This window comes from Coturnix japonica, chromosome 9 (genome assembly GCF_054131305.1).
Source record: "Coturnix japonica strain WE chromosome 9, WE-NBRP24, whole genome shotgun sequence".
NCBI classification, from domain to species: domain Eukaryota; kingdom Metazoa; phylum Chordata; class Aves; order Galliformes; family Phasianidae; genus Coturnix; species Coturnix japonica.
Genome location: NC_140671.1, coordinates 7,127,816 through 7,235,221, shown reverse-complemented (window position 1 = coordinate 7,235,221; position 107,406 = coordinate 7,127,816). Strand labels below are relative to the sequence as shown.

Below are 107,406 nucleotides of genomic sequence, written 5' to 3'. Positions count from 1 at the left end.
TTCTTCAATATGAAAGAAGTAACAAAAAATCCCAGTTATGGAATGATCTGCACACCAACAGCTTTTTCTAGTCAGCTGTTCCTGAGGGGCGTCCTACCATTTATAAAGAAAGACCTGTGGAGGCCAGAAGTATTATTAAAAGTTCATCTGCCATTTTTATTACGTTTAACATTTACAATAAAAGGTAAGCAGCAGTTAAGATGGATAACAGAATTCATGTTTTGAATAACCTCATTGAAGTTGAAGTAAATACACCAGTCAAAGCAGTATCAGAGATAAAAAGGAACATTTATTTCACTATGTACATCTAGTGTTTAGAGTTTACTTTGTATGTTGCACTCCACTGCATATTGTTATGTGTTTCACTGCCCACAAGGCAGTTTTATCCTGGAGGGGCAGCTACAGGCTTAAGGTGATGATGCTGATTGGGTGATAGCACTGAGTATCTGAAAGGATTCCCAGTGCTTCTGGTTTCTGGTGATAGGATCTGTGACTGTGTGAGCTGCATTGCCACTGAAACAAGTAAAGCTGCATAGGAATTTTTTACTAATTCTTTATTCATTTCATGAGTAAATCTGATCTTCAAATCAAATTATTGATTTTCTTTCTTTGTTTTATTTTAAATAGAATAATTCAATGCAGTCCAAAGAAAGGAGAGCATCTGATATCAAATGTTTTAAATCCAAAAGTGCTGAATTTTGACAAACAAAACTAGAATGAAAATCTGATAATGAAGAAAGCTGTGGCATTAAGTACAGGAATCTGGAAAGATGTGGTTGTTCAGTCTAAAGAAACAAAGACTTTCTGTCCTATTCTGTCATTTCTTTTTCTTTAATGTGTTGTGAATTGAGAACTAGCCAGAAATAGCAAGCCAAGAACTTTACTGTTGCTATTTCAGGGTTGTAAATACAAACTCATAGAATCATAGAGAGAGGAGCGATCATAAGTCTTCCTTTTCTGTGCGGTCAGCAGAATGTTTAGAAATTCTACATGTAGTTTCAGTGTGTATTAATTGCTCTATTATAGAAGAGATTTACACATCAGCAAGTTGAGCCAAGTTGTGCATGTGTTAGACAAGTCTATTCCGCTAATATCAGCCATCATCCCTTTTCTAAGCTGCCCAGAGCGGAGTGCTTTAGAACTGTGCTGCTTTGGCAAAAGAAAAGCCTCAAAGGTGATGGATAATGAAAGCTGATTGTCCATTTGACCAACTTGCTAGCCAGGAAACAATAAAGATATTTTCTTTCTTTCTTTTAAGAATGCTTGCCACCTCTCTACCGGCCAGTCACAGCCTGGTGCAGAAAGTGTAACCCTGCTCCATGACATGGTTTGGAGTTGCTGGAACATTCTTCTTCTTGAAGTTTAGTTTATCAAACTCTTCTGTTATTTCCACAATTGATTTCCCTTTTGTTTCTGGAAGGAACAGGTGGAAAAATATTGCTGAAGTGAAAAGTACCCCCATAAAGATGAGGAAACAGAAGTGCTTGAGTCCTTCCTGCAGGGAAGAGCAGAGTGAGAAAGAGAGCAAGATGAGCGTATTTTTTTGTTTGTCACTTTCTGGAGGTGTCTCCTTCTGATCTTCTTCCAACTCCCATGGCCAGCTCAGGAGCATGGCACACCTGGGGAGTGCCCTGGAATAAGTCACTCACCACAATGAATGGGAAGGATGTTCCGATCACAAAGACACCCACCCAGTTGAAAACTGAACTGATCACAAAGGCTGGTGGTCTGCATGACAGCTTGAAAATTTCAACCCTCGTGGAAACTGTAGCACCACCTAAAAGGAAGAAGAGGAGTAACTACTTCTCAGTGTGTTTGATCTGAAGATCTGAATCTTCAAAAAGGTGCTGCTGTTGTTGGCTGGCATTCAAGAGACTTCAGTATGTCATTGTCTACTTGTGACTACAGGGTTAGGTTAAACAAACTCACCTTTGTGAAATGCTATGTACTAAATAAAGCAATATTTCCCCAGCCATATTTGCAAGGTGACATGACTTGATCCTTTTACTTCTTTTGAATGAAGTACTCACCTGGCCCAAGCCCAAAGACAACTACAAATAAAATAATCAGACAGAGGCTGCAGTACGGCATCCAGAAATACCAGTCCTGGGAAAACACAACAAAAGAAAGAAAGAAACAATTTCTGGGTGAAAACTGTGAATTGTAGGTGAGAAAATTTTTCTGATGCTGTCAATTCAGTAAAAAATATATGGTGTGGGAGAACTGGAAGAGAAATGTGAGTTCTTTTTCCTATGGATAGAGCCCTGAGATTTTTGCTAGGTGTGCAGAGCATCAAGTTTGCTAGTGCAGAGCAGCTGTCAAGCTTAGATGCCTTCAATTAAAGGATGTCCAAATAGTACTTTTCCACCATGTCCTCCTTTCTCCTTGATCCCACATTGCTTCCCCTAGCCCTTAGAGATATGGGAAGGCCAAGTCATATCTTTCTTTGGTTTTGACAGTGTAGTAGCTATAATAATTCCTACTGAAAGGAGCTTTCCTAGATCTTAGTCAAGAAGTTATAGGACATGAGGCTTTAGGAAAAGATCTGCCTCCTATATCGGAGACACTTCATGATTGAAACAGAAATGGAAGTCTGCTGCCACCTTGCTTCAATGTTAATTTTGCAGTAGTTCCTACTGAACAGCTCTTAGATGAATACTGGTAACCCAAGAGAATTGCTTCTGAAGTTACATCCCTGACACAGTGATAAAGAACTGAACTGCTCTGCAGTCTGTGAACAAATATGCGCATTCCCAGGGAAATCTGCAGCAAAGCTGAACTTCAAATAATCTGTTTCTTAATTGTTACTTGCTTGTTAAGAGATGCATAATTAGAAAGGACAATTTTCCTATGACTGCATTTTGATCTGTGCTGACCAGTGTTCAGTGTTTGCAGCCTGATGGTATCAGGAATCAAGGCTTCCTTCTCTGCACTTTGTGCATCCCTTGCTATGGCTTTGCTTAAAGGGAGGCAGGAATGCAGAGAGTACTTGCTGAGAAAAGGATTAATCCTATGTGCAGAGGGTTGTTTGAGCACTTCTGAGCTTCACATTTCTTTCTCAGAAACATGTTCCTGCCTATGAGCAGAGGTAAGAATAGAACAGAACAGATAATGGAAAGGGAACTATCAGGAGAATAGTTTCCTAACCTGTAGGGAGACGGTCACTGTGATAGCGGCTAGCAGTGAACCCATGATGCAGTAGCCTCCTCTTAAGAGTGTCTTCCTTCCCAGTCTCTCAATGATGGAGCTCTGAGGGACAGAAATCACAGCTGGTGTCAGTGCCAGAAAAGCAAATGGTGACACATTCCCATAGGAACATGACTTGACTTACACAGACTACAGTGGCTAAGAGTTCTGCAAGTCCAATGGAGAGGGTCATATAGTAGACCATTCTTTCTTCAAAGCCAGCTGCCTGGAGGACTTCAAAAGTATAAAAATAAATCTAGAGGAGAAAAAAAATGACAAACACAAGACAGTAAGAGAAGAAAGAATATCATTTCTTACCCATGTTTGTGTGACGCTGACCTGGAAAGGAGCTGGCAACCAAGGAGCATGCAGCTCAGCTTTTGAGTAAGAGTTGTGCACTCTTTCTGGTAGCATTCACTTTATGGGCAGACAAAAACATTATAAAACATTATCAAATTAATTTATTTGATGAAAGATAAAGTTCTGTGATAAACAGATCTCCAGCTGCTGAAATTAGGTTTGCGTAGATCTCATTTAGGTGCTTTCATAAACAGCCAGTTATATCGTCACTTTTGGAGCCCATCCAAGAACAATGTTGTAGGATATACTCTTCCTTCTCAAGAAAGAAGAGTGTGGGTTATGGAATCATTAGGAAGTAAAACAGGCATCTTTTCTTTTACAGTATTTCTGCTCTGTTCAGAGATTTGATAAAGATTTCAGTTTGAACTGTGTTAGGCTCAGCTCTGTATTTCCTTCACAGGTGTTGCTGCAGTGTGAAGTAATAGGTGGAAGAATCATGCAGGAAACTGCAAAATTATCTCGTCGTCTGAAGAAGACGAGGGGGACTGCAGAAGCCGCCAGAACCGTGAGTATGCTTTAATGGCTAAAGGTAGAGTGAGCATATTGTCATCCCACCACGAGTGTCCTCGTTAGAATGCTGACACATGGGAGCAGTAACATAAAATTGTGCTGTAGATTTTGCCAAGAGAGAGTGGGCTTGTTTGTAGGAACAGATTCTAAGGCATCATAGCAGCCTCATATCTGATAAATAAGCCTAAATACAGAGGATGGTAACTCCAACAATGACCAAGACCTGGGCAAGAAGATGTCGTAAGGAGAGCCTGGCCAAATTCTGCAGGCAGCTACTGCTGTGTAAAAGGGTTGGCAGACAGCAAACAGTTGCCTGGGAAACCTGTGAAAAATGAGGGGAGCTCCTGAGAGCCATAATGTCTTCTTTAAGGTTGCTGTAAATGCTTTGAGACTTTAAGGGGGAAATGCACTCAACTGCATTGATGCCACACAGCTGAACTGAGATGGTCAGAGTAAGTATCATGTACAGCTGCCAGCGGGTAGCTGGGTCTTTCATTAGCTCCAGGACACTCAAGATCTTGATGTTTTTCATTGTTGCCTTCTCATTCATGATGTCATCAATCTCTGCTTGGTGATGGCCTTCACCCCAAAGCTGCCTTATGGCTGTAGAGGAGAAGGAGAGTGAGACCTGCCATGTTAATTTGTCTCTTTTGTTTGGTGACTGAGGAGTTTAAGTGGGTCATACATATGTCTGTCAGACCAGCATGGGCTGTGTCTGCAGTGTGAGGCAAAGATATCCTATGGTGTACTGCAGAGCCCTGTCCCCTCTTTCACAGAGGGGCTTAGTGAGGTGCACAATGACTTCCTCCCTGCCCATAGGTCCACATTAATCCCTTCCTTGTTATCTCGGGGTACAAGCTTGGTACACACAGCCAACAACATAGAATTGAGTGGTGGCTCCTTGTGGAGCCCTGCAGTGCAAACAGCCATGTGTCATTTGTTATTTATCATTTATACTGCTCAGGGCGTAACAGCTTAGTATGAAAGATTTTGTAATACAGAAGTAGTTTTGAGTTCTATGTGAAGACAACAGAAGTTTACTTAGTGGGAATTCAGAGTCATCTCAGAAATGAGCAGGGAGAAACTTTTCTCATCACTGGGAGAGAAAACTCACAAACCAACTGAAAACCAAGTAAGGAACAGGAACACAGAGCACTCAGTTACCTTTCTTGCAGCCCTCCTGGTCTCCTTTATGCATGAGGAGATATGGTGGGGATTCAGGGAAGAAGGGCAGAGTGAACAGCTGGACCATTGCAGGAATTCCACAGGAGGCCATCAGCATGGGCCAGCGGGACTGGCTGCCCAGCAGCTCCCTGGCAGGAATAAAACAAGTGTGTAGGATAAAAGTTCATTTCATTGGTTTTCAAGAAGAGAAAGAAATGAATGGAAAAGCAGCAGAAGAAGCAAAAAATAGAGCGATCCAGATATGAACTGGGTCACAAATCAGTTGTACTATACCTTTGTCCTGCAATTTGCCCTACGGCTTTTCCCAGTGACCAAAAGAAAGAGGCAGTAGAGTTTGCAAATCCACGTAGCTTCCTAGGGGAAATTTCCCCAACATACTGATGATGCAGAGGAGTAGAAAAGCCTTGAGGCGAAGAGGAAATTATGGGAGAGAAGAAGAAGACATTCAGAAACAAAGGAGATAAAACTGAATGTAAATAACTAAGCAGCACAGAATATAGCTGCCTCATGCACCGAATTGTTTCTCATACCTCAACCTAGGCATGAGATTTTTCTGTACTAGGCTTTCTAACCTTTTCTACAGAAGTGGTTCCTGTCCTCTTTGCACAGTGCAGATTCCTGATCTTAAGAACAGTACACCTAGGGGTGCTGCCTCATCATAGTGTCTCTTTTGAGTCCTAGTATGTTTTAAAGGAGAATATGCAAAAGCTGAGTAACTAAACAACGTAACTGAACAGTGAAGTAGTGTTTGATTTGCTTGTGGTTAATGTATATAATCTCAGCCCTATCCATTGTAGGTTAAAGTATACGGTGCTTCAGTGTTGGTTTGTACGTGACTTGAGAGAAGATACAAGTATTTCTTTTCAATGTACAGCAATAATTCTGGTGATTTGAAGCAGAGTTGATGTTTCCAGCTATCAGTGAAGTACTTAATAACTCAGAAATTCTGAAATCTAGAATGAGAACAAGAGTATTTTCTTTCTGTGACAGTCACAGCCCCTCTAATCTGACTTCAAAACATTTACTTCTCCGGGCTTTATATGTTGGCAAAATGGTGGAGATATGCAGTCTCCATAGCAAAAATTAAGATCTTATGATCTTATGTAAAGATCATATGTAATTTTTACTATGGGGGCTGCATATCACTGCAGATCAAAAGATCTTATGTAAATCGTGACCATGGGTGAGCGGTCCTTGAAATAATGTTCTTCAATACATCTGTATGTCAGCGATTTATAGAACTTGAATATTTGAAAAATAGACAGTAATTTCTAACTAAGTAAATTATATTAAAAAAAAAAAAAGAAGGCATTTTTGTGAATATCCAAAACTAAACAGAAAAGCAACATTTTGTGGAGGAAACAAATACAAGACATACTGACAATAGCACAAGTTGTTTTCTCTGCACATGGACTAACTGCAGGGAGTGATTTCACTGGATTGTGTCCGGCTCCTTTCACTAACTCCAAGGACTTACTGCTCTGAAGCAGTTTGAACACCATTGTAGAACATTCCCTAAATATGCTCAGAATCAAAATGAAATGGCCATGGCTTTGAACGGTCTGTTTCTCTGAAGCCATGTGAGAAAACTAGATTTAAACTATATTCCATATAATTTTGAGTACTGTCCATCAAAATTAAAGTAATACCGTATCTATTTCTCTGCTAGAAAAGTTTTCATTTGTATCAGAACATTTATGGTGGCTCTGAATATTTATGGACTCAGCAAAGCTGAAATTCATTTGGTATCTGCAAGATTACTTATAACTATCCTGCTTATTGTTGGTTGGTGTAGAATATCTTCTGACAGAGCATTGTGGAATTAAGATTTCTTTCTCTCTTAGCAGAGGGTTATCAATTTTGAATAAGGATGTAATATTTAACCTGTGGGAGGAATCACTTACCTACACTTACACCACATAGGAAGCGTCCAATGAGAATCATCTCGAAGGACTGGGACATTTTGCTGCAGCCCATGATAGATGCTGCAGTTATCATTAATACATTGTTGCACAGGAGACATTTTTTTCTGTAAATGCAAGCAAAGAAAACATTTTTGTAGATCAGGAGACAAATGGCATTTAAGCTCTGGAATACGGGAGCATAGGGTGAAATCATATTGATAGCTTTGTCAGGTTACACATGTATGGTCCAGTACAAAGTGAAGTCCTTCTACTATTGGCTCTGGACACTTTGTGTCCCTCTTACATAGAATTCTATTGTCATCCAGCTAGCTCAGGATCTGAACAGAGAGAATTCACTAGAGCCAAGGATGTCTGTTATGTGGTCAGCAGAGAAAGGCACTGCAAAAAAGGTTACTTCCAGATTCCCTGGAAGGCGTGTGTGGGCACCATGACATGACCTCCCAGCCTGTACTGTGTCCGTTCTGGGTCACACATCAAAGTTCATTTCCCAGTAAGTCAGGGAGAGTGAATCAAGGAAAAGAAGCAATGTGACACTGATGTAGCACATAGGAGCACCTCAATGCTGCTATATTTTGAGTAGCATCTCCAAGAAACACCTCTGCCTTCAGCTGGGAGCAACCTTCCCAATTGAACAAGCCTCAGTAACTGCATCTTGTGTGACAGGCTGGAAGCATAATTGGATAGCTAGTGCCACAGGACACAGGCAAGAAGCAGCAACTTGGCATCACTGCCAAGCTGCCTGTGTACAGCTGTTACTGTGCCTTTAAGTCAGTCTCACGTTTAAAAACTTTAAAAACCTCAACAGCAATTTCCTTAAATTAAGATTCAGTTTACAATTCTCATTAAACATACATACTTGCCATACTTGACAGTCAGGTATCTACTTCCTGAAGCACCCACGAGACCTCCTATACCAAGGATGGACACGATGAGAGACCACAGGAACAAGAGGTTATCCTGATGGATGGGGTAGCCATATCGCTCCAGCCAAGTTTCATTAATGAAAGCCTTAACATGCTGAGTCAGAGAAAAAAGGATAATTAACAATATCTGTGACTCCGCAGCATGTATTTTATTACATAACTTTGTTGCTTTAGCTGAAGTCTTTATTTTATATAGACTCTAGAAGTTTATACTAGCTAGTAGGCATAGAATAATAAAGTATGCTATGTTGATTCTTTGTTACTGGGAGATCATTCTTTTCTTGGTTGTTCTTGAAATCTGAGGCTCTAAGACACAGACTTGTGAAGAGGAACTGCAATTTATAAACCCTTTCTCACTTAGAACTCTTTGCTCCAAAGCCTGAAAGTAACACTTCTGCCATAAGGTGATTTCTACTAACTGATAATGTCTTCCCTTAAGTTCCAGTGTCTCAAATGGAAGTTTTACCTGTGGTCAGTGGAGAGAAGCAGTTAGAGCACTTGTTCTGTTTGACTTCCCTATGTGAAGATGGGTAAGCTCTGAGAGTGTCATATGGTATCACTGGAGTAGCCACATGGGACATCCGTCTCCCTGTAAACTTGCAGCACACCTGTCAGTGCTTTTTTTGAGGAACAGTTCTATTAACAACAAGTTGCAGATCTCTCTATTTTCTTCTGTTTTCAACAGTTTGACATGTTCTGCTTTACACAATAGCACAGTAATGGGAGTTAATCATAAGAAGAGAATATAGCAATTAAATCCTTGCTAACTATCAGGGAGGAGCATGCCAAGAAAGGGATGTGGACTTGGTGATGCCATTTACTAGTCTGCTATGTGAGCTTTCACCTACCTGATTCATGTAGGTGATTGTAGCAATTTGAAAGCCAATTTGGAATGTTCCACCAATCCCCAGGACAATGACCATTCGGAAGAGTCCCTGGTATTGTACCTGCAGAAGTAGAAGAAAATCTTAAGCATGTAGTTGCATCAGGCTGCTCCTTAATTGTGCCTCTCATTCTCCAGAAACGTCTCACTTGTATAAGGATTTTGCAGTAGGCTCTGACAGAGATGGAAGACAGACCATAAGAAGTGCAAACATCTGCAATTCTTTGAAAAAGTGTGTAGAATCACTTCCAAAGTACCTTTTGCAAATAGGAGCCTTGTTGTTTTGATAGAGACAGTGATTTTGTTTTCTTTGATGCACCGATAGCATACAAAAATATCCCAAATGTCAGTGCCCCACCACGTACTCACCAGGTCTGATAGGAAGCCAGTCATCTCTAGCTCAGGGGCTGGCTGTCCAGTGTGCTGAGCGTCTGTGTCATCACTGGCTTCTGTGTCTGTCTTATTCCTGCTGCTATGGCAGTGGGCATTTGGCTCCAGGGAGCAGGGTTAAATTTTTGCTATTCTGTCTTTGCTCACTTATATTTACTTCAGCTGGACAAAGTTAACACTGCTGGATTAAATATTTCAGGAAATAATTGCATCTGGTCCAGTCTGCAGGGGGAAAGTTTCAAAACAGGAAGTTTGTAGCTGGCCTTTGGAAAGAGAAAGGAGAGCTCAGGAGAGAAAAACCACTAAACCCAAGTAGTTTTCCAAGACCAGAACACTTTATTTCTCTGATATGAGCTGAGTAACATCCCCTATAATCTGATCAATAGGAAAAGTAACTAGCAAAATGTTTAGGTATTGGTATTTATTAAGCAGTAAAGACTTGGTATTCAGTTTCAGATTCACTGGTATAGTAAATAGCTTTTATTAGATGAAAAAAATAGGCAAATTCTCAAACACACAGCTCTTAATTGGGCTTAAGACAGATGTAGCAAATTTCAAAGCTTAATTCAGCTATTCTGACTAATGTACCATTTAGATTGTTCCAAGGAAAATAGTTCTTATGGTTATGAGGGCTCTGGCCAGGGATGGTGAGAAGGCACCAGGAGATGCTGCACCCTGGCAGAGGCTTTTGAAATAGAGCTCCTGGTCCTGAAGGCTCCATGCTGAACCAGCCAGTAGCTAAAATCCACTTCCTCATGAGAGTAATCAAAGTGAGTAAACATTCCTTATTGAAGTAGGGTGGCACAGCTGGATTCTTTCTCCCTCAGGCTTCAGCTCTGAGAATACAGACACAGAACAGCTCCAAATCCAGTGTTGCATCCACTGATCCATTGGAAAGTCACCTTTGGTTCTGAGCAGCTCCACACTGGTGAGATGAAGCCTGAACTGTGGCTCTACTTGGCTTCTTCTAGAGACCACATTTGGAAGAAAGAGGTTTGCTTGGGGCTCTTGTATGTCTGATGTCCTGTGCTATTCCTGCTTTCAGTGTCTTTTGCTTTCTCTGAGTCATGCCAGGGGACCTTCCTCTATTGCCAAGGTTTGGGCTGAGTGTGGGTGTGACAATGGGATCATGTTGGAGCCATCAGTAAATTCCTAAGCTCACCCTCAGGACTTGTACTTCTAGTTCATAAAACACAGAATGCAATTATTGACAGAGGATTTTACTGCAAATGCAGCGAGTCTAAAGAAAAGAGAATAGATGTTAATAATAAAACCTTAGTTACTTGTGTAATTGCAAGTGTTCCTATACAATGCATAGCAAAGCTGTTTTTCCTGGCTTGCAATAGCGTTTAGAATGATTTAGCATTTTTGTGTTTTCTCTTGAGCACCAATAACAGTAGCATTTTGACTGTACAAAAACAGAAGCAGCATAGCTATTAATTCATTTTTGAAATTGTTTTAAAATTGTAATGTTTCCTGCTTATTGCATACATACATGTTCTCAATTTGTATCAAAGTGTAGGGTTTTCTATGTGATTCCTACTCTCCTTGCAAAATAATTGCTGAGGATCCCAAATAGCAGCAATTCCACTAATTCACGGTAATGTTTTTCTGACATTCTTGGGTCTTCCTGGCCTTTCTGGGTTACACTTGATTTTGTAGCATAGTACCGTTTCATTTTATCAGCAATTTCAGGAGATTTTTACTGTTCCTTTCTAAAGAATAATCCAGTGAGGATGGGCTCTTGCCTTCTCCTTGTGTCCTGTGAGTGTATCACCTTTACTGCACTCTGCTGTCATCTTTTGTATTTGTGCTTCTTGATAGTTGTCCAGTACTACAGTTCTCCTAAGGGAATTAATAGCAGTTGGAAACGAGCAAACTTACAAATGACCACAACGTTCTGCCAACACTCTCCTCCTGCTCACTCCATGCTGGCTCAGGTGGTTACACTCCCACAGAACTGCTCACAGTGGTAGAAAGCAGGTTACAAGTCAGAATACCAAATGAGTAACTGTGGCTGTGATAATTGTATACCTTGTGACTCAACAAAACCACTCTGTTGTACCAGGAATGCGAAGCTGACTGACTCATTTCTACTTTCACCTAAATAACCAGGCCTGACTTCTTCTTCATCTTCTTTTTTTTCTTTTTTTCTTTTTTAATTCCACGATGAAGAAATCCTATTTACAATACATTGCCCTCCTACTCTGCTCTGAGAGGAGCCCAGTGGTTTATCCCAGGTTAGATTTGGTATTTTCAGTTTGCTATAATTCAGAACTCAAAATGAATTCTGAAAAACAAAATATCTGGAACTAAAGGAGACTTTTAGGAACAAAATATTTCATAAGTATAGTTAGTATTTCATCTATAAATTCAGCATAGCTCGTATTTTGTGTCATGACCACCTATTCGTTACTAACTTCTGTCAAGTTTTTGTGGTGATGAGAGTGGCTTCCATTCATGTAGATTCCACTTGTGTCTATGAAGGAGTATTCAAATCTTTTCCAATAACAGCAAATAAATATTTTGCCTTTGTTTCATCTTGTACTCTACAAACATCCAAGTCCTTAATGATGATACAAAAACATAGGTCTTCTACTGACCAGCTAGAAGCTGATGTCAAAGGTACGTTCCTCACAAGTACTTCCTGTAATGGAATGAAGTCTCATCCTAAAATGTAAAACAGCAAATTCTTCTGTTATTTTCATAATTGTATCCTTTCTCTCTGAAAGGAGAAGGTAGATGAAGAAGATCCCAGCAAAAACAAGGAAGCAGGAAGAATGAAGGTTTTCCTGGAAATAAATCAGAGAAAGATAAAATATTTTCTTTTGATTCTCCTTGATTCTCCTTGAATCACTGATCATGATTTCATTGACTAGAAATCTAACCACTACAATACTGATGGAAGAGTGTAAACAATTGAGTATATCACATTCAAAACATTAGTGACCAGTCATTAATATTAGAGGTTAGTTGCTTACCATGATAAACATGAAAAGCATTTCAAAACCAAGGAATCCTGTCCAGCTGAAACATCCTTCAGTCATAGCACCTGATGATCGAGGTGTCTGATTGAAGACTCCCCCCAAAGATGGACTTGGTGGCCCATATGAAGAGGACACAAGCATGAAGATGCACAGAGTATGCTGGATGATTCTATTATCAGTTTCCTAGTTTTTCTTGATTTCGTGTTTTATAATGATTCTATCATATTTGTGGGACTAAATACTCAATGTTAGTGTTAAATTTCCTGGTTTCATCATACTTGTGTAAATGAATTGAAGTCTTCAGACTTATTGAATGGAATTACACTCACTAGTCCACTTCAAAACTTGTGTAGAGCCCCATCAGTCTCCCTGTGAGAGTCAAGTACTGTGTGCCACCACTGCTTTTGAGTAAAAGATAGGCAGAATTAGTTAAAAATAATTTGTTTCTTGCAGAAGTGAGAGAAAGAGAGAGGCCTTGGCATGGGTTAAAGCAACATACAAACATTAATATTGGTGGGTTAATCATACACTATCTGGTTTATCAGTAACTGTGAGCTGTACAGCAGTAGCAAGCATTTGGGAGAATGGATCTTCTTGGGTTTTGCACATTGGTTTTGTAGAACCTGGGAGAATGAACGCTTGGAATTGAAAGATTCTTTCAGGTAAGAAGCAGTGATGGTAGCCAGCAAGACTACACTGAAAAGACTGGCTGCTTGCAGGAGGCAGTGGAGCTAAATCACAGTGAGCCTACCTGGAGCACATAAGAGAGGGAAAGATGGACTCAGGGCTCCCACCTGAACGTGGCACTGAGCTGTGCAACACAGACAAGCAGTCAGTCCTTCTGCAGTGTTCCAGCTGTGCTTCTGCTGACGCCTGTTACTGAAAAAGGACCAGCAAAGCCACAGTGACATTGATCAGTATCCCAGCAGAGGAATCTTTCTTCTCTGTGTGCTGAAGGCACATTTTCTGCATGAAGGTTTGGGAATCCCGAAAATAAGATAGGAAAAGGAGGAGAGCAAAATTAGAGAGAAGGAACTGAAAATAAATGTGGACGTTTTCATGGCAGAATACACTAATTATCTGGTGCATTGCCAATGGTGAACACTGATCCTAACTTGTATTTTTCCATTTGCCTATCTAGATAGCTTCTCAATGGCATGTCTGTGCAGCACATATCACAAGTATTACCATTTGCAATTGCATCTCATTGTGAAATCTGTGTAAACTGTGAATAGAACAGCATGGAAGGACATAATATATATGCATTCCATTTGGTCTCAAGCCATGCTTATTTTCAAATACACAATTTAGGCATTAGAAATTCCCCTTTACAACATCATTAGGAAAGCTGCAAGTTGTATGGAAGCACCGCTACAGAGGGATAAAAAGGTCATCATGGCACAAAGATAAAGAAAATATTTCATCTTGGATGCAGGCAGCACTTTGCTGGTGTTTTGGAGGTGTGGAGGCATAGGGGCAGTGCAATGAGCACTGTTTGTCTGGATGAGGAGCTACAAGATGGGGTTTAGTGGCTTGTGGTAGCGATAGTAATGGGAGGATGGTTGGACCCGATGATCTTGTAGTTCCTTTCCAACCTTGTGATTCTATGATTTACTTACCTCTTTATATTGCACTTGCAAATACATTTCCTGCACCTCTTTACTCCAAGTAAAGTAAAACTTCACACACTATTGTGGCATCCAGTCCAGCAACTTCTTCTGTATGGCAGCATGTTTGAAATGGATGCCAACCAGAAGGTAGTGTTCTGTTCAAGAATGCAGAAGGCTTAGCTGTAGGGAACAGGTCAGTTACACATGGACCAGAGACCAGAAGCTGTAGTATTAAGAGAACTGCAGTGGTATATTCATTAAAAACATGAGGTATCTAATTTATATTTTATTCCCTTAACATCACTTAGGGCTACACACAAGGGAAAGTTAACTGTGGTGGAGCAGAAGCAGATTTAGGCTTTTAAATACTGTGATATGGGAAGATCATATCAAGGACAAGCAAAACTACTACTACTGACAGGAGAGGTTCCACTGTGTAAGAAGGTTTTGTAGCATGAACACTCTTTATTTTGATACAGGGAGTGAAAACAGGTGGAATCTAAAATCTAAATGAGGTTTTAGTTGCTGGAACATGCTTTACTATCAGTTTCTTCTCTGGCAATTCCTTCAGAAGTAGGAAGTAATTTGTAATTTTTAAATAGAAAACACCCTAAGTTCAACACTGATTCAAAGTTCCAGCACAATGATAACCACTGTGAATGGTAAAGCTGTAGAAAGGCAGGACTTATGGTCCTCCTAAGCAGGAGGTGTGGTGTACTGTTTGTACCAGTGATGGAAAATGGAAAAAATTGTGGTTATATATAAAGGTAGAAGAGTTTAGGGAGGGAAGTGGTTAAATGCAGCAGCAGTCAGCGAGATTAACAGTTCCTGGAGAGCAGCAGTGGCAAAGAGTAGAACTGCACGCTGATGTGCTGATGTGATGTTGAGTGTAATGTGTCCTAATCCGATACAGAGCAAGCAGATATTTACTACCACAGCTTCTGCTTCTTGTCTTGAGCAGTTACTTATTTATAAAGTGGGCTGAATTTTCCAAGTGTCCACTCTCTCAGTACTCCTGAAAGTGTCTCACTCACTGCCTTGCTCCCAGTCCGCTGTCTCTAGCTCTCAGCACTGCCTGCATCCTTCTGACTGCATGGAGCTGACCATGTGTCAGCACTGGGGAGTGTCTGTGGGTATCAATGCCCTCCTGACACAGAACTGTTGTAGGAAGGAGGCACTGAGAAGCAAAGATAAATAAAAATAAGACTACTTGGATTAATGACAAGCTGTAGGTGTGTTGCTTTTTTGATTATGGTTTATTGAGATAAGTCCATGATAAGGTTTAGCTCTCAGTTTGATTTTTGTCAGTGGAAGTTGCTCATGGTGGCTGGTCAGAGCTTGGTGCAATATATCTTTTCTTCAGTCATGTTGTTCTCTACAGTCTGGTGCCTTTTCTTCTTGTATCTGCGTGTTTTGAATTCTTCTGTAATTTCAAAGATTGACTTCCCTTTTGTTTCTGGGACGAACAGGTAGATGAGAACTGATGAAACTACCAGGACAGCAATAAAGATGAGGAAGCAAAAAGGACCAAGAGTCATCTGGAGATAAAAATAGAGTAAGATGAGTGACTTCCCTGGCAACACTTGCCCCTGTAGATTCTTGCAAATTGTTGATTTGTCTCCAAGAAATGAGAAATACATTTATTTTATCTTTTCAGTCTATTCTTAAGGCAGCAGAGGCTGTCAGAACTCCAGATACGTGTTTTATATGAATGGTCTACAAGCGTTAGTGGTAACTAAAATTCACAGCTTTGGTCATCTACAAGAATTTCATCTTAATTCCTGTTCAGACAAGCCTAGAAAAACAGTTTAACTTCAGTGAGTCAAAGAGAAAATTTAAATCAAATTACATACAACAGCAAAGGGGAAAATCATTCCGGTGAAAGTGAGGCCAAGCCAAATGAGGATTCCACCTATTACAAATGCAGAAGACCGTGCTGAGAGGGTGAAGATTTCATTCATGACAGATGAAACGGCTCCAGCTGGGGAAAAAACCAACAACATAAGAAGCAATCAGAAACACTGCTGTGTGTTCTGTGGAGTTTGGGTTAAATGCCCTTCTCAAAGGGAATAAATTGTTGTCACTCAACAAACACTGCGCCAGTAAAGTCAGACTACCACGAGATCACATAAATCTGGGTAGCACAACCACCTCTATCAGCATTCACCTACCAGCTTCTATAGTCTATGGAGAGAGATGGACATCCCTGAAATGTAGTTTCTCTTCACCTAGGATGTATGAAATATGAAAGTGAATGGTTCTAATGGCCTGTTTCTCCCCTTTGCCTGTGGGTGCCAACTGGGTTCTGCTACCACAGCAGTTCTGTTAGGTTTTAAAGGCATCTGTAGCCTTTAGTAGCCTCTAGTCTTTCCATGGCCTGTCTGTACCCCTGTGGTCTAAGTTTTGCTGTTGCTGCTTATACCGTTATACTCACCTGGTCCTACTCCATAGGCAATGATGAATAAAAAGATAAGAATAACATTGCAGTAACGCATCCAAAGGAACCGATCCTAGACAAAGGCAGAAGGAGGGGTGAGAATGACAATTTCAGAGCTGTAGCACAGCTGATCCAAACATAATGGAGAAGAGATGCTGATGAAAAAGCCCACAATGCTGCGGAACAGATTCTCACTAGAACTACTTATGTTTCTATACTGAAAGCAGAAGAAGGCCAAAAGTAGCCTGCAATATCACACCTACAGAAGTGAGATGTACCTTGCTCTGAAAAATAAGAAATGAATTCCAAGCTAGCTATAGCATGGGGAAAAGTGTAACTGATTCAACCTAATTGTCTTTTCCAATTAGACAGTTTCAGAGAAATGTTTAAAACCTGTGAATCAGAAGATGTGTGTGAACAGAAAGGAGGCAATAGTTTGTGGGCTGAGATGAAGATTGAAATGCAGTGTAAACACTGGCAAGTCTCAAGCTGTGCCACTGGGTTCCTCTCTCCTTTCCACCACCCATCTTGGGTTAGCCAGAGAGCTGCACTGTGTGTGTGCAGCTGGATCATGTACATAAAGGCTGGAAACTGGTAGTGGTAGGAAGTACACACTGCTTCTGTCACAGGGCACAAGGGATAGCAACTGGGAAAGGTGACAACAAAGATGTTATCTAGGGTTTTTTGGGGGCAGCAAAATGACACAGGAAAGACTCAGAGAGATCAGGCAGACAGAGCTGGAGGGAAGCTATGCCTGACCGATAGTTTTACAATATATTTTTTGCTGGCTGTTTGAAAGATTAGTTAAAGAAGATGAAATACAAGACATGGCAGAGATATAGGCCTTGCAAGAGGGGCTGTAAGTTTGTGTTCAGAAGATATTCTGACCTGCTCTTTTGGACGTCAGAACTAAGGCTGACTATGTGCTGTCCTGCACAAAGATTTCTGATGCAGGTCCACCCCTAGAGAGACATTTGCTTACACTCAGTAGAAGGCTTGTTTCAAGCAACACCAGTACCAGTGCCATCAACAAATAACCACCCCACAGGAGTATCCGGCGTCCAAAACGATCAATAATGGAGCTCTGAGAAGCAAAGAAAAAACAAATATCACTGGGGGCACAGCCAAGTCTAGCTGTGAGCCTTCTAACAGTTTAGATATTCTTCTTCAATTCTCTTTACTTAAGAAAACACAAATCATGTTAGTAGCAAGTTAGTTATTTTATGGAATTCCTTCTGGTCTCTCCAATGCCATGAATTACACTTGCTGCCCAAACTCTGCAGCAGCTTTTTCATCAACACTGTAATCAATGGAAGCATGTTAAGATTCCATTCAAATAAATAATTAGATACATCAATGAATGGAAGTAAGCGTGCATCTTTAACTTTGAATGATATTTCATTTATATTTGTATGAATAAGATAAGGATTTTTATAAGAAATTATTAAGAATGGATATGGGAAGGAACATGTAAAAGATGGAAAGAAACTTGGCAGAGACATTAACAACCACTTCACATGTTTATGTGATGCCACAGGAAATATCTTAAACTCACTAAGTGGATATAAGAAAGTAAAGAAATATAGACTTAAATCACATGAGGAAGAATAGATCCAAATCAGTCTTAAAGTCCCAGCACGATCTGACTTACACAGAAGATGACGGAGATGAGCTCAGAGACTGCAACTCCTAGAGCTACATATGGGATGATGCTTTCATGGAGGTTGGCTGTCTGAAAAATTTCCGATGTGTAGAAAGTGATCTGGGAAATAAGAAGCATTGTAAAAATGAAGCATAGTCAATGGATGCGGTATGTTCTTATCCTGAATCACTTAGACCTAGATTTGTCATCACTGTGATAGCAATAGTATAATACTGGGGCTTATTGGAGGTGATGTAATAGTTTATTATGTGGCCTTATTGCAATTATTCAGAAGAAGATGCACCTTTCCCCTGTCAACAATGGACAGAAATAACTCTGCCCACATTGCCAGGCAGTGCCATAACAGAGAGCCCAGAAATGTCACAGTCCAGCAATATCACAGTAAATACAGCTTACATTGAAAGACTCACAAGGAAAGTGATAGAAATGACACCTTGGGGAATGCCTTTTACTGTACTGGGCTCAGCCACCTTATATGCACAAACAACTGAGAGGAAATATCTTAATGGATAAATCTGCATTACGAAATGGGATGAAAACTGAATGGCAATAGCTCATCTGCTACTGTAAAGGTCAAAGAAAATGAATCTGTGGACTGCAGAAATCTCCAGTGTATTTATAACCATACAGAATATTTGGAGATATAAACAGGAGAATGAAAGCAAGAATTTCTGCTGAACTGGATCTTTTGTATTCCCAGCCTGGAAGTTCCCATGAAGGTATGAAGAATACTGGTGGTGATACAACAGGGCTTGCAGAGGAAAGTGGCAAGTTGGAATTACAGTGATTTGGTTGGATATGGGCTGTACTCAACTGCACTCAGGCCACAGAGCTGTAGACTCAGTAGAAGAAGGAGCATGGTACACAGCTGTGGATGCACAGATGGTTCTTTCAGAACCTCTCGGACATTCATTATTTTGGTGCCTTTTGTTACAGCCTTTTCCTTCACCATGTCATCAAATTCTGTGCGATAATTCTCCTCTCCCCAGAGTTGCTTCATGGCTATAGAAGGGACAGAACGAAGCATATTCTTCCATCATCCAATGTACTGATCACTTACAGTTGAGTTCATGCCTCGATTCATCAGTCATTGAGAACAGAACTAGAACTGGAACCTGCTGAGACTCTCCTGGAAAATGGCTTTCAACTTTTGTACTGTATAAGGATAGATCTTAAATCATTCTGACAAATCCTCTTTTTCTTGAGCAGTATAATTCTATGCTATGATCTTTGCAATATCTTTCATTATATCTTATGAGGAAATCTGAAGCTGTCCGGTAAAAACCCAATTACCTCTATTCAGTTTGATTTCCCAGGAGTTACAGTCTAATAAATTAGGGATCAAAATTTTTTCCTTACCTTTCAGGCAACCATCCTTGTCTCCTTTTTGCAGAAAGAGATACGGAGGAGACTCAGGAAAGAAGGGCAAAAAGAGCAGTTGGATCAATGCCACAAAGCCAGAAAAGGACAATAGCACATTCCACATGTCTTCAGTTCCTAAAAGATCTCTGTGAAGGCACACAAGAGTAGGTTTATAGTCCAGTAGAATTACTTTTTATAACTAGTTTGGTATTTTCTGGATCCTAGACTGGCAAACTATATATACATATAACTGTAAAGAATAAATTGAAATAAAATATATTTAGACTAGGGAAAGGAAAAAAGCCTGGTATCTTAGTTCCACTGCAAGACTGAGATTTTTCTCATAATTTGAGGAACATCAGTGGAGCTTCAATATTCTCACAGCAGATCTCTGAACAAATACAGTAATTCTGCTTGAGGATATCAAGAACTCAGCAGAGCTCTCAGGTCTCATGGGCCTATTAAGCTTAAATATACATCTATAATTTGTTCTTATTAACTTCAGCAGAGAGACTGCACCTTCACAGATGGATTTAATCCTTCCTCGAGAAATGTCTTCTTCTCCTCAGTGACTGACAAGGGAACCTCAGTGACTGGCATGGGGCAGACATTTCCATTTTGACAGCAATAGTTAAGTGAAGAACAACCCCACCTTCTGTGTGTGTCTGTTTCTAGGACTGGATTTTCCTGCCACACAGAAGACAAATAGAAAATAGGACCAGAAGGAGCAGCACAAGTACCGTAATCCAAGAACTCTTGCTACAGCTTTTCCTAGTGCAAGAAACACAGAGGAGGTCACATTTACAAAGCCACGCAACTTCTTAGGTGAGATCTCTCCTGCATACTGAATATGGGCATTCATATATACTCCTAAAAAGAAGACAAAGGAGAACTGAAGTGATAGAAAACAAGAGTCCGTTTTTATTTCACCTGCTCCACAATAAGTACTGTGAAAATGTACTTCCTACTTAGCTAATCCATCTGATATCTTTCTCAGTAAGAGCTCTTGAAGGCAAAGGACAGCTCATCATTATAATGTCCCTGCCCAGTGAACACACTGCACTTTGCAATAGGCTTGAGCAGTCTGCTGCCTCAACATGAGGTGTGATCTTACCTTTTCCCAATCTGTTCCTTGTTCCACTGGGGTTACCGTGCATGCCTGGGTACTCCTAGCAGGAAGATTTCTGTATCCACCCCTAAGAATTCACATTAACATGGAGTAATGGGGAGTCCTACCAGCACAGATGCCCTCGAGGAAGCGCCCAATCAGGATCATCTCAAAGGACTTGGCTCTCCTACTGAAGCCAGTGTTCAGTGTGGCTATTATTAGGACCACATCATTGATGAGAAGACATTTCTTCCTACGACAGCAAACAACATGTTGGTGTGATCCACTTTTTCTTCTTCATCGTTAACTAATTTCTGCCTGTGCTTGTCATGGATCTAAGCCACAATCATTTTAAAATCCATTTCTTATTGGGCAATGATATTTGATTATGAAATGGCATGATGTTTTCCCAGGAGGGTGGGAAGGGAGAAGTTAGGCTTCTCTTTTCTATGCTAGTATTGTGTGAACACACTTTGAGACTGAAATTCCTGCAAGGCAGAGACTGATAAGGAACGGTCTTCTTTCCTTTGGGTCAGACTCCCATCCTGAACACTGCAGTTGTCACCTGAACAAGGCAAATCTGGCTTTATGGAGACCTAGATTCACTGTCCATCTTCACCTAGAGAATTTTGGCTTTGTCCTTTATGGTCACACCCAAAAAGATGGTTCTGAATGTGGTTTGACAGACTTTGCTTGTGTTTGAGGAAACTGTGACCATTAATGCTCATTTAGTCTCTGAAAGACATTTCAGAGACTGATTCTTCACTAACATCCAGCAAAAATATAGGAATTGTATGGCGAAAAACTGGTGAAAATGGAATCAGAAACAGTCGCATGTTCTCATCTGTCTAGTGCACCCTGGTATAGTTACACACGCTGAGCAGAGCTAACACTGCACCAAGAGGGGGCAGTGAAAATTCTGACAATCGTGTTAGGTGAGTGAGGTTTAATTGCTTCCTTTGTGGCAGCACTAGCAAATTGTTGGGAAATATACTTACTTTCCATATTTTGTGGTCAGGTACCCACTGCACAGACACCCTATCATTCCTCCTATGCAGTATGTAGACACAATGAGGGACCAGAATAATGTGAGAGTCTCCTGATGCAGTGCTGAACCATATCGCTCCAGCCAGGTTTCATTGATAAACTTCTGAATGTACTGGGACAGAATAAAATAATTCTTTGAGACAGTAATCACAGTGGTTCTTCTTTATGTTTGCAACTTTAAAAAAGAATAGATTAATAGTTATTATTAAAATCAAAGATATGAGGCTTTTGTTTGCAAATTAGTATCAATATTAGCCACAAATCTACTAAAATACAGATTATTGCTTGTTCACATGATGGCTGTGAGCAGCTGCTTGGTCATTAGCACTGTGAGCAATGAAGACTGATAAGGAGTAGAAGGTGTTATTGTACTGATGTTGAAAATAGCTGCTACTTCATTTTCCATAGTCCCTCCATTCAACTACAGATCACAGCAGGTATACTGCATGTTTTCCAGTTTTCTCAGCCTTTCTAACACTCAATGGAAAGCTGTCTTTGCAGTACAGCTCCTGACACTTATACTTTGTGTTTTGATACTGAACAGTAAAGGTTGGGAAGGGGCTGGGGATAGGCTCATATCGTAACATGTAAAAGGATATTTGGAGTATCTTCAAAATATAAATACAAAAAAACAAGCAAAAAACAGTTACAGAAACCAAAACCAAACCAAGCAAGCAAGCAAGCAAGCAAACAAGCAAACAAAAAACACCATTTACAGATATGATTTTATGAAAGGTTTGCTTACCGGAGAAGTATAATTGATCACAGACATCTGAAATCCACCTAAGTGTGTTCCACCAATTCCTAGCACCAAAATCATTAGAAATAGCTTCCGGTATTGAACCTGCCAAAGATGATGAAAGACATCCAAAGTTCCTGATCCCAGCATGGCCTTCAGAACCATGACTTAATTCATGGGATCTTACACCTTTCCATTTCTATGACTAAAAAGCCTTAATCACCACCACCACCATCATCATCATCATCACAAAATAAAAACAAAACAAAGAAAAACAAAAGCAGAAAAAAAAAATCCTTTCCTGAACGTGAACAGCCTGGAAAGATGCAGTCTATAATTCCTTCAGTTTTGCCAGCCACAGACTTTTAATCATAAAAATAATAGAAGTGATAGATCATAAAAATCCATGAAAGCCTTTATCATCACCTTGTGTTTGCTTTTGTACTGGCGCAACTACAACTTTCATGATTTTCTTTTTCCCTTTAATTCTCAGGCACTTTATTCACCTGTTTCTTGGGACTGATCAAGTTTGTTCTCTTAAAACTCTCATATAAAATAAGTAAATAAATAAATAAATAAATTTATATATATACGCACACACATATACACAAATATATATAAATAAATATTAATGTAAATATATATAAATATATATGTGTATATGTATATATTATCCCCATTGAAATCTGCATTTTCAGGTCTCCTACTTGAATGACTCCTATGCTGCCCTTGATGTACTCTGAATTTTAGAGCACCCGTCACAAGCATATGTGTTTTCAGACATTTGTCTGAGCAGATGAATATCCTCAGATGTCTTTGAGAGTGCATGCCAATAGAGTAGAAGGTTTTTTCTTTTTCTTCTTTTCTGTATTACTGTTTTCACTGTTTTCCTCTTTCCTGGTTTCCCAAGTCCTCCCTTAAACCTCTTTTGTATTTGCCATACACTTTCTGCACACGCTGTAGTGTCGGTATTATTGCTGAGTCAGTGTTGTCCCCAGCATGTGCTCTGTTCTTTTCTGTTATAGCAAAGGCTGCTTGATTCCCTATGCTGTAACCTTCAAACATTCTGCGTCCGTCAGTGACGGGGCTAGAAGACAAGATGTTGGATACTCACCAGCTCTGAAAGGAAACCAGCCATTTCCCCTTGAATACCTGCCTGCTCTGGGAGCCCTTGTCAGGTCTGTTGGATGAGTGATGCTTCCTATGCTTAGATTATAACAAGTTGGGATCATAGCACAGAAGTTAAATTCTAACTACATGGCTTCTAGTGAATTATGTCCTCCTCCATCACTGGCCAGGGTCTCTTCTTGCTGGTTTAATAATTCCAAGACTCAGATATGGCACGCTGATTACAACATTAGTAAATGTTTATCTTTGTATTGGGAGTGCTCCCCTTTACTTGCATTGCTAAAATGAATGTGCCTTTCTGCTTGGTAGGGATCAGGTGCTGACATCTTTCCTTTGGGGCAGCAGGTTCTCTAAGCAGGGAATTTCCTCCTCTCCACTCTACCACAAAGTTAAGCCACTTAGTAAGGCAGCTGGTACATGCTGCCTGGTTTCCTGCATGCTGTAAGACTCAATCAGTGGAAGTGATTTCAACAGCCTCCCAATGTAGGACATGAAGTATTTGAATCTGGTATGGAGGAGGAGTGTTGGTCCTTGCTAACACCGAGGTGGTTTTGCTGTTTCCAGAACTACACAGAAACCTCTCTATTTCCGATTTGCATCAGTGGACATGGCCTGGTCTGTGCCAAAACAGAGAATTCATTCTGTTCTGGTCTGGGAGTTGATTTTAAGAAGTACTCTTCATCTTGGAAAGATTATTTTGAATAAAAGACTTTCTTACTTAAGGCTTCTACATATGTTTTGTAGTACGATAAACACAGCTCCACATTTAGCAATGCACTGGTAGTACCTTGAGGGGAGGTGGGAAGGGGAAGCTGTGGCTGCCCCCTGGCCTCTCCAATCTCCTGCTGGAGGGGATGCAGATCTACCTCCATCACACCAGGACTGTACCCAGCAGAGTATCTCAGGCTGCCAGTTGCAAACAGCATTCATAGGCAGAAGCAATAGATCTGGATACATGAGCAGTAAGTCTTTACTCATGCATCTCCCAGGCTGCAGCAATGAGCAATAGGACTTTGTGGTCAGGATGGTGACTTTATGTTTATTCCTTCCATGTAGTCATAGAGTTCCTTTCTGAGCTCCTGAAAACTTTTGCTGTCCTGAAGTTTGGTGGCAGGAAGATTCAATTAGATGCCCAAACAGTGTTGCTTCCTGCCAGAGTGCACTAAAAGCTGGTTTTGAAATCATGACTGCTTTCATTTGCTGTTTTACACATTTTACTTTCCTTGTAACTTCTTTTGTATCCTTTGTCAAATTTGGATGTTGTATCTCTGTTTCCAGACATTTTTGTGCTGTACTGTCCTTTGCAGGTCCCTTTCCCTCTCAAGAGGATTCTACCAGGCTAACAGCAAATGTGACAGTCAGATGCCAGAGTACAGGCTCTGAAGAGTGAACCTGAATGAATCTGAGGGAAATGAGGACTTGTTCTTTGAGCTGAGGGTGGGAGGTTTGACTGCTGGAAGGAGAGGTCACATGGCTGGAACTTTCTGGGGGTTTAAAACACCCCGTTTGTGGCCAGATTGTGGCACCTGGTTGAACTAACTGTTCCCAGCAGAGCCTTGCTCTTCTTCCTCTCACAGTCTGTATTTCTCCCAGAATACTCATGCAGTTGTCATTTCTATCTGTCCTTTCACTTTCATTCAGTGCTTTAATATGGAAAAAGCAAGACTTTAATGTCTAGTATAGTTCCTATTCATTTCCCTACGGAAGAGGAAGGAATGAGCCTTTTCACCTAAGATTAGTGCTTATTCCAGACCTGACACACTTCTGTGATCCTAGAAATCAAATGCATACACTGCTGATTCACAAGTACTCATTTAACCTTTATTCGCCATCCATGCTAGTTTAAGGCAGCATTAATGATTAACCATGTTTCCCCTCTTACAGACAGTACGTACTAGTAGGGGGGAAGAAGGGAAAAAGTCAGGCATGGTGAACAAGATCACACTGTAGAAAGATGCATATGAGGAAATGAGTTCTTAGTCTCCTTTAGGACACAAAAACATTCCTCACTGCAAACCAGTAAGGCTGAGAAACACCAGACCAAGTTAAGATATTACTTAACACTTTCTCTTCAAAGACACAGGCAGCAGCTCCCCTAGACCTCCTGCTCCACCACGGGCCTCTCCTGGGCTGTAGAGAACTACTGTTCAGCATCTGGAGCACCTCCTGCCCTCCTTCTGCACTGACCTTGATGGCTGCAGGTCTGTTTCTGTCACATTTTCTCATTCTCCTCTCCTAACTGCTGTTGTGCAGCATTTCTACCCTTCTTAAATCTGCTGTCACAAAGGCATCATCAGTATTGCTCAGTGGCACAGCTCTGGCCAGCAGCAGGTCCCTTTTGGAGCCAGCCGACCGGCTCTCTTCTAACTTGGGGCAGCTTCTGGGCTCACAGAGGCCACCCTTGCAGCCTCCCCGCTACCAAAAGCTTGCCATGTAAAGCTAATACAGCTGTGAAGGCCACTGCTTTTGGTATTAGCTCCTGGCACTGCTATGAATATTGCTAGAGGGTGATGTGATGATCAAAAGAAACTGCCCCTCAACATTTAGATCCTTTTGCAAATTTTATTGCATTGTACAGCATCTGCAACAGCCAGCGGTGGAGGTCTCATTTCCAGAATAAAAGCTCACCCTGATCAAACAGTCCCAGAGATGGGCATTCCTCTGGCCCTGACTATTTAATCTGTTAAAGCCAAACACTGGTGTGATCGGTGGGATGTGTTTGCCAAGTTGCTGCATTTTTATTTTCATGTCAGTAAACTGCAAAGCACAACAAGCAAATGTGTTTCACACTGTATAGTAATGAATAGAAAAAGTGAGGCCCTTTCCCCATACTTTGTAGTGAGAATGTGGAGTATTTAGAGACCTAGAAAGATGAGCAAACACTCAAAAACAGGTTCAGTTCTCTAGCAGAGGCACCACTCTTTGTTTAATCAATACCAGAGATGTGGGAACTAAATCACATTGAAACTCATTGTCCCTTCTCTCTGACATGAAACAACTCCAGGCTGAAGGCATGCTCCAATATTATTGCTGATGGTGTGGGAGAACCTGCCTACTGTGGATTAGCCTACTTAAGCTTTCCTGCAGTTCTGCTTTCTTTGCTCATGCTTTCTTTCAGTAATGGTCTATCCTTGTATGTCCAAGTAGAAGAATCTCAAAAATCTCAATAATATACCTGATGATGGCTACAGATGGCAGGTTATGCTTGGATGCTTCTCTAACATAGTGTTTCCTTTACTCCTTTACACTTTGCTCCTTCAGATGTACCAATGATTTCCCTCCAAAAAGTTAAAAAAGATTCAAACCATCCTGCAGCTCACAGAAACCTGGTTGCAAGCAGCTCAAGAATGTCCTAGTTGACCCAGTGCTGCATGCTTGCTCTCATGTCTGATTGTATGAAGGGGAAACACTGTGTAGCACTTACATCTGTCCTTCCTTCCTTCCTTCCTTCCTTCCTTCCTTCCTTCCTTCCTTCCTTCCTTCCTTCCTTCCTTCCTTCCTTCCTTCCTTCCTTCCTTCCTTCCTTCCTTCCTTCCTTCCCTCCCTCTCTTTCTCTCTCTCTCTCTTTCTCTTTCTTCTCTTCCTTTCCTTTTGTGCTGAGCATTTCATCTTTTTTTATTGCAGTTGGAGAGAACCACCAAGGTCATCCTGCACACTGCACAGCAGGCCGCTACTTTTTAATATGCATTTGTACTGTCCGGGAGCGATAGAATCTCTTTTGTTTAGTGAGGTTTCTGGGTACAATAGTAATAATAAAACAGAATTTGGAGTGGAGAGTTTGTTACTAAAGTCTAGTAACAGTTGTCAGTGAGCAGTTATTCTGCTGCAGGGCGGCCTGTCCCTTCTTTACACGGTAGTTCAGGCGGTTGAACTCCTGCATGATCTGCAGCATGGTCTTTCCTTTGGTCTCTGGCACTACCAGGTAGACAAAGATAGCCATGGACAGACAGTATGCTAGGAAAATGATGAAAGAAAAACTACCAAGGCCTTCCTGTGGGAAAAGAAAGAGGGAAAATTAGTTCATAGAAATTGATCTAGATATCTTTCTCTTATGATACGGTGTTCCTGTTTTTGTATTCACTGAAACACTTGACCAAGCTGATGCTTGTTGCCACTTTTGGGCCAGCACTGAGGGGTAAGGTGAGCTAATTCTCTGCTAGTGTTGTAAGGAGGGAAGCTGTATAATAAGCAGATGTTGAATCTCACTACTGACAATTCAGAGAGCTGCTGAGCCGCATTTCAGTCACTTTTCCTTTCTTCTCCATCCTTCCCAACACAATACGTGTTAGCTCTTTCCCTCCTTGCACAGTTCTCAGGCTACATAGACTTCAGTTTCCCTGCTGATTCTCAGTGCTGGGTGAGATCTCTGGGAGAAGTACGGGTGGATCCACTTTCACATTAACCCCAAAGGAGATGTATTTATAGGGCAAGAAGGGAAAGGAAGGGAGCTCCTTGTGACATTCAGATGATTTCTGACTGTGTCAATGTTCCTGCTTCCCATTCCATGTTTTCCAGAGTTACTCTGCGTACAGTTAGCAGCATTTTATGATTTTACCACCCTTTCATTACACCCCTGGGTAAAAAGCAAGAGGCCATCCAAGCTATGGTTAATCCTGGTTGTCTATTGCACAAAGAGCTGGAAAAGGGAAGTAACCTCTGGGTTCAAGAAAAATGTAACCTGAAAATTCTAAAACACCTTGCTTTGCTTACCACAATGAAAGGGAATAACAGTCCAAGAAAGAAGAGCTGAATCCAGTTTGAAGCACCATTAAAAGCATAAGCAGCTGGTCTGTATGACTGAATAAATATTTCTGTGGGCAGGGGACATAATACTCCAGCTGAAAAAATGTTGGAGAAAAAAAGAAAAAAATAAGAAATGTTAATAGATGTTTCTGTAATTCACGCTTCATGTGGCTGTAGAAGCTGGTAGTTTTATCTGACCTCGGCATGCTTGAAATTCTGCTTGGTTCTTCAGGAAAAAGACAAGTAGAAATGCAATATGAAAGGAAGCTCTAACTCCTACCACAGTATCAAGCGATCTGGGACTGGGGACATCTACCGCTCACTGAAGAGCAAGGATTCATGCTGTATAGCAGCTATGCCTCTCCTAAAAGCTGCTGTGAGGAAGCCAAGGTATAGAAAACATTCCAGTATAAAACACCAACCTGGCCCAAGTCCAAAGCTCATGATGAAGATAAAAATGAGTGCAGCAGAACAATATGGTATCCAGGAGAAAGAATCCTATGATGGGAAACAAAAATCAAATCAGAAATAAAAATGTCATTGATCCAGCTCCATTAGAAACAGGGTCAATCTTCATTACTACATAATATCACATACATCTGTGTTCTCAACTTCCAGACACTTCACAAGGAGACAGCGTTGGCAGTGATTATACTTGTAGAAAGATATTGACTTCAATTTGCATGTATGTAGCTGGAAACAGACCACTGTTAGTATGATGACTGCTGCAACAATACTTCATCTAAAAAGTTATTTGGAGGAAGAGAAGTAGTACTGATGTCTGCCATGTAACAGATCACAAAGATGCGATGCTTGGCTCAGATGCATAAGTTAGGTCTTACCTGTAGAGCAAGTGTGACAGTGAGAAGTCCTAAGGCCAAGGCCATAGCAGTGTAGGTTTTCCATAGTAGTGCCTTCCTCCCAGCACGGTCCACGAGGAAGCCCTACAAACAGGAGCACCTGCTGTCAGTGCTCAGGATGGATCTCACAGGAGTGGGCAAGCTGCTCAGCAATGCCTTCAGCAGCCAGGCAGGGGATCTGCAGGGAGCTGGCCCTAGGAAGTACCCCCTACTTGTCCTACTGGCAAGTGAGATGGTGGTGTGTGATCAGTACAAAGTACTCCTGTTGGTTTGCTGAAGGGGGCTGATTCCTGGATCTCCATTTGCAGTAGTTTCTAAAGGTTGAAATGAAGCAGACACTGCAGCAGAATGAAATTCAGCTGAAGATCCACTTACACACAGAGCTGTGGTGAGGATCTCAGTGATCCCAACTCCCAGGGAGACATAGCGGGTTTGGGCAGGGGAGAGCCCAGCTTTTAAGAAGACATTGTATGCATAAAAGTAAACCTGGAAAAAACAGAAATGTGTGAAGTTTGCACTCATGTGATCACATGTACATTGGCTTCTGCCTTTTTTGTCAGATAATAACTAATTAGGGCTTAAATAAAGAGAAAATGTTCTTGATTTTGGCAACTACTCCTCGGTGTTTTTACGAGGTTTATTTGTGCAGATGAGCTTTTACCAGCAGCTCTGCTTCTACCTCAGTAATGAAGATATTCTTACTTTCAGCACTAGCTTTTGTCTCATGTTACAGGTTGTAATTCCATCCAGTATCCTTTCCGAAGCCTTTTAAGCCTTTGCAGTGATTCTGGTAGTCACCATTTTTCTGAATGTAAGTACTCCTAACACATAAGAAATCCCATTTTAGCACTGTGACCCTTGCTAAACCACAGTTCTCAACTTAGCTCACAAACTTCCATGGGAATGACTTATAACAAATGCTAACAACTTCCCACCTTACAGCCACTGCTCCAATTAGCATTTTACTCTTTGCAGAACGCTTCTTGCCAAGAAACTGTAAACATTGTGCAAAGCAGAGAAAAGCAGCAGACGTACCACATTGACTCCAATGAGCTGCATGCATGAGCAGACAAGAAAGAGAGTGATGAACTGCCAACGGACAGATTTGTCACGAATAAGATCGCAGACACTCTTAGATTTCTCCCCACGGATGGCTTCTTGCTCTGCAGTCATGTCATCCACTTCAGCCATGTAGTCACCATCGCCCCAGAGCTGCTTCACAGCTGCAGGGAGAGGAGGAGAAGATGACTCTGTGCCCAAGCTCACCAGCACACATGAATGCAGAGGATTGCTTCCTGCCTTAGAGTGTCCTATTAAAGCATCAGGGTCTCTGCTTGTCTGAACTTCCTAGAGATCTGGGTTCAGCTTATACCCAAATCCAATTCATTCCTATCTATTCTTACCTATAAATCTCAATCACAGCCTCACCGTTGACCAGCAGTTGTTTACAGTATTCCCATATAGGAGAGGTTTAAATTTTTATCAATCCTTCCCCAGATTCCCTCCTGCTAAAGGTACAGTTCTACAGCACACACCAAACCAGAGACAGGGAAAAACAACCCCTATGATTAAAAATAACTCTACAGCCCAAGAGTTCTCTCTCTTCACACCCAAAAGAGCCATAATGGCTGTTTCTCTCTATATGTTAGCAGCTGCCATTAGGGTCACTGAAGACCTGGAATGCTGCATCCAATCATTACACAGAGCCAGAAGGCACAGTTTCCAGGCTCTGGCTGCTAAAAGCACAAATGCTCTGTGACCTGTTTCCTTACCTTTGATGCAGCCCTCCTTGTCCTTTTTGTCAATGAGCAGGTAGCGGGGAGAGTCTGGGAAGAAGGGGAGAGTGAGCAGCTGAATGAGGGCAGGAACTGCATTTGATGCCATGAGAACGGGCCACAGAGCTTCTACACCCAGAACTTCTCTGAAACAAAAGGGTTAAGCTGTCTGTATTTTGATCTGTGTTTGCTAGGGAGCAGCATCATTCATCAGTCTCAACCATTTATATGATTTCTGTTTTCCATTTAGTTGAGAATTTGTGATGAGGCAATTTGGTCTGGCTGCACACCTCAGCACACCTGCGAACAGTTGTTGATTTACTTATCTGTAGCCATTTATTGACATGTACATAAATTTTAATAACAGAAGAAATGAAGCAGCTCTTACCTGAGACCCAGAGCAAATCCTGCAAACTTTCCCACAGCAATGGAAGTGGAAGCAGTTATGGCAATCACCCCACGCAGCTTCTGGGGGGCACATTCCCCCGCATACATGATATGGATATTCAGACCTAAACCTTCAGTGACAAATGACCATCAGACAGGGCATTACTTTTCACATGGATTGGATGTGAAGGTGAAAGTATGAGAACTTGACCTGTCATACACAATTAATTCAATTATGTTTGTGTTTTCTTACTTAGTAAAAAAATTGCACTCAGTAATCAGGCACAAGGTAAAACCTTGTGACGCTCAGCTACTGCTCTCCCAGGCTTTTAATACCACATGTAGGAATACAAATTTACCTGCACCCACTCCAGCAAATAATCTCCCAATGATGATCATTTCAAAGGACCCAGACAGCCGACTGAGTGCCATGAGAGTTGCACTCAGCAGAGCAGGGATGTTGGCAAGCAGCATGGACTTCTTCCTGGAATTAGTTTAAATCAGTATAAGCAGAAGTACTGTCCATAAGTCATTCCTGGCCAGACAGAAGTGATACAGCTTGTACAATGGTTAAAGCTGCAGTGAAGTAAATGGGAAACTGGAAAATGGTGTCTTGAACTGAAATGTTTTGGAGCTTTTGATGCCTACAGCACTTCTTGCATGTTATCTGTTGGAGCTAATATCTACCTTGAAGAATATGCTTTGTGAGGTGCTTTTTGTGAAATTCAGATGATTTCTCTGGTCTGGATTGGCTTTGGAATTTACAAGGAACAGGGTATTTTCCTTGTGATCATTGGCAGTTTTTTGCTATTCTGTTTCTTCAATGATCTTTCATACGAAGTGCCCTGGGCTGCTCACAGGATCTCTTCACAAGCAGTGAAGACACAGACATATGCCTTCACCAAGACATAATCACTTGTGCTTGCATGTATGGGTGCAAAAAAAAAACTAATGCAATCATTATTCCTACCTTCCAAATGTAACAGACAGGTATCTGACAGATATGGAGCCCAGGAGACCACCAATGGTGTAAACGGACACAATGAAGGACCACATCAAAGTAATTATCTCTTCACTGGGAGAAGATCCATATCTCTTCAGCCAGGTCTCACGTATGAAATTTTGGATGTACTTTAAATGAAAAACAGAAACCAATGGACTCAATCAACATGTTTTCTGATAACTGCACTTTTTTTTTTTCAATTTCTCTTTCCCATCTATCTGCCTTTCTGATACATTTCTGTCAGTCCCCTGGCTGAAATCCACTAAACGAGAAGGAATTTTGCCACTAACATAAGCAGAGTCCATGTTTTAGAAACACGGTGTAATAAATCATAGTAAATATCAATACTAAATATCAACAGTGAATGCCACTAAGAGAAGTGCAAGATGATCTTCTGTTCACATGCTAGAGCATGATTTGTTATGCAGTTTTCCCCTTCAGTCCCACTCGTTCCACGTTTACTTTCTGCATCCTGCCTGCTGCTTTGGATGAAGTCTAGATTTGACTTAAATTGCCTTCAGTAAGGTCAGGATTTATCTCCCATTGTGTATCATTCTGGGATCTTTCCAATCTGCTGGTGATAACTTCACAGTTTTCTCTTTCAGGATCAGGGTTCCCAGTATGGTGACACTATGACCTCAGTTTCCTTAGCACTATTTGAGCTGACAAACGCCTCTCCTTTTTCAGCTGCAGGTATCGGTGCTGACCTGAGCTCCAGAGCTCCACTCCTTCCCTGTCCTGTTTTGCCTTACAGGCGTTCACACAGAGCTGGTGTGCATAGCCAAGGACCTGGAACAAAGAACTCCAGGAACATTGTGGACAGGAGAGTTTCTTGTGAACTATCCAAGTCAATAATGGAAAAACACCTGGCTATAGATAACCCTCATCCTCCCCTTTCCCAATTCAGTGGCATCAGACAGAAGTTAGAAACAATGAAACACAAGAGCAACTGCAGCTGCACTGAGAATCAGGCAACCACAAAAAGTCAAGCTTTGTGTGCAAAAGGAAGAGATGAGTGATTAAGGATAGAGGGAGAAATGCATGAGGACACTGAAATCCATGCTGGGAGCTCAATCACTGAGCTGTCTGTGCTTACCTCGGCAGGAGAGTTGATAATGGAGATCTGCAACCCATATTGGAAAGCTCCACCAATGCCCAGGACAAAAGCCAGAAGGAAGAGATTATAGCTCATTTTCTGGCAGGAAGAAAAATCAGCAGAGAAGGCTGTTCAGACATGCCCCCAGATGTCCCGTTCTGCCCATGGGGACACTTGAAAGTAGTGTAGTAGAAGACCACAGCAGCTAAAGCACAGGACAGTAACACATTAGTAGAAAGGAGAAGCAAATCTTGTAGCTCTCTCCCAGAACAGGTTTTACACCTCAGTGCTTCTGTCGTCAGCTTTGTCAACTTAATCTGCTCAGAATCGCTAGTTGTGGGAGCATGGTACAATGTGCAAGCATCACGCACATGCTTTCCTTTTATTTATTCCTCCTCCTCCTCTTTTCCCATTTGTTATCTCTCCTAAGTGAATATTTTGCTCAGTAGCTTGGCTGAGACTACATAAATATTTGGAGTTTGGAGGGCATTCCTGGTTTCATAGTTATTCACTCTGTTTTAGAAATATCTGATAGGCTTAAGCATAACCACAGTGTAGTACTGTGCTATGTGAGTACCCCAGCCCTCCCACTCCCCTGTTACTGGGTGTCCCAGTGCTTTCTGCGCAGCAATGACGAGATGGTGCTGCACTTTTATCTCTGGAACAAATCGTATTCAAAGGCAATGCTGAGCCATAACTGGCAAACATTTACAGGCTGATTTCTAATCAGATAAATGCCATTGTTTCAATAAGCATCAAATTTATCCATGTCGCATCATTGTTGGCTTCAGAGGAATTAGTTCTGAATGCGTTTGGTATTTGGCACATTCATATATTAAATGATGACAGTCTTATCTACTTATCTTGTGCTTATCAAAGCACCAGGAGGAAGTGAGAACTGTGGTCCCTACCACTGCACACATGCTCCATGCTTACAAAAGACGCCATGTATCAGCATGAGTCTCCCCACAAGCAAAAAGAAAAAGCAGTAAATCCTGTTCTAAGTACAAAGTTTGCATCTGCAGCAAATTTCTGACTGTTATCCTGATTCTGTATCATAACATCATTACTTGTTTTTTTCTTTTCTAGTCTTCCTAATGCACCTTGGTATTTCTAACCCTTTATTGAGGAGGACGTTTTTCCATCTCCTGATCCTCCTCCATCTGTCAAATCATGTTTTGTTGCTCTGCTCTGAACTCCTTTGGTTTGTAACACATCAGGCGTTAAATATAAAAGTGCTCTTGAATCCAGTTTTCTTTGCTTTTAAAAATATTTCCTTGCAACATATCGCTATCTCTCAATTATGATTTCATGCCATTATTTTAAATGTGTTTCCTTCTGATTGATTTAACTTTCGGTACTCAATTTATGCAATGGGTCCTTTAGAATATCAGAAAGAAAAAAAAAATCTGTATTGCAAAAATTCTATTTGAGGTGAAAAAAAGGATACGTAGACCAACTTGCATGCAAAGGGAGTAATCTCAGCTTCCAGGGTAGACCTTTCCTCATGCTTTCTTTGGATGCTTTGGGAAAAGGCAGGCTATATATAGAGAAAACATGTCGTCTCATTCTCTTTCAGTGTTTACACTCCCTTTGGTTTGTCATGAAGTTCTTGCTATTTGCTTTGAAATGCTGCGTTGGTTACTGATGAATCTGTGAGTAATTTTGATGAGTTATGCATTCATGCCAGGTCAGCTGGGAAGAGAAACTCCAGCAACTGGGCTGCAGGAGACGAGTAAAGGACAGTAAAGGGGCATTAATGGAAGCCAAAGTCCAGAGACTGACAAACTAGAGCGGACTGGCTTGGACTCCCCAAAACACAGTTTGGGTAATTAGTCATCTCATTAACGGAAAAGTTCCTGACTGTTACCTTGAGCCTCAACACAGTAAAGCTGTATGAAGCCTTACTCAGAAACCTGACTAAGAGTGACTAAGCTTGTGCATTCATGCTTGAATTACGGGATCAGTCGATGCTTTAAGGCTACCGGTTCATTGCCTGAAATTCAGGTCTGTGTTCCTGTAATATGTTAAGTGCTAGGAGAGCTGAATGTCACTTTTAAATCCTGATCGTAACATAAATCAATTCAATCTTCACTTTTAGCTCTAGTTCTCAATTGACCTCTTTCTCTGGCAGTCTCCAGTGCACTTCTGTGGAAAGGCTTTTACGGGTGATTCGAACAGCTTAGGGGAAAGCATTTCAGCTGCTGAGTGGCTGCACTGGGCAGTGTCCATGATGGGATTCTGCACGTCTTCAGTTTCTGGAAGAATCCAGGCTGGGCAGCTTGGGACCGAGCTGTGCGAGACCTGAGAGGCAGGTTATGCAGAGGAGCACTCTGAGGACAGCAGCAGGAACAGTGCTTCTCTGGTATGATGGTAATCAGTCAGTCCTACAGTGCTTGGGGATTTGATTTTTAAACCACCATAAGCTTCTGAGAATCAGTTCAAGATCCATTTGTGTTCAGCGCTTCACTTCTTTAGAAAACTGACCTAAGCAATTGGTATATATTCTTTCTGTTAATGAAGGTATGTTAATTCAGTAATAAATAACTATCTTGTTAGATGCTTAAATTAAAATGAAACCAACTAGATCAATTAAAATGTAACCACTGTTTACCTTTGCTTAATCAGTCTAAAGACACCTGATTTCAGGCCATGGTTATAAAAAGAACTAATTGGAGTCAAGCTTTTCTGTTGCTCAGTCTCAGTGCTGGATTTGAATGCCTGTCACTTGGGGGCAGACTCGTGGTGTACAGCCAGCCTCCTCTGACCTGGAGGAAGCCAAGGAGTGCTGACTCAATGTAGCAGCCATACAAGCGGCCCAGATGAGGACCTCAGAACATTGCATGGTTTCTCCAAACAAGTCTCCTCGAACCTGTGCTTCTCAGTGATTTGTGCCAGGCCTCTCCCTCCACTCAGACATCTTCTCTCACCTTCTCTTCACTACCTTGTTTTCATGTCCCATCTTTTCTCTGATCCCCACCAAAGGACAAAATGTTTTGGTATCATCATGATGGTACCAGCACTTTTTGCTTTGACTGTGTACATTCATCAGGCCTCTTTCCATATGAATGAAGAGTTCCTCTGATTTTCCTGGCTTCCAGCTGTTTTCCTCCTGGTTGTCTTGTCTCAAAATCCAGTTTGTCTCAAAATCTCAGTGTTGTCCAAGAGCAGAAATAGCTGCTATTGCCAACGTGTTCATGTGAAAGACTTTTAAATAGCACCAACCACAGATGAACAAACATTTAGATTTATTTTTCCTACACTGAAAACTGTAGGTAGCGAAAGAGACAGTTCTTGCACAGACTCTGGAGAAATACATCTGCCCATGCCCAACATGACAGTAATACACTTGGGAAACATTATGTTTACATTCATGACATTCAAAAACATTGGACTTTTTAAAATTAAAATTGGTTACAAATATACAGAAAGAAACTTTACTTATTTTGTCAACATTCCTCTTCAGTGCAACCGTAGCTTCAGCAGAGCACAGGTGTAAAATGGAGGCTTAATCCCTGCATGATGCATTGGCAGTATCCAGGTGGGACCAGAGACAGAACACGGGATTGGATGGCAAGAAAACAAGCCATGAAGAAAATCAGTCCAGAGTAAATAGTCTGTAAAGTGGTGCCTGAACATCAGCTGTATAAGCCATGCAGCAAGTGCTAGAAGCTTTCTTCTTAATCTATACGTCATATGTGTTAATAGCTGAAAATAATCAACTGCTTGCTCAACAAGTAGTGGTCTATTTGAAATCATTTAATAACAGAAACAGGAGCCCTGTGACACGGTACTGAGAATTTCATCTGCTGTCTGAAAGCAGAACTTAATCGTATTAATTTTTTTTATCTGAGAGCCCAGATTTAGAAGGAGGAAAAAAAAAAAAGGCTTCTGGGGTGCAAGTTGCAGTTTGGTTTGAAAAGGAAGGCAGATTAAACTTAGAAGAAATTCAGAAGAAAGTTGCTGAAGCACTGCATGGTGGTGTTTGGTGATAATAAGGCATCAGCCTGTCACTCTTTAATATGTGTGTTACTTAGTATTAAAAACCTACGTCAGATTTTTAAACATTTGTCGCTATTTAGTAGTTGATATGTATTATAGATCTGCAGCAACACAATTGTGACAGCACAAAGTTCTGCGTAAACCAAGATCTGCGACACTGATAGGCTCTGGCAAATAACTATGGACCCTTCAGAGGGGGAGTGCATTTATCCAGAACTGCCTTTGAATTTGGGAGAGGAGGGAATCCATTCTTCATTCCCCTTTTTTCCCCTTTTGAATCGAGGCCCATCCTAAGCTCGAAGCCTCTGGGGCCAAATTTCAGATTTGAATACCTAAACACAATATCCTAAATGAACATTTAGGCATCTGGCAGCATGGCCAGAGTTTCACTGTTGGCTGGAAGCAGGCACTTCGCATTTCAACTCACAGAACCTTGCTTTTAAGCAGCAGGAAAATAACGTGTGTAGCAAGACAATAAATGGTTTATCCGGTGTTAAAAAATGCAGCTGATGAAGAGGTGGCTTACAACCTTTGTAACATCTACTGATGTCCCTGAGCAAAGCAGTCAGGTTCCTTGTCTTGCTATATTGTATTGTTGTCAGGCATTTCTCTCATATACCTGCTTGAATGTGTTTCAGTGGAACCACCATGTCACACATGATCTGCTTTTTAAGAGAAACTCTCAAGCATTTTAGCAGGAAAGCAGTCCCTGAGAACATCCCCAGGAGCTGACAGAGGACAAATCATGATAGGATTTCAGTAAAATGGTGGCTTAGGAGGAGTTGAACACATGCAGTAAATAAGTAATGTGATCCTAATGGCTGAATTTTGTATCTTGCCCTAAAGTCTTTTGAAGGTGCATTTAAGAGCAGTATATTCTCCCCAGCCCTGCTCCTCTCTCTGTGTCCCTGCAAAGAGAATATAACCGCTGCTGGATTTCCACCAGACACCATTGTCCTTCCTTCTGCTACAACGTGGTGGACCTGATCTCTTCAGGGCCTTTATAGAAACCTTCACGGCTCTGAGCTCTGAAGTTCAGTTTCCTGAACTCCTCCGAGATTTCCAGGAAGGATTTTCCTTTGGTCTCAGGAAGGAAGAACCCAATGTAGACAGCAGTGCAGATGCAAACCACAAGGAACGGGACGTAGCAGAAATGTGCTAGATATTTCTGAGGAGGAGATAAAGAACAAGATGATGTTAAAGACATTCTGTACAACAGCAAACAGGTTATTGAACCCCTTCCCTGCATGGACTAACTTCATCCAGAGAGTATTTGTGTGCTCCCCAGCAAGGAGCACAGCAGCTCTCCAGCACAGTTTGGGAGCTTTGATGTAGCAAGTAAAGTATCTCAAAATGTGTTTTTCTGGCTTTCTGTCTATACACAACTGGACAGAACGGAGATCCACAATAGGAAATAAGACAGGATTGCGTACGGTGGAGTTCTGCTCCCTTTCACTTCAGGAATCAACATAGGGAATGGTGCCAGGGTCTGGCCAAGGGGAATAAAGTTGCATCTCCAGTCCCAGCCATTCTCAGTAGAGGATGGAGCAGAACTATGGGCCATTCATGCCCACAAAGCTTTACATCAGCTTTACATTAGAAATCACCATTGCATTGCCTTGGGAACGCACCACAATGAATGGAAACGCTGTTCCAACCAGAAAGAGATTAAACCAGAGCAGAGACCCACAGATCATGTAAGCAGCTGGTCGGGACATCTGATCAAAAATCTCCGTGGGCAGAACTCCTGTTACACCAGCTGGAAAAAGAAACAGCAGGAAAGTTAATAACACTGTTGGTAACACGGCTGATGAAAACCAAGACAGCACAAGCAAAACAAATGTGAAATTTGTGAGAACAGTAAATTGTGATTCAGTAAATTATTCTCACTGGTCAACAATGCCAGAACAAGTGGTAAAAGAGATGAACTGCAGTGGGAAGTCTTAGGTTAAATATTAAGGGCTGGCCAATTATTTAGTCTCTTTCATGGTGAAATGAACTACTGGAAGAGGTTTTGTAACCCACATTATTCTCACTGTGATCTGGCTGTGAAAATTGCTCATAATTAGTTCAATCTTATGACACTGTAAAGACTGTGACAAGAAATGACTTTCAAAGCTTGCACACAACTCCAGACTCTCATGGCATCCAAAAGTTTCAGTGAAACATGTGGGGAACTGACCTGGTCCAATTCCAAAGCTCAGGATATAGGTGAAAATGCAGGCCATGCTGAGATAAGGCATCCAGCTAATCTGAGTCTGCAGCCACAGGGAAAAGCAAATGAGGGCACTTACTGCCACCACTTGACACCTCAATCACATAAAAAAGCAAAGGCCAATTGTTTAAATAATCCAGTGAAGTTTATTACCTGCTGGCTCAGAGCGACCGTGAAGACAGTGGCCCATCCTGCCATGAGGATGTATCCTCCCAGCAGCAGCGGCCTCCGGCCAGCGTAGTCTATAATCATGTTCTGCACAAAGTAACACAGCGAAAAAAAGCAAAATGTTCAACATCTCTTTAGATTCCTGCCTGCTCCCTCTTGTCCCACTGCAGCTCCTAGCTGAAAGAGAAAGGCCGCTCAGGGGAAGGGATCTGGCAGGAGCCAGCAAGATGGGTGTTCAAGGAGACAGGAACATCCCAAGTGCACCTAAACCCTGCCTGTAGCTGTGATGACATGAGGTAGAAGTTTCATTTTCTAGACTGTGCACAGTTCAGATGCACAGTGCCCATTCAGACCCTTCCAGAGAGCATTTCTCAGATAATGATAATGATGCACTGTCTTACAAAGCACAGCATTAACCCCTCTGGACACAAATGCTGAGTTTGCCTGACCGCTGTATTATAAAGTGCTTCCTTGGGATAACAGGCAATGTAAAATTTGTCATCAATGTCCTCCTCACTGTCAGCACAGCTGTGTACCAGCAGTGTTTTAAGAGCCTCACACAAGTTACAGACGTGATCAGTTCACAGCTCCCTGTGCCGATGACAACATACGGGATTTTGTCCTGAGGAATTCCAGCCTCCTGGAACACGTAAGCTGCATAAAAGTACATCTGTGGAGAGAAGAGAGAAGAGCAGTAAGGGAAGGTGTCTGAAAATACATCCACTTGCTTTTTCCTGAAGGACCGTGAAAATCAGGGCTAGATACCAAAGGGCTTTTCCTGCACATTAAGCAGGCACTGTAGCACAGACCTATCATTTGTACCCAGTTTCCTTTTTATAACATCATATTATATACTCCAATTCAACTTGTCCCACGATTCCTCCTTCACTACTTTGTTCATGCCTTCTGCAGCCAGATCAGCAGAGGCAGAACAGAACTCTGCTCCTGCTCCTGCAGGAGTGTTTAACCCAAGTGCTTGCACCCACAGCCCGTGCAGTGCTGCTGCTGATTGCTGCAGCCTCCAGCTCACCAGCTCACCGAATCGTTCCCGCAGAGCTGCATGGCACTGCTCAGCACGATGATGCTTATCAGCTGCCACCTCACTGCTTGGTTTCGGAACAGCTCCCAGGGCTTCTTCGCTCTCTGACCTTTGGCAGCAGCCTGTTCAGCCAGCATCTCCTCCAGCTCCTCTCCCAGGTCACTGCTGCCTCTGAGCTTCTTCAGTGCTACAACGACAAGGGAACCCAGGCTTTACCTTTGTTTGCCCATCTCTGCAGGCCAAACAGCTGAGCAGTAGATGATGATTGTGGGAAGCTGTAGAACAGCCTCCACAAGTGGCAAGCAGTAGCCCCTTAAAGGATTAGGGCGTAGGGACTGCAAATCCTTCCCCACTGTTTAACAAGAGAATATTTCCAGTCCATGTCATTCCAGCAGCCATGCTTCTGACTCATACCTCAAGTGGATTGATTCCCTGGGAAATGCAGGCAATTAAGATGTTCTTGGTACATGTTTCCTGGAAACTAATTCCTACTTCTTCGTGTATGGGGATTGTATGCTACAAATCTAAGCAAATCCCTTAATATGAACTGGCTGCACATTTGGTCATGAGCTCCTTAGCCAGCATTTATTTCACTTCACAGTTATAAAACATGTACGCCATTAGGAACACAGCCTGCACCTTTTGACCTTCTATTTATTAAAAAAAAAAAAAAGTACTTTTTTTAGGAAGATGACTTTAAATTATCTTAAGAGATTGTAAATATTTAAGATTTTAGTGTTGTTTAACTTGGGAGGAAGTAATCACAAATGGAATGAACGATACAGTGCTTCTCAGATGTAAAACCATGGCACCATTCTCAAGAGACTGCAGCCTAAGTCTTAGTACAAAAGCAGGTTGCAATGAAGTGTACATTAATCTGCGCTCAGAATTACTTCAGTTCACACAAATATGCAACCAACTACCACCTGACTAAGGGTACAACTACTAATGCATCTACAGACATCGGTGGCTGTCACCCTAAGCTCACCAGAGATGCAGGACTCTCTGTCTCCACGGTCAATCAAGAGGTATCTGGGGCTTTCAGGAAACCACGGCAGAACCATGAGCTGGATCAGGGCAGGCACAGCATTGCTGGCTAAAAGGAGTGGCCAGCTCTCCTCCCCTCCTAGAAGCTCCCTGGAGAGAAAGAAATAAGAAGTACCTTGCTCAGTAAGTTTTACAAGAGACCAGAATCATCTCCTGTGTGTGGGCACTGGAAAAGAAAGGGAGGAGTAAAATAAAAAAAGAAAAAAAAAAAATGAAAGGAAAAAAGAGAAGAAAAATAGATGAAGTATAAAGTGGGCTTCTAGCTTTACATTACCTGAGTCCAACAACCTGGCCCAGCACCAGTCCCAGGGCTGTAAAAGATGCAGAGGTCAAGGCCACAGCCCCTCGGAGCTTCCTTGGGGCACTCTCCGCCAGATACATGGGCTGAACATTCATGCTTACACCTGGCAAGGCAGACAAATGCTGGCCTCAGCTTGCAGGCAGAGGAGATGAGGGCAAATGCAGTCAGCTCTTCTCTTGCAGGAAATGTGATGTCTGCCCTACCTAAACTTATTTAACCCAAACCTATATTGTCACATCTGATCAGACTAGAAGATAAATTATTTTGATGTCCAAGATCATTTCTATTAAAGTATCTTCTATTTCTAATTGATACTTTTGATAACTTTCAGCCTGTTAGGTTTCTCATTCCTGCATACCTCATACCTGCATTCACACCAGTAAGGAACCTGCTGAGCATGATCATTTCAAAAGATTTTGCCATCTGGCTGAATCCTGACAAGGCCGCAGCTACGATCACAAAGACGTTGTTAACCAGCAGCGACATCTTCCTTCAGAGAGAAAAGACATGGTTGTGAGCTCAGATGTGTGCCAGGTTTGCATATTTCCCCTTGGCCTAAAAGAAGCTGCAAAGCTTCAAGTATAATCCAGCATCTCTTACCTTCCCAACACAATGGCCATAGGGCCGGCAGCAACAGCCCCTGCAAGGCCTCCCAGGGGGTACACGGACACGGTGAAGGACCACAGCAGCAATACCATGCCACTCTCCAGGGGAGCACCTGTGCGCTCCAACCATGTTTTGTTCATGAACGTCTGGATGTACTGCGAGAGAAGGACAGTGCTGCGTGACCACGGAGAGAGAGACATGTAAACGCCTCCTTCTGCATCCATTTGTCCTGTGTTCGTGCTGTTAGATCTTGGACTGCAAATGACCCCCCAGCTCATAGACGTGTTTTTAACAGAGGAATAAGGGTCTAGAACTGTAGCTGCTGAAAAGTTGTACTTGGCTTGTGTATCTGTGTAGCTGTTTTGGATAATTTAACAACATGCATCATGGGTCCAGCTTTGAATTTAAGGGCAAAAATCAATTTCATTGGATGCAGGTTAAAAAAAAATGGAATTAGATGTTCTAAAACAACTAAAAACAAGGCTTCTAAAAGAATTAATGTGACATTGGATCCTGAATAAGGGTGGTTCACGTCAGCGAAGTTCTGGACCTTGTCTATGACTTATACAGAGGCAACAACACATTCCCATCCTCAGTAATGCAGACTGTGTATTTTTGGTGTCAGGCCACCATCTGCAGCCTGAATGAGGACACTGAGGCAGCGAGTGCCTCAGGAGGAGCCTCTCAGAGCTGCAGTACTTACTAAAGTTGGAGCATTGATGATGGAGATGTTGTAACCGTACTGGAAAGTGCCTCCAATCCCAGCAGCACACACTGTCAGGATCAGGTTCTTGTTCTGAAGCTGAAGAAGATGGATGGAAAAAAGAGCTTTAGAATAAAACAGCTCAGCAGACGTTTGGCCCGTTGTGTGATGAACATTAGCACAGGCTACAAATGATGTTGTATAATGGGAAGTACAAAAGACAGAAAACAAAATGCAGAGTTTTAAAATCTATGGCTTCCAAAAGTGCAAAACTATATTAATATTCCATATTAACAATTCATTGCTTCCCACAATTTGGAACTGCTTGGAGGCAAAAGCTCGCAAGTGTCTTTTGTTCAATATTTACTGCATATGCTTACAGAAAGTCAGTGTAACAACAGCAAATACTGCCAGGGTCTGGTGTTATTGCTTCAGTTAATTCAGTTCAGTACAAAACCTGTACCCACGTGATGAATTATTCAAGAAGCATTTGGCAAAGTTTAATAACTCCTGAACGATTTCCAGCTCCCCTCTAGTACAACATTTTCTCAGGGCTATTTATGTCCAGAGCACTCTTATTCACTGGTATGCTATTTCTTCTACTCTTTTACTGCAATTCTACTTTATTTTTTTGCCCTTTCATTTTAGCTTAAAATAGACTGCCTTTCTTACGCTGCTTCACTTGCAGTACAGAGCAGACAACGTCATTCTGACTAACTTTCCCATCACACAATTGTTCCTATTCAGTCAGAATATTTTCTGCTTTTTTGGTACAATGATGTGGGTGAAATACAAGGCAGGTCATGGGTTCTGTGTCATGTTTTGTGCCTCCTTGAGGTCATTTCTTCACTGCCCATTTCTCATATAGCCATTTAATGGGGCTGCTTCATGCAGCATGATGGGAGCGGGGTGCTGGCATCAGAGAAGCCTCTTGCTTTTGGAAGGGTGTAGAACAAGCTCTCCCAGCTGCTCACTGTCAGGCTTATGAGCAAAGAACAGTCGTGTGTATTCCCCTTTCTACACACTTCTGTTTATCTTTCCTCTGTTGTGTCTGTAAATCCCAGTTTTTCTACCTGTACATGAGACGCTGTGCCTGGCAAGCAGTGCCCTGGTGGTGTCCCTGGGCTGGAAGCACTGTTTCATGTCTCAATGCCGCTCTGAGCTTGTTGGGGCACCTGGCCCTTAGCCTGACACTGCCTGCACATTGTTCCAGGTGGCCCAGGGCCAGACTCCCCACGGGGCAGCTCTGCAGGGTGACATGAAGAGCCCATGCTCGGGCTTGGCTGTCACCACCACTGCAGGTCAACTCAGGCCAGATTTTGTTTTGCTTCATGAATATGACACTGACCCAGGGAGGACTTAGATATCATAAAGCTGGGGAGCCTTGTCTGCTTCACTGTCTCAATTTCCTCTTACAGAGCCATCTACCCCCCCAAAAAAAAAAGAAAAGAAAAAAAAAAAAGAACAGTTTGCCTCATCTCCCTGTAGCTTTTAAATCCCAAATTCAATTACCCTTAGCTTTCTTCTTTCCTCAAAGCCTTTTAATGCCATTAACTTCCACAGCCTCAGACAAGACGTTCTCCAACGCAGGCACAGCAGAGTGTCCCTGCCCCGCAGCAAGAAGAGCCTGAGCTCTGTCCTGCTCCTGTTACAGGGCACGCTGCACTCACTTGCACTTTCCTTGGCTACAGCGCTTTGCTGTCTCATTGCTAAGACATGAGCCAAGGACCGTGCCCCTGCTATCCCGACCCCTGCTATTATCCCTGCTCCTCCCAGCTCCGTACAACAACACGCTTCTCTTTATTTTCAACCACAACGCCTAAAGATGAAACGTTCCTCCTGCTGATTTCCCTCTATTCATTCTAGTCTATCACCTCCAACAGCCGTGAGCAAAGGGAAAATGTTTGTTCCTCCCTTCCGGATCCACGGCACGTTTCTGAGCTCACAGCCCGGCTGCCCCGCAGGTTCCTCCCCAGCACCGAGCGACGTGCCCTCAGTCTGCCAGCTCTAACACAAGGACTGGCACGAGCTGATGAGTAATTCCACAGTAACGTGTAAGGACTTACATAGCCGTATATAGGGGGGAAAAAAGAATGATCTGTCGATAATAATAGAAAAGTTTCTCATCGTTCTTACCAATCTCTGCAGCTTGTTCATCCTCTTTGCTGGTCCTTCCTGTCTGCCAAAGCCTCTGGTGCTGTCAGCAGCGCTCCAAAGGGTTATTTAAAGAGGCACTGCCACTCGTTGGTCGATAGCAGCCGCCCGGCAGCCGGGACAGAACCGGAGCAGCGCAGCTCCGGGCACGGGGGGTCCCGGCGTCCTGAGCCAGGGAAACGCCGGCACCGCTCTGCAGCCCTACGGCAGCGGGCAGCTATTGAGACAGGGACGGATGTGACGCGAGAGCTGCCAGGGAGACGGCGGCAGATTGAAACGCCTGATAGATGGAACTAGTCTGCACTGAACACACAGCCCTGTGTCGGTTAGAGGACAACACAGCAGTGCACCAGAAATCAAAGAGGTTCCTGAATATGTTGATGAAAACTTCCAAGGTGAACAGGAACCCATGAGAAATGTGGCTATGCTGAACCTTGCCCTCACCAACAAGGAGGGGCTGGTGAGTAACGTGAAGCTCAAGGACGGTCTTGGTTGTGGTGACCATGAAATGGTGGAGTTCAAAATCTACTGGGTGTTAAAGAGGGTGCACAGCAAGCTTGGGACTTCAGGAGAGCAGACTTTGAACTCTTAGTTAGTTAGATTAGCAGGGTGATGTGGGGGAATCCCTGGAGGGAAGAGGTGCCCAAGAAAGCTGGTTGGTATTCAAGGACCATCTTCTCCAAGCCCAGAAGCAGTGCATCCCAAGAGAAAGGAAGGCAGGCAAGAATGCCTGTTATCCCAAGGAAGCACTTTATAATACAGCGGTCAGGCAAACTCAGCATTTGTGTCCAGAGGGGTTAATGCTGTGCTTTGTAAGACAGTGCATCATTATCACTATCTGAGAAATGCTCTCTGGAAGGGTCTGAATGGGCACTGTGCATCTGAACTGTGCACAGTCTAGAAAATGAAACTTCTACCTCATGTCATCACAGCTACAGGCAGGGTTTAGGTGCACTTGGGATGTTCCTGTCGCCTTGAACACCCATCTTGCTGGCTCCTGCCAGATCCCTTCCCCTGAGTGGCCTTTCTCTTTCAGCTAGGAGCTGCAATGGGACAAGAGGGAGCAGGCAGGAATCTAAACAGATGTTGAACATTTTGCTTTTTTTTGCTGTGTTACTTTGTGCAGAACATGATTATAGACTACGCTGGCCGGAGGCCGCTGCTGCTGGGAGGATACATCCTCATGGCAGGATGGGCCACCGTCTTCACGGTCGCTCTGAGCCAGCAGGTAATAAACTTCACTGGATTATTTAAACAATCAGCCTTTGCTTTTTTATGTGATTGAGGTGTCAAGTGGTGGCAAATAACAGTAAGTGCCCTCATTTGCTTTTCCCTGTGGCTGCAGACTCAGATTAGCTGGATGCCTTATCTCAGCATGGCCTGCATTTTCACCTATATCCTGAGCTTTGGAATTGGACCAGGTCAGTTCCCCACATGTTTCACTGAAACTTTTGGATGCCATTAGAGTCTGGAGTTGTGTGCAAGCTTTGAAAGTCATTTCTTGTCACAGTCTTTACAGTGTCATAAGATTGAACTAATTATGAGCAATTTTCACAGCCAGATTGCAGTGAGAAGAATGTGGGTTACAAAACCTCTTCCTGTAGTTCATTCCAACATGAAAGAGATGAAATAATTAGCCAGCCCTTAATATTTAACCTAAGACTTCTCACTGCAGTTTATCAGAAGCAGTGCATCCCAAGAGAAAGGAAGGCAGGCAAGAATGCCAGGAAGCCTCTGTGGATCAACAAGAAGCTCCTGAACTTACTGAAGTTCAAAATGAAAACCTATAGGGAGCAGAAGCAGGAACAGGTTACTTAGATACCAGGAAGAAATTCTTTACTGTGAGGGTGGTGAGACACTGGAACAAGTTGCCCAAAGCAGCTGTGGATGCCCCCTCCCTGGAAGCACTGAAGGCTGACCTGGATAGAGCTGTGAGCTACCTGGACTAGAGGGAGGTGTCCCTGCCTCTAGCAGGGGGGTGGAATCAGATGATCTTAAGGGTCCCTTCCAACCCAAATCATTCCATGATTCTGTGTACTGAGTCACCTATTACATTAGGATAACACACTTGACTTGGCAAGTGTCTTGCCAGCTGATTTACATTCTCTAACTGGGGCTGCGTGTTCATTGGCAATACAGTTCCATTAACTTTCTTTCAAATACATGACAGTTTGGGGTAATTATTCAGCTGGATCCAAAGCTGCCCACATTCCTAAGCTCTGAGGCCAGCTGGTACCAAGGAGTGTACGTGGTTTTGTACTGTGGGAGGTATCAATCAGGGAACCAACAGAGCTCCCCAGTTGTTCACAGAGGCACAGAGCTCCTCATACAATGCATTTGTGGAGTACGAAATTGAAATTCAGTTCTGTTTCAAAACCTTGGTTAACAATTAAATACCTTTATGCAGGTAGAGGCCCTCCTGTTATCTCTGAGAGGCTCCAGCCAAATTCTAATGAGTAGAACATGTTGCATTGCACAGCAATGGCGGCTTCTTCCATGACCTTTCATCTTTGTCTTCTGGCTTATCTTTCACGAGGATGGCAGCCTTGTACCCTTCCTGCACTAATCACACATCACTTCTGCAGGACAGATCTGATGGGCCCTGGGTAATGAGGCCAGCCAATGTGGGGCTGCTCATTGTTCCAGAAATGGTTCCTTGTCCCATGTGAGCTGCTGAAGATGGTGTGGCAGCAGTGACAGCAATGGCTTGCTTTTTTCTATACATTCTATACATTCTCTACATTTCAAACTATTCAGCATAGGTTCAACTGTTTTTAAACCCCTCTTTGTCCCTGGTCAGTTGTTGCTGCCGGTCCGTTCTGCACAAGATTCTCTTTCAGGACATGATAGCGCCGAGTGCTGCTTCACCTTCAGCCACTGAGCGGCAGGAGCAGCACGGGATGCTCGCTGCTGTGGCTCACTGTGCTCAGCCCTGCTGGGAGCTCCTGCAGCTCTCCGCCTTTTCCAGCAGCAGCCTCGGGGAGTGAATGGATCTTTTTCTTTGCCCTCCGTCTCACCTGTGTGCACTGCACTGTATCCCCGCTGTGCTGAATTCCTGCTGTGCCTTTAAAGATCACAACATTGCCAATGCTCAGCCTTCAGGATGAGTTCTTGTGCCATAGCTGATGTGTGTAGAGAATCTCCAGCCTGTGGCTGTCACTGGCATGAAGTGCTGTGCTGCAGCTACACAACTCCTGGAAGGAAAAGCAGCTCTCCAGCACTGCCATGAGGACTTGCTTCCTTCTTCCCTCACTGAGCTCAGCTTGTCATAGTTAGGTGAACCATGATGCCACAAGTATGGGATGACAGTTCTATCGAGAATGTGATGCCATCTCTGTGTGTGTAATGATCTGACTGCAGGAGCAGGCAGAATCCTGCTGTTAGAAGCCTCTCAGCACACCCTTTGGTCCGCCCTGCACTGGAAGGTTTCTGAATGCCAGGGGTCTCATGCCAGGTCCTTTGGGCCAGCTGCAAGCACACTGTGAGAGGAGGAGGGGTCCTGTTTCTATTAATGCAGCTTGGCTCTATAGGATGCGTTCTCCCCACATACCCTGCTCTGTAACCACAGGGCAGATCTGGAGCTGTTCCCTGGCTGAAACTGGGTTGATCTGAAGGCCAGAGAGAGCAAACTGTGGAACAAAACCTCCATCCCTAAGTGCAGGAGAGAATCCTTTGTGGTGCCATGTGGCAACAAATGGTGCTGGATGGTCCTGTCTGATGTCAGTGTCAGATTCATCCTGTTATCTTATTTAGTGCTCACTTCAGGTTGGGGTCTTTGTTAGAGATGTTCCCAGCTAACTGAGAGCCACCTGGACTAGGACACAGGCATAGTCCTGGCTCCAGTGAAAACCAGAGTGCAAATGGCCCTTCTGACAGCACACCCAGGTGTATATGCTGCATTTGTGCAGCCGAAAGTAGATCTTCTTTTATAGGAAACAAGTGTTGCCTGACAGTCTCTTAGCCAACTGGCCACAGTGGTTGTGAAATGAATCTTACAAAATGAGTGCCCTTGAATGACATTCCCCAGCGACAGCTGTGGGAGGTGACCGTGGTTCAGAGAACAGATCACAAGGCAGAACTTAACAGGAGTGATGAAGCACTGGGAAAAAATAACTGTGCTAAGAGACAGTGGTTTCCTCTCTTGATGCCTTCAATTAATGATCAGAATCTGGATTAAAAGAGAACCTTTATTTGGATATGGGACCAGACTCTGCTTGAAGAGGTTGAGGTGAGATTATCTTTCTCATGGTATGCCAGAAGAAGTTGTATCTCTGAACAAAAAGGCATAAGAATTAAAAACATAAACTTTGATTTACCACAAATCCTGTGCAACCCACTTGTCCTTGGAGGGCTGAGCAGTAAGTGCTATTTTTAGTTTCTTTCTAATAAACAAGCAAATAAAATACCAACAGCAACCAAACATCCAGTTCTTCGTGGTTCATCTAACCCTGACTTTAGCCCTCAGACTGTAGACTTTGCTGATGTGTGATAGACACAAGACTCAAGTGCCCCAGGTAGTTATGGTTACATGGCTTATCTATGGGCTGTGAGTCCGTGGAGTGGAGTTTCCAGAACTGGAGCAGAGTTGCTTCGTGTCTGCTTTGTGGGGGGCCTGGGGTCCTTGGTACCCATCATCCATACAGCAAGGATGGGGTCTGAGAGCAGAAGTTGCCTTTCCAGTGCCCTGCACCTTTCTGAACATGTTCCACATGTGATTACACTCCCACTCACACAGATGTGTGCCTTGCACAGGGCTGGCACAGCACATGCTGGGGGGCACTGGGGTGAGTGAGACCTCACAGGCAGCTCACTCAGCCTTAAGTGGTTGGTGGGCAGTGTGAGTTTGTCCTGGTATCCAAACAAAGCAGAGAACTGCCTTTCAGTACCTGAAGGGAACTTACTCCCAGGAGGGGAGTAAACTCTTCGAAAGGGCTGATAATAGCAGGACACGGGGAAATGGTTTTAAGTTAAAAGAGGGAAGATTTAGGTTGGATGTTAGGGGGAAGTTCTTCACTAGGAGAGTGGTTAGGCCCTGGAACAGGCTGCCCAGGGAGGTTGTGGATGCCCCGTCCTTGGAGGTGTTCAAGGCCAGGTTGGACGGGGCCCTGGGCAACCTGATCTAGTAAAGGTGTATGTTTGGTGGCCCTGCCAGGCAGGGGGTTGGAACTACATGATCCTTGAGGTCCCTTCCAACCCGGGTCATTCTGTGATTCTGTGATAACTGGGGCTCTGCTGCAGGATGGAGTGCTGGTCTGGGAAAGGGCTTGGGGTGAACACAGTCCTGCTGCATGCCATGCAGCTCAGCTGGAGGGATGTGCCATCTACCACCCTGCTAAATGTCATTAGATAGAGCTACAAACAGCGTGCTAGTGGCAGGAGAGAGCAGAGGGCACACCTCCAGCTGGACACTCACTGCATATAGGGCCAGGGGCTGTTTTCCTGCCCCAGCACTGCTGGTGGGGTGAGTGGTCCCATTAGAAGACCACTGCTTGTTGGGGTCTGTGCTGACCTGGTGTACCACTCCTTTCATCCCGTGACCACAGCAATTGCTGGGCTGGGCAACAGGGGAGCTGACGCCTTTAAACAGAGCATCTGTTTATTCTTGAATCAATTAGGGAGGGCAGTTAGATCTTGAACTTGTTACTGAGCCTAAAACAATTATGATAAAAACAAGTTCCAGATGGACTTGAGAGGAATTGTTTTTGTTTTCAGTAAATTAGAACAGATTCCATGTCTTCAAGTTCCTCTGGCATTTATGGACAGGAAACACGAATTACACACAATAATTTACTACAAACAAAGGAGGTGAACTCTGCAACAGCCCATTTATCTTTGCTCATGTGCCTCCTTGTGCTTAACTTGGAGCTTTCTTCTTTGTTTTTGTACTCCTTGCTATTTCGATTTGCAGAATCAAGACAGGAAGCTGCTGTGTTTCTGTTGTGGGGTTAAACTCACCTGTGAGCCCAGGCAATTATTTGCACATGCCATAAAATCCCCCATGAAGGCAGAGAACAAAATCAGAGGTAACAGTGATAGTCTGACACTGTGCCTTCACAGTGTGGATTCACAGTGATGGGTGTACGACACATATGAATTATTCCCATCCAGGGCCATTTCTTTGTGAGCTGATTTGTAGATCACAAAAGTTTATGGTACCACAGGTTTCTGTTGCTATATCTGCACGTGCAGAACTGATAACAGTGCATGGGAAAGCGTTACCTCTGGTATCAGTACACTTCAGTGACCTGAGCAAAAGCCACAGGTGGGGCTCAGGAGCACCCAGATAGACCTTTATCAGAGCCCATATAAAAGTCTGGGCATCAGACCACTGCTGGCAGCAGCTGAGCCCACATCAGCTTTGGTCTCTGGGCAGGGGAAGGACAGCAGGACCAGGCAGGAGGAAATCACCAAAGCAGCTTCTGAGCAGCGTTCCTGTTCTGGCCGTCCCTCCTACTGTCTTGCAGCTGACACAAAGAGATTGGGTTGGTTTTTTTTTTGGGTTTGAACTGGATTCTGTGGTTTTCTGGAAGGAGCCCTGTCAGCATCCCTACAGAGGTATATAATAAGTGCTGTGTGGCTGGGCTGACATGAAGTGGCGGAAGGGCATCATTCCCAAAGACTATAAATGTGACAAGGATTGTAATGCGGACTGAAGCTGCCCTGGGCGCACTGTGATGCATGAAGTCAGCTTGGCTGCTCTCAAAAGGAAGTGAGATCATGGGCAGAAAGCTGCCTGGGAACTGGTGGGGTCACAGGTTTGTCTGGTCTCTTCCCATGCTGAGAGGGGAGATTCTGGATGCATTTCATTGCTTTCCCACTTGATTCCTATATAAAGAAAGCCTCAAGCATAAGCCTGGAGTTTAGAGAAGCAGAGTTCTCAACATTTGGCTGGCAAACAAGAGAAAAGGAGGAAAATGACAAAGTGATGACATTTTTTGGCCTTTCATGTAATGTCTGATTTGCACATGGAGTAATTAGGATTGATCGTTTCAATTCTCATCTCCTTGTTGCTGGTGAGTGTGGGCTCCAGGCTGCTGACCTGCCAGCAAATGGGCTCCAAGTGTTTATCTCCAGTCTTGGTTCAAGCAAGGTAGGGGCATGAGTCACAGTGCTTGAACTCAGCTCCTGACTGTGAGAGCAGATAGGAAACCTCTAATCCTCCATCCAAATGAGCAGATATTTACCCATGTACTTCTTTCATCCTCTATTTATTTACTCTCAGTTCTTTTACTCAGTTGCAGCCACCCTTCTGCTGGGTGGAAAGCTGTGCCAGTGGGACTTTGGGGCTGAAACAGCCCCACGGATCCAAGCAACACTTGGCAGAATCCCTGCCCCCAGTCAGGAGCTCTCTGTCCCTTCTTGGCCTTTCCAGATGAGGCTTTTCTTTGACTCAGCTGCAGTTTTACCATCCCCTGGGCTCCACTCCCAGTGTCTGCAGTGCAGCTCAGGCCACCATTGCTGAGCACTGAGCACTCAGAACCCACCCCCCAGTGCCCACCTGTCTGATCTTCCCTCTCTCCCACTCTGTTACTTTAACATCACTGTCCCCTCACCTTCCAGCTGCATTTTGCCTCTTGTCAGACAGCAGTCACAGCGGATGTGGTGGAGAACGCAAGGACTGTGCTCATGATTTCAATTCCAATTCGCTGAGGGCTTAAAGAGGAGTCTCAGGAAAGCACCACAAGCTCAGGGCGGGTTTATCTGGACCTTTATCACCAGCTCATGCCATCACAGAGCGAATCACAGAACGACCCGGGTTGGAAGGGACCTCAAGGATCATGTAGTTCCAACCCCCTGCCTGCAGGGCCACCAAACATACACCTTTACTAGATCAGGTTGCCCAGGGCCCTGTTCACCTGGCACAGCCTGCTGGGATACCGGCACCTTGTGCTGCCTGCTTTGACCTCTCACAGTTCCGGGAAGCACTTCAGCGCTACAAACAGGAGATGGGATCATTACACGACCTCCTGTATCCCCACAGCCCCGTTGGTTCACGTGTCGTTCGCTGGTTGCAGTGCATTGCAGGGCGGTGCTGTGCACACACCGCGTCACTCCCACGTGGCACAAAGCCGCGTGTACACGCCGCTCTATGGGGCGGGGATTCGTTGTAGCGCTGGGGGGGCTGTTAAAGGCCCCGCGTTGAGGCCGGGCGCTGTCGCCGTGCGCCATGGCCTACCACGGCCTGGCACAGGAGTACATGGGCATGCCGGCCGTGACACGGGCGTACACCACGGCATGTGTGCTCACCACCGCCGCCGTGGTGAGCGCTGGGGGCAGCGGGGCGCTGTGCTGGGGGGGTGCGGGGGTGGCAGCTGACCTGCTTGTGTCTCTCAGCAGCTGGAGTTCATCACCCCGTTCCAGCTGTACTTCAACCCCGAGCTCATCTTCAGGAAGCTCCAGGTGAGGAGCGGCACTTATTGGCTGTGATGGCTTTGATGTGACGTGGGGTGAGCGGTCGCACTTGCTGTGGGTGCTGAACTGTGTTAACTCCATCGTGAAACAGAGTCATCTCCCATCTGGGTCGGTAATACGTGTGTGGTGTGGGGGTCCACGTGTAGGTACGGCAGCATCTGGCATCAGGCTGCTGTCTGTGTGATTGGGGGAGAGCCACCTGCCCACCCTGTTCTCTCTTCTCTTTCAGATATGGAGGCTGATCACCAACTTCCTCTTTTTTGGGCCCCTGGGATTCAGTTTCTTTTTCAACATGATATTTCTGTATCCTTTGGTCTCAGTAAGGCTGTCTGCTCACTCTTTGGCTTAGCCGTGATGCCCCGTCCCTCCATTCTTCCACACTGCCCTGTCGTACAGAACACTGGGGCTGTTCCCAGGGTGCTGGTGTTGGCCCTGCTAGTGGCCTCTGCTGTTCCCCCTGTTGGAGGATGAAGCTGCTCGTATGGTTGCTGCAGCAGATGAGTAGCAACACCACAGAGACTTTCTATTCTTCTCTGGTGCTTGTAAACCTGCTGACCACCTCCTGTACTTGCAGCTGGCTGTTCCTTTATGAGGCCTTGCTGGAGATGCAGGCAGACAGCTGTTAATTTCCTATACCCCTCCTTTCTCTCCTGCTCTCAGGTACAGGTACTGCCGCATGCTAGAAGAAGGCTCCTTCCGTGGAAGGACAGCTGACTTTGTCTTCATGTTCCTCTTTGGAGGGTTTCTCATGACAGTATCCTTTTGAGCAGGGTGAGGCCCTCTGGGCTCTTCTGAGATGCTGCAAATACCATGGGGCTCATCTGCCAGTTGTGTCCCATGCTGCTGTGTGTGGTATGTAGCTGGTTGGGGAACCCCAACACCATGGGCTGCAGGCAGAGCCTCACTGTACGTGTGGCCCTGCACTCCTTCTGCCCCATGGGCCTGGAGGGTTGGCTGGAGCCTGGCCTGAGCCCAGCCAGTGTGTGTAGAGGAGTGTAAGTAAGCCACAGGAAGAGCTTCTGGTATTAATTATATCTGTGAAGTGCTGATGCGCCTGGAGTGGGAAGTGCTGCCTAATCCCAGGGGCAGCATGGCAGGGTCTGGAAGTTCTGCCTGAAGGGAAGCCTCTTGTTCAGCTCTGTGAGGAGCCCACCAGCTGAGCCAGTGCAATGGCAGGGCTGAGGTGAAGGGCTGCTCAATAGGTGTGAATAAGTGTAAGGAAATGAAGTGGGCAATGCAGAGCTGTGAGCACAGGGAGCGGGGTGCCTGCAGGCCAGCAGTGTGCTGGGCACTGTGAGCCCATCTGTCTTTGCACCTGGCCATGTGTCCTTGCCTTAAGTTTGTCTTGCAGTAACTAAAGTAGTCTGGGTAGGAGACTTCCCAAGCACAAAAGCTCTTTGAAATGCCTTGCAGCTGCCTTAGGGCACAAGCTCTGGCAGCATGAAGGCCCTTCTCTGAAAGTCCCTTCTGATAATCACTTGATAGAGAAGGCCTAGGGCACCCTGGTCTATTTTGGTTGTAGCAGGCACCTTAAGGATCAATCGCTGTAGGTGCCATGTCTTGTTCTGGGGTGCATGGAGAGAAATAGAATGTGGAAGAGCATTGGTGCATCTCAACCAGCTCAGGAAAGATTTGGTGGCGTGGGCAGCATCTTTCATGCCAGTTAGCTGAAACTTCCCTATCTGCATACATGCTGTGCTGCCTGGAGGTGGTGTGCAAGGTAGGCTGTTTCCTTGACTCGGTAGTTCCTAGCTATTTGGTCTCTTTGCCAGCCTGTTTTTCCTAGGCCAGGCTTTCACCATCATGCTGGTGTACGTGTGGAGTCGCAGGAACCCTTACATCCGCATGAACTTCTTTGGGCTCCTCAACTTCCAGGCCCCTTTCTTGCCCTGGGTCCTGATGGGCTTCTCCCTGCTCCTGGGCAATTCCATCATTATTGATTTGCTGGGTAAGTCAGAGCTGGTGGGTAGAGGGGCACTGTGCAGTCACACACAGCTCACGTGGATCTGATGGGTGCTGTGGTGGCGTTGGGTTCATCCTGCTTAAGCCCCAGCAGGCAGAGGAGGCACAGCTGGCCCTGACCTTGGTGGCATCTCTCCCCAGGGATTGCAGTGGGTCATATCTATTATTTCTTGGAAGATGTCTTCCCCAACCAGCCTGGAGGAAAGAAGTTGCTTTTGACCCCCAGTTTCCTGTAAGTAGAGCAGATTTTCATTCTTGGGTTTACAGTGTTGCTTCCCAGCTTGGATTGCTTCCATAGCAAACAGGTGTGTGGCTCTGTGGGGTAACCTTTGGCTGTGGCTGTTAGTCTGGCTGTTAACATTGTGTTAAGCCATAGGACCCGCCTGTGAAGGGTTGGGGCCTTCTTGGAAGGCTGGGGGTTTTCTTTGTCTTCAGCTCGCTCTGTTAACCTGCCTTCTTGATGGGATACGTGTATCCCTTGCCAGGAAGATGGTATTTGACACACCTGAAGAGGATCCCAACTATAACCCCCTTCCTGAGGATCTTCCTGAAAACCAACCTGGAGACCAAGACCAGCAGCAGCGACCGCTGTAACAGGACTTTTGTGCGGCTGGATTCCTCTCTTCTGGCTGCAATTACGCTGTGCCCCAGAGATCTCACTGGAATACCACCAGTTGCCATTCTGATGTGTCATGCTTCACTGTTTGTATGGGTAACCCATCTTCCTCTTGTACTAAGTGGATCTGCAAAGCTTTGCATGTAAGAACTGATGAATCCTTATGAAGGTGTTGTAGGGAGAAGGGCTGGAGGTTGTGGTGGCTCCTCAGCTACCTGCTGGGGTTAAGTATCAAATGGGATATGAAACCAGTTGCTCATTCTCTTGCTGTTAATGGCTTGCTCTATTGCAAGTCACTTCTGGCCTCTGTACAAAGACTAATGCTCTCACAGTTGTGAGACATCTTTTGGGCTTTCAGTCAAGTAGTGCACCTTGTCATGGTGTAAGCACAGCCAAGTCTCCCAGGCAAAACCCTACCATAGTGGAATGCAGCTCAACTACTCCCTTTCCTCTGAGTCCTCCGCCCTTTTTCATTGTTGTTTCCAAAGAGTCTTTACATTAAAGTCTTTATTTTTCAGTTGTGTGTCCGTTTCTGCCAGGATCAGAAGCCCCAGCGCTCTTCAGGACTTTGCTCAAAGCTCCCAGGCTACTTGCTCAGGATTCTTTAGTTTTTATTCTCATGGCAAGGCAAAACTTAGTCCAGTTGGAAGCTTTCCTTCACTGCTTCACCCTGCAGGATGTGAAAAGGGGGTGAGGTATGGATGGAGAAAGGGAGGCCCACAAAAGGGGACATTAATTGGAAGCTTGTTTTAGTTGGTGACTGAAAGTAGCACTTGATACTAGCAATCAAGGCAGTGTGTGCATGCTGTGATTCCACTCTTGTGGAATCCACCTCAGAATCTTAGAAGTTGAACACAGGCAGCTGTACTAACTGAATCTGATCATTCCCGCTGTCTTTAGTGCTTGTGTGCTTCTACCAGACCTCCAAAATGCTTACAGTGAATCTGCAGTGTATGATAGCTCAGTTAATGGCTGTCTGTTCAGCTACGTGCTTGCAAACCACCACTAAAACTACTAGAGGTGTGAATAACCAGCAGCCAGAGAATGATACAGAAGCCCTACGGCAATAGAAGGCTGAACCACAGCCATCCCACTCAACTTCTTTGCAGGCTTCCCATGAAAACAGCCTGGTAATGGAAAGCTTTAACTGTTTTGCTGCACTTTTGTTTCTGCGTAGGGAAAGAACCATACATGCAGTGATCTTATGGATTGGTACTGGGGCTACACAGGCCCCAGCTGTGTGCTTTGTTCATGAGCAGAGCTGCTGTTGTCTTTAGGGCACGCAGAACTGCAGCTCTGGAATGCAGAAGCTGAGCTGCACTCAGTGTGGGCTGGTTATTAGATGAAACAGAAGAGCTGTGCATATGGGGTGGGAAAGCTGCTGCTCACTGTTTCCTCTCAGTCCTAATGCTCAAAGCAGCCTGTTCTCATCTTTCTGAGCTGAACTCCTGTGCTTAGCAGCCTTGCCTCTAGTTTCTTGGAGGGAGTTTCTGCATTCTCTATGGGTCTTGAGAAGCCGAACAAAGTACTTCTAAGCTTGCTACAGAAGCTCAGAACCTCCTTTTTGCAGAGCTGAATCATGAGCTGCACAGCAGTTTTGTCTGTTTTGATTGCCTTCCCAGAAGGGCTGCTTGCAGGAGATACCTGATTGTAACAAGAGGCGGCTGAAGTGTTCTTAGAAAGAACTGGAGTCCTTGAATCCACCAGGCAAAACACATTCTGCACTGTCTTACATGCAGAACTAACCTTTCAACCTCTGTCATAAGAAAAAATGGGGGGAGGAATATCACTCTGGCACAGGAGTCTGGGCTAAGACTGCAATAATATTATTGTTAAATTGCAAATTTGGGGTTTCTGTGTACTGACATCTGGAAGAAGTTCTCTCCCACCCTGGAGTCAGAACTAGTTCTGCTATTACTCAAGTCTAAACATGATAAATTAAGGCCAGCAAGTAGTTTTGACTCTGCAGGCAGTGTGGGTGGACAAGCAAGGATCGTAAAACCTACTGGCTTTATCATAAAGGTCTAAATGCAACTATCAGGCTGCCAGCAAAATCCATCCTGTCTGCAATAACTGGCAGTTCCTGGCAGTGAAAGCTCTATCAAAGAGCTGGTGGACTCAATTCTAATTAGATTTATTTTAAGGAAGCTTGACTTTTTTAATCTCACTTCAATGAATTTTCTGTTTGTTTCTTTTTAAACAGCCCAGGAAGAGACAGATTGTTTCTAGGTTTGCAAAAACCAGACACTGCAGTGCTGAGGGAATTTAGCATCTAAAGCCAAGTGCGTAGTCTTTTGTGTACTGTAACTTGGCTGCTTACGTGAGTAGATAATGACAGCAAAGCCCGCTGCTGAAGGGATGCTGCAGTCTCAGTCACTGAGTGCAGGCTTTAACTTCTGCATCACGTCAGAGACGTTATCATCTTCCAGCTGCAGTTTTCACAGAGAGGGAGAAAAAGAAAATGAACATCACCCATCAACTCTTATACCCAGAAGTGACTCAGTTGCTATAACAGGATGCAGTGTGAGATTCAATCCTTATTGAAACATACTGAACTCTGCCTTAGTAGTATGCATTCCTTTTATTTAAAAAGTTGTTCTAGTAGTGCATGTCGCACCTATACAAAAGTATTTTTACACTGTCCACACACAGGTATTATAAGGGCTCCAACGGTTGCCACAAGTCTCAGCTAGATCATGTGCTAATGCAGCATTCTTGGTACGTGGCCTCTAGGCTGAGGGAATGGGGCAGAAGTCAGCAGTACTGGGAACTGTTGGCAAGAGGCACGTGTGTCCCCTGAGGGACGGTAAGACCCCCTGCCAATCCTAGATCCATTTGGGGAGAGGAATAGGGACAACGTCTGTAGGAAGAGCACCAGTGTCACAAGAGGAAGTTTACCAGGCTGGAGCAGTGTTGGCCAAGCGTCTCATGCGCCTACGAAGAGAAAAAGGGTTATGGTGAGTGCTGTGTTACAGATATGTGAAGCCTTACTAAAAGTGATGCTTTGGGTGAGGTTACTGAGCATCTTTGGTCACTCGAGTGCTCCTGCTCACAGTGCTGTGACCCCACTTTCAGCAACCGCTTTTAGGGCAGTTTTGCTCATTCACTGAGACTGAACCAGTTGCTACTGAGAACTATTGAGATGGTGCTGGCTGGGAAGAAAAACAATTATAAATCTGTTAATCAGCAATAAAATACACCTAAGAAAGATCCAAGCCAGCGTACTTATGTTCCCACAGCACATCATCTGGAGGGATACTAGCAGTTCATTTATACTGCCAGAAGCAGCTGCAGTTTAACCAAGTAGGAGCAAGTGCTTTTGAGTGCTTGCTGAACACTGCTCAGTGGGGCTCTATGGCAAGCAGAGCTCCTCCTGCAATGACAGAAATGCTCATGTGCCGGCAAACAGGTCAACATTCATCAGGCTGGAGTGGAGACCCTGTCTGTCCCTACATCAAACAGCACTTTATCCTACACAAAGGAATCCTTCTGGCAGGAATTCACATGACAGTGCACGAAACTTCAATGCTTTTGATGAATGCCTTCCTCCAGAAACACTTCCCCCTGCACATGCAGAGAGACCAGGGGGGAAAAAATGAAACTTTGTTTCAAGCAGGATATGGCTAAAGTAGACAGTTAAATATTTGTGGAGTGAGGTGATAACAGTTTAATATCCTGAAGCAAAAAGGGCTGTGAGGTTGTTGTGGTATGCAAGTTTGAAATCCTGCCAGTTGGCACTCAGCAGAGAATAAAGAAACATCAAGGCTTTTAACTTCTGTCTTAGGGACAGGCCAGAATGAGAACTGAACCAGGGGCAGCACCTCGTATTTCTGTCCTGATCTCTGATCTTCTTCTCCATCTCAGCGTCTGTGAGGGTTTCCAGAAGAGGGCACCACTGGTCAGCATCCCCCGTGTTGCGAATGGCGATTTCCACAGTCGGCAAAGGGTTCTCACTGCAGCAGCAAGGCAGAAATCAAAGCAACGTTCGTCAGTGCTAACAGTGCACTCCTCTGGGTTACCAGCCCCGGTGCAAGAAACAAGCACAGCAGATCATTTTAAGTGTTTCAGGCTTAAGCTCTCAGTCAGCCCCAGTGGACACAGTCTGGTTCCCTGTAGTACCCTGGGCAGTTACCATCTCAAGACCAATTATTACCAACTCTACAACCACAAGAGAAAATAGACATCAAAACAACTGTGGCAGAAGTAGCTCTCTCCTATTAAGGCCATTATGTACTTGGCTGTCAGGGTTCAAATGCAGTACACACAGGCAATATTTGTATCAGTTTATGAACCTGACAGTGGAACAAGGACTTTCTCCCCACTGCCATGGCACAGGCTGTCCTTTTTGAGGACCTGCTGTTGTAACCACAGACCGTGATTAATCCCAGCACAAGCAGTGAAACACAGAGCTCTGTTACAGATCACAAGGTTGCTCCTCAGAGATCTGTCTGCCCTGAACAGCTGCATTATCACACGCATAAAAATGTTTACTCCTTCACCAGTGACTTTCCAGCAAAAGTCAACAGGAACTTACCAGGAGTAGCTTCCCAAACATCGAGGGTGGAGCTGGAAGCTCAGCATAAATACAGAGGAGCCTCAGAATGTAAATGTTTGCTTTGAATTCTCGAAAGCAGTTCAGCACAAGTGTGTCTGTGAATGTGTACGTGTGTGTGAGCGTGTGTGAGCCCTCACACAGGTGTGCATGTGGATCCCAGGGATTGGTCCCCACCAGGATCCCAGCACTGATGCTCGGCCATCTCATTCACAGCAAGGAACACTTCAGTGCCATCCACCATGGGAGCAGGCAAAGTCTGCATCAAAGCTGTTAGAAGAAAAATGAATCCAACACCTTTGGTATCTGATCCTGGGAGGAAACTTTGGTCCAATCCACCTCCAATATTGCTGATATCCACTAAAGCAACACTTGAACTCAGCCACAAAATACTGAAAATTCCAGGTGAACTGCTAGATCCTGACTTAAGCACGGTAAATGAGGTTGAGACCATGCTATCAGCAACGAGCATCCATTAGGATTAAACAGGGGCTAGAAGGCCAGCTCATGAGCATTGCTTACATGCAGTCCAACCTAGATACCACATTTCTGTAGGGCAGAAATAGAGAAAATGAAAAATCCTCCCTCATCTCCTAAACTTCATCATAGGACAATGCCCCCTCCTTTATCTGTTAAACAAGAGGTGCTGGCAGAATGACTGAAAGGCACTGTCAGCTGTGGCATTCAGTGGAGCACTGCACTGCCTCTACTGGGGCACAGCACTGCAGCCAAGAGGGAGAGGTGTTCCTCTGAAAAGAACAACCCCATAGGCATGCAGGTTTGATGTTCAATACAACGTCATTCTGGTTTTGAAGGCAGAAGTCTGGGTATAAAACTGCGTGCTGCCCTTAGAAACATCTCAGCACTGAGGCAGGAAATGTTTAGTACACCATCCCCTGAAAATCACAACTGAATCAGCTACCAGCCACTTCCAATCCTGTCCCTTCCATTGGGCTCTCAGGCTCCCCTTGTTTTGCAGAGAGAAACCAGCTGAAATAATTGCCCTGGAGTTCATCAACTGAAGGACAGTTTCAGCTCTCCCTCTGATGACTAAGAGACACATGACTTCCCAAATCTCCAACTCCTGGAGATTTTAAGGTTCTTTTGATACATCTACAGCAGAATCTTTCCTTACATCGGCGGAATAACTTTGGAGCAACCATCACTGCTGTGGTTTGGGAATTCAGGAACTACCCAACCACAAAACCCAAACATCATTAATCACAGGAAGGTTTCAAAAGTACTCCTTTGCAAAAAGAAGAGAGGGAAGAGGAGGGCATATTTGTACTGTGACAAAAAAAGCAAGTCTTAAATTAGGTGCTTTCTGCCTCTGAATGGTTCACAGCTATTGTACTTTATTTCTGTGCTTTCCTTCCTCGTTTTTAAATCACCCCCTTAAAAAATGGCAACAGCCTAAAGAAGGCCTGAAATCTACCTATTTGAGCCACCCCAAAAACAAAGCACTCTTCAGCAACCAGGGACACATATAAAGTAGATGTGTAAAGCAGCAGGGAAGAAGAAGCAGTACTAGAGGCATCATATTGCCACTGACTGCCCTCCAAGCTCCCACCCATCCTCAGCAACACATACCCACTGCTCTAGCTGTTCCACAGCACAGATCTGCAAATATCAATCTGCTGTCATGGATAGCAAGGGAGAAGTCAACTCCCTGCTCCTAGAGAAGAGTTTAACTTCCATGTGAACCACACTAGGGATTAGCTGCAAGCTTCCTTGAGCTGACCTCCACAAAACCAGCGCCAGTAGCACCTTTCTCCCACCTCTGCAATACATCACTTGCTGAACTCTCAAACTTCCTCAAGTGTCACCATGGCCTGAGGTCAAAAAACCCACCAGCACACATTAAGGAATACTTAACAGACTGCAGACTAAGCAACATATGGAGGATAACATCTGTGCAGTACATTGCCACAGAACTCTGCACAGCACAACTGGAAATAATTAATATTAGGAGGCAAGTTACAAAGCTGACTAATCAAACCTGACACTGTTGCGTTCCAGCTAAGAGAACTGCCTGTGATCAAACCAACCTCAACTTCATCCAGGGCAGAGAGCTACAGTGTCAGTCAGGCTTAGCTCAGAAGACCAAAGCTTGGCCCAGGTCAGACAGAGCTGATGAGACAGAAACGTATCCAAGGCTCATCATGTGCAGACATTAGAAGAAGGCACAAGGTTTTCTGACAGTGTTAATTAGAAAAGCCTTTCACTCTGTGGCAAAAACTGATTTCATTGATATTTGGCCCTGGGATGCACTACACCCACCACAAAAAGATCTCTGAGCAAAAGCACAAGCTGGTTGAGAGGCACCAGGATCTACAGAACAAAACACACCAGGCTCCAGATCAAAACTCTTCATTTCTTCACCAGTCAGGCAGCCAGCAACAAGGGGCTGTGCCTGAGGAAGACATGACTGCAAATGTGTCACGTACATTTAGAGTGCTATGGTTAGATCCACTACTAACATTTCTGTTATCCAGAGGACTCCATCCATTTCATACAAGCAGCACAGTGTCTCTTACAGCTCACCAGTAACACCTCACCGTCCCATGACGTGTGACTCACTTGCCACTTCAAGACAGACAACTGTCCAGAACAGTGAGAAGAAATGAAACCATGTGAGCTGCTAACCTTGCACAAGCAGTGGTCCTTAGATAATACCAGCTTAGGGGATCACCAATTGATGAAACAAAAGGATGTCCAAGAAATAAAACAGTCTTTTAAGAACTATATAGTATACAATCTATAAGAACCAATTTCAAATTAAGCTTTCTACACTGTGTCAGCAGTTCAAGATTCGTTGACGTTAACAGCCATGAAGTAAGAAAACACATCTACACCCATCCAGAAAGATGGCAGTTCTGTACCTGAAGGCGTATGTCTTCTGATGCCAGCTCAGCTGTCCCCGGATGCTGTAGGCAATAGTAGTGACAAACTCCCCACCCAGGCCAAGCTCTGAGCACAGCTTCAAGGCAAACTTCTCTGGTGAATTCTCCTTCTCTGACATGTCCCATTCAAACTGGTCTACAAGGGAGATGTTCCCTACGTGGATGTTAAGCTGGAGACAAGGGAAGAAACGAGTCATTCATTTCTCAAGGACAAAATCTAACCTGGATAAAGGATTGGAATTAGGAACTCCTTGGTTTTGAGGGAAGTCTTTGTGCTATCTCTCCCCCATAAATAAATAAACAAAAAATCCAAAAAACCAAGAACACAAAACTAGAGAAATGCAAGTATAGTTCAGCTCTCATTCTACTGCCTCCCTGTAATTTACCTTAATAATAACACGCTGGTCTGACTGATCCTCTAGGATGCTGTCAGTTGGGTATGATTCAATCTGTTGTCGGATGGCAGAGGCAATAGCAGGGACAAAGGTCAGAGGATTCAAATCCAGGTCATCACAAAGAATCTCTGAGAACATTTCTGGGGTCATCAGCTTTTCTGATACAGAACAAGAAGACATTTTTCTCAGCCACCAATGTCTGCCACTTACGGAATACACAAAATTAAGATCCCATCTAACTTTTCAGATTACAGGTATTCAGGAATTACTGCAATCCATGGAAGTGTTAGGGATCTGCTAAGAGCCATGAGAGCCGAATAGGACACATCACTGTAGAAGAGCTTAAAAGATTTTCCTATATGGGGCAAGGACTTGCTTGTTCTCTCTTCATATTTGGTAATGAATGCAACTGTATTTTTCTAGTCTCAGGAAACTCTCCCTCCTACATACCATTCATGTTCCATGTAAATGCATCTCTGAGTTTCTGTCCATCAATTTCCATATCAAGCCTGATTGGAACCAGAACCTCCGGCTGGGATGCGTTCTCATGGATGACTGCTGGGTCATGGTCATCAAAGCTAGAACAAAGAACATCAATAGGGCATGTGGAATAGAAAATGATACATCTGGCATGCATAGAAGGAAGGTGCTTTTTATTGTTACCATCCCTATACTTCAACTTTTCAATTATTAGACATAATCCTCAACACAAAGTTACAGGGCTCTGGCAGCCACCTGCCTATCAGAGCAGCCCCCTGCAGTGTGTCATGTTAGTAACTGTTTCCACTTTTCTGAAGAAGGAAGCTGTCTTACCACAGAGGGAAAGTCCTCTTCTTGTCCCTGCCCATGCGATTTCTGTTAATGGTTGTTGAGCATGGTACTGCATCCAGGTGATGAGAGCTGTTGGGCAGTGTCGGCACCCATTGGTTGTTCCTCTTTGCCTTCTGTTCTCTGCAGAATGACACTCTGTGTTAACCTGCAGGCCCCGAACACCACTGCCACTATTTTTAAACTTAGTATCATAAATTACGAGTTCCTTCCTAATGACAGTTGGACTGAGAACTCATTCCACATTATTGCCTTCAAACTCCATTTTCCGGCCCACAACTATCCACTGCATACGAATCCAGGTGTACCACCAATACATGCTTCATATTTGGATTTCCTGTCTATGTTTACAGAGGAACTGCTGAGAAATGCGACATCTCCAGCAAAAAGTATGCGCAGAGAGTGTTCTGCAGAACATCTGCTACAGTTGGAATGAAGTAACTGCAAAATGAGCTGTATCATCAAACACTAATGTTTTTCTTCCTGTAATATGTGGGCAGCAACCCAATCCTTACAATTTGAAGATCTTCACTTGACCAACATTGCAAATATCTGCTAGCACAGACTTGCAAGCACCCCCCACATGCTGCCTTGGGTTTATGTGATTTCTGCTGGGACAGGACAGTGCTTCCAGTCCACACTGACACGTTCCAGCAACTTCATTGTGCCCCTGGTCCTCACCAACACTGAGGTAGTTGAGGTACTGAGGTCACCAACACTGAGGTTACCTGAGGTAGGTGGGAGGTTCTGTGCTGATAGACACTGCCTTGTATTTCTCATCATTTCCATCCAAGATCTCTTCCACTTCAGAGGCCTTTAACAGTGTCACACTGGTGGCTAATGTTGTATATCCATGATCTGTTACCAGGAAAGATGCTAATAGTTAACATGAAAAAGCATTACATAGCATATGGCATAAACAAGCTGAACAGTGAAAAGTGGAGTCAGTGCAGGTGGGACTAGCAAAAAACACATCATTAAAATAGTAAATAGTAGATAAGCTTATAAGTAATAAGGGGGAAAAAAAAAATCCTACATTAAATAGCCCCACACTATCACATCATTTTGCTCTGCACAACTACAGTCTGCCACAATGATGTAAAATCTTTTCCACAGTCCAGAAAACTATAAATCCTCAGTGGACTTAATAGTGGAAATGGAGATATAACACTCAATGGAAAAGCGAGTGGCTGAGCAGACACATCAGATACTAATGAAAGCTAAGCCAGGGAGTACAAACTCTTAAGACCTGGAAAAAGGGAAGAACCACTGGACAGATCTTACTGAATTGCACAGACCATTAATGTTCTGAGAAAGAAAAGTTCAGCATGTGATGAGGATGCACAATGGGATGACCACAGGGAGAGATCAGAGGATGAGATGTTATTATATGCTGTAATAACGCCAAAGGTCATGGCAGAGATTATTCCTGTAGCACAGCTAAGCATAACACACAAATCAGACTTACATCTTCTTGGACTGTGAGACCGCTGATTTTCTGTTGGGAAAGAAAGAAATCAGCAACAGGTCAGCAGGATATTAGAGGAAGGAGGCTTAAGTATAGAATGAACCACGTATCTTTATTATGCCTTAGCCTGAGGAACACATGACAAGTTGCACTGCTAATGAATATAAGTTCTTAATATTAGTCTCCCATCAAAAATAATACCAAGGTGGCTGCATTCTCACTGTGGTGGTAACATCAGTAGAAACACACTGCAAATTCTGGGAGTCATAAACATATAAAGAACATGAGCATCCTTTCAATGTGTTAAGGGACAGAACCACCCCTCTTTGCTACTAGAAATCTCTTCTGGAATATGGTATTTAACTTGAGGTGTGTCTTTTGCATTGTGATAAATGCAGCCAACTCCAGGACAGCCACATTTTGCAGAACGCTGTCACAAAGCCCTAAAGGTACACAAGCTTCTGAGCCTACAGAGACAGTTCTTCAAGGCAGACATTTAGACTGGGAGCATTTCCTCATCTTCTTACCATGTGAAGATGCCACTATCTTCTTCCTTTCTTCTACTGTGGCTAATCGTCTCCAGAGCGAGGGATACCTCTTGTACAGAGAGCCCCGGAACATACGCAGGTAATTCCCCACCTATAAGAAGAAAAGCAAAGATGTGACCTGGAAACGTATTCCATTTAAAGAAACGAATTATCAAAAACTGAAACAAATTTTCAATAATGAAACAATAACAGTGACCTCATAAATAACCTCCTAAGAGGATTTTTTTTGTTGCTTTTCACAATTCACTGTATCAGGTTTGGCATCATAAAGCACAATTTTTGGCACAATACATAGCTCTTATCAGCACTTATTTCACTAGTTTGCTAAGAAACTCCAGCTCATTGACAGAAATCAGTTTTTGTTTATTTTTGGGACTTTGCTACATCAGCACAGTGTCCAGGAAGGATTTAATGGAGCTGCACACCCAGCTCTCCAGCAGCATCCCTTTCACCAGACACCGCTGGGATCACAGAATCACAGAATGACCCGGGGTTGGAAGGGACCTCAAGGATCATGTAGTTCCAACCCCCTGCCTGGCAGGGCCACCAAACATACACCTTTACTAGATCAGGTTGCCCAGGGCCCCGTCCAGCCTGGCCTTGAACACCTCCAAGGACGGGGCATCCACAACCTCCCTGGGCAGCCTGTTCCAGGGCCTAACCACTCTCCTAGTGAAGAACTTCCCCCTAACATCCAACCTAAATCTTCCCTCTTTCAACTTAAAACCATTTCCCCATGTCCTGCTATTGTCAGGACTGCTTTCCAAGAGTGGATGGCTCAGACACACACAGCGCTGCCTTGTGCTCTACTTTAAGCCCTTGGAACACGCAGGATGCGATCTGTGCCTCTCCAAACCCGCTGACCAGCAGCACAGCAGCTCTGCTCTTCTCAGCACAATGCAACACAGCAGTGCAGGCTCCAGCAGGGTTCGCTGGACAACACAATGAATTCTAGGCTCTGCGACCAGGTTTTTTAACTGCTGCTGTACTTGTAGAGTGTGTATAGTTCACAAAGGGGCTCACATTCCCTGTCACACAGGCCTTATTTTGACCTTAACATCTTTCAGACCATTTTTAATTGTAACTTTATAGCGGGGGGCTGGAAGGCGATCCCTCCTCCTCCACGTACCCTGTGTGGCACATATAGCCAGATAACCTGCAGTTATGGCTCCTTTTAACAGCACAATCCCCACAGTATCACAGCACCAAAGCCCTTCTGCTCCCACACAGCGCTGCCCACCCCACAGCCTCGCCTCGCCGCCTCCCCCCCTCCCCGGGCCGCCGCCATTGTCCGTACCTCGGAGCCGATCATATAGAATTCTCCGTCCTCCTCCAGCTGGAACTTAACGGGCTTCTGCCCGAAGGTTTTGCTCAGCGCCATCATCATCATCGCTGCGGCCCGGCGGGATCCGGCGGCGCTGAGGGAACCGGGGCGCAGCGACAACGGCAGCGCCTCGGCCTACTCCGCTGCTGCTCTGCGCATGCGCAGGGCACCGCCCCGCCCGCTCGTTCCCGCCCACCCGGCGCTGAAGTGAGTCGGGCGGCGGGTAGAAAAGAGGCGCTTTATTGGTACATCGATACGTATATACACAGTATATATAGATATAGATATAAAAAGAGTTGATACGCGTCGTACAAAAGTTGACGCCCACGGGTTTGGTTCTGTACCCGGGAGCACCGTGCGGATGGGCAGTGTCCAGCACTGGGATGGGGCAGGCTGAGGGGCTGCGGCCTCACAGCGCGGGGGGTGATGGCGGCGGGTCGGTGTTATGGGGGGGGTCCCGTTCCAAGGCCTGATGGCTTTGGGATGATAGAGCTACAACAGCCCGGCCACATTAAGGCTGCTCGTGTCTGTAAGGAATGTGGCAGATGCTTCTGTACAGGGACCAAAGCTGGGGCTGCTGCTGGAACGGGAGAGGAGCAAACTTTGTCACTTGTTGTGACACGTCTGTTGTGTCAGTCTGCGCCTGGAAGGAGCCAGGGATGGCAGCAGAGCCCTCAGTGTCTGCTGGAGGTCAGGGCTGGAAGGGAAAAGTAGGGGATGCTCCTTCATCGGAAGGAGTTGGAGGACGGTGTGCAGCTGAAGAAGTCCTGGCTGATCTGACGGGGGTAACCTTCCAGAACCTTCACCTGCACCGGGTCAAACTTCCAGTAGTCTCGGCCTCTCAGGAAATAGGCAAAACCTGTGGAGGAGAGAGGGAGGAGTAAGTGAGCCAGCCTTCACTCAGCTGTCTGCACTAGGTACTACTGAAAGCAGTTCAGCACTGCTGCCTGGGCTGAACTGCAGGCAGAGCTGCTGGGCTTGTCACTATTGGGAGTGGTAACAGCTGGGTCTGGTGGGAAGTAGCATCACCCTGAGCACGTGCCCCAGAGCAGGGCCTGTCCCTGCTGCACTGACCCAGCTCATCCTGAAAAGCAGCATCAATCTCCTGTGGGACGCCTCGCCAGTCAGCCATGGTCCGGGGGTAGATGTTGTCCACCTGGCGTGTGCGAGGGTTGAAGCGCCAGTAGTTGCCTCCACTGAAGATGTAAATCTTGTTCTTCTCTGTCCCCCATACCAGAGCTGCCTGCACGGGAGAAGCAGGGAGGCCCAGCTCTACAGTTGGTGTGGGACCAGAGACTCGTCTCTCGCCGTCATAAATCCAGTACTGAGAATCTGGTAAGGAGATGGAAAAGGGGAAACACATGTTCAGAAGTTCTTAGATGTCAGATAACTTGGCATGGAATTGCAGACTGGAGCTGGTGCCTGGGCAGAGCTCCCAGGGAAAGCTGTTCATGAATGCCCACCAAGGGAGTAAGGAATTCAGTTCTCCCCTCAGTACAACCCAGTGGTGGGACTGGGAGGATTCTTGGCAGCTGTCTCTTCTGTATCTGTGGAAGTTATAATACAAGATTTAGCTTTACATACTATGTACCAGGCTACCTTTCCTGGCCTCTCACAGGCTCACGGTTGTGGTGTTAGAGAGGCCTGTGTGCATTTGAAAGGATGTTTCTCTCTAGCTGCTCCAGTCTGATGGGGTTGCCTGTAGTTTCTGAGGATGCATTTGGGCAGTTGAATCAGACCTGAGCTTTGAGTTTGCTCTGGTTATGCTGGAAAAGGAGTAGAACCCATTGTTGGTAAAGAAATCCACAAAGCTGTAGAGTTTGACAAGACAAAGGCTGATTATTGTGGCATGTCTGTGGTGAGGTGTGGGGCTGCCAGGTGGGTTCAGAGAAGCAAAATGGGTTATGGGCTGACTCAAAGGGGGCACATGTGATGTGTGCCACATCTGTGCATTAGGTAGGGTCCAGGGATCAGCCCCTACCCTGCCAGCTTATCTGGAGTTCATACATAGTCATGCACAGGCATAAGGGGGATGTGGCTGTAGAGAGGCAAGCTACAGAACCCAATTTCTTGTTGCCAAGCTGAAATAGAGGCTGAGAACATATTTCCAGTTTAGATTAAATTGGGAAAAATTTGTAATTGCCCGATGGTATGTAATGCTTTCCCCTTATCTCATTTGAATTCACAGTGGGAGCCCGCCAGTTTTCACACTGAAGGTGTGAGGTGAGGCACTAAGCAATATGTTTATGTGGTAAAAGTGCCTGCAGAGCTGCTTGGTGTAGTTTCTGGTGCTTGGTCTCAAAGTGCGTGTCCCTGCTATTAAATACACACTTGGAAAGAGAAAATAATGGAGCTTAAACAGGAGTCCTCGCTGGTCTTAAGCTCCAGAGTTATCCAGGAGGTCTCACCCCACTGTGGTGACTGATGTTGAATCCCTGTGGTGGCTGGAGGTAGCTTGGCTCTGCACTAAGTCTCCCTTCTTTGTGGGCTCATGGTTTTGGGGTGCTAGCAAAACTCATTAACTGTGGGCAGCAATGAACCTGCCCTTTTTCTCCCATTTTCATCCCCAAGGGAGATGTTGCAGGTGTTTCTTTCCTCCTCTGCCAGCAGCATGGCCAGGGCAGAGGCTCAAAACAGTTGTGTTCCAGAGGAGGAGAATGGTGTATCTTGGCTGTGTCTAAAGTAGAAGTGACCCTTTCTACTCTCTTCCCCTCTCAATAAAAAGCTTAAACAGAGAAAGAAATAAACAGCAAGGATCTTGATTTGCTGATTGTACCCTAAGGGTTTCTCCTTGCAGGGACTTGTTGTGTCCTGAATACCCCTCTGTAAAAAAAGATTTACTTCTGAGCCGTCTGATCCCAGTCCAGCTCTTACCTTGGAAAAACCAGATATTGCCCAGAGGGTCCTCGAAGGTGGCATCGACAGAGCTTGGGATCCCCTGCCAGTGACGTGAGGCCAGAGCTGGGTAGCCGGCTTGCAGCTTTCCAGCTCGGAGCCGCCACACGTAGCGAGATGTGAAGAAGAACAGCTCTCCTCGGATGGTGGCTGCAGCATCAAAAGCTGTCTCGCAAGCATCGGGCTGCACAGCCTGCCAAAGCATGGCCTGGTCAGGGGCTGGGACCCATGAGAGCCAACCTCACCCAGGCTGGGTTCAGCTGATAAGACATCCCCATGTCCAGGATGTCGCTCTACAACTGGGCTCACTAGTGTGGGAGGAAAACAGGCAACAAACCATGTGCAAGCCTGTTGCTGGCCCCATGGTGTGGGCAGTCCCAGCAGCTGAGAACAAGCCATGGTGTTAAAGGAGACACAGACAAGCTGTTCACTTACCTTCACATTGGTGATCTCATTTGTTTCAAGGTCTGGCTGGGGCAGCTCTGCTGGCTGTGTTGGGGTTGGGTTGGGATCCAGTTTGGGTTTCCCATAGAGGTACTGGATACCTTGCTTGTCATCCTCGCTCAGGCTTAGTGGGTAGCGGAAGATGTAGAAAGGAGACATCAGTGACTTGGAGACAGTTGTGTGCTGCAGGCCCAGCACGTGGCCAAACTCATGAGCAGCCACCTGGAGGAGGTCAGTGCCTGCAGAGGGATGAGACAGGAAACACTTGTGCCTGTTTGTGTGAGATGGGCAGGCTGTACTCACAGAGCGGATACTGTATTAGGTTCGTTGCTGCTGATTGTCAGCTCCTGACAATGCACTGAGGTATGCTCTAGGAGTCTGACATGCAGCAATAGAAATCTAGCTTGCAGATTGTTCCTGGATAGCTCTATACCTTGTTTAAGTGTGTATTTTTAAGGAACCAGAGGGTATAATTAAGGGATTCACTGATTCCAGAGCACTGAGAGTGAATTCGTATGCTCAAGTATCAACCTGGGCACATTGGTAATCTGTAATTCTGTCTCCAGTGGCTTCTGTGCTCATCAGCTATCAGCAAGATGAGGGTTTTCTACATACTTATGAACTCTGCAGAAAGAAGGAAACCTGGCCTATATTGTGAGGTATGTGATGGGTGGAAAGGTTGTTTTTGTTCACCCAATCTTGCAACAGTTGTTAGCTACAGCTGTAATGTAGCAGTAGCACTTGTATCATGCCTGCTGTGACAGCTCCTGGTGTCAGTGGGGACTCCTCCGGGGATGCAGCTGGTGAGTGGTGCAGACAGCAGAGGGAGCTCACTTATTGCTTGCGTATGGACTGTGGCAAGAGGAGGGCATTTAAAGATAAGCACACAAAAATTCTTTCAATATCATGACCTGCCCTTCTTCACCAAGCTCGAGCAGTTGTATGGGAGACTGTATTTTGGGGATATGTGATCTGACAGCATCTATAGGAGTGAATGGAGAAAAGTGTATTTCAGTAAACAAAAATGTTGCTTGGCTGGCAACTGTTATTTAGCTTCCAATAGATCATAGATCCTTCTTGAAGTTGATACATTTTAGGGAAGTCTGTAAGGAAAACATTAAGCAGTAAAGCTTGTGAGCAGAGGCTGTTTGTTGACAAGTCTCAGCGTATTCCTTCACTTGCCTTCAGCCAGGAATCCTCCAGGCTGCAGCACAGGTGATGAGAAAGGCAGGGACGTGAGTCAGCTGCTCTCACTGCTCCCACTGGGATTCCCCTGCTGGCCCAGGGGAGCAGGTCACTGCTTAGCACCGAGATGGGGATCCAGCTGGAAGGGTGGAGGGGAAGGTGAGCCCTGGTCTTCCTCTGCAGGTCAGCTGCACGTAGAAGCAATGAATTTTGCAGCACTGACACAATTAATTTAACACACCTATGTCAGCTAGCAAAGCGGGATGTCTGTGTCAGTGATTTATTAGAAACCTTCAGATAGTTGTGTTTAGCTTGGCAGTCTCCTCACTCAATGCTTTCCAGTGCTGGCAGATCTGCAGCACTACTGTCAGATTCTCTGGGGAGGAGGACAGCACGTCTGCAGGAGCTGTGCTGGGTGATTCACTGTCCCTCATAGAAGGTTCTCTGCACACAGTCCTGCTCACTGCACGGCTCTGGGCTGACCCCGAGGCATCTTACCCCCTTTGCTCTGCTGTCTATATAATGAGGCTAAGGATTTTCCTGTCTTTGAGAGCTGAGGCAAAGATTAAACCGCGTTTATATCATAAAGCTCTTTTTGACATATTAAATAGCAATTAGCTGCAAGGACCTTTTATAACATTTATTTATGGAAGGCAGAGAGGGTAAAGGCCATGGAACAGGGCTGGATTCTGATGGGAACTGGCATCTGTTTTGACAGTTCTGGTTTGCCTCCAACACTGACTATGAGAGAATGTAGGAAATTCTTCAGCACAGGCAGCCCCAGCGGGAGGTGCAAAGTGGCAAAACCCACCTGTCCCTGAGTAGCAGAAAGGCTTTAGGAGCAAGATCTTGTGCTGAGGTTCTTGTATCAGGGTGGCATGGACCAAGTCAGAGATGTGACAGTCCTGTCCCTCACAGAGCCAACCTGGTGTTCACCTGACAGAGTTGGACCTGAGGGGTGGCCCATCTGAGCCCTGACACTGATGTGGACAAAATATCTGGAAAACCTCAGAGGAGTGGAGATTTAACCCAGGCTTTGTGATTGTGTCTTTGTCCCTGTGCTAGTTTTGGTGGCTCTTGCAGAAATGGATGCTTCAGGCACAGGTCCAGATGGTCCCAAGCAGTACTGTGGTATCACATGGACACTGACGCCAGGCCCCAAATGCCTGAGCAGTGAGCTACCAGCTCAGATCTATTATTAGCAAAGAAAAAATGTCTTGACTTGCAGTGGTATTGTTTATGGTCAGAGCATTCCCAGGCCACACGGGCAGAGTTGGAGCCTGGGTAGCTTCCCTTTATGGACTTGTTTAAAGGGAAAATACTCTGAGGGCATGCAGGACTGAGTCTGAGGCCTGATTGCTATGTTGTCCTTTGGAAGCCACTTGGTATGTCACCCAGTGTGTGAGCCTGTGTCTGCTCTGGGAATCCAGGCTCCTGGTGCTGGGCATAGGCTTTGCAAAAAAAGGTCCAGCAGGCTTGTAAGTAGCAGGAAGTGACAATACATCCTACAAGAATGGTGGTTGCATTTCAGTTTTACAAGGGCCCTGCTCAAAGCACAGTTAAATATTCTCTAAGTGTGCTGACAGGCACCTGGCACACCACAGTTCCCTTAATAGGTACCATACCCAGGTTGTTCCCGATGGTCCAGGTCTCATCGTAGTCAAAATGGACATCTCCTTCCCGATGCGTCTTGGGGAAGAATGCGTGTGCCAGGATCCCTCCGGGCCCATCAAAGGGCAAATTGTCACCATGCCAGTACCTGGAGGGAAACCACAGTGCACTTCAGATCAACAGCCACGTGGCTCAGGCGCTTGCTCAAGCTTGAGCCCACTCTTGGCAACTGAAGGAAACCCATGAGATGTGACTGCTTTAGGGAGCAGAGGGTGGCACAAGTGAATACACAGAACACAAATCGCATCCCTGCTTTGAGAGTCTTCACTGCTATTCTCAGTTTTGTGCAAACAGGCCACAGAGGGAAGTCTTTGCTCCTGTGCATGTTTTGCCAGCCATTAATTTCAGGCCAAGAGCCAAAATTCATTTAACCAGGAAGTTATATTTGTCTTCAGGCAGACAGTTACATTGTTCTGTCAGGGGACAGGATGGAGGACCTGAAGTTGGAACGTCAAAACAAACACTTAGGGAAACAGCCTGTGGGCAGAGAAATGTAAATATACTCAGAAAGTTAATGAGGGATTAGTAACGGTACTGTGCATGGCCAGCAAAGAACAGCTGCATTTACACTAAGCAGCCCACATCTGACAGAAAAACCAAAAACATGCCCAACTCTGAGAGCTGAAATATCAACCTCTGTGTCAGTGCCCGTGCTGTGCTGGCAGCTCAGCTGCAGGCCTGGCATCTCATACACAGAGCTGCTACTCCACCTGGGAGCAGAGTGTTGCTGCCCACCACACTCACCTCGTGAAATCAATGACAATGTCAGCCCGGCCCTCCTGAACCTCAGTGAAGGTCAGTGGTGTCACATCGCTCCAGACTTTCAGAGCCTCCTCGATGGTCCTTCTCACCTTGGTTTTTACAAGTTGCCACGGGAATCTGATAATTCTGAAAGGCAAAAGACACCAGGGGAAAAGAGCATCAGCAACTCCCTCTGAGCACCAAAGCATCTCCAATCCAGAGAAGTTCCATTCTAGCACCCTCTTCCCCCAGAATCATGTTAATGGGAACATCAATAGCAGCAGCATAAAATGGACTTTTTAAAACAAACTGTGAGTTCAGCCCACGGAATGATGGCTGTGGGGGCACAAAAGCACAGCAGGAGCGTGTGGTGGCAGAGGCACAGCTCAGCATGCACTGGGGTTTGATATGGGGAAGCAAAGGTGTGCACTGGGGTGCTGCTGTGGGCAGACTGTGTGAGTGTTTGGATGGGAGAGTGAGCAGCTGCATTTACAGGAACGTGTGTGTTGGGTGCAGTCCTGCAGGTGGTTTGGTGTGTGGCTGCCCTGCTGCTTGTACGAGCACATCACAGCATGCCACAGTCAGGGGACATAGATGGAGAGTTTTAGGGAGTGAGAAGTCATTTAATCTTACTCTCATTTCACATTTCTCTTACTTGTAGGTGAGATCAGTCTTGTCCCAGCGTCCCCCAGAAAGGACAAAGCGTTTCTGCCTGTTGCGCCCGTTCTGGCCATCCGGCAGCACCGGGAGGTCTGGCACACCACAGCGGGGCGGGTTCCAGTGTGCTGCCTGCTCATCTGCACCCATGGGGAAGCCCTTGGCAGGCACACCAGTCCCCACCAGGGATGAAAGCCAGGGACTCTGCTCTTTCCAGGTATGATGTTTTCGAGATATGTCCTGGAAGAGAAAAGCAAAGCTGTCACTTCTGTGTCTGGGGTATGAGAGGTCTTGATGAAAGGATGAACATCTAACAACAGCAGACCTGCAGAGGTGAATTCCACCTCTCCCTGGTCTCTTCCCTGGCTGCTAAGGCATGTCCTGCTTCCCACAGACATCCTCAGTTCCCTGGGTTCTTGCTCCCAGGCCAGGCCACACCTGTGAACAAAGGCTAATTCCATAGCATCTGCTAAGCCCACTTTTGGTCCACGTTTCCTTGACAGCTGGCCAGCATGAAATGCTTTTGCAAGCTGTAGATGAGAACCAGACCATCCAAACATGAAACAAATCACTTAGGAAGGGAGTAAAATCTTCCACTTTTCCCCACATCCTTTTAACTCGTATTCCCTCCTAGCCCTGATATCGGTGATGTGAACCTTTAGTCCCCAACACATGGTTGTGCTCCCTGTTCTTGTTCCTGTGGCTATAGTGAGTTAAGCAGACGCTTGGCATGGCTCAGGGGCTGCACAAGCTGGAGATAAGGATACATAATCTGGAGGATGACAGTGCTCAGTGCAGAGCAGCAGTGGCTGTTCCTACAGTCCCTGTCACTGTGTGAGTGAGAGAAAGACAGGACCGTTTCCTCTTGCCTCACTCTGCCTGTGGATCTGCTTTCAGTAAGGTCACTCCACTCTCTCACACTTAATTACAAAAGTGTGGTTCCTCTTGGAAGCATTAATCAGTGCTAATTAGCTGATTTCCATTGGTTTCCCAACTAACAGCAGGATTATGGGGCACAGGACCACCGTGATTTGTAAGTCAAGCTTAATCCCCAATCTGCTGTGAGGCATGTAGGGTGAGGGGGTGCTTGATTCCAATGTAACTGTGCTATGTGAGCTCTGGGTCCAAATGCAGCCCTTTTTGCATCATTCTGTGTAGCCAGATTTAAATGTGCTCGAGCACCAGGAGGGCTTGAGTTGTGTAATGCATCTGCTTGAGCAGGCAGGCTCCATCCCACAGGGCTCGAATCATGTTTCGGGGTCTCTTCCTTCCCTTGCAGAGAGCTCCCTTCTTTCAGGCCAGATCTCCTGCCTGCCTGGGGACTTAAGGGTCAGGCTGGCTCAATTCCAGCGCTGCCACAACGCCGTGTAATCCATGTGCTGCTGTCCCTCTGTTCCCCTACAATGAGCCCATTCATGCGGGCAGGAATGAAGTGTGAAGCCCTTGGCATTAATTCCGCTACTGGGCTTTGACTCCAACATTGCCCCGTGCCTTGGAGTGATGCATGGATGGGCACAGGAGTCAGAGAGGTTGTGCAAGGTGCAATTCAGGTGTCCAGCTCTTGATATGTCTGTTGCTACTTCACGGTGCTGGTTAGTCCTCCGTGCCAGTCAGCCAGCCGAGGGCTTGGCATCTGCCAGCCTTTGCCTTAGAAACCAGCCTCTGCATCCACCCCATCCTGGCGTCCTGCTGCACTTTCACACACCACTAACAAGTGCAAAGAAAGCCATTTTATGTCTTGCACAACAAAGCCCGCTCAACACACCAACCATTGCATGGGGAATCTATCTAATCCTTTAGTGAAAGGAGGGTGCATGAGCTGGCCGGTCCAAGGGGATGCTGCACAAGCCTGCTCCCACTGAATGCTGGAGCCCGGCCAAGTGCAAGATACCTGTTGTTCTAAGCTGAGTTCTCTAAGAGTGGCCTGGCATCCTTCCTTCCCAGGCAGTTAATGTCTGAGAAGGACAGCTGGCAGGAGGAGCTCATAAGGATTGCATCCTGGCCAATGCTTTGTTCTCAGCCCCCATGAGACCCTCTGCCAAGCATACAGTGGCAGCTGTGTCTGCTGATGCTTTTCACCAAAGCCCAGCCTGAAAGGCTCTTGGCTTCCCACAGTGCATGCATTGCTCAGGAGCACTCTGCTACCATGGGGTGATGAATGTGTCTGCATCCCCAGGGCCAGGAGGCACCAGGCAGCTGCTTCAAGACTAATGGGGAGCAGGAGCGAAGATGGATTCCAGGGAAAGCCTTCATTGTGGAGCTGGGAACTCTGTCTTGGCTATGGTAACAAGATCTACCCAAACTGCTGGAGGCCTGACAAGTGGAGGAAAAGTCAGGTGTTGGCTTTTTGCTAGGAACACTGGCATAAACCGGAGAGTATCGTCTGAGCAGAGGCAGAGGAGGAATTACATTTTTCCTTCTTGCCCTGAAGGAACCTATGTACAGGGGCTGAGGACAGGTAGATTTTGTCTCAACTGTTCAATTAACTTGAAGTTGCTGGAACAAACTCCAGCTTTCAGCCATCCAGACCCAACTTTACCTTAAGCAGGATCCTCCCTGCTCCACCTGCCTGCCTGCTGCCATGACCGAGCCTGACCAGGCTTGGGAGGGGACACCAGCAGGTCCCTTGGGTGGAAGCAGGATGTTAGACCTGCCCTGCTGTCCCTGCACTTGCTGCACCGCTGCACAAACAGTGGTAGTGCACAGAGTTTCTCTCTGCCGTCACTACACTGACATTAGCATGATGGCAGGAAAGGGCTGGAAAATGCCACTGCAGGCACAGCCAGCAAGGGGAAATGTGACGGGCAGAAACCACTTTCCAAACAATGCTCAGTAGGTGTATCAGGCTGGAGATTTCAGCCTCCTTGACTGGACACACCTCACAGCAGTCAATTCCCAAGGCTTAGATATCACATCCTGTCACTTAAGGTTGAATCCCTTCCACCCTGTACTGAAACCACCCATCTCTGGGATATGTATGGGTATTTCAGAGAGCTTCTGCTTTGTTTTCTTGAGCTCTTCATATGTGGTATGCCCTAACTGTATGCTTAGGGGTTTGCTTAGAGCTGTGCTGCTTCTGAACCAAGGACAAACCTGTGGAGAAGGGCTTAGGAAGGCAATGGCTGTAGGGTAATCATGAGGGCATCCCCACTCCTATCCAGCCGGCAGAGGGGAAAGAATTGCTGAAGACCAAAAGCAAAGGGAGGTCTCTGCAAGTCAGGAAAGAACAGCCAAATGTAGAGCTGGGTCAGAGCACAAGAGTAGCGCCTGCGGGAAAGATGGGAAACCAGATAGTGTGAGAGAGCCTGCCTCACCCTCCAGCAGTTCTCTCCTGAGGGCTGCAGAGGTCTATGCCTGCCAGCTCTCCTCAATGACAGCTGATCCCCAGCCCATGAGAACCCTCCCATGCATATGCTGCCTCTGAGCCTACAGCAGTCTGCAGCCCTTTGCACAGGATAACCCACAGTCAGGGATAGTGAGTGTACACAGGGAGAGGCAGCTTTCCACTGGGGAAGAAGCCAAGGCTTTGCGATGGAGACCGAGCAGCAAAATTTCTGCAAGTGCAGAGGGGCTGCCAGGCCTGAAACCCAGAGCAGAGAAGAGCAGAGGAACAAAGCTGTACACATAGAGGGCCATTCAGAGAAAGTACCTCTTCCTAACAGCCTTGTGACCAAAAGGCTGAGGGGGAACTGGAGGGAAAGGAGATCCCATGGGAGAGCAGAAACCACTGTGGAGGTGCTGACTGCCCACTCAGTTCCTTCCAGCCGTCTCAGTACTCAGATTCTGTGACACAACGTACATCTCTCTGGCTCCGATGGGGCCAGATGAACATCAGCCAAACTTCCCAGGAAGTGTCCCAGCCATCCCGAGGAGCCAGGAGCATCTTTAACCTCATTGTGTTGGGCAGCACTTGTCACCCAGAAAGAGAAGCAGCCAGAGCAGCACAGCTACAATGGATGTATAAAAAACCTCAAGAGCAAGGCCGCTGCCAGGTACAGACAACTCCAGTGCTCTCCTCTGACTGGGTCCATCCTCGGCTGCCCACCCTGAACTTAAACTTGTCTTCTCTGTCATGCATGTAATTACCTACATGGCTGGGCTCCTGATGACTCCTGCAGCACAGACATGAAAGGAGACCACCCCTCCCTGTCAGATGGTGGGGGCTGGACAAGCTACAGCATGAATTCCATCAGTCTTGGATATTTCCCCTGTCGCTGAGGGCTGTTTTCTGCTGTGGGATGAGTAGATGGGCTTCCTCCCCACCTCCCTGTCCCTTCTGCTGCTTTTCTATTTCTCCTTGTTTTCTTCTTCTGTTACTCAGTGTTTGGCATAGCCCTAGTATTTGCTGCCCCTTTGGCTAGTAGGATTATCCTCCTCCTATCCATGAGTCTGCATCTTGGAGCACTCCTCCCCTTAGCTCATTGTGTGGAGAAGAGCAGATACGCTTTCTCCTGTGGCTCTCATGTACAACAGTTCCAGCATGTCTTTTCTGTTTGCTGCTGGGCAGCTGTGCCCTCTCAGTGGCTCTGCACCCCTGAACAGGCTCCTGGTGATGCTCTTGCCTGACATCAGCACTGGTTTCCTCAAGCACAGAGTGAATAGTGAGCCCAGTATTTTGGCCAGCCTGCTTCTCATCCCAGCATGGATCTGCAGGGGTTGGATTGGAGCTGCACTTACAGCTGCTAGTTAGCAGTTAAACTGGGGTCACCCCATTCTGGAGTAGAGAGTGGATGCAGACCATAAGTGCAGCACTGGATGGTCACAAAGGTGTGAATGCTGTAGCTGAAAGTCCACAGCAGAAGAATTATTTTTGTGCTGCTGGTCAGAAGGCACAGATAATGGACAACATGGAAGAAATGTGTAAGCAAAGTCAACAGATCACTGGTCCTTCACCCTGAACATGGCTCTCTCTCAGCCCCTCCGAATTCTTTACTTACACCAAACAAATCTATAACAAAACTGGCTCCTCCAAGCTGGGCTGCAGCTCAGTCCTACTGCACACAGAGCAGAGGGGATGCAAAGGACAAGGCCAAACTTTGGCCAAATGAGGCCAAATGGGAGGTGCCGCAGTTCCTGGCCTTCACACAGTTGGAGGTTCCTCTCTGCTCACTCCCATACTACACAGCACCACCAAGCACGACCTCCTGGGGCCTGACAGTTTGTTTCCGGATTATTTGATGATAGTTGTTGTTGGCAATGAAAGAAGGAAAATGTTTATTTTTCCTAAGCAACACAGAACATGAAACATTATAGACTGCAAATGTTTATGCCCACAGTCAGAATGAAAAGGCTCAGGCTCTGATGTAACAGGAGAAAGCAAATGAATAAACACTGCAGGACTATTTTTGTTATCAGACACTTTAATTACATGACAGTTTGTGAGTCTGGTCCATCATTAACACCGCAGCCATGCTGCTGGTGTCACCCAAGCAACAGTTTGCCAGAAGCAGCAGTACTTACAAAGCAAACAAGCCCCAGGATGCCAGGACAGTGAAAGGTTTCAAGAGCCCTCAGGATGATGACCTAGAAATCCCCTTGAAGACAAGAAACCAATCTAGGATGAGGTACTCTCCAGCCAGAGGAGGAAGGGCTGAGATTTTTTATGTTCATTGTGCATTTACATGCAAACTGAAGTGAGTGATGAGCAACTGGTGCTCAACCCAAGGACAGCAGCCAGGACATCTCCCACTGCTACAGCCACCAGGCACAGTGGTGCCCTCTGCAGAGCTATGGGGGATATTCTGCCCTCAGGGAACACAGGCAATGATCTCCAAACCCACAAGACGAGCACTGTCCCCCTGCCTGACCCACTGGAGATGTACAGTGGGCTTTCTCCATCCAGGGCAGGCTGTACAGGGCAGTGAGTAAAAGTGAGTGTATGCTGCAGTGTGGGGTCTTCACAGAGTGCTCATCTCCCCTCTGCCCTTTTCTCCCTTTCCAGCCTGCTTTGTCAGCTGCACCCCATTTGCCACACTGCAGGGTGTGTGCGTGTTGCATGTGAAAGCACAAACACAACAGGCCCACTGGAGAATAACTGCTTACATGTGTCATGAGTCTCTCCCAGAGCAGAGGATAAACATGCCTAAAATTACCCCAGCACTCATTTCGGTATTTAAATAGCCAAACCAAACAGTGCAAATCAAACCCTTCCTGCTGGAGCTGCCTTGCCAGCTCTGCTTTCCGCCCGCAGAGCTGGGGGCTGCAGGAGAGCAGTGTAGGGATCCCAGAGCAGTGTAGGGATCCCAGAGCAGTGTAGGGATCCCAGGACTGTCGGCTTCAGGGCATCATGCAGCTCCCAGGTGACGGTGCTGGCAGCTGGGGAGGTGCCATTGCTTTTCCACAGAGAATTTCCCAGCAAACGGAGTGACTCTGAATTCCCAGGGGAGCTGAAAGCAATGCAGGAATTCAGCACGCGCCTTGCGCTGCCCAATGACTGGAGTTCTTTTGTTCTCAAGTTTTACTGTGGACACCAGACACAGCCTGTGTTTTACTCTCAGTTTTCTCTTTCTTAGGCATTAAGGTAAAAGTGAAGGAGAGCTACAAAGACTGCAGCTTCTTAAGCCCAGCCTTAAAATGAATTTTAACCCTTTGTTCCCCTCCCTTCCCAACTACGGCTGTTGTCACTTGGAGCACCCAGCAGCCCCAGTGTGGGTATGGGGCACTGACAGTGCAGCCCTCAGCCACCCCTCCTGCTGGCACAGCCTGAACAAGTCCCCATCTTCTGTCTTAAAGGAGCAAGACTCCTTTCCCAGCTCAGCCCTTTGGCTCCCTTCTCATTCATCACTCGACAGCACAAGGTGCACAGGAAGGAAAACAGCTGCAGTTTAGACATGGAGAAACATCTCTTTGTGTGGAAGGACTAAAATTAGCCAGGAGAGCATGTGATGGCATGGCAGAGCTCTCTTATGGGAGAGGGCAGAGAAATTCATGTGTAGGCCACTGACAACCACGCAGCCCTCCCTGCAGTCACTGCTCCACCCCGCAGCGTACCCCAGCAGGGCACTGGGAGTGGGATGAGGCACATTGCTGTCACCTTACTTGCTGAGTGCAACCACTGTGATGCTGGCTGTACTTGGAGGCACCAGAACACCCCTCAGGAGCCTTGAAATCAGATAAGGAACATGTACCCAAAAGGAAATCCGTTTGGGATGATCTATCTAAAAGGATGGAAAAACATCTGTCCATTGCAACACCCAAAGCAGCGCAGCCACTCTCTCTGCAAAGACTGAATGAAATGTTGATTTACGACCCCGAGCTCCACGTGGCTGATCAAACACACCAGCACAACATGTTCCTTAGCACAACAGATTTGTAGGGTCATCACGTGAAGTTAGTCCAGCCAAAAGTATGAGCACTAAGGATGCGCGGTGCTAACACGGGGTGAGGAGGAAACAGCCCCTGGGCAGCAGGCTGCCAGCTGGGGACCGGCCGAACCCCGCAGCCAGCAGATGCACGGACATGGGAAGGAGCACGAACGGTGCGAGGAGCGGACCCACGTTTGGAGGATGTGACACACACGGCTGCGTCCCCCGGGAGCCTCGCAGGTCCTTGCGGGCAGCAGGACCATCCAGCTGGGGGAACGCCCGGCGTCACCTTCCTCAGAGCACGGCTGAGCTGAGCCAAGAGCGGTGACATTTGGTTTGGAATAATACAAGCGCTTCGGGAGCCGAGGCCGCTCGGTGCCAAGTCCCAGCCCACAGCATCCTTAGCAGCCAAGTTAGAAAGCGCTCAGATGACAGAGCTGATAATAAACCCATCGGCAGACCCTGAGCTAATCCCCGCGGGCTGCTACCGGCCGTTCGCTCTGCCGCTGCTTTATGGCACAGCGGTGCAACACGCGCTAAGAAGCCAACGAGGCGCTCCCAGCACGAGCCGATCCCGGTTCCTCCTGCCGCCGCTCCCCGGCAGCCGCAGCCGCATCCCAGGTGCCGGGACCCGGCGGCCCCCGCTGCCCGCTCGCCCCTCAGCTCCGGCTTTCCCGTCTCCTCGCTCTCACGCGGCACGGCCGGCTCCGATGCCTTTAAGGCGGGGGATCGTCTCGCAAACCCTCTTTGTCCCGGTGCCCGCCCGGGGGGCCGTGCCCGTCCCCACTCACCGGCTTGTGGCGGCGGGCGGGTGCGGCGGGCGCGCAGTGCAGCAGGGCGGCGGCGAGCAGAGCGGCGGCGGGCAGCGGCGGACGGGCCATGCCGGGCGGCGAGGAGCGGCCGGGGCGGGCGGGCTCGGACATGGGGCGGGGGGGTCCCGCAGCGCCTTTTATCCCCCCGCGGCCGCCTGCCCTCCCTCCGCGCCTCCCTCCCTCCCTCCCTCCCGCCCGCCGCCGCTCCTGCCTTTTGTTCTCCCCTCGTCGGGTTACAGCCGTGCGGGCCGAGGGGATGCGGCCCGTCGGTACCGCCGGGCGGAGCCGCCCGGGAACGGGGCCGCCCCGCCGCTCCCTGACCCCCCCCGGGCTTCACGCCCCGATGGGAGGGAGAGAGCGCGGCGCCAGGAGCCGCGGCCGGACGGCACGGAGACGGCGGGGGCTGCAGCCCTGGATGGGGGCGAGAGAGGAGGAGGAGGACGAGGAAGAAGAGGAAGAGAAGGAGGTGCGGGGCTGTTCGCTGCTGCCCCTGGGCTGACAATGCTGCTCCGCCTCCGGCCGTCTGCATCTAGAGTGAGGCAGCACCTGGCTGCAAGTAACACACGCTGCAAGTAACACACGCTGCAAGCGCTTCCTTCCAGTCCCGGAGCTGGTTTCTGCTCTCACTGAGATGGTGTTCGAAGTTGGGGCTGCTCAGCGGGGCGGGCTCGGGAGGGGGCTCGAAAAGTGGTGCTGAAATCCCACAAGCGTTCACCATTCTCCGCCCCGCACGTGCTTTGTGGTGCCACAAAAGCTCTTGGAGCTGCCCCAGAGCGGGTTAGAAGAAATGTATCGGGTGTTTTGCTGTCATCTGTGACAGTTCAGAAAAGCACCGATGCCCGGGACGAGGGGAGCAAGTGGGGGGGGGGGGGGGGGGGGGCGAAGGTGCTTTCCTGTTCCCCTCCCCAGGATGAAAACCATCTCCTGCACACCTGGACCTTGCCGTGCCCATAGGGAAGATCTGATCTCTAGATTTAATGCAGGAAATGTGCCTGCACCACTGCTTTGCATTTATGGGGCTCTGTGTGCGCCTGGCCCTTCACTCACCACCCACAGGAAGGCTTTCCCTGCGCAGGATGCTTAGGAAAGGGAAGGAAGGCTAAACCTTCATTTTGGGGATGCCAAACCTCCATCCGCTCAGCCTGGAGATGCAGGCAGTGCACAGCTCCGGTTTCTATGTTCCTGTGTGGAAGAGGCCCTGCACTGTGTAGCATCCTCTCAGCAGAGTTTAACTGCAAATTGGTTCAAGAAATGTATGCAAATAAGGAGACTTTGATCTCCAGCTGCCCGTGCTGGTGCATGGGGAGTGGGTAAAGCTTCCTGACATCCCAGGCTGTATGACTTTTATTTGTGATGAATTGTTCATGTTTTACTTTATGGAAACCATATTTAGGATGTAAATACTGAGTATGATAAGCAGATGTAAGAAAAATGAGCCTGATGGTGGCCTTGCTTGGGCAGCACTGCCATGCTGAGCAAATGGAGGTGAGGCAGAAAAGTAAAAGCCCACGTAGCACTGTGTGCTGGGCAGTCCAGGGCGATGTCCTGACCTGACCCTGCACAGGTCTTATGTGTAGAGCTGTAGAGCTGCACACCTGGTCAGAGCTCCAGCCCCACTGTGGCTCCCACTGCGAGCACCAGGGTTGATAGACGCTGTCCCTTATTGGAGTGGTGGACTGGAGGTGCCCCAGAGGCCACACCTGTGGGAGCAGCCAGAGGGAAGAAGCAGGGAAACACGTTTGCAGGGCTCAGGCTGCACGCTGTGATGTGTGCGCTCCACTGCTCTGGAACATACAGCAGTTCTTACTTTCTTGCCTTGCTCTGAGTCAGACAGCTGGGTTCCAGCAAGGAAAGCTTTCCTGCCTTTGTTTTACTTTTCTTTAGGGTCTTTCATTTGAATGGCTGCTGTCTCTGGGAGCTCAGGGCCTTCAGCCCATGCCAGGGGAGTCTGTTGGTGCCCTGGGGAAGCAGGGAGAGGCGTGGGAGCAGCCTGCGAGGCAGCGACAGGCAGCTTGGCTCTTCTTTAAAAAGGGAGACTTGGGAAGGGGGTGTTCTGGGAAACACAGGCCTTACAGAGATGGGACCATGCGTGAGAACAGCCGGTTCCTGCCAAGACACTGAGCACAAAAGAAAGTGCATGGTGTGTTTGGGATTCCAGGCATTTTCCAGCAGAGCAGGGACATGTTCAGCAGCAGGAAGATGGCCCACTGAGTGGGCTGGGAGCCTGTGTGCTCACCTTTTGCTGACAGCCCTACGTGCAGCCAGCACAAACCCTTTCTGCTAACACTGCTCTGCTAGGAGCTCTCACAGTCACTGTCTGCCTGTCCAGCCCTCATCCTTACATCAGCGTGCAGCTGAATGTACAGAGGATTCTGGCATACAGGGGATACAGGGCTTCCACCCCAACTCCAGAGCACCAACAGGCTGACTCCTCTCAGTGCAAGTGCAGCCTGCTTGCTTTCCTGCAGCTCCTTGTTGGGCTGGAGCAACCTTTGGGGTTCATGACTGGGAGGTCCCACTGGTGCAGCATACCCATGCATGGATCTTCTTGCTTGACAGCTGCCTCAGTGCCTGCTGGTCTGTGAGCTGAGGCTGGGCTGCATGCTTTGTTCCTTGATGGGGCTCAGACCATGAGCTGTTGACCAGCCAGAGCTGCCAGCAGGGATGAGAATGGTGGGGATGTTTGTGAGGCGGGGTCAGCTGTGTCATGTGTATGATGAGCTCTGCAGCCTCAGAAACAGCGAGCATGGGGGATTCCCTGCCCTTTTGCTTGCAGCCAGCCTCCCCTGCTCACTTTTTCCAGCTCTCTGGGTAATCCCTGTTTAGCTGGATTTGGGGGACAGTTTGCAGGGCCATAGTGCCAGAACATCTTGTTCCTTTGGTGCTAATCATGACATGAGCCTTGCAAGGAACCACCAGCCAGTGCTAACAGTGTGCAAGATGAAGGAAACAGCAGTTGTGATTTCTCTCTGTTGAGAATAGCAAAGAGCATAACTAGCAGTCATTGGGCCATTTCAGTGTGAAACAGCAGTGAGACACTGCTGTGATACTTAGGACTGAGAGCAGGAGAGAGAAAAGGTCTGTGAGAGAAGGGAAAGGGGGAGGTGAGAGATAAACTGAATTTAAATGGATTAGGCCTGTCTGTCCAAAGTCCTTTTGTTTCCTGCTGCTTCCCTGGTGTGACTTTCACAGCTGTGTTCTGTAGGGCTGAGGGCCTCAGGATCCCTGCAAAGTCAGCAGGAGCACTGCAGCTCTGGGCAGTGCTGTGAGCAGCTGGAGGAGGGTCCTGAAGCCAGCATCCCAGGACAGAGAAACCCTCTTGGTTCCTCTGAGGTCTTTCTTTTTCCCTTGGCAGGTGATGGCCTCATGAATTGTCTCCATCACCACTGCTCCATGGGAAAGCATCACCATCAGGCAAGTCACTGCTCTCACCCTCCCATTTTCAGAGGTTCTCTTTTGCTTTGGTCCTGGTGTCATGTTTTTCCCCAGGCAGCCAAAGTGGATGTTTGTGCAGGTGCTGCTGGTAGGTGCAAACAGGGCTGGAGGGCAAATGTGGTGAACTGCCCTTGGAAACACCAGGGCTGGGGAGGATTTCCCTCTTGGACAGCCCTTGAGTTACCAGGTTCTGTTCCTCAGTGGGCAGCCCAGCAGACTTGGAATCAGAAGCAGAAAAGTAAAGTAATATCTGAAGTAAAATATGTGAACATTTCTGTTGGTTGGCGAGGCGCTTTGATTCAAAGCTCTTTTTAGTTTTTAATGAGGTGATTTGAATTGTGTGAGTTGTCCTGGATCCAAGCCATGCCTCTTGACAGTTCCAAAATAAAGTGGGCTTATTTATTTATTTTTTCCCAGATGACCAGTGACCTCAATGAGGAGAGAGTGACCACCCTCAGCAAGTTTGCTGATAACACGAAGTTGGGAGGTTTTGGCTGACACACCTGAAGGCTGTGCTGCCATTCAGAGAGACCTGGACAGGCTGGAGAGCTGGACAGTAAGAAACCGAATGAGGTTTAACAAAAGCAAGTGTAGAGTCTTGCACGTAGGGAGGAACAATTGCATGCATCAGTACAGGCTGGGGGATGAGCTGCTGGAGAGGAGCTCTGCAGAGAGGGACCTGGGTGTCCTGGTGGACGGCAGGTTGGTCATGAGCCAGCAGTGTGCCATACAACAGCCTTGGTATGAATTTCTAGAAAGTTTTGGTTGGGCCAGAAAGTTACACACGGGCCACTACTACATATTCTGCGTTTGTTTTTGACTGACTTTGATTCAAACTTCACCAGCATTAACTTTCTGGAGTTACAGCTGCCTCCAGCTCTGGGATTTGCCCCCAGCGAGCAGCTCTCTGCTCCACTGTGGTTTTGTGGGCATCAGTGGGATCCAGGCCATGGTGTTTGTTGTTAATCAGCTCCTGGTCTGTGCCAGGAGCTGTGCACAGGGCTATGGTGAGAAGCACTGCCCACAAGGTAAGCCAGGCAAGAAAAACACATCCATCTTTATGTCTTTTGGCCTGAGATGGAGTTTCATCTGCTGGCGTATTTCTGGCAGAGGCTCAGTGCATAACAAAACTCACCTCGGGAGCCAGACACCTGGGAGCCAGCTCCCATTTCTGGTGAGAGGTGTCAGCCCTGGCCAGCAATGAGCAGCATGGTGAGGATCTGGTGGTCATGGCACACACTGTATATAGGAATGCTGACCCAGCAGAGCCACCGTGGCAGCACGGATCTGCCTGCATGCACAGCTGTGTTCATCCCCAAGCAAAAGGGCAAAACCCTACACCCTGTGAGCAGCCCCCAGCCCAGGTGTAGAGCTTTAAGCCCACAGTGTGGACCCAGCAGAAACGAGCAGTCCTTGGGAGGCAGTGAGCCAGAGCAGGAGCACGGAGCAGTTGGCTGCAGCCTGCGGCTTGGTGTCTGATAAGGAGGTTGCTAGTGCTGTCTTGCAGCATATTCAGTCTGCCAGTTTTTCCGCAGTGAAACGTCCTGGTGGAACACCCCCCACCCTTGATTCTCTCTGATCCCCTCCAAAGCGGAGCTGAGATTGGAATGTCTCCTGGGATACAATTCCCTCTAGCCTAAGGGGGATTGCATTAATAAAATGCAATATGAGATGTGAAGGCACTGGGGGAGGGAGGCAGCCAGGACTGCTGGGACAAGGCTGTTATGAACATGCTGTGGGTCTGCTGGAAATGTCCCATCCTGTCCTTCCTCCCTTCCCGTCACCAGCACTGAGCTGTGGAATTCAGGGTGTGGGTTGAGGTGTTCTTCATGCACGTTTCTGCTCGGGGCAGCCAAACTCTTGGTCCCCCTCTCACTCCCTCCTCAGCAAACAGCACTGAACCAGCAGGTACCTCTCCCCCAGCACCTCCCTCCCACACAGCCTCCCTACCACTGAGACCCTCCTGCCTCTCCACATCACTCAGGCATCTCCTCAGCCTGTGCTTTTGCCTGCAGTAAGCTGAAACCAGACAAAAAGCATGCAGTGTTCCAATGGAGGAGCACAGGGATGTCCTCTGCCTTGAGCTGAGCACTGTGGTGGTGGCTGCAGCTGAAAGAGCATTTCAGCAGAAGGAACCACTGTCTTCAGTGTAGAACCAGAGTTCCCTGTGCATTTGAAGGGGCTGTCGGCCTTCCATGTGGAAAGAAGACACCATCAACTGCTTCTACAGAGGACAGAAGAGAAAAGCAAAGATACTTCCAGCAGAGAACAGATGTTGGGAGCTGCTGGGCCGGGCAGTCAGTAGGGCAGAGGAGAACAATGGGGTGATTGAAATCCATGTGATATTTTGGAGAGCTGAAACAAAGGACCTTGAGTCACAGGTGGTTGTGAACTGCTTGCGGAGTGGCTGCACCATTGCTTAGCGTCTTTCAGGCTGCCATATAGGCATTATATCACTGCTTGGGAACAGGGGGGATCTCAGGGAGGCAGCCTGTAAGTGCAGTATTCGAGTTCAAAGCAGTAGCTGTTCATGAGTTGGTGCTAACAGCCTCCTTAAAGGTCACAGATGCCTCTGCCTGAGACACGGGCCCCCACCCTCACTGCCATATTCACTTGTGTGTTGTTTTGCTCTGACTCCTCTGAGCCAGAAGCCCTCAGCAGCCACGAGCCATAAGCAGATGTAAGCAGCTCTCAGCTTGAGAAAACTGCTGGGAGCAGCTCTGGAGATGTGTGCTGTGTCTGCAGCACAGGAGAGAGAAGTGAGACCAACCAGGGAGCAGAGCAGAGCAAAGTGGCCTCTGGGCAGACATTTGGATGAGGAGGAAATGCCAAGCCCCAAGCTCATTGCTGGGACAGAGCAGGTAAAACACAGAGTGATCTTGCTCCAGGGCTGCACAGCAGTGCTATCCCCTGTGAGGGTGTGAGAGCTTGCTGCTTTAGACTCCACTGAACAGCCTGGCACATCCCATTGGGATAAAGGGCAGCAGACTGCAGCCCTTGTTACTCAGCTCCTTTAGCTAGACACAAAACAAACAGGCTGTGATTATTTTGTTGTGTGCTTACAGGATCTCTGTTACGTTGAAGGAAACACCACAGGGCTCAGGTTTGCCCTCTTGCCTTGTTCATAGCAGTAAATTCACACCGTTGTCCTCGTGATCTGAGTGTCTGCTGGGGATGTTTTGGAAGAGGTCATTTCAGTAGGACTAACTGATGATTTTTGGGACACACAAGCCCTTCTTTGACTGGGTTCAATACATTCCTCCTCTTTCCGCATCAAGGGATGAGGGGAATCCCTTCTACAAGGTAAAGTGTTCACCACTCAGCAGTTCATTTTCCCCCATGGAAAATGAATCCAGCTTCCATGCTTGGTACCTTTCTCCACAAGCAGCTCATGGGGGCATTAAATGGGACAGGTGAATGCAGACATGGACTGACACCTCTCAGAACCCATGGAAGTGGCTGAGAGAAGCTTCTTTTGATGGAGAAAATCTCTCCAAAAATGAGGAGCATGACAATATTGCCTGTGATCAGTTGTGCTCCAGCAGCCGGACCCTGGGATCTGAGTGGGAAAGATTTGTGATCTCATTAGGAAGGGCCTTAATACCAGAAGTGGACATACAGGAATGAGTTAAAAACATTCAGTTGCTTTGTGAAATATATTGAAAACTCCACTGCTCATCTGTCGAAACTTCACAGCTGTTGAGATGGCCCTCAGGGCAAACCACATCCAAGAAATGGCATGTAGATCTTGGGAACACGAGACTTGAAAGATGAAACTGTGCTCCATAGCGCTGCTTTGCTTCCCATGCAGTCACATCCAGCCATCTGCTGCTCCTCCGCTTGGACACTTCACTTCTTAATTCCTCCCTTTCCCATCTCTGATGAGAAAACATCGGCTGTGGAGCTGTGATGTGTTGTGCCACCAAGCATTGCCTCCCTCCAACAGCAAGAAATGTGCCTGTTTGCACGTGAAAGGTCTCTGAGTTACTTTTAATGGCAACAGCCCCTTGGTTTTGTTTTGTTGGTTGCAAGTTCTGTTTGCAAAAAAACTTCCCAGGATGAAAGAGATGCTCCGTGTGGACTTGGACGGCTGAACTCAACCACTCAGCACCAGCAAAATTAGGGCCAGCCAGGGCTCCAAGATACAAACACAAACAGGACATGAGAAACTGCAATACGTACTCAGTCCTAAGTGATTCATGGAGTAATTTTGAGTAACAAACACATTGGGAAGAACTGGAGGTTTGGGATCATCCACAAACATTGGCTAATTCATGTTCTTTCTCTTTGAATAGCTTGCCCGGATCCCTGAGCGCCCATCCTGTGCTGCTAACCCACATACGGTGAATGCACTGCCCAGATCTGCCCACGCACGCAGTAATTGGGGCCCTCCAAGCACAGACGTGTAGCTGGGGGGGCTCCGTGGGCATCTCCAGGTGGGGATCTCGCTGTGATGTGGGGCAGGGATGGACGGGCTGTGTGCTGTGCTGGGCAAGGCGTCCTGAGCTGTGGGTGGCACCGAGCCCCTCAGCAGCACTGCAGGATGGCCAGGAGAGCGGCCAGCCCCTGGTGGGGGAAAGGAGGATGTGTGATGGAGGCAGAGGGCTGCATTCCTTACCTGTGAAATAACCCCTTGAAATCAAATGCTCGGGGAATTCCGAGGTCTCTGCAGCAACATTTCGGCGGTGACAGTGTGAGGATTTGAGCGGGGCAGGCTCTGCAAGGGGAGATTGTTATCTGCTAATAGACACAGAGAGCAGATGGAGAAATAGACCCACTTTTTACACAGCTTGTCTTACCGATCCTGCTGCTAATTGGGGTAATACAGCCCAGCATTCAATAACATCAATAACTGCTAATACAGCCCAGTGCTGTTACTCAGAAAGGATTGGTTTGGGGTAAATTGCTCCAGAACTATTCAGAAATTAACTGCTGTCTTTCAGATTTATAGGTCTCCTATCCAAAATGAGCTGTAAGTGTAGGCAAGCCCTGACACCGGATGGTTATGTAAGGAGCTGGTGCTGCCGTCTGTGGGCTGTGCACACTGCGCCGTCTCAGACAGACACACTAAATTACCTCATTAGCACAGCGATGTAGCCGGGCTCCTCGGCGCATACCTTCCTCCCACAGCACACAACAACTTTGTGTCTAATTAACCAAATCAAAGGGTCCCGGAGACGCAGCTCACAGAGATGCCCTCAGCTTGAAGGCCAGGCGCCTTCAACGAGCCGCTGTGTGTGTGGTGGGAGACCAACCAGCCTTGATTTCCTATGGCTGGATGTCTGGCATTCCCTACACCCCCGCAGCCCTTCATCCCCCCAGCACAGCCTCTTTCTTCTCAGTCCTTTAGGATCTCTGCTCCCCCCACTGCAGCACAGGGGTGGTTGTGTTACAAACACTTCTGTCTTCCCCTCACGCTGGAAACCTGATTCTACACAAACACTTTCAGAGCAGCTCATTACAGCCCTGCATTGACTGGGCTCCTTAATTCCTGCCAGTCAGTGAACCAGCCCCAGGAACTGCTGTGTGTCTGAATGCAGCCCTGCAGTTATTACACAGCTGAGGGCTTCCCTTTCCCTGGACAACTTCAGGATCCGGGTTAGTTTGGGGCATTTCTTCCACTCACGGGGCTAAAGGAGCATCCAAAGGTGCAGCAGGAATCCAGGCCTGGCAGCAGCCACGGACCAGCACACATCACAGCTCCACATCACATCACATCACATCGCACTGCATTGCATCGCATCGCATCGCATCACATCATCACATCACATCACATCACATCACATCACATCACATCACATCACATCACATCACATCACATCCCTTCCCCATCTCCGTTTCCCTGTCCCACTCTCAGACCCCTTGTCCCCTTCCCATTCCCTTCACTCCCCCTTTCCTCCTCCCACCTCTTCCATCTCCCCTCCTGCAGTTCCCTCCCTGCCCACCAGGGGGCGCAGTGTTTCCCGAGCAGCAGCTCAGCAGCGCCCCCTGGCGGTGCGGGTGGGAGCTGCAGGCGGTGGGACTGCAGTGGGGGGGGCGGTGCGGTGGGCAGTAGTGAGCATGCGCGGGGGCCATTTATAAGGCGGCGCGCGTGGGTGGTTGGGCAGAACAGCGAGAGGATGGCGAGGGGACGGGGTGCACGGAGCGTGTCACGGGCTGCGGCACCGCCAGCACCGGCCAGGTACGGGAGGGACGGGGGGAGGCTCTGCCCGTGTCCGCCCGGCTCTATGACTCGGCTCTGACTCGGTTCTGTCCCGCAGCGCGGCCCCAGCGGCCCCGGTACCGGCGGCTCAGCCGGCTCAGCCCGGTCTGATGGCGCAGATGGCGAGCACTGCTGCGGGGGTGGCGGTGGGTTCGGCCGTGGGACACGTGGTGGGCAGCGCCATCACCGGAGCGTTCGGCGGGTCCTCAGAGCCGGCCCGAGCGGTGCAGGTACGAGACGGGACGGGGGGTCACATTGTGCCGGCCGTGGGGTCACATTGTGCCGGCCGTGGGGTCACATTGTGCCGCCCGGAGCCGCTTCTCACCCCGCCCCAACCTTAGGAGCCCCGCCAGCTGCCCCCGGTGCAGCCGCAGTCGCCGTACGGCCCGTGTCACTACGAGATAAAGCAGTTCCTGGAGTGCGCCACCAACCAGCAGGACCTGACCTTGTGCGAGGGCTTCAACGAGGCCCTGAAGCAGTGCAAGTACAGCAGCGGTGAGTGCGCTGACAGCGGGGGCGGGATGGTGGCTGGGGGGGTGTAAAGGTCACAGAGCTGCCCGCTGTGTGCACGCAGGGCAGTGTGGTTGGCAGTGGTTCTGCCCCCTGTGTTTGCCCTTCCCGTGCCCTGCAGTGCTGGAGGGAGCTGAGAAGGGCAGCGAATTGCCATTCCTGTGTTTGGGGGGTCACACAGTGTGAAGTTCCAGCTGCTCTAGTTGCCCTCAGAACTGTGCTGCTGTTACTGCACAGCTTCCCATTCCTGCTGTGTTTGTTGTTAGCTGGTTTCAGTGATTGTCTCAGGTTTAGGGTGATATACTCATGTGGGAGAACACTGACTAACTGCTGACCTTGTGCTTTCTGCCCTGCAGGTGTTTCTTCTCTCCTGTGAAGGATCTGCCCCCATAGGATGGAGCAGAGCTGCTGTAGAGCCACGTTACTGCAGGGAGTGAAGGAAGGATGGACAGGAGCTGAGCTGAGGGAACGGGCTGGGAGAGGAGCCTTGAGTGGTGCTTCAATCCTGGACTAGAAGGGAAGGAAAAGAACTACTGAGACTGTGGAAGTGAGTGCTTTATTTATCGTGGAGAAATAAAGGAGCTTAGTTGGAAGTACTACCTGTGCGTGTCCCTTATTTAACGTGAAGGCTGGAATCAAGGTAGTTTAATGTTACCCAGTTGCAGGGCAAGGTTCGTGTTTGCTTAATCCCTGCAGGCAGGAGCTGCTCTGTGTGACTGGGTGGAGGTGAGAGCAGGTGATGGCGCAGCTGGGATGGGGCTGGCAGTGCTGCAGAGCAGAGGCTGGAAGTGTTCAGGAGTGTGTTTGCACAGATAACCTCTTCCTGAAGGGCTGTTCTGATGAGCTGCAAGGTGTGACCTGCCTGGCGCTGTGACTGGGCCGCTCTTAGTGTGTTATGCAACGTTCTCAAGGTCATTAGCATTGAGTGCAGTTCAGGGCTGCTTTCTATTTACAGTCTTGGCAGCAGAATGAGTCTCACTGCTACTGCCTGCATGTGGTCTGTGGGAGATTCTGGGACTTATCTTGGATGGTTCTTGTTCTTTCTGGCCAGGCAGTGCAAGTGTAACACTTCAAACACTTGACCCTGAGTTTTCACGTGGGAATTGATCTGTGAACTGCTGACCTCCAGCTGCTGAGCACTGAGTTCTGACACAGCCTGGAGCTGTGATGAAGTGCAGATGGAGGTGCTTAAAGTTGACCCTGGGGGTTCTGTTTCTTCCTGCTTGTTGCCTGAGTTCATCTGTTACAGCCAGAACAGCCTTGTTCTGCTTTGTGAACCACCTGTGTCCTGAGCTTAGTTTCCTTAGATCAGAGTAGGAAAAATCCATGAGCTGTGTCTCTCGCTATTCCCCTTCCAAGAACTTGCCTAGGTCACAGGGGGAAGGAGGTAAATCTCAGCTGAGTCATTGTGGATGTGTTGGCCATGAACTCTCACCCAGTGTCACAACAGAGAAACTGCCAGTGCTGACCAACGTCAGCAGACAGAGCCGGGCATCCAGCTCAAATAACAGGGAGCAAAAGCTTTGGACCACGTGCTCCAGCAGTGAGTGCTTCAGGTCAGGCAAAGGCTGCCTGCCAAGTGTGGGAAGGCCAGGCACAGCAGAGAAAACAGGATGATGCAGCAGCAGTTCTGGTTCTTGTTTTGCCCACACCTTATAGGGACAGCTATGCCTTAGTGCCTACAGCATCAAATCTAGGATAAAACCAGAGAGAATTCACCTTGTTCAGTAAGCACATCTAGCAGGAAGGAATAAGCCAAGCAGGATAAGCACAGAGCAATCTGCACTGCTTGTGCAGCAGCTGCATCTTCCACTGAGTTTCCAGATGTTGCCATAAAGATGTTTCTCCAGCAGAGCTTACAGGGCACTGTACATCATCCCCTTTTCCTGTGGAGGTGCCAGGATGTGCAGGTAAAATCCCGTCCCACAGCTTAAGGCACCTGAATGGTGGGATGGTGCTGATGCTGCTACAGGCAGTGATCTGCAGAGCTGTGCTGTCACAGTGCCATGGAGGGGCAAACTGCTTTCTCCACATCTCCCCTCCTCACACAGAGGAAGGTCCTGGCAGCTGTGTAGGGTGCACATAGGGTGTATGTGTGGGCAGAGCTCTGCTCACTGCTCTATTTATCTCACTTTTCCCACGAGGAACTGTGAAACCACAGAGCAGAGCAGACTGATTATCAGTAGCCTCAGAGCTGGGCTGGGGGTGCTGCAGCTCTCACTACTGGGCTGCCCTAAAACCAGTTTGTTTTCCTGCGACCTTGGTTTCCAGATCAAACATCTGAGTGCTCACATCCGTTCTAAGTGATGCCTCGCTGTGCTGCAGGTTGCAGCTACTGCTGTACCAGGGTATGGAGGACTCATCTTTCCCTTTTGGGTGGTACAGCACAGGTCTCATGAGTTTTCCCATGAGTGACTGTGACCAGAGGGTTGTCTGGGTTCCCATGGGCTGTGTTCCGAGGCACCAGGATGGTTCCTGTCCTTGTGTTTGGCATTTCAGCTCTCATTTAGATCACAGCATTTGTCAGGAGAGTCCATGGAACAAGCAGAACAAGTACAAAGAGCGTGTTCCTGTAATTAAAAAGCTTCTTATGAAAAGGAAATTGCTCCCGTGCCCCAGCATTGGCAGCCCTGCCCTGCACCCTGTCCTGTGGCCTCAGCCTTGTGCTGGAGGCAGCTCGGTGGGAAGCTGGAGCTGATGGTGAAGCACTGTGAAGGAGCTTTGCCCCCAGGGGCCATGGTCTCCTGCTTGCAGGCGTTTTCCCCACTTCTCAATGCAGCAGGGAGGAGATGGGGGCTCCTCTTTAGCTGCGAGGCCTGGAGTGACCCCTTCCATTGAGCAGACCCCATTATGGAGCTGCCTGCAGCCTCCTGTCCCCTGGATGGGGTTTCCAGCAGTGACATGACCCCGGTGGGACAAAGCCGTGCTGCAGGACGAGGCCGGCTGGGGCTGACAGCAATTGGTGGAGCTGTTTCACACCATTCTGCGCACACACTGTGCGGGCGGAACCTCAGTGAGGTGAAAAACAAGGGGCTGCCTCCTGTCTCCGCTACCAGCAGGACATGGCACTCACCTCCTGTGTGCTGCTCACCTTCCTTACACTGCTCCTGCCCTGGGGTAAGTGCCATCTCTGTTCTCTCTCCCTGCTGGGAAGCAATGGGACTGTCTTACTTCAGCCCTTTCCCTGGTGTGGGTTCTTTGGGGTGGATGGTGCTTTGAAACCACGACTCCCTCGCACTGCTCATGATCCCGATATGCCAGGTCTCTTCAGAACCTCCTGAAAGTAAGGTTAAAAAAAAGCAATCAGCTTCTGATGTGTATTGAACAAGTTTCTGGGCACTGAACAGAGAGATGGACAGAAACACCCAGTGGCACTTCGCTGTGCAGGAGCTCGAGCGCATCCGTTAGTTGGACAAGATCTTGTGTGCTGATAGCCAAAAAGAAAGGTTGAGACAGGCCCTGGGGTGAAACGTTCCCCACTGCTTCCCATTGCTTATTCATCTCTTGAAATCTTACCTTCTCAGAACCATTACTGTCCAGGCAGCACACAGTGCTGGGTAGGAAGCTGTGCTCAGCAGTATTTCCTGTTGTTTCTGAGTGGGAATGCACAGGTTTGCAGTAGCAGGGGAGGGGTCCTGAGGCTTTAGGGACCACTGAGCATGTTAATGATGGTTCCCAGGCTTCCTGTGGCTCTGTCTGGAGATAGAGAGAGGGTTAGGGCTGGGAATTCTGGTCAGGGCATCCCTGTGCCCTGTGAGCCCCCAGAGAGATGAAGGTGGTAGAGCAGCTTTCAGGCCCCCACCAAGGGGCAGTTGCCCAGTACCTGAAGCATTCGCTATGGGGTGGAATGGGGTGAATGTGACTGTTCCCTGCCCAGGAGCAGGAATTGGAGCTCAGGACAGTTTTAAAGCTCTTACTTTCTGTTTTAGGTTCGGAGACTCTCAAGAGTCAAGTGGTTCTTGTGGCTGTAGGGGAGCCTGTGTCGATGGAGTGTTCTTTCCGCAAGGACAACAGCACTAGGAATCCCTTCTATGAGATCCTCTGGAGCCACGGGGATGAGTCGAAGAGGGTCCAGCAGTTCAGGATGACACGGTCCAACCAGTCCTGTGTGTCTGAGAGTGCAGGTCACTTCAGCAGCGTCCTGGATTTTGGAAGGAGCGTGAGCTTTCTCAACATCTCAGCGGTGCTTATGAACGACACTGGCCCTTACCTTTGCTATGTGAAGATAGGGAACAGCAGTCCAACTAAAAAGGTGATTCACCTGCTTGTTATAGGTGAGTCTGGCTCCCTTTCTTTCTTTCAGCACTGTATTTTTGCATCCCTGAGAACCTGTGGTCCTCTCTGGTCTTTGAGTGGTTTCACAACACCTCTGGGAAGCACTGGCACTGTTGGGTTGAGTTCAGTGGACAAGGGACTTGGCTGCCTCCATGAACTTCTTTTCTTTGCAGATCAACAGCCCTGGGCAGCCCCTGGCGACCTCAGCTACTCTGCACCTCAAGGCAGTGAAGTCACCTTGGACTGTGATTTCCCCACTGATCTGACTGGCAACTTCACAGAACTCTTCTGGCTGCACAAACGAGACCAGAGCCCGCCCCGACTCATAGCATGGCACCTCAGCTCCAGTTTCCAGGATGAGAATGGCAGCATTGGAAGTCGTTTCCAATGCTCATTAGATGTCAAGAATCAGCAGAGCCATCTCACCATTACTGGGTTGGAAGAGAAGGACAGTGGCTGGTACCAGTGTCAGGGAGGCCTGGGAGACCTTCCTGGCAGGCAGAGAGGGAGGGGAACCAACCTCACTGTGAAAGGTGAGTGTGTTTCCAGGGTCCTTGTGAAAATCCTTCTGTCCCTGTTGGCCTTTATGTTTCAGTCACTCCATCTAATCTAAGGGTTTAGTGCCAGGATGGGTGTGAGTCTTCCCATCGAGGACACATCTTACTGTGCAGGGTGCTTATTCACCTTGCCACCACCCTGTGCAGTTTGGATGTGCAGGTAGGGAAGAGCTGGAGCTGCATCTGCAGCACATTGACTTGTACCTGCGTGGTTGAGGGGGCTGGCTGCCCAGAGTGCAAGCTGCTGTTCCAGTGCAATGGCAAGGCTTTGCAAAGCCACAGTACATCAGTGCAAGATACACAGATATATTTAAAGCATCTACAAAACCACAGTTCATTTGTGAGGTGATGTGCCTGTTGTTGTAGATGGTTATCTGTACAAGTTGTTGATCGCTGGTGATGTGACCCTTCCAGGAACCAATTTGTACCTAATGATAATGTAGATTTTTAATGCATGCAGTTTAGTGTGCAAAGCATCTTTTATCCGGTGTAATTCAGTCACAAAGCTCAGCCTGGCCAATTAACACGGTTAGTTGATATTAAACAATAATTTGGGCTCACCGTGTCTCACCTGGGAAATACATAATGTGCAGATAAAACATGGTCCTGTGTTGAGCTGTAGGACATGCCATGTCCTGGTTGATTGGAGCAAAAAAAAAGTGGTTCATATTTCAGGAGACATTCGTAAAACTTGGGCTGGTTCCTTGTGTTCTTCCTTCTGCATCCTCATGCTGTTTGAAGCCCTGCATGACAGGATGTGCACAGCCTGCCTGCTCCCTGCTGTCAGCCTTCTTTCACAGCTTTTCTTCAATGTCTTACTTAGTTCCTGAGCTGCAGAGGTCAGAGTCTGCTGTGTTTTCACTGAGACCACAAACCCACCTGCAGGTTTGCACATCCCAGTAGATATTACAATATGAACAGCATGAGTACAAGGCTGTGTTCTCCTTTCTAGGCTCTTCGTCTGTCCTCCTGGTGTTTTTGATGAGTGCTATGTTTGCTGTGATTGCTCCGTGCTTGTATTTTCTGTGTAAGTAATACTGGGCAAGGAACACGCCTTCACCCAGACAACACCTCACAGCATCTCCGTGAGATCTTCAGCAGCACGGCCTGCTCCAATCTCTCATCTGATGTATGCTGCCCTCTGCTGACACCTCCCTGCATCCCTTGTGGTCTCAGCCAGGTGTGGGGCACAGCATCAGCTGTGACTCGTCTGGGTGGCACTACATCAGGTCCCAGCTCTCCTGTGCTGTCACCCAGAGCAGTGCGGCAGGAGGCCGAAGGCTTCTCCAAGCCCTGGTAAAATGTCTTTTGGCAGTATATGCATGATGCAGGATTCAGCCAAAGGAAATGCCTTTGGACTGTAAGGACCATTATAGTGGGGAAAGAACTGTCAGGAAAAAAACACTGTGATCTGGATCTGTGAGCAGAGACTGCTGTATAACTGACCATTTGTGCTGTTTCAGCATGGGCTGCTCTGCACAGCTGTGTATCCTCTCTGCTCTGTCTCAGACAGGTGTCGTGTCCAGCTGAGGAGACACAACACCTTGGCAGACAGACTGCATCCCCACTGCGGGCCTTCAGAGACCACAGGCAGGGAGACAACAAGCAGGGAAGCCATCTATGTCAGCCCTGGCAGCGTGCAGTACAGCGTGAGTGTGGCCCCGGGCATCACAGAGCTCTGGAGGCAGCAGGGCAAAGCCCAGGCATTGCTGATTCCCCACTGCAGTGGTACAGGAGCTGTTGGCCAGGAGCCGTGGGGATGAAACTGTGGCCATGCTCCTGCCTCGCATGCAGGACAGCAGCGGATGTGAGGCTCCTCTGCTGCCATGGGGTAACGAAGGCTGTTCTGTTTGTTCACAGTTCCTCACTTTCCCAGGAAGGAACCCTGCAGTGGAGGACGTGGGGCAAAGATGACAGCCCAGAAGGACACAGGGAGCTGTGCTTCACATGCTGTGTTCGTGGCACCATGGACAATTCTTCTCCGTTGTGTATCATGCAAAGGTCTCTAGCAAACTCCTCTCACCTTCAGTGTTTGTTTCTCCTGTTCAATTAAAAACCCTGTGTGTTCAGTTTCTGCTATACCTGGCTGTTTTGGCTGCTGGTGGAGCTGCCTTTTGGATGCTGTGCATCTGGCTTAGCTCAGACAGACTTTGCATCACCCTTTGGGGCTGTTACCACCTGCCAGACACAGCCACATCCTCCTCCCATAGAGGAAATGCTCGGCTGCTTTTTGGGGTGCAGCAATGCTTACATGGCAGCTTTTCTTGCTCAGGGAGGGAGGGAAGGAGGAGCTGTTGTCTCTGCTCTTACTGCTGTTCCCTCAAGAATGTGCAAAATTCTGGAGCAGAGAATATAGCACTGATTCTCACTGTCCTTGCCAGATCAGGGCTGCTTGGGCAGCTGTGGTGCTGCATCACTCAGTGCCTCTGGGCTCAGCTGCTGCATGGCACAAGGCAGAAGAGGTGAAGGCCTTCCAAAACAAGCCTGTATTGTTGTGACCTTGATTTTGTGATCAAATCTCCCTGTGGTTGGTGAAAACACATCAAGATGGTTGTGCTGGTTTTGTGTATGGTGGTATTTGGGTTTCCTCTGATATGTGCTGACTGTGGCAGAGCACCACAGCACTCTGTGCCCATGCTGATGAGGCTGTTTCTCTCAGTAGGGTGTTTCATAACCAGTTGGATATTTCTGTTCCTTGTGGGATGCATCCAGAAAAACCCTGCCTTGAATCCACTACCCTGCTGCAGACACACCGTACTTTGAGGTGGTCATGTTACATTGGCCTTGAGGAGCCTCAGCCATCACTTTTCACTCTTGTTTTGCACTCACTCCTCCCTGGGGAGACTGTCACAGAAAACTGGTCAAGGTCACGTAGAGGGAAGTCATTGCTTTTGTTAGACCAACTGATATAGAAGGTGAAAAAAATAGATAAGCCGTTGGCACGTGAGCCCTTGTTGAGAGCATTACAGCGTGTCACCATAGTATCTGGCTTGTGGCGCCATACCTGTCCATCTCTAGGACCACAGATGCAGTGCCAGGGCAGCCTAACAAGACAGGACCCTGTCCTAGATCTCATGGTTCCATTTTCCCTCGCAGCCAGAGCACAATCAGGGCCAGTCATGTTGGGAACTTGCAATCATCTCTCGGGCTTGGAGACGCCTTGGGAGCTGGGCAGCAGAGGCTGCTTGCACCGTGGTAGTGTTACAGACAGGAGGACCTTTGTTCTTGTTGACTGGCAGCTTTTTTGCTTTACCTGTCTGCAGTCCTTCTGCACTGGGCACCAGCTGTGCTGCAGCCCAAGCCCAAACCATGTCGCTCAGGTAGGCCGATCAGGTTTCAGTGGTGACCCCACTCTGTACCCTGTTGTTGGGGCAGGCTGCATGTGCAAAGATGTGACTGGAAGTGAAGGTGCAGATGCTGGACCCTTGCCCCATTGATTAGAGTTTTGCTGCTAAAGCTCTGTTGCAGCAAATGGAGCAATGCAGTGAACTGGAGTCCCCAGCCCCTTGTGTCATTTACATATACCTCACCAGCACCAGCAGCACACACAGCAGCCCGGGCTTGTGCAGCACTGCAGTCTGTCTCAAAACAACTTCCCTTCCTCTGCTCCTGGATCCTGCCATGGTCCTGGGCTTCATGCTTCTGCTGCTGGTGGGGACGGTAGGGTCAGGTAAGATCAGCAGCACAGCTGCATTGGGGATGATGGGCAGGACTGAGCTTTGCACAGGGGGCCATCAGCCAAGAAGGGCTGTTTGTTCCAAGCATGTAGTGAGTGGTGGGTCAGGGCAATGGGGATGCCCTATGGGGGTAGGGGAATGTTTTGGGGCTGGGGGTGTCAGGACACAGCTCCACATCAGTAACCACATCCCTGCTGTGCACAGCCTGCAGGGCCCAGCCAATGCTGACCCAGCCAGCTGCCATACGGGTGCTGCCAGGGGAGACCGCCCGGCTGTCCTGTGTCCTCAACCCCCAGTACAACATCAGCAATTTTGGCATCACCTGGTACCAGCAGCGCCCGGGGCAGGCCCTGAGCTACCTGCTGTACTACAACTCGGAGCATGACAAGCACAAGCCTGCCAGCATTCCTGACCGCTTCTCTGCTACCAAAGACCTCGCCCGCAATGCCTGCATCCTCATCATCGCAGCTGCCCAGGAGGAAGACAGCGGCCGCTATTTCTGCTCGCTGCCCCTCACCATCAACTGGCTGTAGAAACAGGGAGCAAACCCAGCTGGCTCACCCCATGCAAATACGGCACGATGCTCTCAGCAGAATGGCAGCTGTGGAACGAAGGGACAAGGCCTCCCTGCAGGCTGAGTATCTGGCATGGTTTAATGACGGTAATATATGTTATAAGTACAATAAACGTAATAAAATGTGCCCTCAGCGCTGTTTGCTCTTCATGCCTTTCACCCCCTGAGCCGCCATTTTGTGGCACCTCACGCCCTCCCGCCAGCCGCCATTTTGTGGCACCCCTCTCCACAGAACCCAGCGCTCCATCACGGCTCCCCACCACTTCCAAGGGAAAAGGACGTGTGTAATTGCACTGCTGGGCGCCTTGCACGAGCGTTGTGACACACTGCGGTACTAAGTTTGGCACAGCATTCTCACAGATCACTTACACAGCGCGAGGAGTGTGAGGAGAACAGCCCTACAACGCTTCGCCATCATGGTGACACAACGGCCGCGGCTCCACACTGCGCTTTGGCTGGACTAAGGGGGACTCTGAGATAATGTTCTTGCAGCCTTTAATTCCTCAGTCCTTTATCTTGTTAGCTGTAGTTGTCCCACTGAAACCTGGGAAGTCCTTCAGTGTTCCTGATCAACCCAGGATCAGCCACAGGGGACTATGTAGCTTTAGAAATGTGAGTACAATGAACCTTGAACTGCCCAATGCAGCTTAGCTTATATACATTGCTTCAGATATGTGTGTCTACCCTTAAGAGTGCAGCCCATGTGCTGCAGGGCACTGGTGAATGAGACAGCCATGCAGGCCATCTCTCCCTTCCTCAGAGAACACAGCTCAGCTCTCTCTGTTCATAAGGTTTTAGTTCGCTTATCAGCTGGCCAGGACAGCCTGGCACTGATGTGTCATTTGCTCTGATGGATATTCAGGCTTCCACGGTTGTGACTTATGTTTGCCAGTTAACTGAGGACGATGTGCAAGTAGAAATACCAATACGTTTCAATCTCCTTGCTGACTCCTTCTTGTTAAAGCTGAATCCAGCCACCTGGGGGTGCTGCTGCAGCGGCGTGTAAATCGGTAGCAACACTTAACTGTGAGCTTGTGAAGTTCACAACTAGGGCATAGAGAAGAAGAAACTGATTAACAGAAATTGGTTTATTAAATATATGTATATATATCCTGTGTCTAAGAACGTGGTGCTGTTGTTCCTGACTTGTGGAGCTGCAGCTAGCGGTAGCTTGGAGTTTTACCTCTTCTGTATAATGAGCATAGAATAAAAGAGTATTTTCGTGTTTCTGGATCTTATTAATTGCTTGTTAATTGAGAAGAGGACGGGAATTCAGTCTCAGTGGGCTGGAAGGGAGCTTTTGCTTCCCAGTGTGTACTGAAACCTCTCTGGATTTATCACAGCTGCTCAACGAACTCTTAACGGCACTGACTGTGGCACCTGACCTGCTGCCTCCAGCCTCTCTTCCTGGCCAGTGTACTTGTGTTGAGCTATGGGAAGCTGGTGCAGTTGTGTGGGATGAGGTAAGGCCAGCTGGATAGCCTGGGGGCTGGCCGGTGGGCTTGGTGGGAGAAGCAGGGCTGGGGAATGCTGTGAATGGCAGGTGGTGCCACTGCTGTTGTGAGGAAGAAGGTAGCTTGTGTGAATGCTTTGCAATGAAGGCTGGTGAAGTGCTCCTGCTAGCCCTAGGCTATTGCTCGTGGCTGTGGTGGTGCTTAACAGTGCTAGAGTGCAGAGAAATCGATGTGTGCAGCTGCTCTGGGATTAGCAACAGCAACTATGGCTGGTACCAGCAGAAGTCACCTGGCAGTGCCCCTGTCACTGTGATCTATCAGAACAACAACAGACCTTCAGGTACCTTTTTATACTGTTCTGGTTCCACATCTAGCTTCACAAATACATTAACCATCACTGGGGTCCAAGCCAAGGACAAGAGTGTCTATTACTGTGGTTCTGTTCTGATGCCAACAGCCCCACCAACACCACGGGACATCTGCTCACAGTCCTCCACGTCCTGGTGCAGCTTCATGAGCGTGTTAACCATTGTGGGGATTCAAGCTGAAGATGTGGCTGTCTATTACTGTAGCAGCAGGGACAGCAGAGGTAAGCCTGGTGCGGTGATATAGGAGATGTCAAAAAACATGTATGGGGGTTAAAAATGGAGGTTTTCTGCTCTTTTCTCTCACAGCTGGGCTGAATGGTGAGATGAATTCTTGTCCCCTCTGCTAAGCACTGTCTGAATGGTCTCCCTGTTGTGTGTTGTGGTGCATGAGCAGGCTGAGAAAAGGGGCATTTCTGTCTGTCCCTTTAAAGGCCCAAAGTCCCTGGCTGTGAACAGTAAGTCTGCCTAGGGCACTGAAGCTGTGGGCAGGTACTGCCAGGAGAGGAACCCAGGCCGTGATACAATACCCATGGCTCTGTGTCCCCACAGTAATGGGGCTCTGCTGCAGACCATCACTCTTTCTTAACCCCTCCTCCCTTAAACTTCCTGCAGTTCTAAGTTTTATCTCACCTCCAATTAATCACTGTCACCTTACAGCACTAGTGCTGCTGTACCTGCTCCCGCAGTAATAGACAGCCTCATCCTCGGCTTGGACCCCAGTGATGGTGAATGTACCCATGGAGCTGGATGTGAAACAGGAGAATTGTGAAGGGATGTTCGAGGGTCTGTTGGTGCTGCTATGGATCACAGTGACAGGGGCACTGCCAGGTGACTTCTGCTGGTGCCAGCTGTAATAGCCACTACCCCCAGAGCAGGTGATCCTGACAGTTTATCCTGGTTTGGCTGACACTGAGGCTGGCTGAGTCTCCCTGGAGAGGCAGGAAATAAAATGGGGCTCGGTGAGTGTCTGATGCACAGAGCCCTCAGCACATTGCAGTGGGATAATGCTTCTGAGCACACAGTCCCAAATGAAACTTCAGGACTTCCTTGTCTGCTCCTGGAGTAACAACATCTATGGCTGCTCCCAGCAGAAGACTCCTGGCAGTGCCCTTGTTGCTATGATACATAGGGTCAGCAAAAGACCCTCACACATTGCTTCATACTTTTCCTGTTCCAGGTCCTGCTCCATGCACAAATTAACTGTCATGGAGATTCAAGCCAAGGGTGAGACTTTCTGTTACTGTGGCAGTAACCTTGGTCTGCTGATATGAGGAGATGTGGAGAGGGAAAAAAAAGAAGGTAGATAAAGGGGCTAAAAATAGAGGCTTTTGCACATCTGTCTCACAGCCAAACTGGGCTGTGCAGCTGAGGCAGGTTCCTGTCCCCTCTGTGAATGGCCTCCCTCTTGTACCTTGTGCAGGAGGAGATTCTGGGGACAGAAGGCACTTCTATCTGTTTCTGCATAGTCACAACACTGTGTCAGCCACCGCCCTTCTCAGTGTTACCCCTGGCAGTTCCATCCTCCTACTTCTGGATAGAATCACAGAATGGTAGGGGTTGGAAGGGACCTCCTGAGATCACCGAGTCCAGCCCCCCCAAAACAGGTTCCCTACACCAGGTCACACAGCTCGGCATCCAGAACTGGACACAGTACTCCAGATTAGGCCTCACCAGGGCAGAGTAGAGGGGAGGATCGCCTCCCTTGACCTGCTGGCAGCGCTCTTCTGAATGCACCCCAGTATGTTGTTGGCCTTTTTGGCCACAAGGGCACACTGCTGGCTCATGGATGTAGGTGAGGTCTCTTCTGCAGTGGTGGTGTTCCTCATCCCATGGCTGCCAGGTGTAGGCTGTGTGTCAGGCAATTGCTGAGCTCCATTTTCTCTCCCTCTCCAGGTTCCCTGGTGCAGGCAGCACTGACTCAGCTGGCCTTGCTGTCAGCAAACCTGGGAGGAACAATTAGGATCACCTGCTCTGGGATTAACAGCGACTATGGCTGGTACCAGCAGAAGTCACCTGGCAGTGCCCCTGTCACTGTGATCTATCAAAACACCAAGAAACCCTCAGGTATCTCTTTGTAATTTTCTGGCTCCTCAAA

The 107,406-nt window shown here is 47.1% G+C and overlaps 8 protein-coding genes, 2 long non-coding RNA genes and 1 gene segment (V, D, J or C); 5 read left to right on the top strand and 6 right to left on the bottom strand.

The window, feature by feature from the left end:
* Positions 1 to 269: 269 nt before the first annotated feature.
* LOC107321281 (solute carrier family 2, facilitated glucose transporter member 11-like) lies at positions 270 to 9,482 on the bottom strand. 7 transcript variants are annotated; one of them, XM_085556030.1, is made up of 13 exons: positions 9,342 to 9,425; positions 8,938 to 9,036; positions 8,556 to 8,706; positions 8,023 to 8,183; positions 7,146 to 7,270; positions 5,515 to 5,644; positions 5,221 to 5,369; positions 4,472 to 4,659; positions 3,332 to 3,442; positions 3,148 to 3,249; positions 2,031 to 2,106; positions 1,650 to 1,777; positions 270 to 1,495 (listed from the first exon to the last, which is right to left on the bottom strand). In XM_085556030.1, exons 5-13 carry the CDS (start codon positions 7,237 to 7,239, stop codon positions 1,286 to 1,288), a joined length of 1,188 nt encoding a protein of 395 aa, XP_085412156.1. In that variant the 5' UTR covers positions 7,240 to 7,270; positions 8,023 to 8,183; positions 8,556 to 8,706; positions 8,938 to 9,036; positions 9,342 to 9,425; the 3' UTR covers positions 270 to 1,285. The 7 variants fall into 7 exon arrangements, with proteins under 7 accessions (XP_085412156.1, XP_015733513.2, XP_085412153.1 ...); XM_015878027.3 differs by lacking the exon at positions 8,556 to 8,706 and having other exon boundaries at positions 9,342 to 9,481; XM_085556027.1 differs by having other exon boundaries at positions 8,556 to 9,036; positions 9,342 to 9,396.
* Positions 9,483 to 12,866: 3,384 nt separating this feature from the next.
* LOC116654107 (uncharacterized) lies at positions 12,867 to 37,044 on the top strand. Of its 3 annotated transcripts, XR_004309021.2 has the most exons (4): positions 12,867 to 13,011; positions 15,429 to 20,805; positions 23,341 to 23,493; positions 28,419 to 37,044. It is a non-coding gene; the product is annotated as an uncharacterized LOC116654107 (long non-coding RNA). The 3 variants fall into 3 exon arrangements; XR_014949155.1 differs by lacking the exon at positions 28,419 to 37,044 and having other exon boundaries at positions 15,429 to 15,514; positions 23,341 to 23,472; XR_014949156.1 differs by lacking the exon at positions 28,419 to 37,044 and having other exon boundaries at positions 12,870 to 13,011; positions 20,097 to 20,805; positions 23,341 to 23,474.
* LOC107321282 (solute carrier family 2, facilitated glucose transporter member 11-like) lies at positions 15,193 to 23,562 on the bottom strand. Of its 2 annotated transcripts, XM_015878029.3 has the most exons (12): positions 23,430 to 23,562; positions 22,322 to 22,420; positions 21,528 to 21,688; positions 20,658 to 20,782; positions 20,162 to 20,291; positions 19,419 to 19,567; positions 18,874 to 19,061; positions 18,048 to 18,158; positions 17,379 to 17,480; positions 16,394 to 16,469; positions 15,813 to 15,940; positions 15,193 to 15,497 (listed from the first exon to the last, which is right to left on the bottom strand). In XM_015878029.3, the coding sequence occupies exons 1-12, from the start codon at positions 23,451 to 23,453 to the stop codon at positions 15,291 to 15,293; spliced, it is 1,500 nt and encodes a 499-aa protein (XP_015733515.2). In that variant the 5' UTR covers positions 23,454 to 23,562; the 3' UTR covers positions 15,193 to 15,290. The 2 variants fall into 2 exon arrangements, with proteins under 2 accessions (XP_015733515.2, XP_085412159.1); XM_085556033.1 differs by lacking the exons at positions 20,658 to 20,782; positions 21,528 to 21,688; positions 22,322 to 22,420; positions 23,430 to 23,562 and adding an exon at positions 20,536 to 20,646.
* On the bottom strand, positions 25,986 to 33,446 carry LOC107321285 (solute carrier family 2, facilitated glucose transporter member 11-like). Its single transcript, XM_015878032.2, has 11 exons — positions 33,308 to 33,446; positions 32,179 to 32,339; positions 31,568 to 31,692; positions 31,210 to 31,339; positions 30,819 to 30,967; positions 30,082 to 30,269; positions 29,422 to 29,532; positions 29,029 to 29,130; positions 28,609 to 28,684; positions 28,154 to 28,281; positions 25,986 to 27,434 (listed from the first exon to the last, which is right to left on the bottom strand). The coding sequence occupies exons 1-11, from the start codon at positions 33,401 to 33,403 to the stop codon at positions 27,228 to 27,230; spliced, it is 1,473 nt and encodes a 490-aa protein (XP_015733518.2). The 5' UTR covers positions 33,404 to 33,446; the 3' UTR covers positions 25,986 to 27,227.
* On the bottom strand, positions 36,539 to 45,939 carry SLC2A11 (solute carrier family 2 member 11). Of its 4 annotated transcripts, none has more exons than XR_014949151.1 (12): positions 45,525 to 45,937; positions 43,389 to 43,487; positions 42,680 to 42,840; positions 42,445 to 42,569; positions 42,053 to 42,182; positions 41,720 to 41,868; positions 40,731 to 40,918; positions 40,304 to 40,362; positions 39,678 to 39,779; positions 39,492 to 39,567; positions 38,941 to 39,068; positions 36,539 to 38,477 (listed from the first exon to the last, which is right to left on the bottom strand). XR_014949151.1 is itself a non-coding variant. In XM_085556034.1 (12 exons), the coding sequence occupies exons 2-12, from the start codon at positions 43,400 to 43,402 to the stop codon at positions 38,277 to 38,279; spliced, it is 1,404 nt and encodes a 467-aa protein (XP_085412160.1). In that variant the 5' UTR covers positions 43,403 to 43,487; positions 45,525 to 45,939; the 3' UTR covers positions 36,539 to 38,276. The 4 variants fall into 4 exon arrangements, 3 of the variants coding, with proteins under 3 accessions (XP_085412160.1, XP_015733517.1, XP_085412161.1); XM_085556034.1 differs by having other exon boundaries at positions 40,252 to 40,362; positions 42,680 to 42,859; positions 45,525 to 45,939; XM_015878031.3 differs by having other exon boundaries at positions 40,252 to 40,362; positions 45,525 to 45,936.
* A 7,718-nt stretch (positions 45,940 to 53,657) lies between these two features.
* Positions 53,658 to 57,049, top strand: DERL3 (derlin 3). 8 transcript variants are annotated; one of them, XR_014949153.1, is made up of 7 exons: positions 53,658 to 53,802; positions 53,880 to 53,942; positions 54,184 to 54,257; positions 54,615 to 54,708; positions 55,700 to 55,902; positions 56,058 to 56,148; positions 56,402 to 57,049. XR_014949153.1 is itself a non-coding variant. In XM_015878037.2 (7 exons), exons 1-7 carry the CDS (start codon positions 53,710 to 53,712, stop codon positions 56,508 to 56,510), a joined length of 720 nt encoding a protein of 239 aa, XP_015733523.1. In that variant the 5' UTR covers positions 53,658 to 53,709; the 3' UTR covers positions 56,511 to 57,049. The 8 variants fall into 8 exon arrangements, 6 of the variants coding, with proteins under 6 accessions (XP_015733523.1, XP_015733522.1, XP_085412162.1 ...); XR_014949152.1 differs by having other exon boundaries at positions 53,877 to 53,942; XM_015878037.2 differs by having other exon boundaries at positions 55,707 to 55,902.
* A 2,045-nt stretch (positions 57,050 to 59,094) lies between these two features.
* SMARCB1 (SWI/SNF related BAF chromatin remodeling complex subunit B1) lies at positions 59,095 to 68,713 on the bottom strand. The gene is made up of 10 exons (XM_015878035.3): positions 68,524 to 68,713; positions 67,206 to 67,317; positions 66,679 to 66,708; positions 65,939 to 66,068; positions 65,196 to 65,333; positions 64,833 to 64,960; positions 64,374 to 64,540; positions 63,967 to 64,157; positions 60,354 to 60,485; positions 59,095 to 59,466 (listed from the first exon to the last, which is right to left on the bottom strand). The coding sequence occupies exons 1-10, from the start codon at positions 68,614 to 68,616 to the stop codon at positions 59,427 to 59,429; spliced, it is 1,161 nt and encodes a 386-aa protein (XP_015733521.1). The 5' UTR covers positions 68,617 to 68,713; the 3' UTR covers positions 59,095 to 59,426.
* Positions 68,714 to 68,774: 61 nt separating this feature from the next.
* MMP11 (matrix metallopeptidase 11) lies at positions 68,775 to 84,446 on the bottom strand. The gene is made up of 8 exons (XM_015878030.2): positions 84,239 to 84,446; positions 76,142 to 76,383; positions 75,490 to 75,633; positions 74,700 to 74,833; positions 71,881 to 72,128; positions 71,425 to 71,638; positions 69,625 to 69,882; positions 68,775 to 69,409 (listed from the first exon to the last, which is right to left on the bottom strand). Exons 1-8 carry the CDS (start codon positions 84,368 to 84,370, stop codon positions 69,276 to 69,278), a joined length of 1,506 nt encoding a protein of 501 aa, XP_015733516.1. The 5' UTR covers positions 84,371 to 84,446; the 3' UTR covers positions 68,775 to 69,275.
* LOC107321289 (uncharacterized) lies at positions 76,148 to 79,055 on the top strand. The gene is made up of 2 exons (XR_001558526.3): positions 76,148 to 76,360; positions 78,320 to 79,055. It is a non-coding gene; the product is annotated as an uncharacterized LOC107321289 (long non-coding RNA).
* A 9,353-nt stretch (positions 84,447 to 93,799) lies between the features above and the next one.
* CHCHD10 (coiled-coil-helix-coiled-coil-helix domain containing 10) lies at positions 93,800 to 95,002 on the top strand. Its single transcript, XM_015878044.2, has 4 exons — positions 93,800 to 93,875; positions 93,955 to 94,126; positions 94,238 to 94,391; positions 94,763 to 95,002. The coding sequence occupies exons 1-4, from the start codon at positions 93,814 to 93,816 to the stop codon at positions 94,780 to 94,782; spliced, it is 408 nt and encodes a 135-aa protein (XP_015733530.1). The 5' UTR covers positions 93,800 to 93,813; the 3' UTR covers positions 94,783 to 95,002.
* Positions 95,003 to 102,844: 7,842 nt separating this feature from the next.
* On the top strand, positions 102,845 to 103,616 carry LOC107321290 (pre-B lymphocyte protein 3-like). The segment is given in 2 exon segments: positions 102,845 to 102,908; positions 103,120 to 103,616. Coding segments are annotated over 2 exon segments (378 nt in total).
* The last annotated feature ends 3,790 nt before the right edge of the window (positions 103,617 to 107,406 follow it).

Bases quoted from the DNA above. Each gene is read 5' to 3' on its own strand.
- SMARCB1 (XM_015878035.3), bottom strand. From the start codon at position 68,616: ATGATGATGATGGCGCTGAGCAAAACCTTCGGGCAGAAGCCCGTTAAG. The intron at 66,069-66,678 runs GTAAGTCTGATT...TCCTGGTAACAG, and splicing joins GTCTCACAGTCCAAGAAGAT to ATCATGGATATACAACATTA. The intron at 60,486-63,966 runs GTACAGAACTGC...TTGCTGCTGCAG, and splicing joins CAGAAGACATACGCCTTCAG to TGAGAACCCTTTGCCGACTG.
- CHCHD10 (XM_015878044.2), top strand. From the start codon at position 93,814: ATGGCGAGGGGACGGGGTGCACGGAGCGTGTCACGGGCTGCGGCACCG. The intron at 93,876-93,954 runs GTACGGGAGGGA...TCTGTCCCGCAG, and splicing joins GCACCGCCAGCACCGGCCAG to CGCGGCCCCAGCGGCCCCGG. The intron at 94,392-94,762 runs GTGAGTGCGCTG...TCTGCCCTGCAG, and splicing joins GCAGTGCAAGTACAGCAGCG to GTGTTTCTTCTCTCCTGTGA.
- MMP11 (XM_015878030.2), bottom strand. From the start codon at position 84,370: ATGTCCGAGCCCGCCCGCCCCGGCCGCTCCTCGCCGCCCGGCATGGCC. The intron at 75,634-76,141 runs GTAAGAGAAATG...TTTGCCTTTCAG, and splicing joins AAGACTGATCTCACCTACAA to AATTATCAGATTCCCGTGGC. The intron at 71,639-71,880 runs GTAAGTGAACAG...ATGCTTTGGCAG, and splicing joins ATGAGATCACCAATGTGAAG to GCTGTGCAGCCCGATGCTTG.
- LOC107321282 (XM_015878029.3), bottom strand. From the start codon at position 23,453: ATGGCTGGTTTCCTTTCAGAGCTG. The intron at 17,481-18,047 runs GTAAGTCAGATC...TTTGCTTCTCAG, and splicing joins TCATCTCCGTCATCTTCTGT to AGCTCCATTATTGATCGTTT. The intron at 15,498-15,812 runs GTATGTAATTTG...TTTTATCTCCAG, and splicing joins TGATTTTCCCCTTTGCTGTT to ATGACTCTTGGTCCTTTTTG.
- LOC107321281 (XM_015878027.3), bottom strand. From the start codon at position 9,365: ATGACTGGCTTCCTATCAGACCTG. The intron at 5,645-7,145 runs GTAAGTGATTCC...CTTCGCCTCAAG, and splicing joins CCTATGTGGTGTAAGTGTAG to GCTTTTCTACTCCTCTGCAT. The intron at 3,443-4,471 runs GTTGAGTGCATT...TTTCTCCTCTAG, and splicing joins AGCTGTGTGGCATCAATGCA to ATTTATTTTTATACTTTTGA.
- LOC107321285 (XM_015878032.2), bottom strand. From the start codon at position 33,403: ATGAGCTATAATCTCTTCCTTCTGGCTTTTGTCCTGGGCATTGGTGGA. The intron at 30,270-30,818 runs GTAAGGAAACAG...CTCTCCCTGCAG, and splicing joins CAAGGAGGGCTGCATCAAAG to CTGTGAAGCAGCTCTGGGGC. The intron at 29,533-30,081 runs GTACGTCTGCTG...TGTTTTTTCCAG, and splicing joins AGCTCATTGGAGTCAATGTG to GTTTACTTTTATGCATACAA.
- DERL3 (XM_015878036.2), top strand. From the start codon at position 53,710: ATGGCCTACCACGGCCTGGCACAGGAGTACATGGGCATGCCGGCCGTG. The intron at 53,943-54,183 runs GTGAGGAGCGGC...CTTCTCTTTCAG, and splicing joins TCATCTTCAGGAAGCTCCAG to ATATGGAGGCTGATCACCAA. The intron at 54,709-55,706 runs GTATCCTTTTGA...GGTAGTTCCTAG, and splicing joins TTGGAGGGTTTCTCATGACA to CTATTTGGTCTCTTTGCCAG.
- SLC2A11 (XM_015878031.3), bottom strand. From the start codon at position 45,545: ATGAACAAGCTGCAGAGATTG. The intron at 42,570-42,679 runs GTAAGAGATGCT...TTCTCTCTGAAG, and splicing joins ATGGCCATTGTGTTGGGAAG to GAAGATGTCGCTGCTGGTTA. The intron at 39,069-39,491 runs GTCAGTTCCCCA...TTCTTTTTCCAG, and splicing joins GAGCTTTGGAATTGGACCAG to CTGGTGTAACAGGAGTTCTG.